General features: G+C 50.5%; 2 protein-coding genes across 3 annotated transcripts; both read right to left on the reverse strand.

Moving 5' to 3' along the window:
• Positions 1-22,346: 22,346 nt before the first annotated feature.
• LOC100599906 lies at positions 22,347-24,496 on the reverse strand. The gene is given in 5 exon segments (XM_030806304.1): positions 22,347-22,618; positions 22,705-22,744; positions 22,747-22,873; positions 24,314-24,478; positions 24,480-24,496. Coding segments are annotated over 5 exon segments (537 nt in total). The 3' UTR covers positions 22,347-22,430.
• On the reverse strand, positions 22,347-98,610 carry PRDM15 (PR/SET domain 15). 2 transcript variants are annotated; one of them, XM_030806302.1, is made up of 25 exons: positions 98,541-98,610; positions 82,017-82,062; positions 81,284-81,377; positions 78,996-79,149; positions 76,650-76,902; positions 68,057-68,158; positions 61,243-61,467; positions 59,556-59,685; positions 58,104-58,285; positions 57,732-57,826; positions 56,738-56,825; positions 55,788-55,847; positions 50,441-50,608; positions 48,237-48,331; positions 45,574-45,705; positions 44,143-44,277; positions 43,321-43,484; positions 42,331-42,410; positions 41,817-41,936; positions 37,895-38,026; positions 34,608-34,691; positions 34,008-34,183; positions 28,644-28,724; positions 26,824-27,033; positions 22,347-25,832 (listed from the first exon to the last, which is right to left on the reverse strand). In XM_030806302.1, the coding sequence occupies exons 2-25, from the start codon at positions 82,051-82,053 to the stop codon at positions 25,353-25,355; spliced, it is 3,477 nt and encodes a 1,158-aa protein (XP_030662162.1). In that variant the 5' UTR covers positions 82,054-82,062; positions 98,541-98,610; the 3' UTR covers positions 22,347-25,352. The 2 variants fall into 2 exon arrangements, with proteins under 2 accessions (XP_030662162.1, XP_030662163.1); XM_030806303.1 differs by lacking the exons at positions 55,788-55,847; positions 98,541-98,610 and having other exon boundaries at positions 82,017-82,056.
• Positions 98,611-108,169: the final 9,559 nt, after the last annotated feature.

The following is a 108,169-nucleotide window of genomic DNA, read 5'->3' on the forward strand; positions in this document are numbered from 1 at the left end:
TTCGAGTTCCAGACCCTCTGGGATTCTGGGAGTGCAATTGCTATTTATGTTAATAGTCATTGGTCCCAGGCTGGTAAGGTTAGAATTTCCGAGTATAAAAGTAATTTAGTTTCGTTTTAAATACATTTTAGGGCCAAAGAAAAGTGAAACAATTTAAAGAAAAAGATGAAATGAATAATAGGGCAAGTTGTGCATCTCAGACTTGGGAGGTGGCTGTCCTGAGGTTTAATGGGACAACATTAATTAACCTCATGAAGTGCCTGCATGGACAACGTGCCCGGTGTGGTTACAAACAAGCCAATCAGCACAGATCCTGGGTGGAAAGCAGGGCACAGCCACGGAGGCACAGTAGGGGTGCAGACTTGAATATTTTTAGGAGGTAAGCCCCAAGGGCATGAAGCTCCACAGAGAGACTGTTGACCCGCCTGGCAGTGCAGGTGAGGAGGGGAGGGACGACAAGGGGAGACAATGGGGGGTGGAAGGTGGGAAGGAGGAGTAGGGAGAGGGGGCTGTCTGCTGACATTTGCAAGCCCCCATGCCCCCACTACCCTGTGTTCCTCCTGGCCCCTTTCCCAGAAGAATTCCAAGCCAGTTTCCTCCTATACTGGATGTCCTGACAGCGAATCTAAATAGGTGATCCCTTGAGCTCCAGGTCCTCAAGCTGTGCCCTTCTTTATAGGGGGCCATTTAGCACTGACCCACCCAGCAGGCAGCCCAAGGCCCCTGGTCTGGAAGTGCCGAGAAGCTGCCTTTAACATCCTACCACAGGGAACAGTGAAGGTTGCTGGCCAGGGAGAAGACAGGATAGAGAGGTCTCTGGGTTTGCAGCCAGCCTGCCTCAGATGGGGTCCTAAGATGTGACCATGGTGCATTTGCCTGTCCGTCATGTGTGGGATAGAGGTACCTGCTTCGAGATGTCTGTGGGGATCCAAGCAGATGATAATTATATGTGTGTGGCACATACCAGGCCATGGATAAATAGTGAGATTTTTAAACTGAGTCATTTTCGTCTTTGTCCTTCTCAGGGTCCTGGAGCAACTCAGCCCTCATAAGCACATGGCTCAGTGAGATCGTGGAGCTGACATAGGGCTGACCTGGCTCTCAGAGGCCCCAGAATAAAGCTGGAGCCCCTGGAGTCCACCTGCCGGCACGACCATGGGGCAGGGGACTGGAGCTGAGCTGGGCCAGCCACCTGGGAACACTGTCCCCTCCCGCCAGGCCTCTGCACCCAGCCTCCTCCCTGCCTGGCAGCCTCCTCCCTCCCCTACAGCAGCTGCTCCTGCCACCACTTGCATGGTTCTTTTTGAGAATTCCCTGCATGTTGTGTTATTTTCTAAAAGAACATAACTTGTTCACTGCAGAGATTCTGCCTTCACTGATTCTGACAAAGTGATTTAGGGGAGACATCAAGGGCCTGACTCACGAGGACTCCCAGACCACCTCCGGGAGACCCATCTCCACCTGACACCCAACTCCTCGCTCTTACTCAAGCAAATATTTTCTATTTACACAAACACTTCCTTATCAGAGACAGCTCTTCCTTTGACCCAGTGGTTCCATGAGTCTTCCTGCGGGATCATTCATTCCGTGTCCTGGGAACACAGCGTGAAGGGGCTTGTGTCTGATGGCAGAAGCCATCAAGCAGACGGGGGGATGAATTATAATTGTAATAATGCTATGTTCTAATCTGCTTTACACCCTCATTCTCCACTCCATAGTCTTTGAATGCGGGGCTTCTTAAAACCCCAATCTGGAGCCTCCCTGATCCTCCCCTCTTTCCCCAGGCAGCTCATCCAACCTCACCTCAGCTTCCATGTATTCTACGAAGATCCCTAAGCTTCTCTCTGCAGGCCAGACCTTTCCTCTGAGCCTCAACCCCCCAAAACTTAACATGGTGCCCACAGTAGGACATCCCTAAGGCACCTCTACCCATTTGAGATAAGCCTATGCTTTTCACCCCCAAACTGGTTCTTTCCAGCATCTTCTGTTTCTGTGAACGAGCCCTTTCCGTTCTGAAGGCCCGGACAGAGTAGCTCATGGCCCCCACTGCACACTCAATCCAGTCCTGTGTCCCAGCACCACCCTGACCAGGACAAGACGCAAACCTGCCCTGGCCCCGAATGTTAAAGGGCTCCAGTCTGCTGCTCCTTGGACCTTCCTGTCTACCCAGTGCCTGGAGTCAATTGGGCCAGGAGACATCCATCCCCATAGATCAAGAAAGCCCTGGGGACCCTGAAATTTCCAGCCCAAATGTCCCTCAGCCACCTCCAGCCCCTGCACATGTTCATTCCCCTGAGGGCAACTGCATGACAGGTGTGAGCACCCGAGCCCCCAAGTGTAGCCAAGAGAAAGCTGCGTGCGAGGGCCATGGGCAGAGCTCGGCCTGAAGCCCCGGATGTTCATCCATGTGCCAGTGAGGCTGTTCGTGGGTTAGGACGGAGCTGCAGGCAGAAAGAGCGGGGGACTCTTTGGGGGCCAGAAGCGGAGAATCCTCAGCTGTGCTCTAGGCGTGAGAGTGCATTTGTCAGAGTCAGAGGACAGGACACACTTCATTTAACGCTTTGTTAGCTTGATGTAGAACTTTCAACAATTCAGACACGTGGCCCCTAGGCCCAGTTATTGTACCCTCCGCTGGGGTCCAGAAGCATCACCACAGGTCTGGTCACCAAGCCTGGCACCTCTTCCATCCTGAGCCTCCCTGCCTGTGACTCTGTCCCCTGTGCCAGTGCCTGGACCCCAGTCATGGTCACTCGCATGTGGTCATGACAGCGGTCACCCTATCTCCGGAGGGCTCAGGAGGGTCTCCAGACACCCATGAGACCCTAGCCCCAGCCATCATGTCTTGACACAGTCTAGAGAAAGAATTCAGGGACAAGTGGTCATGGTGCGAAAGGCACCATTTTGCTTTTATTGCAAACAGAAAGTGGGCACTCGAGAGAGAGCTCGGACTTGTATGGGAGAACGAGTCACACACAGTGAAGTTTGGGTTTCTGATTTTGTGGGCTTTTCTTTAATTAGGGGGTGGAATAATCGTTAAGTATTTTAGAAAAAAGAGGGGATTTCAGGGACCTCTTGATTACCACCCTTTTTCTCCCTCATTTGGGTTTGCCTGGAAGCATCCTGGACGTGTCACCCTGATAGGGGTTTCAGCCGTTTTCTCTCTCTTATTTGGGTTTTCTATTTTCCTGGGGTTTCTTTGCCTGGTACTAGCTTTAGCTATGGTTTGGGTTTTTCCATCCTCCCACGACCACCGAGTGTTATTCCTATCTCAACCCTGGCCCTCTTGGGCCCATTCTTCACCTGCAGCGGGATATCTGGAAAACACACCCCTGGCCCTGCTTTCAGGGTGCAAATGAGCCTGGCCCCTCCAGCTCCGGCCTGCAGCCTCTGCTGCTCCTGGCCCTCCAACCGCCTCTCCCCTGACTGGGCTCCTCCCAGTTCCTCCAGCTTGGTGCTGCAGGACCCGTGCACACGCTGTCCTGGGGCCTGGAAATCTCTCTCCTGGCACCACTCCCTGACGCCTGCCTGGTCTGCCCCACTCAGCCCAACACGGGTGTCTCCCCCAGCCCCAGGCTTCGTCACATTCCTCTGTTACCAGCTCAGGAGCCTGTGCACACCTTGCCCTGCCGCCCTCACTCTAGGCTTCATGGGATGGAGCAGTCTCTGCCCCTTCCCCCACCACTCAGAGGTTCTCCATGACCCACCCCTGCCCACCTCTCCTGGCTGGCCTCTGCTACCCCCACTGTCTCTGCTGCAGCCACACTGACCCTCCTTGCTTTCTTCCCCAAACCAGCGCCCTCCTCCCCAGGCCCTCTGCACTGCTGCTGCTTCTTCCTGGGGGGCTGTGTCGTCCCTCTGCCCTCACTGCTTCCAGTTTCACGTTACCTCCTCACAGCTGCCCTCCTGGGTGACCCATCTAAGACAGCGCTGGTCCCCTCCTGCTGGCCACCACCCTTCTGGGAGCCACTCAAGAGTTTAGGGGTTACCTCTCTGCTGACACTCACCCTAAAATGCATGGTACTTTTAACTTGAGTAAATATTTTGGTTACTCAAGGGTGAGCCCCACTTAGAGTCCCTCCAGAGCGCCCCTCACAGTGGCTCCTGAGAAGTACAGCAAATGCCGCTAAAATCAGAGGTTCTCTGCACACGACACCTTTAGTACATCAGTAATCCTTTTATGGCAACCCTAGACCAAGGAAACGTCCAGCTGTTTCATTTATTCAGAGGTTAGGATCCAATAATTTAAAAAATATTGATGGAAAAATAGTCTAGCAGTTTCTCCAAAAGTTAAATATAGAATTGCCCTGTGGAATTGAAAACAGGCATTCACACATAAACTTGTACATTTGCAGCAGCAGTATTCATAATAGCAACAGGCGGAAACAACCCAAATGTCCATCCATGGATGAATGGATAAGCAAAATGCAGTCTCTGCATGCTGCAAAAATTCACTGGATCCCTAAAGGAAGTTCTGATACATGCTGTATTGTGGATGAACCTTAAATAGGTTCATATGTATTATACAGTTGTATGATACACTTCTATCAAATATTGTATATGGATGTTAGGTATATATACATTCGTATGGTCCATTTATATCAAATATTCAGAACAGGCAAATCCACAGAGGCAGAAAGTAGATGGGAGGTTCCAGGAGCTGAGGGACAGAGGGAACGGGGAGTTAATGGGTAGGAGTGGGTCCTTTCCTGCAATGACAATGTTTTAGAATTGGATGGTGGCAATAATGGTTGCACATCATTGTGAATGCACGGCACTAAACGAATTGTACATTTTTATTTTTAAATTTTTTTTAGAGGTGGAGATCTTGTTATGTTGCCTAGGCTGGCCTTGAACTCTTGGGCTCGAGCAACCCTCCTTGCCTCGGCTTCCCAGGTAGCTACAGGTGCACATCATCCTATGCAGTTGAACTGTACATTTTTAGATGGTTAGTTTTATGTGACGTGAATTTTATCACAACTTTAAAACAAAGTTACATCTTAACAACTTGGTAGCTTTTTAAAAAATGATATGCATAAATTAAAAGAAAAAATTTTGTATCTCATTCTTAACAACGGTTACATACTTATGGGATGGTTTCCCCTGTCCAACGCTACACAACTTCTCAAACCTGGAAATTTCCTGTTCTACGCTAATTTTCACTTACTGCTTTTTGTCACAGCAACCTCCAAAAACCCAGCTTTGCAAAGATACGGCATCGTCAGAAGAAATGGGGTGCAATCTAATGTTGACAGTGTAAGTAGTCTGGAGTGAGCAGTTCATGTGGTTTCTCAGAGACTTTACAGGTTCCCCTCAAACTTTAAAATATCCTGCTGCACCTGCAGGAGTTCCCGGTGCTGCCCCCCAGTGCCCTAGCACCCAGTCTGAGAACCGTAATAATACGTATATGCTGGATTAAATTAATTATAAAGTTAATTCTTAAATACATCCTTAAGATGTCCATCCATTACTTCTTCTCCCTCTCTCTTTTTGTTTTGTAGTCAACCTTACCTTTCAAATAATTTTGTAAATATGGGCCAATTCCTTCCCTAAAACACCCACTTCTGGAAGAAATATTACACACCCTGGAGAATTTCTTTGCACTTACTGACTCCCTCTCTCAACACAGGTGGATGAGAGTGGACACCTGCCAGTTCTTTGCATCAGCAGACACTCAGAGTCCATGGAAAAAATGAGCCCAGAGTATTATAAACCACAACACAAGCAAAAGGCACCTGGTCCCGTTCCTCTTAAGACAGAAGGAAGAGGCGTAAGACCAGCTCCAGGTGCCACCCTTAAGAAATGTTACAGTGCTGGATGGGAAGAGTAAATCCTGAACATCTCTTCTTAATACTTTACAGACTTCAAGTGTATTTTATGGTGACAAAGCATATTGAGGACAAATGAAATTCTACAACCCTGAAAACCAGCCTGAATTATTTTGAGAGACAGACAGTGGCTGCGAGGAGAAGCGTCGGGATTTTCTGGCCATGTCCAGTGTCACTGACCCAGGTCTACCCCTGCATGTTTGTTTACGGGAAAGGAGTTGAGGAGGAGGATGTATGCCTGAGAGCCTGAAAATAGTCCAGAGCAGGTAGAGCGAGGAGAGGCCTTTACTCCTCACACTCACGCAGGCATCCTGAAAGGCTTTTCACTTTTCTTTCCAAGGTGGGCACAGGCCTTGAGCCTGGACTGGAGCCAGATAAAGTTGTCCGCTCTGGGTCATCAGATGGAGATCTGATCTTGGGTCATGAATTGTGGTTTTAGGAGAAAGGCAGAGGCTAAACCCGTCTTCTATCTGGTGGGGAGGCCCAGCAAAGGGCTCAGAAACATAGCCACAGGCCTCTTGCGCAGCTGGATGCACATTTCAGGAGGTTGCCTGAAAGCAGAATTGACTTCAAAGAGTAGGGCAGCAGAGCCCAGCCACAGAGTGGTCCCAGGAGCCAGGAAGTGCCACACAGCCCCTGGCTTATTTTTACTCGGTACGCCACGGAAGGCCTGACCTGTTAAAAATGCCCTTTAAGAATGGCTGGCCCGCCCTCTCTCAGAGGGTCCATGCTGGGGAGAGGGTTCCTGCATGCCCGCTAAGCTCCAAATGACAACCCAGGTATAGAAAGGGCTTACACTTTAGGCTTCAAACCCATCCTAGAGTCCAGTCCGAGGCCAGTTACAGCCAATGGGCAGTGCTGGGTGCAGCCCAGCCCATTAGCTCATTCTTGAGCCTCAGAGGGACAAAGCAGCACTAATGGGTGCAAAAATGGCTAGAATATTTCACCAACTCCTCAGGTGGGTGTGTGGGCGGGGCATTGGACATTTTGGGCAACTCATTCACACACTCACATGTGCATACACACTCTCACACACACATCACACACACACACACTATTGGTTCTGTTTCTCTGGATAACCCTGACGAATTCAGGATCTTAAAGGTTACCTGTTTCATTGTAATGCTGTTTTTTAGCACCAGGCTAGTCCTTTCGTCGGCAAAACTGGTAGCCTCACTTTTTTTTTTCAGACTGTTTTGTGTTTTATTTTCTTTCATTTATAAAAAAGCATTTCTAAGCCAGGGCAGTGAAGCCTGACGCTACCGTTCACGGTCAGCGAAATGAGCATTCGAGGATGGGACTCAGCCTGTCTGGACAGGTCCCCAGACAAAAACACAGAGAATCAAGAACCCAGGCGCTCCCTGTGGGACGCCAGGCCGGGCCGTGTGACAAGGATCTCAGCGCTGGCGGTGGGGCTGCCCTGCGGGTTCGAGGCCTGGCTCTTCCTGCCACTGCCTGGTGTGCAGCTCAGGGGCCAGGCCTCCTGCACCTACCCCCGGGAGGCACGCCCGGCCCAGGGTGGGGGTCTGGCTTGCCTCCAGGGGGTCAGCGGGGCCTCTGTTATCTCTCTCCAGAACCGACATCGCCAGCCAAGACCTTCCTCCTGGAGCCGTCAGTCTGGACAAGAACGCTCCTTGGAGTCTGCTTAGAAACACAGCGGGCTCAGCTTTGCCAAATTCTCCAAGGAGCCTTTCCGTGAGGCGCCTCCTGCCATCTGTGGGCGGCGTTGGGAACTGCGGCCACAGCTGCTTAGGAATCAGGACGTCCCAGCTCCTAGACGGCGGTCATTCATTCCCTCAACACACACTCTGCGCCGCCCGCCTGGTCCAGGCAGGACCTCCGGGGACTCGGGAAATACGAGTTGCTAAACATTTCTGGAACATTCCTGTTCCATTTATTCTGTGATTTTCTTCAGAAACACAATGCGTGCACGAGTCAGCTTACCAGCTTATCCTTCACTCATCCGCAGGCTCTTCTTTCCAATCAATTTGATCTTTGTTTTTTTCTAAGAAAATTTTAGGGATTTTGCTTGTTTTTGTTTTGTTTTTGGTTTTTTTTTTGTTTTTTGTTGTTGTTGTTATTTTGTGTTTTTTTTTTTTTTTTGGTGGGGGGGTTGGCTTGGTTTGGTTTTTGCTTGATTTTTTAATTTTAGGGATTTTTAAAAAGCCAGCAGTCCTTAATCTTCTGATTGTTGTGTGACTGTTGCATAATATTAAGAAATACATTCCTGTCATCCACAACTAACAACCATTAATAATGTGTCATATTGTTTACTTTTTTGTTTCTAACTAAATTTTTCTTTGGGGAAGTATCCATGAAGATACAATGTAGCTGTGAGATATTTCCTGTACCTGCTATGTAACACCCCTTCAGGTAAAACGCAGAGCACTTGGTTTATCCACACCCCCCCCACCCCCTGCCCATGCATATTAGTGGTTTCCAGTGCTAAAGGGACAGCACACCCCCACGTGCATTTCTCCAGGTACTGAGGCAGGAGAATAGGGTCTGGAGGCAGGGAACCAAAGGCTGTTTCACGCAGACTTCCTACAACTAAATGGAAAGGAAAACCCTAACTTTCCACTCCTAAGTAACAAAAGGACCAGAGGCTATTGCCTTTCTAAACCCCCCCACCTTTTCCTCGAGGCAAATGGGAAATTGGCTGTCCACAACCAATCAGACTGATTGTGGGTGGAGTCTTCATTTGCAACTTCGTACCTTCACTCCAGCCTCTGAACGGTTGCTGTCCTCAACGATCAGACTGATTGGGAGCTCAGTCTTCGTTTGCATACAAGTATAACTTTGTAACTTCACCCTAGCCTCTGATTGGTTGCTTTTGGCACCTTCATTTACATGAGGTGAGCATGATGTGGCCAATTGGAAACTTCTAGGGGATATTTGGACCCAAGAAGATCCTGTATCCAGGCCCTTGAGCCGCTGCTCGGGTCCGCTCCCATACTATCGAGTGTACTTTGGTTTTCAATAAATCCCCGCTTTCGTTCTTTTGCTGCTTCATTCTTTCTTTGCTTTGTTGGGCGTTTTGTCCAATTCTTTGTTCAAAATGCCAAGAACCCGGACAAGTTGCAGTTATGACCCTCGACCGGTGATAGTGGCACTCGCTGCTAACAGCTTGGCTGCAGTAAGCCTAGGCTTCGAGGGAGAGCCTCTGCACCTGCGGCTGTGCTGCTTGTGGTCTCTCAGAAAAGGAAGCATAAAAAGGGCTGCCTTTTTCAAACGGCAGGGGAAGGAAAACACAGTGATAGCAAATCCAAATGTTATTTCAATTGAGATCTTATCATATACATTATATACGCAGCCATTTAAAAAGTGAAAACAAATATAATAAAATCAAATTATATTCAATAAAAAGAGCAAGGTGCAGGCATTTACATAATGAGACCCACTTCTCTTAATGTATTATATAGTCTGTAAAAGCAAAAGATGTGAAGCAACCCAAATCCCCATGGATGGGCGATGGTTGAATTATTATCACTCATCCATAGGAAAGACTGCCGTGCAATTGTGAAAATGGGAAGAGGACTGTGTCTACACGTGCCTCTGGAGTGACTGCACAGACCACTCTGAACAGAGCAAGGTGGAGGAAATCTTCCATTTTTCCAGTACAGGCAGGAAATAGGGACCCATCCCTCTGTCTATTTACTATCTTTTTTCCCATCCATCTATTATCTATATATCTGTGTTTCTACCATTCATCATCTCTGTACTACCTATCTACCTGCCTACCTGTTATCTATCATCTATCTACCATCAATCAATCTCTCTCTCCCTATCTGCTTCCATTTAAAAAATAAACAGTGTGAGCACAGTCCACAGGGAGGGGCTGGAAGTCTCTGGGAGAAGGCACAAGTCCTTGTTGCACATGCCCTGTTTTCTAGATTTGACTATGAAACCATGCAAATATTTTACATCCTTATAAAACACAATTAACTTTAAAAAGCAATGTCTAAATACCAAAAATAAAATAAGACAAATGAACCAAATGTGTATCCATTTGGTAGCCTGACCAACCAGAGGGGAGCTATTCCAATTGACTTTAAAACGTATGAATTTAAAAGTAACTACTAGTGGAAAATACACTAAGGGCAAAAAGAACAGAGAAAGAAAGGAAAGAAAGGAAAGAAAGAAAGAAAGAGAAAGAAAGAAAGAAGAAAGAAAGAGAAAGAAAGAAAAGGAAGGAAAGGAAGAAAGAAAGGAGGGAGGGAGGGAGAGAGAGAAGAAAGAAAGAAAGAGAAGAAAGAAAGAAGAAAAAGAAAGAGAAGAAAGAAAAGAAAGAAAGAAAAAGAAAGAGAAGAAAGAAAAGAAAGAAAGAAAAAGAAAGAAAAGAAAGAAGGAAAGAAAGAAAAAAGAGAAAAGGAAAGAAAAGAAAAGAAAAAGAAAGAAAGAAAGAAAAAAGAAAAGGAGAGAAAGAAAGAGGGAGGGAGGGAGGAAGAGAGAAAGAGAAAGGAGAGGAGAGGAGGAAAGAAAGAAAGGAAGGAGGGGAGGGAGGGAAGGAAGGAAGGAACGGAGGCATCTTAACCCCTTTCCTACAATCACACTATTGGCTGAGTGTTGGTATTATCCTGAGACTGCTCTGTGTGTGTTGAAGGATAAAGGAAATGTGATATAGAAACTCTATCATTAGCTGTATGGTAAAGAACTGAGATTTTTGGCATGAGAAAATAAAAGTTAAGGAGCTGTAATTTAAAAGAAAAATACTGGCCAGGCACAGTGGCTCATGCCTGTAATCCCAGCACTCTGGAAAGTGGGAGGATTACTCAAGCCCAGGAGTTCAAGGCTAGCCTGGGCAACAGAGTGAGACCCCGTCTCCCCCCAAAATAAACAAAATTAGCGAACATGGTGGCATGCACTTGTGATCCTGGATATTTTGGAGGCTAAGGTGGGAGGATTGTTCGAGCCCAGGAGTTTGAGGCTGCAGTCAGCCATGATCACAACACTGCACTCCAGCCTGGGCAACAAAGTGAAACCTTGTCTCAAAAAAATAAAAAATCATAAAAGACAAGGAAAATATCAGCACAAAATAATAATTAAAATCAATAAAAATGGATAATGCAGGCATTCTATTAATTAGGCTCGTTATCATAATGTACATACATATTTGGGGGGCTTGTTCCTCCAAACAGCAATGCTCTCTCTTCCTCCTCTACACTTTATGCCAACTAATTTTACATAAATAGGAAACTGTCATTTCTACCAAAGCGAGCTGCACTGTGTTTCTTGGGGTGAACCTTTAGGGAGACAGCCATTCTGAGAATGAAAGGGGAAATATATTATTCAAAGTTTACTTACAGTTTTTAAAAATGCCTATTTCCTCCCTGTTTTCTCCCACCCTCCAAGCTTATCAGTTACCTCTATCGACTAGCAATGGACAGATTTTCATGATTTAATTATTTTTACTATCAATTTTAAAAGTCAGCAAAACATATTTGCTTTTTAACAATATATCATTTTAAAAGGGTACAGAGTTGCAGTTACATAGGACGGCTAAGTCTAGAGGTCCAGTGCAGAGCCTGAGGACTGTAGTTAACAATTCTGTGCTGTACCCTGGAAATTTACCAAGAGAGATTTCAGGTGTTGTCACCACACAAACACACAAAACGCAACTGTGGGGAGGTGGACATGTTCATTTGCTTGACCGTAGTAACTTTGCTGTATCTCTATCAACACATCATGGTACACAACGGAAATATATGCCTTTTTTTTTTTTTTTTTTTTTTTTGAGATGGAGTCTTGCTCTTGTCGCCCAGGCTGGAGTGCAATGGCATGATCTCAGCTCACTGCAACCTCCGCCTCCCAGGTTCAAGCAATTCTCCTGCCTCAGCCTCCCGCATGGCTGGGATTACAGGCGCCTGCCACCACGACCAGCTAATTTTTGTATTTTTAGTAGAGACGGAGTTTCACCATGTTGCCAGGCTGGTCTCGAACTCCTGACCTGGTGATCCGCCCACCTCGGCCTCACAAAGTGCTGGGATTACAGGCATGAGCCACCACACCCCACCACCATTTTTATTTTTAAAATGATAAAACAAAACACATTGCTGAACCAAGAAGAGAATTGAGATGATCGTGCAAATAATTATGCATACTATATTTGGGAAAAATAAAAGTTATGAAACAATAGCAGGTCCAAGTTATATATGCAACTGTGTAAAGTGTGTTCTTTAAAAATCAGGGTTTCTGTGCTTTCAGCAACCTACACGTGTTCTGACTTGTGATCTCAAGGTCTGGGAGACATGTGTGGTGAAATCATACCCACCTGCCCCAGCAGAGGGGTCACTGGACGTCCTCGTGAGCTGCAGGGAACTCAGATGAAAGGGACCTTAATTAATGTAACCTTTACATTAGATTCAAACATGCCTTTATGACTACTCATCTGATTTGTAATTTAAAGCTTAAGCAAAGTATGGCATTAAATGCTCATTTTTAATTTGTTGAAAGAAAAGTCAATATTTATTATTAAGACTGTGGCTCAAGTCTAAGACCTATCTAGTGGGAAGCAGGACTAGATCAAAGGTCTGACTGTAAAGTACATGAAAATTTTTAATTTTTTTTTTTTTTTTTTTTGAGACAGAGTCTCACTCTGTTGCCCAGGCTGGAATGCAGTGCTGTGGTGCGATCTTGGCTCAGTGCAACCTCCACCCCCTGGATTCAAGCAATTCTCCTGCCTCAGCCTCCCTGGTAACTGGGATTATAGGCATGTGCCACCACGCCCGGCTAATTCTTTTGTATTTTTAGTACAGACGGTGTTTCACCATGTTGGCCAGGCTGGTCTTGAACTCCTGACCTCAGGTGATCCGCCCACCTCGGCCTCCCAAAGTGCTGGGATTACAGGCGTGAGCCACTGCACCTGGCCAAAATTTTAATTTTTTAAATAAAATGTTTTCCTTAGACTGCCTTTTCTCCTCTGTTTACTTTTCTTTACACGGTGTGTGTACATGCACTGGTTCACGTGTGCATGTGTGAGCATGCACCGTGCTCATGGGTGTGTGTTGAAGGCCGAAAGAATGAGGGTCGTGACCAACTCAGCATACCACTGGAGGCTAGATGAGCAAACAGCAAACTGTTCTCATGAATGCAGGTTGCTGGCAAACTGACAAACTGCATCTGCCACCAGAAGGAATGCTGACGGCAGTCACGCCCCAGGTGCATTGTTTCTTGCGATTATCTACAGCCACATCTGAAGCCTGTTGTATAAAGAAAGCAATTATGTGAACCTGTGATAAATCAAGCAGCTGACCAATCATTACCTCTCGCTCCCTGTTGATTCTACCTAGTAAATACGAAGGGCTTAAGAGGCTCAGGGCCCTTGCTCACTAGAAGCAAGGAGCCCCCGACCCCTTCTTTAAAACAGATCTTTTGTCTTTGTCTTCATTTCTGCGTTCATCCCCCTTCGTTCAGTCCTGTAGTAACCATCATAGGTGTGTATGCACAAGTGTGTGTGTGTATGCACATGAGACCGAACCTGAGAAGCTCCACGCTCAGCTACATCAGGGGCAGCCCAAGACCCGTGGAACATTCCAGCATGACTCACGTTTCCCCGTCCTGCCCCTATCTTCCAGAACACTGCCAGCCAGATGTATCTTATGTAGCTCCATCCCCCACGCAGAGGACCTGCAGGTTCTACACACTGGCATATAGGGGCCCCTTGGGAAAGTGACCAGTGAGGCCGAGACGTCCACAAGCCCTACCCATACCCCAAGAACCTTCAGGCTTGCAGAGATTTGAGGAAACCTCCAGTACAAGAGGCAGGCAACAGAAAAGAAACAGACAGTTCAGAGATTGGCGGCAGAGGAAGAGCTTCAAATCTTCAGAGAAGATGTGTCACCCATGAAACTAGAACAGAGTGAGTAGGGGACAAGGAGGACCAGTTAACCAGAAAGAACGCTTAGAAATCAAAACATGAAGGCCAAGACTAAACATTAAAGCGTCAAGAAGATCGTCCAGAAATTTCCACAAAAGGGGCCAGGCACGGTGGCTCCTGCCTGTAATCCCAACACTTTCGGAGGCTGAAGCAGGTGGATCACCTGAGGTCAGGAGTCCGAGACTAGCCTGGCCAACACGGTGAAAACCCATCTCTACTAAAAAAAAAAAAACAAATGCAAAAAAATTAGCCAGACATGTTGGTGGGAGCCTGTAATCCCAGCTACTCGGGAGGCTGAGGCAGGAGAATCACTTGAACCTGGGAGGCGGAGGTCGCAGTGAGCCGAGATCGTGCCATTGCACTCCCGCCTGGGCAACAAAAGCGAAACTCTGTCTCAAAAACAAACAAAAAACAAGAGAAAAAAGAAAATAAAAACGAAATTACCACAGCACTACATCTGCAGTAGGCACTGAAAGCCTCCTGTCCTGGGAGACTCCCCTCCTGCCTCCTGGACAGTCCCACTCTGCCTTTGTCTCCCTTCTCTCCTCTTAGAATTCCCACTAGCTGGACGCCTCTGCCGACTGAAGCTACTATGAACATTGTGTGTAAGTGAAAGGGACCGGGCGGAGACCAAACTACACCGGTCGCGGTCAAGAGATCCTTATTGGAGGTATCGAGCAGCACCACGCAAGGAGAAGGAAGAGGAGAGAGAGGGCTGCTGGTGTGCTGGGTTTTATATCCCTTGGGCCTACGTGGATTGGGCTAGGGGCGGGCCCAAGGGAAGGCGGGAGATGCTTCTTTCTGATTGGCCCTCCTTTGGCGGGTTCAGACAGTGCCCGGTCAAGGAGGGGAGAAGAACCGGGAACCAGCCCCATCTTAAGGTACGGCGCCATTTTAAGGTACCCCATGTTACCTAACAGTAAGTCTTTTGTAGATATATGTTTTCATTTATCTTAGGTATTAGGTTGGTGCAAAAGTAATTGCGTTTTTTGCTGCAAATCTCTGAGTTAAGCCTACATCTCCTGTACAGTTTAGCAGTTGCACTCCTGGGTGTATATTCGTACCAACCTAATTGTAGGGGGGTTGTAGGCTTAACTTAGACGCTGCAGTCTCCGAGGGGCTTGAACCATTTTGATCTCCCACTAATGCTTGATTAAATTAACAAACTTAATTTTTTTTAGAGTAGCTTTAGATTCACAGAAACATTTGGCAGAAAGCACAGAGTTCGCCGGGCGCTGTGGCTCACGCCTGTAATCCCAGCACTTTGGGAGGCCGAGGCAGGTGGATTATGAGGTCAGGAGCTCGAGACCATCCTGGCTAACACGGTGAAACCCCGTCTCTACTAAAAATACAAAAAAAAATTAGCCGGGCGTGGGGGCGGGCGCCTGTAGTCCCAGCTACTCCGGAGGCTGAGGCAGGAGAATGGGGTGAACCCGGGAGGTGGAGCTTGCAGTGAGCCGAGATCGCAGCACTGCACTCCAGCCTGGGCAACAGAGCGAGACTCTGCCTCAAAAAAAAAAAAAAAAAAAAGAAAGCACAGAGTTCTCACCCACCCTCTCTGCTCCTGCATCCCCACCAGATCTGTATTAGTGTGGTGCATTCATTACAGCTGATGAGCCAAAACGGATACATTATTATTAACTAATTATTTAAAATTAATATTTAGGGCTGGGCACAGTGGCTCACACCTGTAATCCCAGCACTTTGGGAGGCCAAGGTGGACGGATCATGAGGTCAGGAGTTCGAGACCAGCCTGGCCAACATGATGAAACTCTGTCTCTACTAAAAATACATAATTAGCTGGGCGTGGTGGTGGGCACCTGTAATCACAGCTACCCCGGGAGGCTGAGGCAGGAGAATCACTTGAAGTCAGAGGTGGAGGTTGCAGTGAGCCAGGATTGTGCCACTGCACTCCAGCTTGGGCAACAGAGTGAGATTGTCTCAAAAAAAAAAAAAAAAAAGCATGGTTAATATGTAAATAATAATAACTTGATAGACAAATATACCATATTTTTTAAAGTTATAGAATGTATGATTTCATTTTATATAACATTCTTGAAATGACAAGATTATAGACGTAGAGAGCAGATAGTGATTGCCTGAGGCTGGGGAATGGGGGAGGGATTGGGGAGGCTAGGGAATGGGGGAGGGACGGGGAGGGTAGGGAATGGGGGAGGGATGGGGGAGGGTAGGGAATGGGGAGGGATCAGGGAGGCTAGGGAATTGGGGAGGGATGGGGAGAGTAGGGAATGGGGGAGGGATGAGGGAGGGACGGGGAGGGTAGGGAATGGGAGAGGGATGGGGAGGGTAGGGAATGGGGGAGGGATGGGGAGGGTAGGGAATGGGGGAGGGATGGGGGAGGGTAGGGAATGGGGAGGGATCACGGAGACTAGGGAATTGGGGAGGGATGGGGAGGCTAGGAAATGGGGGAGGGAGCAGGGGGCTAGGGAACAGGGTAGGGATGGGAGAGACTGGAGTGCAGTGGCACAATCATGGCTCACCACAGCCTTGATCTGCCAGGTTCAAGTGATCCTCCCACCTCAGCCTCCTGAATAGCTGGAACTACAGGCACACACTACTCACCAGCTATTTTTGTTTGTTTGTTTTATTTTTTGTGGCAATAGGGTCTCACTATGTTGCCCAGCCTGGTTTCAAACTCCTGGCCTCAAGTGATCATCCTGCCTCAGCCTCCCAAAGTGCTGGGATTACAAGTGTGAGCCATCACACCTGGCCTCTCATACATTTTATAGGTCTCTATATTACAAGTCCCATAATACATCATCTTTACTTTTGCTTGACTTTTAAATATATTTAACTGATAAGATAATAAAGAATTTGAATCTACCCGCATTGTTACCATTTCCACTGTTCTCTGTGTCCTTGGACAGGTCCAGATTCCCACCTGCCATCACCTTCGCTCTGCGTGGAAGACATCCTTAAAGAGAACTCACACTGCAGGCTACTGACACTGAACTCCTTCAGCCTTGTGTGTCCGGAAAAGTCTTTAATTGGGGAGCTGATTATAATCCCCCAAAACACAATCCCAAACACCATAACCCCAAATGCTGAAATCCCAGAAGATCAAACCTGAAAATGACAACCCCAAAAGATCAAAATCCTGAAAATATAATTCTGGAAAAAATAATTTTTAAAAACATTTAAAAGATATTGCAGGCCAGGCGCGGTGGCTCATGCTTGTAATCCCAGCACTTTGGGAGGCTGAGGCAGGTGGATCACGAGGTCAGGAGATCGAGACCACGGTGAAACCCTGTCTCTACTAAAAATACAAAAAATTAGCCGGGCGTGGTGGCGGGCGCCTGTAGTCCCAGCTACTCGGAGAGGCTGAGGCAGGAGAATGGCGTGAACCCAGGAGGCGGAGCTTGCAGCGAGCCGAGATCGCGCCACTGCACTCCAGCCTGGGTGAGAGAGCAAGACTCCGTCTCAAAAAAAAAAAAAAAGATATTGCAGTTCAGAAATATATCAAAACAGGACCACACACTTCATAGACCACTTTGTACAACAAAATAGGTGATAATAATAACATAATACTTTTGCAAGCATAAACACTCAGGTAAACTAATGACATCACACAGGTTATGAGCAGATGAACCACATTCTTTTTTTTTTGAGACAGAGTCTCGCTCTTGTTGCCCAGGCTGGAGTGCAATGGTGCGATCTCAGCTCACTGCAACCTCCACCTTCTAGGTTCAAGCAATTCTCCTGCCTCAGCCTCCTGAGTAGCTGGGACTACAGGCGCGCACCACCACACTGGGCTAACTTTTGTTTTTTAGTAGAGACGGGGTTTCACCACGTTGGCCAGGATGGTCTCGATCTCTTGACCTCGTGATCCGCCCGCCTTGGCCTCCCAAAGTGCTGGGATTACAGGCATGAGCCACCGCGCCCGGCTTCACTATTTCTTCAGACATTTTTTTCCATCTCTTCCCCTTTTCTTCCAAGGACTCTTCAAAAAACTCTAATAAAATATATTTGGCTGCTTGAAGTTATCTCAAAGCTTGCTGATGCTCTGTTCATCTTCTCCCTCTCTTTTTGCTGTGTATTTTATTTTGAATAGTTTTTTTTTTTGTCCTAGCTTCACTGATCTTTTCTTCTGCAATATCTGACCTGCTGTGAATACCATCCAGTATGTTTGTTGTGGCATCACTGAAATTTTCATCTCTGGAAGTTCAATTCATTTTGTTTTTAAAAAACTATATCTTTCATGCCTTTAACAGGTTAAATTATTTAATTATTCCTCTAGCTTTTAGAACATCTGAAAAACAGTCACAGTTACTCTTATCTTTGTCTACCAATTGTGTCATTTCCAAGTAGATTTGATGGGTTAATTTTGCTCCTCATCGTGAGTTGTATTTTCCTGATTCTTTGCATGCGTGGTCATTTTTGATTGGGTGCTGTCCTGATTTTGCATTGCTGGGTGTGAGGTGTTTTTGTGTTTCTATAAAATATCCTTGAGCATTGTTCTGGGATTCAGAGAAGCATCTTGGAAACACTTTGATCCTTTCCACGTTTTGCTATGAAGCTTTGTTCGGTGGGACCAGAGTAAGGTTTAGGGGGTTATTTCTCCTCGTGTTTAGGCAAAATGTTTCAGAGAACTCTGCCCAAATTTCCCTAAATTAGAGAATTTTTTCCCTCTGCATGCTGGGAACAGGTCGCTTCCTCACGTGCGTGCTTGTCCGTACTCAGCTGAGAGTCATGGGGTCCTCTGTTGAGCTCTGGCGCTGTCTCTGCGCAGTCCTCTCCTCCCTCATACCCTGCCCTGAGAACCCTGGCTACCTTGTCCGTCCTGGACCTTACCTTTGTCTCATCAGTTCATGTGCCCTGCCTTATCTCCCTCTTTGCACTGTGGCCTGGGAAGTCTCTCCAGTCCATAAGCTGGGCAGTCATAGGGTTCACCTGGTTTGTTGTTCATCTCTCAGGGACCACTGTCTTCACTCCTGATGGCCATATATTGTGTCTGGGCTTTTTTTTTTTTTTTTTTTTGAGACGAGTCTCACTCTGTCACCCAGGCAGGAGTGCAGTGGTGCGATGTCAGCTCACTGCAACCTCTGCCTGCCGAGTTTAAGCAATTCTCGTGCCTCACCTCCCAAGTAGCTGGGATTACAGGCGCCCATCACCACGCCTGGCTAATGTTTGTATTTTCAGTAGAGGCGGTGTTTCACCATGTTGGCCAGGCTGGTCTCAAACTCCTGACCTCAAGTGATCTGCCCACCTCGGCTTCCCAAAGTACTGGGATTACAGGCGTGAGCCACCACGCCTGGCCGTGTCTGGGCTTTTTAGCTGGTTCAAGAAGAAGAGTTAAGTCTAGTTCCTACCCCATCAGGGTCAGAAGCAGAAATGTTTAGATCAGAGAATTGAATTGCCTGTGTGAGCCCCTCCATACAGTATGAATGGCAGATGCAAGACCCTGGTGAGGGGTGGTGGGGGGTGAGAAAGAAGACTGGCCGGCAGGAAGCAGGGCCAGGCCCTACAGACCTGGAGGCTGCACAGAGGATCTGTGGGTATTCAGAGAGCTCTGAGGGCGCTGGGCTTGGTGTGTGGGCCGCACTGTAGAATGTACACCTTCAAGGGTCACTGAGGCCACGGTATGGAGAATAGACTTCCTGGGACAAGAGTGGAAGCTGACAGGCACTTAGGAGGTGTCAGCTAGAAACCTGGAGTCGGGGAATAGCAGAGGACATGGTGAAATATGGACATTTTCTTTTTCTTCCTTTAAGAGATGGGGTCTCACTATGTTGTTCAGGCTGGTCTTGAACATCTGACCTCAAGTGATCCTCCTGCCTTGGCATCAAAAATGTTAGGATTACAGGCGTGAGGCACCACACCTGGTCTTAAAACCTGGACATTTTTGCAAACACTTGGATGTCAGGGTGGGAAGTAAGGCAAGTCCAGGATGAAGCTGGGCTCTGAGCTTGTGTGTTTAGTGATGACAGGGCTGTTGGCTGAGCATAGGGTCAGTGGGGAAGGGCCAGGTTTGGGGCCGGGCTGGGGAAAGGGCGTGTGAACGCGATGAGCTGGATGTGCGGAGCTTGATGATCCTGTGAGACTCGCAGGTAGAGAAGAATTGTATGCATTAATTCAAGGAAAAAAGGGCAAAATACAAAGGACACATAGGACTTTCCTGGGGCCAGCAGGCCTCTTCCAGACGGTTTTAGATAAGCAGCAAGGGCAGCCTCTGGATTTCTAGAGGCTGTTTCCTACAGCATGGAGGCAGGTGCCTCTCTTTCCTTCATTACCTTGCTATAAGATGTTGTGACTAAAACTCAAGAGAGAAGAAAACAGCTGGTGTTCAGGTCAAGCCCCAAATTGTGATGCAAGTGTGGTGACGTGAAGGAAGTAATGTATGCAGTGGTCCATTTCCAAGACAAATTGCCTTGAATTGGCTTTAGGTCAGCAAACTACAGAAGAAACAGGATACACTAGGCCTCTGCTTGGATCGTCAATGCCTGCTTGTCAGCCTCCCCCTTCCCCCTTTCTTCCCTCCGCCTTCGTTGCCCTCACCCAAACCAAAGAAATTTAGTCTAAGATGAAAGTTTACTAGCCTGCAAAATAGCTCATTTTATCTATTCGTATCAGCCTGCCCAGCTACTTAGGTCATAAGTCATTTGCTTGAAGAGCCCCTGGACTGACTAGGATTGCAAAGCATTGTGGACTGCAACAAAATGCAGTGGGACAACCCTGAAAAGACACCTAAGACTCCTGCGCAACAACCAATAGGTGATGTCTGGGAAGGTTGTGAGCCCATAGTGCTCAGCCTGAGGAACTCGCGGAGGGACCTGCACACTCGGGGATAAATTGTTTGTTGAAACTGCATTGGGTGTGCCTGCCCATCAGACACCCAATCTTGCAAGACCATCATTAAAAGTCTCACTTCTGCTGTTCTCCAGGTCTCTGAGTCCATTCTTTGGGTTTGGACGGTTGAGTTTGTTTCTCACAGACGCACCAGTGTCCAGGAGGAACTGAACGTCTCACTCGGGCAACAGGCTATATTGGCAGGAGTGAAGTCTTGGGTCTGGTCCTCCCTCCACCCAGAGGTGTGCTGAGCAGTGGTGTGTCTCTAGACAGGTGGGTCTCCGTTCCAACAAAGGGTGCCTTCCCCATGGTCTCCCTCTTTATCAAACCATAGAAGGCAAGCCTGTCAGTGGGGAAAGAATGGGCTACTTGGCCCCACGGCAGTCTGGATGTGGCTGCCATGCTTCGAGGACACGGAATGCCAGCTGCCTGCACTTGGGAACCCTGGGCTCAGGGGAGTCACATGCCCCGGCTAAGGGAGGAGAAGCTCTCAGTTCCACTGGAAGCAAGGCTTGGGTGGAAGGGGAGGCCCCAGCCAGCTTTGCCTGGGCAACTCAGTGCCACTTCCAGATAATTCTGATGATTGCACTGCCATACAGGCAAGGTCACTCATCCCTGTCATGCCAGAACGAGGACCCCTGTGAGAATACACTCACACCAGATGTACAACCTGATGGGGAAGAAGCCAATGGCCCACTCTCTTCCCCTCTCTGTGGGAGATTGTGTCTAATGCTTGTGAAAAGGCCATATTCAGACTGTGTCCTTGTCAGTTTTCCACCACACTGCATGGCTTTTAGCAGAGCGAATCACTAGGTGGTAATTTGCACCCTGAAAGAAACACGGGGGCGCCAATGAATCCCATGTGCATGCTAACATCACCACCGTTTCTCCCTGCGGTGTTTTCAAAGGCTGAAAGTCTGCCTTTGTGTGCAATGAGAACCACACAGGTCTGGCACACACAAGGACTTGCTCACAATTGGCCAAACGTGAAATGAATGAATCCTACTTTCTGGCAGGAGAATTCATTGCTGCCAGATGCTATCTAAAATACAACAAAAATATCCAAGGCTTGGTTCTCACAGGTCAAATCCTCAGAAGACTGGATATGTAAGGTGTTTCCTAACTTTAAAATGACCTAGCAGGCCGAGTGCAGTGGCTCACGCCCGTAATCCCAGCACTTTGGGAGGCTGAGGTGGGTGGATCGTTTGAGGCCAGGAGTTCGAGACCAGCCTGGCCAACATGGCGAAACCGTCTCTACTAAAAATACAAAAATTAGCCAGGCGTGCTGGTAGGCACCTGTAATCTCAGCTACTTGGGAGGCTGAGGCAGGAGAATCACAGGAACCTGGGAGGCGGAGGCTGCAGTGAGCTGAGATCTCACCACTGCACTCCGGCCTGGGTGACAGAGCGAGACACTGTCTCAAAAAAAAAAAAAAAAAAAAAAGTAGCCAATTAGAATACATCATTTAATATTTGATCAAAAGATCAATAAGATAAGGGGTCATTCCAGATGATCTGCCCAAAGAAACGCCTGCTGAAGTATTCACCTCTCTCTAGCTATCGATCTTTTTGGTGCCTGTTCTCTCTCAATCTAAGCTTTACAAAAAATGCTACATGCACCTTCTTGGTTGCTTTTTTTTTTTTTTTTTTTTTGGCAATCCCTGTGAAAGCTTCTGATACCTCAATATCTCAGGGAACATTTCAAATAATCCAAACATTTTATGAGTTCTGAACCTGAGAGGAATCAAGATGTGGCTAACAGCAGGAATCGTGAGTGTTCTCAAAGTATACGAACTGCACCACCTTCCCTAACAGGCAGTGGGAGCAGAAGGCCAGCAATTGAAAACACGGGTCACAGCACCTTTTATTCATCATCATACAAACTGATGTGACACGAAATACACCCAACATCTCCAATCAGTCTTAATGCCTTTCAAAATCCAATGGGAAAGCCCAAGACGCCGCCTCTAGTGGGGAAGCCATGAGCCTTCTGCCTTTGGATGACACAAATGGGAACGATAGAGGTACAGGAGGTCTGCCTTTCACGCCGGACCCTCCAGTGCAGCCTCAGGCCGGACACAGCGAGGCGGCACTTGGCACAGAACGTTTTCCTGAGACATTGTCACACGCTAGAGCACTCCAGAGGCCCCAGCCCCTTCTCAACCCAGAGACCAGGATTCACGGGGAGCGGCTGTACCTGCGGCCCCCCCACAAGACTCACACCAGTGGACAGCACTCCAGTCCTCGGGTCCACAGCTGCACGGAGCCATGGGTCCAAAACAAATTCTCCACTGAGATGGGTCCACAGAGCCTGGTGGCCACAATGGCTGGATCTAATGTCTTCCTTTATGAATACATCTGTGCACCTTGGATCAGTTAAAAAACGAAATACTTCCCGTCTTGATGATCAATATGCAGAACCGCGTACAGGTGAGGACTCTTCTGGCTGGGTGGTACGTGGTTGTTGTATTTTTGCTATCTAGTTTCTTTTATGCAAATTTGTAGCAATTGCTTTAAGACAACCCACTTTGCCTCAGACAGTGACCCTATTAAGACCACGTATGTTTACAGAAAACTTGGGAGTTTGATTTTTCTTTAGAGTTCTCACTTATAACAAGAAGTAAGAGGTGTCTGTGTATTGAGAGAAACAGTGGCATATACCACACAATCTAAATTAGGTTCTTTAACAACATTTGATGCGGTCTTACTCTAGGCACTAAAACAACTTCTTTAAAAAAATAAAACTGTGATTTCCAAGGCCTTTATTTTATAGGGAAGAGGAATAAAAGATCAACGCTAGCGAGTGTTTTGTCATGAGCCCAAGGCCCACTGGGAGTCTCTGCGAGGTCATTTGCCCTTTAGATTCTGCAAAGGCAAAAAGAAATCGATACTGATTTTTAAAAATTTATCTTAGGAGCTCTGGTCTCCTGCTGATTCCACGGATGCCTGCAGCACTTGTATCTGGAGAATGGAGACAATATCACCCCAAGCTCGAGTTCATTTGATGAGACTACTATGTATAAAACAGTTAATTATATACATAAATAAAATAATTCTCATAAATTAAAAGTCAAATGATCTCCCACTATTCATTCAACTGAGAGGTGAGAGCTAGGCGCGAGTGATGGTGGGTGAGGTGAGGAGGTGAGCCCCGCAGACCCTCCTGCATGCTGCCTGGGGATGAACTTTCCTTAGTTCACGAAGGCATATATTGCACAAAACAAATTCCAGCCCTATCCTCAAAAGTCTGCTGTTTGGAGTGGAGGGAAGTGCTGAGAAAGTTGCGTTTTGAAAAACACAACCATCCTTTGTTCTGCTGGCGACATCAGGACTGCTCCTTACCAATCACTCAGCCACGCCGGTGTTTCCTCAAGATGGACTCCCAGTGAGTGCAGGATCTGGGATAACTGGCAAAGCAGGACACCTTAAGGCAGGTTTGTCCTCTCACTGTAGCCACAAACAGAGTACCAGGAAAGTTAAGAGCAAACTTCTCCCCACACCTCTCAGTGTTTCTTGTGGTGGGCAGCAGGAGGGCTGGGTGCCTCCCCAACCCTGGCCCCTGCCCCCGAAACTGGTACACAGACATGACAGCATGTGTCCCCACACACGCAGACCTGGCTGTTCACCGCACATTCAGTTTTAGGGGCAATTAATGCTTCTATTAGTGAACTAACCTCTCTGCTTTCATTACCACCTGGCAGGAAATAGCATTTTCTCTGTGTTTCAGAAATACCTACACTTTGCCACTGTAAAGATCCAAACTCATTCAATATTTTTATAGAAAACTGGTCATGAAATACACCAACCTTTGGAACTGAAGTTTAAACAGAAGGAAAATAAGAATTTTCCCCCGTTTCTTCCACTCAGGGGATTCTGGCTTCAGCCAGAATGGACACATTTGGATTGCAGAGAATCCGGAGACGACCCGGAGGAGCTCCTGGGGGCAGCAGGGAGGCTCGCTCCTCACACAGCCGCACGACCCTCTGCATCTGGGCAGCTGTGAAGGGTGGACAGGGACCGATGGTCCTACAGTGCACATGACTTTATCATGTTAGCATAAAACTAAAACACAATATTGGCCATAACAGTCTTGAACATATAATGTATGTTTGAAATAAAGTTAGGAAAAAAACTCTATTGGAAATCGACTCACGGATATTACTAAGATGCCTTTTGAGCTGGGGTCAGTGACCTCACGTGACCCCTTGCACATGATGACCTTGATGACCTCGAAGGCTGCAGGATCATGTGCGGCTCTGCATGCCTCACATATGGTTTCAGCCCATAGTTGTATAAGAACCAACTCAGCTCCTAGTTCAAAGAGAATAAACGTTACTTTAACTTCTACCTGCTCGCTGGCAAAAAAATCCAGAAGTGAGGAGAAAATGTTCCCTGCTGCCTGCTGCCACCTGTGAATACTGTCTGTGTTCTCATAGGAAATGAGCTCAAAAGAAAAAAGAAAATGAACCATTTGTGCTCCTAATCACTTATCTCCTGCCTCTTACGATCCTGCTTCTCTCTCAGCTTCACTTTCCCGAACCCTGTGTCGGGCGAACACTGGTTCTGTAAGGGGAGGCAGATGTGGCCCCAGCCCAGGACTTACTGCCTTAGTAAGGCATAGTGTGGAACCCCATCCAGTTTAAAACTCTTGCCTGCCAGAGGTCACTTCTAGAGTTAAGCTGACAGACCGTAATGGTTGCTGGCGGGGGATCTGGAGATACTCTGCAAAGCTAAGTCAACCTTACATTGCAATGTATGACTTTTTGTTTGGTATCCAGCAAACAAATCTAAACAAATCCCAAACATCCCTCTGCAGTTCTTGCCCCGAGTCTCCCGGAACGCAGCTCAGTAGCTGTACATCTGCTGCTGCTGCTCTGCCTGCACCTGGGGCTGGGCCGCCTGCTGTGGGGGTGCCTGCGGCTGCGGGGGTGGCAAGACGTCAGTCTGGGGCACTGCCCGCCATGTGAGCGGGTGCTGGTCACTAAGCTGGCTCCCCAGGGGCGTGATGGAGTTGACCAGGGTCGTCAGATTGATGAAGTGGGCCACAGACTGTGGGTTCGAGGCTTCCGGCTGGGGGTGGATCTGGACGTCATTTTGACGGTTGTGCAGCATGGCAGAGCCACTGACGGTATCAAAGGTCACGGTCAGGATTGAGTTGTCCAGCTGTAACTGGCGTTCAGGGGTGGTAAGGTGCCCCACGGCCACCGGCTGGAGATTAGTAAACTGAGTTGCAGCTGCAGTGGTGATGGGGGTCACGGTGATATTGGTCAAGCCGACTGAGCTTGATGGTGTGGTCACATTTGGGTCACCCAGGGTCACCACTACCTGGAAGATTCACACACAACAAAAATCAGTTCATTTTTGCAAAATGGGGAACGCAAGGACCTCCCCAGGATGCGCTCTGTGTTACCACACCAAAGAAGCACGACATTCTTTGGTGAAAGAGAAAACCGAGTTAATTTTGTTCTGGAAAAATTCCAGCAAGAAACAAAAACAAGAAACAGACACAATCATGAAGGCAATGAGAAGGAACTAAGAAACAAATTAATTTCACTGGCTAGAAAAAAATTGAAAAAAGTAAGCACGAAAAAGACGGAAAACAGATGCTTCCTTTTCTATTCATTCCTCTGAAGTGCCCTGCTGTTGGTAAATGAAAATCCCACCACAAAGCTACAAAGAGCAATAAAGATATTTGCAGTACCAATCGCTAATAAGAGAAAGCATTCTCTTTCATGGAAAGGGACGAAAGGCCAAATAAATGAGGAACTTTTGCAATCAAGATTACCATCCCCCAAAACAAGAGCGAGAAGTGCAGTATTAGACACAGACTGATCAAACACTGAGAGGCTTCAAAAGCAAAAGTGACGAAGGCTGAGCAAGACAGAAGGTTCCACTCGAGAAAGTGGGATTGTGGGATTGTCTTCACCTTGCAGACTGAGGGATCCTTGCTCTCCGGCTAGTCAGCAAATGCACAGGGGTGAGCTTTCATCATAAAGGCACTTGGGTAGGCCACCTGTGACCTCCCCAAACTGCAAACAGCCTACCTAATTCCCACCCGGGCAGGGATATCTCTCTTCAACATGCTAGAATGTATGTTGCTACTAACAATGACAAGCATGATTTATAGGTCAGAACTCAGAAATGCTCACATGAAACATGCTTAAGTGAAAAACAGAATATGTCTGCTGCCTTCAACCACATGAAGTCCACATGTACACTGTGTGCAGTAAAAAGAGATGGAGTCACACACACATAAGGCTCTCATGCTTAGGGAAAGTGACCGGCACCTAATCAGAACATAAAGCAGCAAACTGACCTGCTGAATGCTCTGTACTGCGGAATTGGTCTCGTCGCCTACGCTGCCTGTGAACTCCGTCTCTTTCTCTGAGTATTCGCTGAAGGTGGCGTCCTCGGGCACCGGAGCGCCTGCCTCCTCTTCTGGCTTCTGCTTTCTCTTGTGACTTCGCTTGGCAGCTTTCCCGTGCTTCCCTTCGGCCAAATCCTCCTGCTCCAGAGTCAGCTCAGGCTGCAGGAAAATCAGTTTCAGCCAAGAACCAGGTTAGTCGGTCACGTCATGCAGCGGCCAGGGCAGCCCCAGCACTGCCCTGGACACACTCTCGAATCAGTGGGGACGCTTGTGGGCCAATGAGCTGCCACAAGAAACAGAGTGACCACAGCTGGGTCTTGTATTTCTAAGGATCGGGGCAAGTTCCTTTAGTTGCAGATTTAAAAAAAAAAAATACATACAAGTCATATTTTTAAAAGTTGTATTTTATGCTAAAATGTAAACACTTCTTAGAAACTAACTTTTTAAGCCACTGGGTAAAGGGAAATGTTTCTGCCCGGGTGAGCTCCTACAGCAAGGCTGAAAATGCTTTCAAATCAGGGCTGTCTCTTCCCCAAGGCTGAAACAAATCCACTATAAAAAACAATTTTGAATTAAAATAGATTTGACCACAAAACCTGCAGGGGACAGGAAACGAGGGCCCAGCTGCAGTGATGATCCCAGTGGGTCCCCTCCCTGCACCCTTCCCTGCAAGTGTCCAGGGCACTGCTGGGCTGTGACCACATCTTCTGAACTGGGCCGGCTCCACACCAGGCTCACTCAGGCTCACAGAGGCCGCGGGGCAGTGGTGGCTGGTGGGTGGTCACCTGACACTCCTCTCGGGCTTCCTGTGCCATTCCACACGACCTGACCCTAACCCAGTGGCAGACAGACCCAGTGTGGGCCTACATCGTGGTCATGGTGGGACAACCCTTCCCCCCATGCCTGTGACTTGCCAAGGGTAGAAATGGCCTGTGGGTTCTGGGGCTGGGGCTGGAGCTGCCGTACGTCACTCAGCCGGACCCAGTGCCCTTCATGAAGACTGCGCTCTAAAGCGCTGTTTCAGAACAAGAGGCACACGTGTGATCTTAGATCACTGAGAGCATGACACATTCTCTTTAAAATAAAAAAAATTTTTGCTAACTAAAAATTTAGTATTAACTAAAAATTTCTTTAAAAACTAAGTTGATCTAATTGGTATGTTTAAACTTATTTTGCTTAGAACAATTTAATGATTGTTCTTTTTTTTTTTTTTTTTTGAGACAGAGTCTCGCTCTGTTGCCTAGACTGGAGTGCAGTGGCACAATCTCAGCTCATTACAACCTCCGCCCCTGGGTTCACGCAATTCTCCTGCCTCAGCCTCCTGAGTAGCTGGGATTACAGGCGTGCGCTACCACATTTGGCTAATTTTTGTATTTTTAGTAGAGACAGGGTTTTGCCATGTTGGCCAGGCTGGTCTTGAACTCCTGACCTCAGGTGATCCACTTGCTTTGGCCTCCCAAATTGCTGGGATTACAGGCGTGAGCCACTGGCGCCCAGCCAATTGTTCTAATTTCTACTTTTTTCTGGAAAACATCTGTTTTCCAAAGTGAGATACACCAGTATTCAACAAACTGAGGTCGTAGAAACTACAGAAACGAGGAGATGATCTAAGAGGTTCTGAGGGGAAGAGAAGCCAAGAAAACGGGGTAACCTGGCCACGGGCTTGCCCAGAGCTGCTCCCTCCCAGCCTGTCCAAGCCCCTCTGGTCCCTTCTGCAGGTGTCCACTGACCCCAAAGTTTCTGAGCCCCTGGGGCCCCATGCTGCTCACCTGGACGATGCCGATGGAGGAGGCGTCGATGGTGGTGGTCTCCGGGAGGTGGTCCAGGTCATCGATCCTCACTGCAAGCACCTATGAGGAGCACAGGGTGTGAGCTGGGGGTCAGGGTGCTGCTGATGCAGGTGGGAACCCAGAAGCCACACACGCCTCGGGACCACCTCCACCACTCCTGCCCTTCCCTCCCAGGCATCCCCCGCACTTCCCAGTCTCCTCTGTTCAGCTCTGACTTTGAAACTCTGTGTCCAGAAGCCCAGGGCTTATCCTCACCCCTTATTTCACGATCCCGCAATGCTCTTGCCCCTGTATCATCTCACGTCCGCTCCCCCGGGGGGAAACTGTGTCCTCCCTTTTTGGCCCCTCACCAAAGGGGTGAGGTTTCAGTGGCGCTTCTGTTATTTCCAAGGGAGACCACAGCAAGGTAAGATATGGTAGAGCAAACTTGTTCTATGAACAATCACCAAAAATGAGACATTTGTGCCTTACACGTCGTACTTTTTAGTTGAATCCATACACAAGTGCTTTCATTTGTTGGTTTTGTGATGAAGTGACGCCCTGCCCCTACCTTCCCTCCAATGGCCACACTGAACGGGGTCCTCAGCACGCCCCATGTGTTCACAGGGTCCCTCCCACCAGCTCAGTGTGTCCTGCCCAAAAGTGAGTGACCTTCACCGCCCACACCCTGCTTACAGCAGTTGCGTTTGTTCCTGTGATGACCTAATTAGATCATAAGAAAGACATGGAAAATGAGTACAGAGACAGCCGAACATGATAAAGGGGAGGGGCTAAAAAACAAAAATAGCAAGAGTCTGCCTGTAAGGGTGCTTCACCCAAACAGCTTTGCCAACATCTTTAAATTTCTGATCAACTAAAGGAAGTTAAAATGAAAAAGCAGACTATGTTTTGTGGATGTAACTCATTTAAAAAAGCAGAGAAGTGCATCATTAAATTTACATTCCATGACTAGGTCTGGGCCCCTTCCTGGAAAAGATGACAAACAAAGGCTAGCCTGTAAGTGTTTTAAGTTAACATAAATCCTGCAATGGCTTTGAAGACTCCAGTGTAACTCTCATTGACACTGAGCACAGATCTATACTGTGACACTCGCCAAGGACCCTGAGCAAAAGCAACCAGACTGCTGTGGACGCACTCTCTACCATCACCACCATCACCATCATAAGCGTCACCACCACCATCATCATTACCACCTCTATCATCAGTATCATCACCATCAACACCAACGCCACCACCAACAACACAACCACCTCCATCACCATCATCACCATTACCAACACCATCACCACCACCTCCATCACTATCATTACGCTCATCACCACCAACACGGTCACCACCATCACCACTACCACCACCATCATCATCAGTACCACTACCATGTGGCATCACCACCACTACCATCCCTATTACCACTATCACCATCACCACCATCACCACCACCACCACCATCTCCACCACCAACACCACCATCACCACCATCACCACCACCACCACCACCACCACCACCATCACCACCACCAACACCACCACCACCACCATCACCAACACCACCATCACCACCACCACCACCACCACCATCACCACCACCACCATCACCAACACCACCATCTCCACCACCACCACCATCACCACCACAATCACCACCACCACCAACACCACCATCACCATCACCACCACCATCTCCACCACCAACACCACCATCACCATCACCACCACCATCTCCACCACCAACACCACCACCATCACCATCTCCACCACCATCACCACCACCAACACCACCATCACCATCTCCACCACCAACACCACCATCACCACCACCATCACCATCTCCACCACCATCACCACCACCAACACCACCATCTCCACCACCAACACCACCATCACCGCTACCACCACCACCACCACCATCACCACCACCACCACCACCATCACCACCACCACCACCAACACCACCATCTCCACCACCATCACCACCATCACCATCACCAACACCACCATCACCACCATCACCATCACCACCACCACCAACACCACCATCTCCACCACCATCACCACCATCACCATCACCACCATTACCACCATCATCACCACTATTACCACCATCACCATCACCACCACCACCACCACCATCACCATCACCAACACCACCATCTCCTCCACCACCACCACCAACACCACCATCACCACCACCACCTCCCCCATCATCTCTACCACCACCATCACCGCCTCCACCATCACCAACACCAGGTCCCCCATCACCACCATCACCTTTACCGCCATCTCCACCACTACCTCCACCACCATCACATCGATATCATCAGTATCCTAGTCACACAGTCTGAAAGCTGACGCCACCAAAGAACCACCATAGAAACATTAGCTTCACTCTTCTTAGGAGATAAGAAAAAAGTGAAAATTGCTTTCTGTGTTTTGTTTTTAATGTAACATTCATTCAAAGTAAAGAGAAAAACCATAGCTTGGAGTCACAAAATAGTATCAATCCTAAAAGATTCCGAATCTCTGTAAGTAGTTTATGCCTGTTTAACTAGTCCAAGTTAAACTATAACTAGTTTAACTTAACTAGTTAAGTTAGTCTGACTCCAACGAACACCTTCTTCCTCCTGAATCTGTGGCATCGCCAATGGGGACAGGCTCAGGGGTACTATTATCCCACTCTCAGACAGCCAGGCCTCGCTGCGGTACACACACAGGTACACAAAGCCGACCCAAGTCCCCTTCCTTCCCCTCACACTGCTGTCTAGGGTTGTCTCTTCCGTATCCTCTATTCTAGTTTGTAATCACTTTGCCTGTCTACTTCTTATTTTTCTTTCTGTCTCCTACCCAGACCGTAAAGTCCAGGAGGGCAGGGATGGACCCTGGCTGGCTGGCCCATCACATCACTGGTAGGCATCTGTTTGAGTTAATGTAGAGGGAAACAACTGTGAGATGATCAAAAGGAATGACACAAAGAGAGCACAGGATAAAAGGCTGGAGAAACAAATTGGTTCGAGAACAAAGACGGACAAAATCCCCCCGCACCACCTTCCCTGGGTCTGGAAGGCTTTCTTTTGAGTCACTTGGTTCTGTCTGGGTTGGGCTTGAGGGGAGTGGGGATGGGCAACACACAGCCCAGTTGAAGGAGCAGAGCGCAGAAGGTGAACTTGCAGTCGGGCCACCTTAGGAAGTGGTTTAATCCTGGTGAGAGGACTCTGCCTGACAGTGTTTGTGGGAGATGTCTTTATCAGTAAGGCCTCTCCACCCAGCTATGCACATCAAAACTCCGGTGTGCAAAAGTGATGTGCACAGTCTTTATCAATACGCTGATGTCTAGAAACCCACAGGCCATGGAGAGGAACCGCTCCAACGCCAGCCTTGCTCACGGGCTGCTGGGTGGGCTGCAGGGTCTGCCCTGCCCCTGGGGTGCCAAGGTGGTCCTGGTGCTTCGGGTTCCTACTTCCCCAACTCCATTTTCTAGGTAAAAACACCAGCTGGCCACTACATGAAAAGGGAAGCAATGGAGCTCAGTTAGGGGGATCCAAGCTCCCCGCTGAGCAGGGCACAGGGCAGAGTACACAGCCACGGTCCCCTGGCTTCCCGGACCGGAGAGCAGGTTGAGTCCCTGCATCTTCCTGGGAGCCTGATCTGGCTACAGAGGAACAGCAACACAGCGATGTTCCGGGTCACCCCCAAACTAGGGAGCCACCAGACTGACACCTGAGGCAGACGGTGCTTTCCCAATTCCAAAAGGAAGTCACTTTCATTACAGGACATTGGAAAATGGAGAAAAATGTGAAGACAAGAAATTACCCGTAACTTCAAGAACACGAGAAAAATCACTGTGGGATGTTTTGCTCCCTTCTTTACCTACCTCATTTATATAAGTGAGTATTACATATACACACAATCTGTGTGACGTGTATTGTATATACACACATTATATATGTGCACAACATATACTGCTCTTTCACGTACGTAATGAGCATTTCACAGTTTCAGATCCATGTAAGCATGTGTGTGCAGGCAAACACACTGCTAAACTATCACTAACTGAATCGTGTTCCTATTGCAGGATGTCGAGGGGTTGGAATAATCATTTATTAAACACTCAAGAAATACTGTGATGCTGCCTTCGAGAAAAACATGCAATGGTGAGAGCGGCGGCTCATGCCAGTCGGCCAGTGTGGTCACTCTGAATCTAAAACCCCCTGCCCCCTCAACAGGCAAAGGATGCCGCTGCTACCGTTTGCGTTTCTGGGATGCGTGGTGAGCTGAACGCCTTTCCGTGTGTTTTTCACCACGGCTGTTCTTCCTGCATGAGCTCCCTCTCCGTGTACACCGAGTGCGCGCCACGTGTTTTTCAGTGAGTGCTTGTTATCACTAATGTTAACAGGCTCTATCTGTCTAACACAGTCACAGCCTATGCAGATTTTTCTTTTCTTTTTTTTTTTTTTTTTTTTTTGAGATAGAGTCTCGCTCTGTCGCCCAGGCCAGAGTGCAGTGGCGCAACCTCGGCTCACTGCAACCTCCGCATCCTGGGTTCAAGCGATTCTCCTGCCTCAGCCTCCCGAGTAGCTGGGACTACAGGCGCCCGCCACCATGCCCAGCTAATTTTTATATTTTTAGTAGAGACGGGGTTTCACCATGTTGGCCAGGCTGGTCTCAAACTCTTAACCCTGTGATCCACTCGCCTCTGCCTCCCAAAGTGCTGGGATTACAAGCATGAGCCACCGTGCCTGGCCCAGATTTTTCATTTTTCCTTTGGCCTGTATTTGTTCTGAGTGCTTATGGAGTCAAACCTGGGTTCACAACTCCTTTTGCTGCTTTTACACTTAGAGAGTCTACCCCTTTCCGTGACCTGACAACCAAGTTTTCCTCTGGTTTTGTCTTTCAGGCTGCTCCTTCTTAAAGCATATTCAATTACGGAGCATCCAGGCTTCCAAGCAGTTGGGCTCTGCCTGCGTCTGTACGGTCTCCCCCTCCCCATCCTCAGGGTCATACTCTACTCGGCCCCAGCACCACGTGGAGCCCCCATTTTGCACATTCGTTCCATGAGAGGGAAGAATGGGGGGAGTGGCAGGGCTGTGCCTCCATTTTGCCGTAATTTCAAGGAGGACATAATTTATAACCTTAGCAAAGGTCTGCCTGAGGCTCTCCTAACCTCTCCCAGCCACTCACTCAGCGCCTCCTGTGTGGCAGGCAGTGCCAGTCACGGAGGCACCTAAGACTCAGGCCCTGCCTCCAGTACTTGGGGTCTGCAGAGGGAGGTGGGCCATGTGCCAGCATGGGGGTGTCCGGTGCACAGCCCGCTGGCGGGGCACGGAGGGGGCATAGCCACCAGCTTACCTCGGGGTGCTTGCGCCGCATGTGTCGGCTCATGGAGGCCCTGGTGGACACCTTCGTCCCGCACAGCTGGCAGCTCTGCGCCTCCACCTTGTCGTGTGTGAGCTGAACGTGCTTCTGCAGCATGTACTCGGTCACGTACTTCTTGTCGCACACGGAGCACGTCCACTGCTTGCCCACTTTTCACACGCACGTAGACACACATGCGCATGGAAAGGAAGAGACACGCAGGTCACTAGTGCAGCCATCCCAATGACCCTGGCCTGCTGGACAAGGCAAGAAGCCTGTCACGCCCTGCCCGTCCTGAGAGGGCTGGTGCTGGTCCCCGAGCACACATGAGCACAGAGCCTCTGTCCCTTGGGGAGCACTGCCAGCAGCAGCTGCATCACTGAACCAATATGAGAAAATTCAAGAAGGGATACTTGAAAGCTGTGGCGGGTTGGCCTTTAGAGGCCAAGGGGCTACCATGAAGCCAAGACACCACTAAATGTGCTGGAACCGTCTAGATAATAGAATAGTCGTTTCCACCCCCACAGGCGCTCAGACAGCCCCCACAGCCTGCTGCATGTGGCCCCGAAGGCTCCTGCAGGCTGCGCCGCTCACCTGTGTGGATGAGCTTGTGGGTCTCCATCGTGTTCCTCTCGCTGAATGTCTTCCCACACAATTCACACATGAAATCTTTAATCCCTGCCGAGAAAGGCGCACATGACTTCCTATGTTTAATGAGTGTTGTAAGTCCACATCAGGGCATGTCTTCTCCCTGACACGTTCCAGGCACTGCAGAGCCTTCAGGAGAAGGTGAATTGCAAGAAGATGGCAGACAATGAACGCTCATCCCCAGCCTCAGCCAGCTAAGTGTGGCTCGGAAAGTTTATGCTTCCATGGTGACATTTCATATCAAAAAAACATGAGATGTGGGAAAGGCTGTCTGAAAACACAGACAGAAAGTGGAACCCACACGTGGACAAGCAGAAAAACGATGGGAATTTCTTTAAAGCATTAATGTATCCATACCTCCCTTAGTCCAGGAAGCTCTTGGGCAGCACATGTGATATTACAATGAGAGAGGAAACAGTAACTGAAATCAGGACCAATGGCAAGGAGGACACAGACGAGCCAAGCGTAAGAGACAACAGAACTGCCGTGCTTGGACAAAATGAGTGTGATTCTTCAAAACCTGACTAATTCAAATGAGAGCTGATGCCAGGCACGGTGGCTCATGCCTGCGATCCCAGCACTTTGGGAGGCCGAAGGAAGATTGCTCGAGTCCAAGAGTTCAAGACCAGCCTGGACAACGTGGCAAGACCCTGTCTCTACAAAAATAAAATAAAATAATGAGCTGGGCATGATGGTGTGTGCCTGTAATCCCAGCTACTCGAGAAGCTGAGGTGGGAGGATCACTTGAGCCCAGGACTTCAAGGCTGTAGTGAGCTGTGATCACATCACTGCACTCCAGCATGAGCAACACAGAGACCCCAGCTCTAACAACAACAAAAAGGCAAATTAGAGCTTACTTGACTTTTTAAAATATTTGAGAAGTACTCAGTCAGTCCCGGCTCATGGATTGGCCTCACAGGAGCCAGAAGCGGATGCTTTAATAAACCAACACCAGAGGTGGCAACTCCTCCCGCACGGCCAATCGCGCCCAGGGATTCTAAGACACCCCCCCCTTCCCAGGGAGGGGCCTTAACCCCCCAGAGCCTCCCAGAGTAGGGAGGGTCCCTCCCCAGGTCCAGGGACAAGACTAGGAAGTATCACTGTTTTGTTGCTTGTTTTAAGGACACTTTTGATTGACATCAAACTCATAGACAGAAAAACACAAATTATAAGTGAGTGTGTGGCTCAACAAATTTCCACAAAGTGAATGGACAAAATAACCAGTTCCCTGATTACTAGGGAAAAAGAACCAGCATAGCCATCATCGTGACATTCCCAGGGTCAGGAGGTGCACGGCAGGTGGCCTTGTGGTGGAAACAGGTTTAATTAGAGCCCAGGGGAGAGGCGTACAGATAATCCTGTTAAAATCTGTTATTTTATGGATGAGGAGGCTGAATCTCCCAGGACAGTCTGTGGAACTTGAGAGGGTGAAGATGAAAAGGCCGGCCCTTAGTGACTCTGTTTGAGAGAGTGTGGGAAAGAAAACCCAAGCCTGGTCTTTAGACAAAGCCTCTCAGATGATTCAGGACATCCAAGAGCGAGCATCCCCAACAGACGGCCACGTGAGGAAAGTTTAGAGGTCATTCCTCAGAAGCTAAAGGACCCCAAAAAGACACCCCAAAATGCTTGGAGAAACAAGAGAAGCTGTGGGCCACTGCCCTGAGGAACGGCCATCGCCCTGGGAACAGCCACTGCCCTGGGGAACAGCCACTGCCCTAGGGAACGGCCACTGTGGGGGATGATCGCCAGAGGAGAACTGGGAGTGTGTTTGTTTCACCAGCCTAGACACCTTGCTCTGACGGCTGTCAGCACCCCACCAGGTGGCACAGGAACTGTGCTCCCCAGAGCGAAGGGAAACGTGTGGCACTTAATTACGTATGTGGTCCACACAGAGGGAGACAGGCAGGAGGCCAAAGGTGGACCAGCTTCCTCCTGGTGCAAGTGCTCACATCAGCTCACGTCTGAGGGGCTCTGGGGGGTCAGGGGCAATGGCCCCGCTTGCCTAAACAGGGCAAGCAAGAATGGAGTCCATGGTCTGTTTCACCCCAAAAACTGATGGGGAGGTGGACCCTATGAATGTGCTTAAACAAAGGTTTCCCCTCAAAATGGGAACAAGACAAGTAATTTTTAAAGGCACACTTAACTCAGTCCTGAGGGCTCACTGTGGAGCATGGGACAGAGGCCACCACAGCCCAGTGAGTTGGTGGCGGCAGGCAGAGTGTGGGGTGTTCTGAGAACCCAGATGAGGGCATGCGGCCCAGTCTTGGGGAGCAAGAGTATCCCAAAAAATGTACAGCATATACTGGATAGAGACTCCCCAGGAAAGAGATGGACAGTACACTTCTGAAGTCCAGGGGCAGAGGAGGCCAGCGTGCCCGGCCAACCCAAAGCAGACCCGTGTGGCAACCTGCGCCGCTCTGGGGAGCAGGGGAGGAAGGTGGGCAGGTGAGGTGGGCCGGATGATGGCAGGACCCAACACGCAGTTGAGGGGCCCCCGGGGAGCACTGAACAGGCTCACGCCAGGGAACTTCACACTGAGACACAACTCCACCACTCAGGGACAACCTTCTCTCAATTCTGATGTCTCAATTTTCTCTTCACAAGCACACACACACTCGCCCATACAGAAGTGTTTTATGAGAATGGCCTTGTATTAGCACTGTGCAGGGTGCTCTAGTGTTTTATAAGAATGGCCTTGTGTTAGTGATTGCGCACGCTGCTCTTTGATCTGTCGCGTCACCGACTCCTTTCTGTGCACATCAGTGTAGAACACACATCATCCAAGCGGACACCTTGCTCTTTTCTGGATGCACCATGGCTTAGCCATTGCTCTACCGCGGCCACGTCTGACCTTCCAGCGCCTTCCCTAACACAAAAGATGACAAGCAACCTTGCATGCACATCCCTGGCCCTTGTCTGGTCGCTATTTCTTGTGCATGTTCCTGAGGGGGAAACAGCTGAATGGGAGGAACATTTAAAGACTGACCAGTCTCCCAATGCCCGAGGTGAGCTGTGCAGCATGCACGGCGGTGACAAGGCCCCTGTGGGAGGGGGGGCCTTTTGAGATACACAGCTGCTCACCACGGCTCCAGGAAGCTCTCTTGGGGAATCCGGCACTCACTGGGAGTCACAAAGAGGAATGGTCTCGAGGCGGTTCTCTCTTCTCCCACGGCCCACCTGGCTTCCCTACGCAGTGAGCGCCATGGCTGGCGTGGCCCGGACCTCGGACTCACCCGTGTGCCGCTTGCAGTGCTTGAGCATGTTGACCTTCTGCGCGAACCTACGGTGGCACTCCTTGCACTCATACTCCTTGATGCCCTTGTGCAGTTTCATGTGGTGGCGCAGCGCGTGCTTGGTCTTCATGCCTTCGAGGACACAGCGAGTCAGAGGCAGCCACACCCCCACGCAGCCCATCCGGGGGCCCGTGCCCGAGACCCTGGGGCAGGCACAGGCAGAGGCCTGTGCGGTACTGGTGAGGGTGTGGGCCGGCCCCTAAGGATCCCGGTCAGTCCACCAGCGGTGAGACCTGGGAAGTGACTGTGTCCAGAGGCCGGGAGGGACTGACTGCAACATCAGGTGCACTCACTCCTGCCAGGGCCTGGCTGAGCCCTGACCACGCGAGCAACGCCGGGGCGGTGGGTGAACTTCCCTGCGTGCCCATGGCAACCCGGCGGGAAAATTCGGTGAGAGACAGATTAATATAAGCATGACTAAGGGTTCCCTTCGACCTTGGCAATATGAGTGGCGATTGGGATTCGGACACGAGACGGTTTCAAGAGTGGCTTTCAATCTACCTTTAATTTAAGAAGCCAATCTTAAGAAGCTGAAATGCTCCAAAGCCTCACTCACAGCCAGTGGGGAGAGGATGGCCCTGGCACAGGGGCTGAGTCAGAGGGTGTGGTGCCCTGTCAGGGACAGCACTGTACAAGGCCCTCCGCAGGGGGCACAGGCACGTGCGGCTTGGTACACCTGACCGGGAGGCTGACACGCACCAGGGCACAGGGAGACCCAGCCCAGAGGCAGCCTCCCCACCCCCAAAGAGGAGCCTTCACTGTGCCTGCCCAGGGCGGTGGGCAGCCTGCACTCCCAGGCCACCGTGTACCCTCCACATTTGGTGAAGAACTACTGAGCCTGAACACAGCTCTGTCGTAAGCTGGTCAATGGTTCCCCTCTGATTCCACCCTCACCATATGCAGGGGTGACCGTCCACCAGCTCCTGCCAGAATTCTAAAGGCCGGGCCAGAAGACCTCCCTGGCTACGAGAAAACTGCGCGGCTGGGCCAGCAGGGGGAGCAAACGCCCCGCGATGAAGCCCGCCGCCAGCACACACAGCTGCAGGGCTCCTGGCCTTGGGTGGGGACGGCACCTGCAGGCCTATTACCAATGACCAAAGAGTGATTTCACCTGAAAAAGTTACTTTCAATCTTTTTGATTAAAAAAAAAAAAGAGTGCCGGTCATTGCTGACATGCCCAGACCCCAGCACTTCCCTCTTCCTGCTTCTAAAATGAACATATTCCAAATTTAAAAACGAATACAGTCATAGAGAAACCAGCAAACACAGAAGAGGTGGCACCTCCACATTCTGACCTCCGCACCACAGCCAGCGTTGGTGACAGTAATGCTTTTCTTCCATTTAACAAAGAAAATCTGCCAACAGTTTCAGAATAAACACAACTGCCCCACGGAGGAAATTTTAAAGCTTGCTCTACTGGGACTGTGATTCACTCCATTTACAAATTACCGCGGGGAAAACTGATGTTTTTTAAATACTTATAATTTCCAATTCCGAACAGGGCATGCCTTTCTTATAGCTTTCAACACCTGGTGTCATATTCTCACCGGCCACACTAAGTTCTTGCAGCTCATTCCTGAGTGGTTCAAGGCCCATGATGTGATTCTGAACAAGACATTTTCCTCCACACACACAGAAAACCTACTGGCAGGGCCCCTGCCCCCACCTGCTGGTGACAGGCTCTCACGACTACTAACAGCCTCCCACTTGGTCCCTGACACTGACTAAGCCCCTGGTGAGGGCTAGAATTTCTGGAAAAAAATGTAAAGTAATAATATGCAACAGTGTTTCTTGCAACACTGTAATAATAAATGACTATAACAAAACAACCAGGAACTTTATAAAATAAAGGATCTGGTTATATGAATCCACATGACGGAATCGTACCAAGGGTTTGAAAAACAAAATCAGGCAATATTTACATGTTCTGATATAAAAAGATCTCCAAGATGTATTTTCAAGTAAAAAAAAAAATAGCAAAGTATCAAAAAAATAAATGAGCACAGGCATGTGCTGGTATGTACTCGCAACTGTTACATGACAGCAAGATGACTGCTGAAATTTGGTATTCTGTGAAATAAATCTGGCAACTAAGGTATTAATGCCAGCATTTTATTTCAACTATTCAGAATTCATTTTAAAAAACCATGCAACTAAATAATTCATTTCAAACACTAAAATGTCTACATTATAAAATGTGGCTTTATCCCACACCCCTCGCCTCCCAGGGTATCTGGTGGCATTTGGGGACCTGCAGGGGACCCAGGTGTGGCTCCTCTCTGCCTGCCTAAGAGGCCCGGCCCTGAATAAGCCCCCATCCCGGCCCTCCTGTCTCTATACGCTACTCAGGACCCCACCAGCTAGGCCCACCACACTGTCTTAAACATTTTACTTCCTGGGGGCCTGGGGGAGGAAAGGGCAGGAGCAGGTGGTGAAAGGGGCTGGGAGCTTAAGGCAGACATGGACAAAGAGCAAGCCAGCCTGTCCCGCTAAGGCAGGCAGACACTGCTACCGACATTCTGTTCAGAGAAACCACCTGTCCCGCTAAAGCAGGCAGACACTGCTACTGACATTCCGTTCAGAGAAACCACCGCAGTGGCTCTGCGAGGACTGGCTGGGGTTTGAGGGGACAGTAACTACGCCACCTTCCAGCCTGTTTGTATTGTTTGAAAAATGTGTCTTGGCGAGGTGCATGCGCTGCTTTTTTAATAACCACCCATGTGCCGTCCTTGCGCAGTCACCCTGGAGGAGGGGCAAGAGCCTGTGCTGGCCTCTGAGGTGAGGAAAAGAGGGCCAGGAAGTGGGGAAAGGAAAGACCCCCCTTCTGGCCTTTTCTGCAGGCAGTTGTTTTAGGCTTTGACACGCAGTGTTATTCTACGGGTGCTCATAGGGGTCACCCGGCGAGTGCAGTCCATGGAGCTCCTGTGTTTCCATCACACTGTCACCGTGACAGCATGAGCAGGGTCGCCTGAAACAGCCCAAGACAGACCTGCCGCTCCAAAACTTTTAGGAAGTTGTTTTTAAAAAAAAAAAAAAAAAAACAGGAATGTGTTAAAATTATGATGTGTACTGGAATTATCTTTTTATTTTGCTTACTAAGTTGAGACATTTTATTACTACGTTTGTTAGTAATGTTCTGTCGTTACAATGAAGATTCCTCGGCCGTGGTGAGTTTCTCACCACACAGCTGATTCTAGTCTGCGTAGTGAATACGCTGAGGGTTTTGCATCTACTGTCGGACACCATGGAGGCTTTGGGAATCATTCTATACTTTCAACAATTAGATCCTGCGTTATTTTCCTACTTTTAAAACGATTTGATTGTGCCTTTAAATTTATCACATCTTTCTGCTTTCTGGACTACTTGAATTTTCTTGCAGATTCCAGATTTAAATCCTGCCTCGAGTCCTTCTTTCCTTTTAAGTAAGTGACTGAAGTCTATGGGCTTCCAGGGCCACCCTCTGGCAATGCCTCTCGCACTATGGTCGATGTGCTAGTTCTCGGTCACGTCCCCTTCCAGAGCCCTGCAGCTGGGCAGCCCGGCTGAGCCTGGCCCGTGGCCCCCGGCGCCCACACCCACCTTTCCCACACTCCCAGTTCTTGCTCACGTCCCCTCCCAGCGCCCTGCAGCAGCTGAGCGGCCTGGCTGAGCCTCGCCCGTGGCCCCGGTGCCCGCACCCACCTTTCTCACACGCGGCCTGTGGCCCCGGCCCCCGCACCCACCTTCCCCACACTCCCAGTTCTTGCTCATGTCCCCTTCCAGCACCCTGCAGCCGGGTGGCCTGGCTGAGCCTGGCCCATGGCCCCGGCACCTGCAACCACCTTTCCCACACTTGGCCTGTGTCCCCAACACCCGCACCCACCTTTCCCACACTCGGCACACAGGTACTCGCGGACGTTGTCGTGCACACGCATGTGCTCCTTCAGCATGTCCTTCCTGGCAAAGGACTTCCCACACTGCTCGCAGGCATGGCTCTTCACACCTGAGAACACAGGCATCTGCAACTCAGAGCCGAGCATCTCCGACCTGCGGTGGCCGCAAAAAGCATGCACCAAGGAGAGGGGGCCAGCCTCCCCAGCAACTGGAAGTGCAGGAACAGGGGTGCGGTCACCTCTTCAGCGGCCTCTACAGAGCCCTCCCGGGGATCCTGTGACTCCAGTAGATCCCTGAGGACCTGGAGGGGTGAGGGGGCTAGGGGCGCTGGGCTGTGAGTGGCAGGGCTGATAAGGACGGGAAAAGCTGGAGAAACAGAGGAAGGCACGGGGGAGGCAAGGTCCGACGGCTCTGTGTGTAGAATACGCAGAGACCCCCTGGCATCCCTCCCTGCCAGCCCCCTCCAGCGAGGGCCGGGACCCCGCATCCTGACAGACACGCACCTGTGTGGATGAGCTTGTGGCGTTCCAGGTTCCCTATGCTGTTGAAGATGCGCCCGCAGATCTCGCAGGGGTGGATGTACCTGAAACCAGAGACAAGCTCAGGATGGCTGCACAGCCTCGGGGCTCCATGGCAGCGAGGGCACTTTCCCCAGCACCTTCTTCTGCAAAGGTGAGGCAACAAGGTGCCACAGGGATGATAAAAGCAGCAAATATTTGAGCCTCTGCCACGGGCTGAATCGTAACCCTCCAAATTCCTACATCGAAGTCTTAACCCTGGCACTTCAGAATGTAACTATGTTTGGAGATGGGGTCTTTGCAGAGGTGATGACACGGAAACGAGGCCATCAGGGTGGTCCCTGACCAATCTGACCAGTGTCCTTATAAGAAGGTGAGATTGGGCACAGACACGCATAGTGGAACAGCCCTATGAGGACACAGGGAGAAGACGGCATTTACGGGCCAAGGAGAGAAGTGTCAGAGGAGGTGGCCCTGCCGCCACTGTGACCCCTGAGCTCCCGCCTCCAGGACTGAAGATGGTAAGTGTCTGTTGTTTAGGCTGTGCCGGCTGTGGTTCTTCGTTAGCGCCCCTGGACAGGAGTGTTTAGTCACTCACTCAGCAGACCGCGTGGGTTATGGGCTGTATGTCAGATGTGGCCTGGCATGAATGAAACCTAATTGTTGCAGGAAAAAGCATTTTGGGTCATTCTGTAGGCAGGGCAGGAACCCCGCTACTTTCCTGTAACATGGCCAGCTGGTTCCAGGAGACTATGCGGGAGCACAGGATAAACCCCAGCCCTGCTGCCCCCCAGCCCTGCTGACCCCCAGCCCTGCTGCCCCCCAGCCCTGCTGCACCCCCTAGCCCTGGCCCTGGGACCCAGAGGACATCACTTGTTCGAAGCTACAAATGGCTCCTTAAAGCACGTGTCTCTTTGCGAGGAAGCATGTCCCCTCCCTCCTGACACAACCCGGGAGCCCCCGACCAGGCCTCACTTCTGCACGTTGGGGTCCGGCAGGTTTTCACGGTGGATGACCATGTGGGCGTGGTAGGTGGCCTTCAGCGCGAAGCGCCGGTTGCAGATGCTGCAGCCGTAGCCCTTCTCCTTGTGCACCTCCATGATGTGCTTCAGGTACTCCTTCCCCCGGCCGAAGGTGAGCTGCGGGCCAGGCGCACAAGGCACTGCTGACACCCGCATGAGGTCCCTGGTCCTCTTAGCTAATGAAGTCGTGTCCACAAACCAGGGCACCCGACACGCCCTGAGAGCCCATGACTCATGCCAGGGGGGAAAGGACTCTCAGAGGCTTGATGGGGAACTTTTCCGAAGCCATAAGGCCTCATGCCCAAAACTCAAGAGCATGAGTCTCCTCGGAAACAAACCACCCTCCTTTTTGGTGAGCCCCTTCCATGCACAGGGGAGACTTGTGAGGGCTTCAGGCCTGAGCAGGGAGGAGGAGGGGGAGGGGAGAGGGAGAGGGGAGAGGCGCCCTAGCCTGCAGCCAGCACAGCCACGTTCTAGGAGGCTGATCCCCACACTTCATGTGTGTTCCTGAACCGTGTCACAAGGCAATTTCCTGGAGGGTGCCTGTGAGACCCACATAGACCATCCCTGAACACCGAGGTGACACGGGCTGGCCTTCCCAGGCACAGGTGATGGACAGGCACCCAGTCTGCAGTAGGACCACCGGCCCGAGCCTTTGGGGAGGGAGGGCTGCTTCCGAGATGCACGAAGGTGCCTGCTGTGTGGGGCCTGCAGCCTTGAAACGACCACCTGCCTTTCCAGACCACCCAGGCACCACGGGGCAGACCCGCCATACCTGGCACCGCTTGCAGCTGTACTTGTGAGGCTCCGAGTCTGCGCTCTCGTCAGAATTGTCGTCGTTTTCTTCCGAGGAGATCCCGATCTTGCCAATAAACTCTTCCCTCTGGTGGTCATCCATCAACGCGATGTCCTGGAAGACAGTCACCACTTCCGGTTTCTAACAGCGCAGCAGACACTTCACTCAGTTATCTGTACCACAGGGACGATCAATCATTTCCCCAGATGCAGAAGAAAATGCCTCTCTGATGCCCGTGACGCCCTAACGAGCTACACTTGTGCCCCAGCCCATCCCAGCTTGTCCCCAGGGGTCCCACCTAAACGCCAAAGCTGCCCTCGCTCTCCATGCTGCCCGTGGCTTCCTCTCACACGTGCCCAGCAAGATCCCAATCTGTGCCCACGGCCAGGCACTGCTGGGAAGTCCCCCGAGTGGGTGTCCCATACCACCTGTTACTTCTTCAGTTCTCAATCAGCGCTTCTCCCACCCTTTATCACACCCCAAGTCCTCCCTGCTCCCAGGGCTTCCGCTCCATTCCTCTCTTTCCTCAAAGGTGGGGAGGGACACAAATGCCAGGACCGGGCTGGGAAGCAGCCACAGCCGGACAGCTGTACTTCAAGCCTGGCAGTTGGGCCACAGGAGGTGAGGCCAATGCAGTCACAGAATTCATTTTGGAGAGATGAAATGTGACCAGTTGTCAACTATTTGAGGACGCTGCTGTGGTCTGAATACTTGAACCCTCCCAAATTCCCATGTTGAATCCTAACCCACCAGGAAATGGTATCAGGAAGCAGGGCCTCTGGGAGGCCATTAGGTCATGAGGCTAGAGCCCTCAAGATTGGGATTTGGGGTGGGGCATGGTGGCTCACGCCCGTAATCGCAGCACTTTGGGAGGCTGAGGCAGGCGGATCACTTCTGGTCAGGAGTTCAAGACCAGCCTGGCCAACATGGTGAAACCCTGTCTCTACCAAAAATACAAAAATTAACTGGGCATTATGGCAGATGCTTGTAGTCCCAGCTACTTGGGAGGCTGAGGCGGGAGAATCACTTGAACCCAGGAGGTGCAGGATGCAGTAAGGTCTTGCCATTGTACTCCAGCCTGGGCGATAGAATGAGACTCCATCTCAAAAAAAAAAAAAAAAAAAAAAAAAAAAAAAAAAAAGAATGGGATTTGGGCCCTTATAGAAGAGATCCCTACCCTTCTACCATGTGAGGACACAGTGAGAAGGTGCCATCTACGAACCAGGAAGTGAGCCTCGCCAGACACCGAATGTATGGGGGCTTTGAGGTCCAGCTTCCAGAACCGTGAGCAGCACATGTCTGCCCAGAAGCTGCCCCGCCTGCAGAACTCTGCTATGGCTGACTATGACAGACGCTGGCCTGGGGGCCTGCCATGAGCATGCCTGGGTGAGGGCAGCACGCGATCGACACCTTGAAGTGGACGTGGATGTGGTCCCTGAGCACATCCACGCGGAAGAACTTGCGCCCGCAGATCTCACAGGTGTACTTCTTGTCGCCGTGGGTGAGCAGGTGCTTGTTCATATTGCTCCGGCAGGAGAACACCTGTGGCAGAGGAGCCGCATGGTGAGGGGCTGCGGAGTCTCGTGATGGGAAGGAGCCTCTCCATCAGGCTCCTCTGGGGAAACCACAACCCAGGACAGAAACACAGCACCGTGCTCCAGGCCTTGCATCTCAACAGTTCCTCAGTGTGCGAGAGACACAAATAACCACTGATGCCAGAATAAGGGTTACTTGCTGAATTGTGTAAACAGGTGCTTACGTTACAATAGAAAATTGACCATTTCCTAGTCTTTATTATAAACGTTAGTTCAGCTCCATTTTTTTTTTAGCTCATTTAAATATTTTCCTAGGATGGACTACCAAGGAACCAGCAAATCACATTAGTACTTGCAATTTTCTGAAAGGAGATAGCAAAGAAGAAAGCTAGTTACCCCCTTGGCTTTTATATTGTGTTTAATGCACATTCACAATGTCTCTGATTTCCTGCTCTTTCCAGCCTGGCATGATGGGCGTGGAGATGCGCCCATTCATCCAATACCCATCCAAGGGGGTCACCTCTGTGACCAGGGCTGGGGTTGGCGCTGGGAATACGGTGGTCCACATGACAGATGTGGCCCCACTGGCACAGAGCAGTGGACAAGGCTGGAAGCTGAGACCACTGCTAGGGCCCTAGAAACCCCAGAGCTCCACAGAACTCTGCGGGTCTCTATCTGGATGGCCATTCCCAGTGGCCAAGTAACCCGGGGTGTGACCTCCTAAAGTTCGCCTGATGCCCACATTGTCAAGAAGAGAACGTAAGAGATGAATGAAAATGAATGAATGATTCGCTAGGGACAGGATGCCGGCATCTCCAGGTGACATCTCTTTCCAAGATGTGCAGATGACTCAGGGGCTGACAGCGCTGTGCCCCATCCCAGGGATGCTAGGTGGGGCAATGCAACAGGGTGAAAGGTGAGCAGGAGAGGACAGAGTCTGCAGGTGTCATGGTCTTTACAGGGAAGACTGGGCTGAAGACGACAAATAACTGGAAACAACAAAGAATTCAGTCACCCAAACTACAGGCTATTTCACACCTGCCTCAACCCTCAGTGGGTATTCAATAAACACTGCGCAGAATAAAAACGTGTTTGGATGTCAGGCACAGAGCTGGTTTTGCACATACGATCTCTCAACAGCATGGAAGGCACTTGGAGCTGGTACCCCACAAGGGGCAGAGGTCAGTGGGCAGAAAGACTGGGGATGGGAGATAAGGGGCACAGGCTTTGCCCACCTCTGCCCTGTGCACAGCTGGTCCAGCTCGCAAAGGCACTCCAACTCACCTGCTCTACCCCAGCCCTGCCCCTCCAGCCCACAGTCTGGAGCCTCACCTGGACCCCCAGCCACACCTCCCTGCTCACTCATTTGCTCAGGCTCGCTCCTGTGGTTTGAAAAAAATCAGGAAATTTCATATAAACACTGAGATTTCCGTTTTCTCTTTAAAAGGTCAAAAGCTCGGTGATGGTGCTGCATGCCGGAAGGCAGGACAGCGGGGATGGTGACAGCGGGCCTCCTGCGGGGGCCTGTGCTCCCAGCTGCTGAAACGCTGGATGAGCGTCACTCCAGGGCTCACGTGAGCTGTGCGTGGCTGGGGCACCCTCCTCTTGGCGGCTCCTAAAGCCACTTGAGCGACGTGCTGGAGCTGCTGGGCCCAGAGCCCGCTTGGGAGCCGCTCAGAGCCCTTACTCTGCAGCATGAGCTTTGCATCCTGTGAGGGACAGTTCCTAGGCCTCCGAGGACAGATGACATCTTATAGTCACCTGAGTGAAAGCTAAGTAACGAAGAAGTGATGCCACCTCCAGTCACAACCAAGGTGCTTATGCACAGAACTTGGGGCCATGGCAGCCTGACAGCTGTGAGGGCCACGGCATGGGCCCTGGGCTCTCCTGGGACGGGCAGCGTGTTTGCTGGATGTCTAGGATCCAGCATCTCTGCCAAGCAGCCAGGTGTCTGAATCCTGAGCTACTGCCAGGATGGCCCCCTCACCGCGCAGCCCTCGGATGGATGTGCCTCCATGGATGACATCACCCTTTCCTCTCTTGGGCAGCGCCGGGCACCCACTGAACGTGCCTGGGAGCACCTGCCATGGGATCGGTCATGCTCCACTTACAGAACGCCAGCCATCCACTGCACAGAGGAGACCGGCACTGACAGGCAAAATAAAGCCACTGGGTCCCCCCGCGTCCTCATTCATTGTGCCCCAGTCCTGACCACAAGGTCACTGTCTCAACGATGCTATACAGGAAAGCGGGAGCCAGGGAGCAGCTCAGGTGGAAAATCATGGCAAAGAGGAAAAGAGGCTGTCCAGGAAGAACCCTTCTTTCTCAGCCCACTCACTGGAAACCCATCTTAAGTACCAAAGAAATCGAAATGGCAAGTGTTTAAAATGGGTGGACACCAGTTTAAGACAACCTGAGCACCCATCGTTACCCCCCAAATCTTCCCTGCAATACTCTATAAGTACAGCTCATAGAGTCTTAACTGAAGAAAATGATGTGCTTTCCATCTCAGCTTCTGACGTGGACTGCAAGCATTACCTTGCCACACACCGGGCACCCGGAAGGCTCCTTCTTGTAGCGGACCAGGTTCTCCCCGCCGGCCTCCAGGTCCTCTCGCTTCACTCGCCGCACTCCTGAAATTGCCAACCCCACCAGCAAGACAGTGAATACACACAGAACACGCGAAGGTCCATCAGATACCACTTCAGCCAGCGTCCTTTCCAGCGCATGGGAGGCCAGGGCTGCCCACAGTGGGGACAGAAGCGTGGCAGTGTAAGTAACATCACTTGCACACTGTTTGGCATCAGCACCAACCACCATTCCTGAAGCAGCCCCAGGGAAGGAAGGGAGATGGCACAACGTACGTGGGATCTGCAGAGACAGTTCTTGCATCTGAAACATTTGGAAATATAACGGCATCGAGTGCTAAATGTTCCTAGGTGGTAGAGCTATGATGAGCTCCTATGGAAGAAGGCACTTCTACTCCATCTAAAGGCCCAAAGCCAAGTTATGATTCCTATAGATGGTGAAATGGGCAGGCATTTTTTATTTAAAAGATACTAATGTTCATCTCTCGCAAATTAACATTAGTCAAATCAACATCAGGCTGGTAAATAAAACCTTTATGGTTTTGAGGCATATTGTTCCAAATTGGGATCAAGACAGACTTTTAAATGTTCATGCAAAACAGGTAAGTTTTGACCAAAAGAGAGAAGCCCACTTCTCAGGATCTCTTTCTACACTGCCGACCCATTCTGGGAGCATTCCTGCCTGGCCAGGTGTAAGTGCAGAGCTGGACTTAACAATGCCCAGCAAGCTGGACGCTGGACAAAGGGACCGTTCTCCAAAGGCTCCCAGCGTGACAGACACAGGAGTCTGAGGCGCAGCTTAGACTAAGCTCCGATATGAGGGACAAATCCATAAAACAGTCACAAAAACATGAGTTTACTCCCACAGAAGACGACCCGAGTTACATTAAACTGTAAAATGCAACCCAGCTACACTGTGTCCCTGGAAACAGCTGACTTCTGGCAGCATCCACAGTTACCGGCATTTATGGGCGCTTGCCATGTGCAGGGTCCTGTGCGAGAAGTTTCAAGAGCAGGGTCTGGTTCAACCATCACAGCAATGCTAGGGGTTCAGGTCTGAGTACTGTCTCCCCTGCATAGGTGAGAAAACTGAGGCATAGTAGCTTGCTAAAGGCTACCCAGTCACTAAGTGGAGTCCAGGTTTGATTCGAGAGGCCCTGAGTATACCACCCAAGGAACCACAAAGAAAAACATTGTGGGTCTTTATGAATCAACATGAAGAAAAGAGTCAAGTAAAAAAGGAAAGTGCTAAAATGTACACAGGATGCAATTCCAGCCTTGTTTTTTTAAAAAAGGGAAGAAGGCACATGTGTATGCCTATTTGGACGGACATGGTTATACTTCGTTTTTCATTTTTATATATATTTTTTGAGATAGGGTCTTGCTCTGGAAAGCAGCAGTGCAAGCACAGCTCACTGCAGCCTCGACCTCCCAGCCTCGAGCAATCCTCCTGCCTCAGCCTCCTGAGTAGCTGGGACTACAAGTATGTGCCACCATGCCCAGCTAATTTTTTGTAGAAGCAGAGCCTCGCTATGTTGCCTGGGCTGGTCTCGAACTGCTGGCCTCAAGTGATCCTCCGGCTGCGGCCTCCCAAAGTGCTGGGATTCCAGGCGTGAGCCACCATGCCCAGGAGGGTTCTACTTTACACGGGACTTTGTGGTCTCACATTTTCTTTTCAACAAGCATATGCTTCATTTGTAATTATAAAATAATTTTTTCCAAATTTTAATGAAAAGGTGTTTGAAGGGCTGCTGCTCTTAGTTGCTCTTGTACTGGTTTTTCCCACTTTGTCATATTGAAAGCATTTTTCACAACATCTAACATCTTTGAAAAAACACTTCTAATGACAGTAAAACACTCGACCCTACAAATCGTCCGGTTTTCTTAGCTCCTTCCCCAGTGTGGAACATTTAGGGTATTTCCAGCTGTTTCTCCTTGCACATAGCAGGTCTGACACCTGTGTCTCAGCAACTTGCTCTCCTGAGACAGGTTCTCAGAAGAGGATGAGCCCATCGGATGGCGGGCGTTTCCAGGCAAAGGAGCAGGTGGTGCCAAACTGCTCCCCAAAGGCCTTGCTGACTGCTCCACGCCGCCCTGCCCCACCCCGCAGGAGCTGCCTCTCCCGGCCCGCAGCAGGTGCGCGGGCGGCCTCACCTTCCAGGTGCCGGCGCTGGTGGTCCAGCATGACGTCCTTGCGGTAGAACATCTTGCTGCAGACCTCACAGGCAAACTTCTTGTCGCCGTGCTTCTTCTTGTGCTTGGAGAGGTTGCTGTTGGTGGAGAAGAATCTGAAACACATCTCACATTGGAACGTCTTGTCATCTGTCCAGAGAGCAAACAAACACACAACGATTTTGAGGTAAATAACATCTCACGCAGGCACGCACGTGTGGCCCGAACGTCAATAAAGCGCGGGTGACGGGCATGAGAGTCACAGGGACGCGTGGCCAGGAAGAAAACAGCACCTGTGTGTCACACACTGTCTACCCCAGGAACACACGATGCAGAGATGGGAACTCCAGTGCTTGAAAAGCAGGCACGGAGCTCACCTTTCATCACCAAGCAACGCCGGCCGCCTCCCTCCCAGGCCACCCTGTCCCACAGCACCTGGGGACGATGACTCCACTTCCGTCAGGAAAGCTGCCCAGTCCAAAGCTTCCCCTGGGCCTGCACCCTCCATCCAGCATGACTGACTGACAGATAGAATGACCTACCTACCAACCAACCAACCACCCCACCAACTGACCACCCGACCAATGTGGCCGCCCCTGCCCCCAGGATCCCTGGTGGTGGCCCCTCCCAGACTCCTTCCCCGTGGGCGGGCATCAATGTGCCCATATTCCCCCCCTCACCCAAATCCTCAGCACACACACAAGCACACACCACACAAACACACTCAACACACACCACACACATGCCCCACACAAATACACAATCACACACGCCACATACACACCACACACACACGCCCCACACAAATACACAATCACACACGCCACATACACACCACACACACAGCCCCACACAAATACACAATCACACACCATACACACACCACACACACGCTCCACAGAAATACACAATCACACACACCACCCTCAACATACCACACACACACGCCCCACACAAATACACAATCACACACCATACACACACCACACACATGCCCACACAAATACACAATCACACACACCACCCTCAACATACCACACACACATGCCCCACACAAATACACAATCACACATGCCACATACACACCACACACATGCCCCACACAAATACACAATCACACACCATACACACACCACACACATGCCCCACACAAATACACAATCACACACCACACACTCAACACACACCCCCACACAGGTACACACTCAACACACACATCCACACACATGCCCCACACAACACATACTCAACACATACACCACACACACAACCCACACACAAATACACACACAACACAAACACATACGCTCAGCACACCACACAAATACACACACCACACATAAATACACAATCACATATCACACACACCAAATACACACTGAACACATACAACACATACATACACCACACACACACACTGAACACATACCACACATATAATACACCACACCAAATACATACCACACGAATACATACAAATCACACATACCACAAATACACTCAACACACACACCACAAAATACACACACCACACACCTCATATTCAACACACACCACATACACACACACAACACACACACCACAGAAATACTCAACACACACACCACACAAATACTAAACACACACCACACAAATACATCCACATACCACACAAATACATCCACACGCCACACAAATACATCCACACACCACACAAATACACAGCCACATGCCCACACACAGTCCATGAAGCTTCCAGAAACACCCACATCCCTGCATCCCAGACCTCATCTCCAGCCCCTCCTGGAAGGTAGCCAGTCAAACTGTGGTTTCTGCTCCGCCCAGGACACTGACAGCCCCCCAGTGCCATCTGTCCCTCCGACTCTCGCACAGGCACCCGGGGGGTCCTCACTGCCCAGTCCCTCACCCTGCAACATCAGCCCCAGGTCCCCTCACCCTGCCCCCATCCATCAGATGCCTCACCGGTTGTCGGCGACCCTGGGGCCCAGCAGAGCTGCGTTCTTCTCCCTGCGTCGCCAACGTGGGAGGACATGACAGCCGGGTGACCCAGGAGCGGGGCACCAGAGCAGACTGCATTTCTGGGCCCCTGGGCTCTTACCCACGGATCAGCTCCCAGGCTCAGTGTTTGCCAAATATACAAATCCTCAAAACTGCATTGAAAGCTGCCATTTGTGCAAAGCAGCCGCCCTGCGCCTCTCCCTCTCTGCTGCCCGAGGGAGCTGCCACAGAATGTCTGAGGGTCCCACTGTCTAGGGTTTCCCTGCCTCAGCGTTTTGGGCCAGATCCTTTGTTGTGGGCTGCCCTGTGGGATGCTGAGCAGATGCCGGGCTTCCACCCAGTAGGTGCCAGGAGCAACCCTCCCCACCAAGGTGTCTCCAGACATTGCCGACGGCATCCCCTGGGGCAAACACCCTCCACTCTCCACCCCCGCCAGGCAGAGATTCACTGGCCAGGGCTCACAAAATGAGACTCTCTGGGGTGGGCCTTGGGCCTCCGCATGTTGTCTGGCTTCGCTCAGGTGAGCCCAATGTGCGGCCCAGGTGGGGGGTGAGGGAAGCAGACAACCTCCCCTGGGAGAGCCAGGCGCTCTCATCTCCTCCCAGCTGGGAACGGACAAGGCATGGCCATCTGCGAAGACAGGAGGCAGCAGTGGAGAAATCTATGCCCCATGGGTGCCACCCTCAGGACAGGGGAAGCGCTGGGAGGGGACAGTCCCCTCCCACAGCTCCAACCATGGCAGGACAGTGGGAGGTGGCCTCTGCCAGGGCTGAACAAGTAGAGGTGGCCCTGTGCGAGGCTCCCCTGCCCACATCCCACCCCACCCGCAGCATGACCTCAGCCCAGAGCCATCCTCACCTGGGCCATAAAAGGGGCACCGTGACAGATGCCACGCTGAGTCCCAGCCTAACACACTGCTTGCCTTCCTTCTATAAAGTGAAACATTATCCATACAGCCACTGCCCTCAGTTTCGTTTTGGCTTAAGATTTGATGGGCTCTGTCCAGATCCACACAACCGCATGGTATGCGTCCTTCACGCGCTGTGTCTGTGGCGTGCGTGTTTACGACGCTGGACATTTTCATGATCACTTTAATGGCTACATGATATTCCATCCAGCTCACTTCTCAAAACTCACTTTGCTATCTTTGACACTGTAGATAATTTAGTGATGGAATCTTGAGTAATGTAGATTGTTTTCTTCTGTCAAATCTCTTTATCATGAATTCTTAGGAATGGGACCACTAGAGCCAAGGGCTTTGTGAAAGGCCACACCTTACAGCACTGTGGCATCGGATCACCACAGGCCACACCTTTACAGTGCTGTGGCATCGGATCACCACCCTCCCCTCAACCTGGGCCTCCTGAACAGCAGAGGTGAGCCTCCCTCCCAGCCAGGCGCTAAAGAGCACAGGTGAGCCTCCTTCCCAGACAGGTGCTGAGCAGCACAGGTGAGCCTCCCTCCTGGGTATCTGCTGAGCAGCACAGGTGAGCCTCCCTCCTAAGCAGGTGCTAAACAGCACAGGTAAGCCTCCCTCCCGAGCAGGTGCCAAATAGCACAAATGATTCTCCCTCTCGGGTAAGTGCTAAACACCACATGCGAGTCTCCCTCCCGGGCAGGTGCTCAACAGCACAGATGAGCCTCTCTCCCGGGCAGGTACGAAATTATACAGGTGAGCCTCCTTCCCAGGCGGGTGCCAACCAATACAAGTGAGGCCCCCTCCCAGGCAGGTGCCAAACAGCACCCATGAGCACCCCCTCCTGGGCAGGTGGCTCCACTAATCCTGCAGCCCCGTGGAAGGCAATGGTGCTGCCAAGAGCTTCAGCTTTCTCCCTCGCAAGCCCCTCTTGACCATGGAAAGAGAACCTACTTCAGGCCACTCCCCAGCTGTCCTGGATAACTCTGCCAAGCCGAGGGTGGCTTCTCCCGCAGCCACCCACTCACTGCCAGTTCAGGAACCCACATGGGCACTGGGTCTCAACAATGCTTCTCCCTCCAATAACCCTGCGCCGAGGAGGTCTAGGTTTATGTCTGAATAAATGAGCCACTGAGAACAGCTGCCTACTGGGGTCTGACGAAGGGAGAGGGGAGCAGCGCACCCCGGGATGGAGAGGGGATTACTGGGGGAGGCTAGCGGGCCACATTTTGCCTGAGGGCCTGGACGTGAGCCTTTGCTATTCCGTAGCACAGTACTTATGGTCAGACACAGCACAAGGAACACGAAGATGAGTTGCACCAGCACCTGGTCACACCACAAGGGACAGGCACCACAACAGGTCCCGTGGAGGGAGCCTCAGAAAAACCCACAAGACTGTAACATTTTAAAACTTTCCCCCACATTGTACAAATTCTTGAATTGTCTAAGGAAGATACACATTCTCTTAACTTCAATACTATAAATAAGTATAAGAGCATGCAAATCATATATTATGCAAACAAGCTCCACTTCAAGGTTTTTATCCTTTCTGTTCAGCCTAAAACGGGTAACCTTTGAAACTAGAGCGTCTCGGGGAAGAGGTGGTGCGATGCAGGTCCCTGGTGCTCTGTGCGTTCTGGGTCACTAACAAAGGCCAGCACCTGGCCTAACAGCACCTCTGGCTGACAGGAAGCTGCTGCTGCCTTAGCCGCTTCTAGTACTTTGTTTTATTTGGGTCCAGAGAAATAGTTAAAAATAACAAAAGGCAATGCATCTTTCTCAACCTTGAGTCTGCCTCATCAAAGCGCCTTAGATGGTAGCATCACTCTTGGGAACCCCAAAACCCTTGCCTGCTACACTCCCGCAGGACTGCGGGGACCCCAAGGGGAGGTTCGCAAACAAGATGAAGGTTCATCTGTCTGGCCGGGGCTGCATTAAGTGGAAGTCTTCAGGGGGCTGTGCCCCAGGTTTCTTGGGAATTCTTGTGATAGGAGGGCTTAAAATGCAGGAGGTGCAGCACACTGGAAATTCATCCAGAAGCTTCTGGAGGCCACTTCATGCCAGACACGGATCCTTCAGAGCTGCTAAAGCTTAGGCAAAACATGACTCATTCCTGCCCCTCGGAACAGTCCAACCTGGGGAAGAAGGCATCAGGGAGGAAGAACCAAGCCCTGGTTTCAAACAGGAGCCCTCAGAGTAGAACTAGCCAACCCCACCAAGGGCCCCCCGCCCCCAGCAGCTGCGGCAGGGGAGCAGCCCACGTGCGGCAGCCCTGGTCAGAGCCCCTGGGAGTCCGCTGCTGCAGGTGCCCTGTTCTCAACACAGGGGGGGGTGGCACCTTAACAAGAACAACACAGAGATGCAAGTGACAGACAGAGCAGGTGGACAAGGACGGGGTGGGCGTCGAAGGCTAACCTGGTAGGTCTCTAAGCCGACTGCCGCCGGGCCCCCCCTCTCCAGGGTGTGCTATGAGTCCTAGAGAGAGGGGGACACAAAGGCAACAGTGACTCATCCCTCTGTGCCCCGCTGGGGACCCCCACTGCTTGGGCCTCCAGTGCCACCCACCACTGGGAATGGGGAAGGCGTGACTCCCACATCCCAGAGGGTGCACGTCATCACTGCAGAATACAGGGGCGTCCTCGGGCCACGTGGAGAAGTGCAGCCGGCAGGACGGCCTTGGCCTCCTTGTGGTGTCTGCTTTCCTTTGGTCTGTTTACTTGCCAGCAGCAAATTGCGGCCAGAGAGACAGGGGCCTCAGACGCCCCCCAGGCCCAAAGAGGCCACCTCTCCACTACAGGCTGGTTCAGGCACACCCGGCTACAGGCCTCACACAAGGAAAATGCTTTATTTTTGGAAGCTGGTGCACACAAGCAGGCTCAGAACAAAAAGGATGCGTGCAGGGGCAACCCCGTTCCACCCTGGATGCTGCAGGAGATGTGGATGGAGGAGGGCTCGCGGTTAGGAACAAGCTTTGCAAGCAAGCGAGGCAGCGCTCACACTCCTCCAGCCATCATCCTGATCTTTTCCTTTCTTCCTCAGACGGCCCTAGCAAACATCGGACACTGCTGCTCCGTTTTTAGCCAGAACGGCCCCCGGCTTTACAATGCTCTCCAATGTGGGGCCATACGCAGCTTGGCTGACAAATGCAGGAAGAAAATCAATCCCTTTTTACTGGAAAGTTTCCATGTGTGTATCTTTAGGATAACAACTGCTTTGAAGCAAAATGGACAGAGGGAAATGTTAAAAGTGAGGCTGTCTATTCATGAAAACAATCTTGACTTCGGCCTAAAGTTCCACGGCCCCCGCAGCGTATCTAGAATCCGTACTACACAGCGGCCGAGGGGAGACCTGACTGGCGCCCTCACCTGTCCTGCAGTTGTGGAATTCCAGCGCGCTTTCGATGCGGAAGGTCTTCTCACAAGTGCCGCAGCGGTACCTGTACTCGCCGTCCACCTGGTCAGGGGGACACGCCGTGAGTGAGATGACCCGGCGCAGAGTCCACATATGCCAAGCCCCCGACGTGCTGCCAGGGCAACTCCACGCCTGTGTCTGTTACGACTCTGACCTCCACCACCCTCCCGCTCTATTTAGGAACACAAAGGATGTGTGCTCTTGCTGTTCACCTGCCCTAGAAAGGGAACCCCACACTCAGGGAGCCCCACTCCCAGTGCCAAACACCCCCATTCTCCTGACTCTTCCTGCTGCGCTTGTGAGCATCTGACAGGGACCAGGGGCTGACAGGTTGCCCAGGGACGCCAGGGCACCCACAGCCCTCACCCGCTCTCATCTCTCCTGGGACTCTCTTCTCAGGGACGCCAGGGCACCCACAGCCCCCACCCACTCTCCTCCCTCCCCCACAGCCCCCACCCGCTCTCCTCCCTCCCCACAGCCCCCACCCCTCTCCTCCCCCCCACAGCCCCCACCCACTCTCCTCCCTCCCCCACAGCCCCCACCCGCTCTCCTCCCTCCCCCACAGCCCCACCCGCCTCCTCCCTCCCCCACCCCCACCCGCTCTCCTCCCTCCCCCACAGCCCCCACCCGCTCTCCTCCCTCCCCCACAGCCCCCACCCGCTCTCCTTTCTCCCCCACAGCCCCCACCGCTCTCCTCCCTCCCCCACAGCCCCCACCCGCTCTCCTTTCTCCCCCACAGCCCTCACCCACTCTCATCCCTCCTGGGACTCTCTTCTCAGGGACACCTGGGCACCCACAGCCCTAGCCCACTCTCCTTCCTCCCCCACAGCCCCCACCCAATCTCCTCCCTCCTGGGATTCTTTCTTCTCATTGCAACATGGTGATTTGGTCAGTTGTCTGTATCGTCCACATAACTGGGAAGAGAACCCCGGGCTTGTTTCCACCCACCTCATTCCTGCTGTGCTTGTAAGAAACGTGCTGCTTTAGGCTCTCTTTGCGGCTGAACAACTTTGCACACTCTTCGCACTTAAACAGCTTGTCACCTGAGGAACCAACCGAGAGAGCTCATTCACTACTTAGAGCATTTACCGAGAGAAGCAAGCCCGCCAGGGAAATGCCCCACGAGCCACCTCACTCCCTCCGTGCGAAGGGGTTGCAGAGATGATCGCCCACCAACCGCAGCCTCTCACTAGCGCAGCTCGTGGGAGACGACCCAAGGAGGGGTGACTCCGTGCTGTCCTCCCAGCCCCAGTCCCGGCCCCGGCCCCGGCCCCGGCCCCGGCCCCGGCCCCCGGCGCCAGCCGCGCCGCGCCGACTCACCATGCGAGCGCACGTGCCTGCTCAGGTTGCTGCTGTTCTGGAAGATCTTGCTGCAGATATTGCACTGGTAAACCCGCTTGTGCTCCCCGAGCTGTTTGATGAGCTTGCGCCGGATGCCGTGTCTGCTCGAGAGAATTAAGCTCCTCTTGAGCGTGATGGTGTTATTCTGATGATGGGTGAACCTGCCCGGGGATGTCAATAAGTTGGGAAAAGACAGGTGGGAAAAAAGTTCCAGGTTACAAGCAGCATGGAAACGGCCTCCTTCCAAAACTTCCCAGCTAATCTCAAGCCTGTATGCGAGAAAGGAGGGAATGCACCCGGGCGTCACTCCCAGCTTCCAGGGCATCTGAAAGGGACACCTTGAATAGATAATGACATTAGGCAGCTTTAGCTGCAACAGCCACACACCTGACTGTGTTCTAACTCTGGCCACCAGAAAGCATGGAGGTCAATTTGTGCCTCAATTAGAATAACCACATCTGTTTCTGCTCTTGTCACTCTGTCTTAACTCTCCTCTGTTTTACATATTATCTGAACCTGATTTTTAAAACTTCTTTTTCCTATTAAATGTATTTTTGATGGTAAGCCACTTGGACTCTTCTGGGCAATAAGATTATAAATAAATAAACAGGTAACATCATTTCTGACATTACTTTTGCCAACTATAAGAGGTGATCCAAAAAGGGCCAAAAAAAAATGACCACCAACTTACTCAACTCCAGGGTAAAAATAACCCAAGAATCATAACTAAAACACAGGGCAAGCTGTTAAATTTACTGAAATTCAAATAGCAAAGTGTTTTATCACAGCAGCGTCACGAAAGCTAGAAGCAACCCAACTGTCCATCAATGGATGCATGGATACACAAAATACGGGGCACGTGCACGATGGAATATTACTCAGTGTTGAAAAGGAAGGAAATTCTGACACAGGCTACACATGGATGAGCTGGGGTGGAATAAGCCAGTCACATAAAGACAAATCCTGTCTGACTCCACTTGTAAGACATCTCTCTAGAGTCATCAACTCCACAGAGACAGAAAGTAGAATGGTGGGTGCCGGGGCTGGGGGAGGAGGCTGGAGCGGGTGCTTAGTGGGGACAGTGTTTCAGCTTGGGAAGATGGGAAAGTTCCACAGATGGATGGGGGAGATGGTTGCCCAACAGTGTGAATATCCTGAATGCCACTAAATTGTGCACTTAAACATGGTGAAAATGGTTAAATTTATGCCATGCATATTTAAAAATAAAGCATTTTTTTAAAGCTGTTTTCACAGTGGATACACCATTAAACTCCTAAGCTCCAGAACATTCCTGCTGCCTCCTCAGCAGGTCCGTTTCCATCTCCTCCCCTGGGGCTTTCCTGCTGGGAAGGTGCCTTCCCTCCAGAATGGCCTGGCTGCTGCCAGCACTGTCTGTCCACAGGACAGCCCCAGGTGCCGGGCAGGACTTACTTTGGAACCGAGCTGGTGTCAGAGGTCGTGGTGGACAGCTTCCCCAGAACCAGCTCCATGATCCGCTCGTCCGGCGTTGCACTCACAGGCTCATCCGGAGGGACCTCGGTAATGATCTCTGCCACTTGCTCTGTACGAAGGGGATGTGACAAGCTAAGTCACCACAAGAGCAGGGGACAAACACAGTCAAACCATGGTGACACACTGCCCCATGGGGACCACAGCCAGGCCACAGCAGTAGGCACAAATGTTGAGGTTTACACAGGGGAAAAAAAAAACTGTCAATATTCTGGGATCCACACATTTACCAGTATAAACAGAAAAGCAAAATGTTTTTCTTAGCCTAAACTGAAGTTATAATTTGTTATTCTTTTTAAAAACCACAACATCATAACATTACTTCAATCCCTCTTCATACCAACCAAAAACATTTTGGATATATAGCAGAAACTTTGAACTTACTACATCAATTCTGACAGAGATTTAGAAATGTTAATGTTTCTAATTAAATGTGCCAACATTAGTAAAACCATTTTAGCTAACCATTTTGTACAAGAGTTAAAGATCACATCATCGCCAATACTGGAGACCCTGGCCAGAAACCCAAGATAAATGAAATGGGGGAAGATTACACCAAAAAATTCAACCACTGGTTTCTACCACTTTGCCTACTAAATGTCTTCCCAACACGAGTAAGAATTAGTGAAATATCTACCTGACACGCTTTCCCCCGCCCCCATCTTCTCTGCCTATTCACAGAGACCTGGGGAAACTGGCCAGGGGGCTTTCAGGCACTCCTAAATCAGCGCCCACCAGTGCACAGCCTAGAAGCTGCAGACCCAGAGCAGAAAAGGGGAGGCTCAGAACATTCCACGATGGCTGCTCTTCCCAATTCTGTCTAATTCATAGAAGCAATAAGGACTCCTTTTCACTCTCACAAAAGAAATCCTGGTGTATCCCAGACAGTAAAAAGAAAAACTGCCTGGTGTCAGTAACAAAGGTGAAGGGGCCAGTGGCTGAGCATCAGATCTCATCCTCACTGTGAGGCCCACCAGGTGTGTGCTGCAAGTGTCTTGGATGGGGGCTGTGTGAGGACCACAGGGACAAGAGCCTTGCAGAGACTGCACACCCTGGAAGAGGGTCAAATGCCTCTTCAAACCCAACTGAGGATACTGCACAATCAAAGGATGAGCCCTAGCTAGGTCCTGGGAGCAACTCAGTGCCCACCCACAGGTGACGGACCAAGCACTGTTCAGCGATCAAGGAGAAGGAGCCACAGATAAACCACGTGGGTGGGTCTCGAGGCTGTATGCTGCCTGAAAGAGGCAGAGTCCACTCGTGAGAAATTCCAGGATGGGCGGAAGGAACTCGTACAGAAGACAGTCAGGAAAGTGGCTAACGAGATGGAAATGTCCTCTACCCTGACGGGGGTGCTGGTTTCACAGCTGTATCCATTTGTCAAAATTCACAACCTGTATCCTTTTTAGTGTGAAATGTATTACATGGAAATTGTACTTTATACTAGAGTTGATGGAAAGAAAAACAGAAGGGCTTAGAATCTACCTTCCATGAGGCCTTTCTACACTGAGTGTGCCTGCCCTGCCCTCTGCCCCCTGCCCCGCCAGCCCTCGGGTGCCAGGAGGGCTGTGCCCCACGCAGGCACTCATCCCCGGGACCCGCTCATCACCTGCGGGTTCCTTGTCTTCCACGATGACTAGAGGCTGCTCAGCTTTGGATGTTTTGGGTTTTCTCCCCCTTCGAGGCTTTTTCTTCTGTTCTTTGGTGGCAACATTCTCGGGCACTGCAGGGGGTTCCCCGCGGGGTGTGTCCTGCTCCTTCTCGGGAGCTGCCGCCTCGCTCTGGCTGCCTGGAGGAAGGCTTTTGGCTTGTTCTAAGTGGCCCAACAGATGTTCTGCAAAGAGAGACGCGAATGCACCACGCAATTAGGAAGACTGCCACCGTCCACACCCACCCTGGCCTCTGGTTCCTATGTGTGTTTGTTTTCAATCTTGTTTGCCAACCTTTGTATAGGCAAGTAAACTTTATTTCTACTGTTTTATTTCCTCTGCATCAAACACAACTGCTATTTTGAAAAGTAAATTAAGTGGTAAAAGCAAGAGTAGGTTCACCATGAGGGCAGTTTAGTGAAAAAAGCAGACACACACACACACATATGTCTGCAAAGCAAAAACCTGAGAAGGAGATATCAAAATATGAATGTGTCCAGGCACGGTGGCTCATACCTGTAATCCCAACACTTTGGGAGGCTGAGGCAGGTGGATCACATGAGGTCAGGAGCTCAAGACCAGCCTGGCAAACACGGTGAAAACCCGTCTCTAATAAAAATACAAAAAGTTAGCCAGGTGTGGTGGTGTGCGCCTGTAGTCCCAGCCACTGGGGAGGCTGAGGCAGGAGAAACTGCTTGAACCCGGGAGGCGGAGGTTGCAGTGAGCCGAGATAGCACCACTGCGCTCCAACCAGGTGACAGAGCAAGACTGTCTCAAAAAAAAAAAAAAAAAAAAAAAAAGAATTGCGTTAGACCTGTGAAAGCCCTGGGAGACGTAGCAGAAGCAAAATCAAAACACTCTGTAACACTACTTCCACAATCCAGAGTGCATGGAAGGACCACTGTAGGGGCAGGGGAGAAAAGAAGATTCCTTGCTAAAGAGCTTGCCAAAACAACAACAACAAAAGCAATAAAAGCCCCAAGAAAACTAAAAAATTAAGCAATAAGCCATCAGGGCATCAGCAGACACACACACACAAACTCAAGAAGAATGGAATTCCTAGATAATAACACAAGCTGAGAGGAGAAAACCGGGGGGAAAGACATTTAAATGAGTAAAGGAGGGTAAAAAAAAAAAAAAAAAAAAAAAACAACCACATTAAAAAAAGGCAAGGGCATGCTGAAATATAACAAGTGGTTATGAAAAATAACCAAATAAAACTTATATAAAATAAAAAAGAGACCCAAAATAAAAATACAATGTATCAATTAAACAAAAAATTAGACACAACTGAAGAGAGAACTCATAAACTAAAAGGAAGAGCTGCAAAGATTACCCAGAATGTAGAAAAGAGACAAGGAGCTAGAAAAATATGAGCAGGAGCTAAGAAGACATGAAGTGTAATATAACAAGAAGGTCTAAAACATGTACAATAGGACAAAGAGAAAAAGGGAAGGAGGGCTAAACAATGGGCAAGATAAGGGTGGGGGATTATCCAGAATGAATGAAAGACATGACTCTTCAGATTCAAGATCTGTAACAGGGAAAACAAATAAAAATAAAGACATAAATGATGACTCTGTTATAAATTGCAGAACTCCAAAGACAGAGGAGGTTTCAAAAGCAACCAAGTACAAGGCAGCGATTACCTATGAAGGAACAACTGCAGTGACAGCAGACTTATCAAGAGCAATAATGGAAGGCATAAAGTAACATAACAACATCCCCAATGTGCAGAAAGAGAATAAGAATAAACCCAAAGTTCAATATCCAGTGAAAACCGTTTCCAATGCAGATGGTTAAAGAAAGATATTTTGAGATAAAGACTGAAAAGATTGCCCCAGAGGAAATTCTGAAAGGCAATAAGAGTGATTTTAGATTGAGGGTCAGAAATATAAAACAAAGGGAACTAAAGTTAAAAAAAAAAAAAGCCATACATAAGGAAATTAGCAAACATCATTCTAGACAATTATAAATTCAAACAGGAAAAACAGAGCAAATTAGAAAATACTCAGAACTAAAATATGGGAGGAAGAGAGCCCACACATCAAAGAGATGTATATATACTCTACTTGTTAGATGCAGCATTTTAAATATACTTATTAAATCAATTGTGTTAACTGTGTGCTTCAAATCTATATCCCTGTGATTTTTTAGTCTGATTTATAAATTAAGATGTATGTATTAAAAGCTCCCATTATGGAGGCAGATTTTTCTATTTCTCCTCGTAGATCTGCCAATTTTTGCTTAATGACTATGTTATTAAGTGCATATAAACTCAGATGCACTGTATAATCAAAATGTGGAATGCAGCTAACACGGTTCTTAAGAAAAAATCTGAAATGCTTACATGAGAAAATAAAATAGCTGGAAATTAATGAGTTAAGCATCCAACTTGTTAGAAAGGCACAGAATGAAAAGTAAAAAAGGAAGTAATAAATAAGAGCAGAAATAAAGTAAATATACAATAAAAAGGATCAACAAAGCCAAAAGTGGGTGCTTTGAAAAGACTAATGATATTGATAAGTCTGGCAAGAAAAAATAGAGAATGCACAAATAACCAGTCCTAGCTGCAAAACAGAAAACAGCAGTTCTCTGTAACCACTCGTCCCCACCTATTATTACCTTTCCATTTTTCAGTATTAGATAGCATCTATTATTTAATATGGAGAAGGATTTGGCTTTCTTATAGACTATACTCTCCCTCCCAAACGCTTATCTTCTCCACAATCTCACCAACATATTTATATCACTATTTTGCGGTAAATCAATAATCAGTGTATTCATAATCATGACCATAAAAATGTGTTGACAACTGCACCAATATATGTTTATGATTCTTTTTTTGTTTGTTTGTTTTTGAGATGGAGTCTCACTCTGTCGCCCAGGCTGGAGTGCAGTGCTGCGATCTCGGCTCACTACAACCTTCACCTCCCGGGTTCAAGCGATTCTCCTGCCCCAGCCTCCTGAGTAGCTGGGATTACAGGTGTGCACCACCATGCCCAGCTAATTTTTGTATTTTTGGTACAGATGGGGTTTCACCATGTTGGCCAGGATGGACTTGATCTCTTGACCTCGTGATCCACCTGCCTCGGCCTCCCAAAGTCTTGGGAATACAGCCGTGAGCCACTACGCCCGGCCTTTTTTTTTTTTTTTTTTGTTTTTGAGACGGAGTCTCACTCTGTCATCCAGGTTGGAGTGCAGTGGTGCAATCTCGGCTCACTGCAACCCTTGCTTCCCAGGTTCAAGCCATTCTCCTGTCTCAGCCTCCCAGGTATCTGGGACTACAGGCATGCACCACCACACCTGGCTAATTTTTGTATTTTTAGTAGAGATGGGGTTTCACCATGATGGCCAGGCTGGTCTGGAACTCCTGACCTCAGGTGATCCACCTGCCTCGGCTTCCCAAAGTGCTGCCATTACAGGTGTGAGCCACTGTGTCTGGCCTGATTTGTTTTTTTGTTTGTTTTTTGTTTGTTTTTGTTTTAAGTATATATATATCCCTTGTTTCCTCTGGAGTTAATTATTGCCTTACTTTTTATTAATAACATTTGCTTATTTTTTTTCCTGTGTTTATATTACTAATTGATCCTTAAACTCTGCCAGAAGTATAACTCTTTCCTCTACAAACACGTCAGTTAATGCTCTATTTCTTTTCCTTTTTGAGCCATTCTTCCTGGAGCCCTTGCTGCTGCTGCAATCTGGACCAGTTATCTATCCTTGAACTAGGGAACATCTCTTGTCCTACAATCTCCTTCACCAGCAACCTGGGCATTCCCTTTGCTCCTTTCCCGCAAAGCCTCCTCTATTGTGTCCTACACGCAGTGGATGTGTGCCATCTTTTCTGGCCATCCAGTACTGTGAAACATCTTTGTGAGGTTTTGCTAACTTCCGAGCCCCACCTTTCCCAAAACGCTCCTTTCCCAAACTCTCCTGCCCTGAATGCAGGTTTGTGCCATAGCTCTGTGAGCAGTGTGAGGCTGCAGGGGGCCTGAGAACACATTTTCTGGCATGGTGAAGGCACTAGGCTTTCAGAGACAGCACAAGTTTGGCCTTGAGGCCATCGTCAGTATGGGTGGCAATGTCCCTGTCATGTGGGCCTGTCTGGGACAGCCTTGCTATGGAATCCTGAACAACAGAGCAAGACCCTGTCTGTACAATTAGACTTGTTGACATTGACCTGTAGTCCCAGCTACTTGGGAGGTCAAAATGAGAGGATCATTTGAGCCCATGAGTCTGAGGCTGCAATGAGCTAAGATCACACCATCGCATTCCTGCTTGGGTGACAGGGCAAGACCTTGCATCTTAAAAAAGAAAGAAAGAAAGAAAGAAAAAAAGAAAGAAAGAAAGAAAGAAAGAAAGAAAGAAAGAAAGAAAGAAAGAAAGAAAGAAAGTTTAAGTTCAGAGCACTGGTGGTTTGGTTTGGAAGTTACCCAACTTGAAAGAAGAAGCAAAAATCTGTCAAATTTGATTCTAAAACTACAAATCTCTTCAACAGCCCTTCCAACACTTCCTACACCAACTCACAAAAGGCAGCTTCACATCCCTTGAGATCGGAGAGGAAATGAGACAAATGGACACCGTTTGTCTCATTAGAACAGCAGCACTAAAAGAGCCAAGTGAAGTCCCTTCTCTGAAGGCTTGTGCAGAACCCGTCTGTCATGTGGCTCTGGGACAGCACTCAGCGCCAGTCCACTGAGGATATCCAAAGTGGCGTGTGGCACCTCTGCCCTCAAGAGAACACACAACCCCTCAGCCCGAAAAAGAGAAACACAGCCCCTCCTATCTCAGGGAGGTGACACAGCCCCTCCCCCCTTACAGGGACACACACACAGCCCCTCCCCCCTCACAGGGACACACACAGCCCCTCCCCCCTCACAGGGACACACAGCCCCTCCCCCTCACAGGGACACACACAGTCCCTCCCCCCCTCACAGGGACACACAGCCCCTCCCCCCTCACAGGGACACACACAGTCCCTCCCCCCTCACAGGGACACACAGCCCCTCCCCCCTCACAGGGACACACAGCCCTTCCCCATTCACAGCCCAGCCTTTGGGGCTGCTCCTCAGTCTCCTCCTTCCTGGGCTCTGCTTCCCACTCCTAGGCTCCTGAGCCATGGATGTTCCCAAGAAGCCTCCCAGCGAGAGGCTGCTGCAGAAGGCAGAGCTGTCACCCGGAAGGAATGCTCGGGACCCCTCCAGTAATCCAGGTGGCAGAGGCCGGGCTGCCCAAGTACCTGGCTCCAGCCCTCAAGGCTGCCGTGCTGTAGGCAGGGACTCCTGCCTCTGTTTACTCATCCCTGAAACGGAGTCACAGTTGTACCTCATGGTGTTGATACAAGCAAGTTTCTGGAGGACCTGGCACTGAGGGGTCTTAGTCACCATCAGCCTAATTGTAAGGGGAGCCCGAGTACCACGTCTTACGTAGTTGATGACATACAAGTAGAATTTCACTGAAAATATGAAGGAATTTCTTTTTTTTCTTCACTCAAAACTAGTTATCAGGAAGAAACACAAATGAGCAGCAACGTCTGTCCGGCTTTGTGGAGGGACCGCCCGGCGCAGGCCGCACCCTCCCGCTGTGAAGCACCTACCATGGGTCTCCATGAGGTCCGCGGTGTACTCTGCACAAACGCGGCGTTTCTAGAAAACCCAACCGCCCTGCTCTGCTATTTATGTCTTGGTGACAAACACAAAATGCTTCTCACCAAGCAGAGGGCAAAATGACACATTCGTAAATTGATTAAAGCCAAGATGAGTAGGATGTCTCCGGAACGTGTGACCAGGTAGCTAAAGTCTGCTGGTGTCAGCACAGTGGCTGTCCCAGTTACTCCTCGCAACTGCACTGCCTGGAACCCTGCCAGGCCTGGGGCCTCTGAGCACGTTCCACATGTGACAAATGCCACAAACTGTTTCTATGTGATTCCCCATGGTTTATTTGACGCGAGTCTTTCTTCACTACACATTAGCCTCCTAAGAGGCTTGTGGAAAAATCAGCTCCCTAAGAGAAATAAACAGAAAGTTCCCAGAGCACTGCAGAAGCTGGAAACGTGTTCAATTCTTTCCTGGCCGCCTTAAATTGGTATGTCAACCTGAGTAGATAAAAATGTTCTGCAGGCCGAGCGCGGTGGCTCACGCCTGTAAACCCAGTACTTTGGGAGGCCGAGGCAGACGGACTGCTTGAGCCCAGCAGTTTGAGCCAGCCTGGCTGAAACCCTGTCTCTACAAAAAATATACAAAACTTTGCTGGGCGTGGTGGCACATGTCTGTGGTCCCAGCTACTCAGGAGGCTGAGGTGGGAGGATCGCTTGAGCCTGTCAGGTCAAGGCTGCAGTGAGCCACGATCATGCCACTGCACTCCAGCCTGGACAACAGAGCCAGACCTCGTCTCAAAAAGAAAAATGTCTGGCAGATAACGAAACAATGGAAGGAGCTGTCAAGTAGAGACAACAAAGGCAAGAGTGCACAACACATGCCATGGCTGGCTCCCGGCCCTTGCCAGCGCTTCAGTCAAGGCGCCCAGCTGAAATGCAACTTCCACAACCAGGAGGAGTGAGGAGGGAGGCCTGCGGGGGTCGGAGCTGGGAAGCGGGACTGCCCAGAAGCTTTAAACCCTGAGAAAGCCTTGGTTCTGGCGACTACATTGTGGGGCAATGGGGCAGACAGGACAAAGTTTGGGACATCCCGACAGCCGCAGACAGGTGACAGCGTAAGTCAGAGGGAGCGCGACACAGGAGTTTTATATCTGGGGCTCCCCACACATCCTCCTTACCATTGAGGAGCTGCAGCTCCAGGAAGGTGGCAGAACACACTTTACACGCCCACTGGCTGGGCTCCGACTCCACGGGGGCGCTGTTTTCTGGGGTGCCTGCAGCTTCAAAAGACATGAGAGGAGAAAAAGGTGACCCCCAAGCACCTCATATGTCTCCATGAATCCCGGCCCAGCAGAGAAGGGGTGTGTGCTGAGAGGTGGTGATGACAGTGATGACAGCAGCTGATGGGCCTGTGGTCACTCCACATGACAGATACCATTTTCAGAGCTTTACACACATGGCTGACTCGGTTGTGTGACTGTCCCCTTTTCACAGATGAGGCAACTGAGCACAGAGACATGCCTGCTGCAGGCTCACCAGTCACAGAGCTGAGAACTCCTCCAAGAAGCCAGTCCAGAGGGACCAGGCTCATCCCTTACATGACTTCATGAAAAAAAGTGCATTCCTCAAGAACCAAGTGCAATTCCTCAACCTCTCACTGGCTCATAGAATAAGGGACAGTGGAACCCAAAACAGCCAGCCAGTGGCGCCCTGGTGTGTGGCTGGGCTGCTGCTCCCACCCAGCGCTATCCAGCAGAGCTTTCTGTGGATGACTGACGTGCTCCACAGCTGGTATCCAGCAAGGCAGCCAGTAACCAGATGTGGCTCATGTCCCAGGAAATAAGTGTTTAATCTTACTAAATTTGAACTTAATTTTAAACAGGCACCTGAGGTAGGGGGCCGCTATCCCAGGAAGCACCTCTATCCCTCAGTCCATGCCACACAGGAATCTGAGGAGGGAGAGCTAAGCTGGGGGTACGTGGCATGTGGTGTAAGCCTGGCTATAAAGAGAACTACAGGCACCTTTTAACAAAAAGTCACTGATGCTCTTGTGCAACCTAAAATTGGGAGGCGTTTTAAGTGAGTGTACCATGATCTGGCCCAGGCCAGTTTCTCTACACCTCGTCTGGCAGCTCTGTGGGCTGGCCCAGGGCAGGACCCCTGCCCATCACTTCGACTCTAATCACGATACAGCCTGCATTGAAGTTCATCACCCACGGCAAACTCCAGGGGCCACTCACAAAGACAAACTCCTGGGTCTTTAAAAAAATAATCCAGAAGTACAACTGCATATGCATTCAGCACTAGAAAAAAACATGTATCTTTTCATATCCACAACCAGCACTAAGGATGCAATGAATGAAAGAAAAAGATATAGGTTACTGCTATCACCGTTTGCATGCATGTTCTGAGTTTTCATAAGATAACAAGAAGGGGCATAAATGCAATATGAAATTTTTTGTCATACTAAAAATAAAGAAAGAGCAGAAAGAGCGTATCAGGGGGCACCCTGCCAGCAGGGCATTTTTCCGGGACACCCCATCCCCACCAGCTTCTGTTCCCTTTTACGCTTGCTCTCTGAGAATCCGCTGCTTGAAGAATCCCAAAAGATCAGGGACAAATGGAAATCAGAGCCAAATTCCCATTTCTCACTCACCTTCCCAAACATACATGGGCTCCAAAGAGAGAAAAACACTCGCATGTGAGTTTCAGAAAAAGAGGACGAGGGCCCAGGTTAGCTGGAAGCCACCACTTCTGAATAAGGGGAATTTCTTCTAATCCACGTGGGCGGTTGTCTCCAGCAATAAGCCTCTACACCCCCACGAGTGTCAGTTCTCCTCAACTTGGTGCTCTGCTGCTAAGTAAAGAGGACTAGAAAAACTTGTCATGACGACTGCCCACTCATCAAGAGAAGCACTCAGGATTTTCCGAGTAGTAATTGTAAAAGATAAGAATTCTTAAGAAAAAAATATTAGTTAACAGTCAGAAGGCAATTCTTGACTGCCAATCACTTAAATATCCAACAAAAGAGAAGTGTCTCAGCAAAATCTAACATCATACAGCTTTAAAGTGATGCCAGAGATAATAACAGTTGGGAAAAGGCTTAAGATGTGGTGAGCCAGACTGTGCACGCAAAGAAAAGTAAGCAGTGAGATGGGAGGTGCAGCTAGAGCTCCGCTATGCAAAAATGCAGAGTTTAAAAAAAAAAAAAAAAAAAAAAAGGGAACAGCAAAGCTACAGCACAGCAAACAGCCTGGCATTCCAGTGGGCGGGCCTGACTGCAGGGCAGTGCGAGAGAACTTGCTGGGATGCAGTCGAGGTCTGTAACTCAACTGTGGTGGAGCTTATACAACTGTAGACACTCAAAAGTCTCTAAACTGGCGGGAACAGTGGCTCACGCCTGTAATCCCAGCACTTTGGGAGGCCCAGGCAGGTGGATTACTTGAGGCCAGGAGCTGAAGACCAGCCTGGGCAACATGGCGAAACCCCGTCTCTACTAAAAAATGCACAAATTAGCCGGGCGTGGTGGCATGCACCTGTAATTTCAGCTCTTGAGAGGCTGAGGCATGAAAATTGCTTGAACTTAAAAGGTGGAAGTTGCAGTGAGCCAAGATCACACCACTGCACTCCAGCCTGGGCAACGGACTGTCTGAAAAAAAAAAAAAAAAAAGTCTCTGAACTGTACACTTAAAATTGTTGAGTCTTACTGTATGTAAACTGTATGTCATCAGTGCTGGTTTTTAAAATACAGGGGCTAGTGAGGTGGCTCACACTTGTAATCCTAGCACTTTGGGAGGCTGAGGCGGGTGGATCACTTCAGGTCAGGAGTTCAACACCAGCCTGGCCAATATGGCAAAACCCCATCTCTACTAAAAATAAAAAAAATAGCTGGGCGTGATGGTACACGCCTGTAATCCCAGCTACTGGGGAGGCTGAGGTAAGAGAACTGCTTGAAGCGGGAGGTGGAGGTTGCAGTGAGCTGAGATTGGGCCACTACATTCCAGCCTGGGTGACACAGCAAGACTCTGTCTCAAAAAAATAAAATTAAATTAAAATAAAAAATACTAGAAAATGCGAATCAAATGGCAACAACAGTTGAGTTAGAACAGTGATGCTATATGCGACTGAACAGTTTCCCCAATGTTATAAAATGTGTTTGTATTTTACTCTTTTCATCAGAAAGGTGATTTCGAAAATTTTCTCTCTTTGGAACCCGTGTGTGTTTGAGAAGGTGAGGGAGAAATGGGACTCTGGCTCTGATTTCCATTTGTCCACGATCTTATGGGATTCTTCAAGCAGCAGATTCTCAGAGCAAGTGTAAAAGGGAACAGAAGCTGGTGGGGACAGAATGTCCCATAACAACGCCCTGCTGGCAGGGTGCCCCCCCCAACACTCTCCTCCTGGTGCCCCCCCACACACTCTCCTCCTGGTCCCCCCCACACACTCTCCTCCTGGGCCCCCCCCCCCCACACTCTCCTCCTGGTGCCCCCACACACTCTCCTCCTGGTGCCCCCCCACACTCTCCTCCTGGTGACCCCCCCACACTCTCCTCCTGGTGCCCCCCACACACTCTCCTCCTGGTGCCCCCCCACACTCTCCTCCTGGTGCCCCCCCACACTCTCCTCCTGGTGCCCCCCACACTCTCCTCCTGTGCCCCCCCCCCCCCCCCCCCCCCCCCCCCCCCCCCCCCCCCCCCCCCCCTCCTCCTGGTGCCCCCCACACACTCTCCTCCTGGTGCCCCCCCACACTCTCCTCCTGGTGCCCCCCACACACTCTCCTCCTGGTGCCCCCCCCACACTCTCCTCCTGGTGCCCCCCCCACACTCTCCTCCTGGTGCCCCCCACACACTCTCCTCCTGGTGCCCCCCACACACTCTCCTCCTGGTGCCCCCCACACACTCTCCTCCTGGTGCCCCCCACACACTCTCCTCCTGGTGCCCCCCCACACTCTCCTCCTGGTGCCCCCCCACACTCTCCTCCTGGTGCCCCCCACACTCTCCTCCTGGTGCCCCCCCACACTCTCCTCCTGGTGCCCCCCCACACTCTCCTCCTGGTGCCCCCCCCACACTCTCCTCCTGGTGCCCCCCCCCACTCTCCTCCTGGTGCCCCCCCACACTCTCCTCCTGGTGCCCCCCCCACACTCTCCTCCTGGTGCCCCCCCACACTCTCCTCCTGGTCCCCCCACACACTCTCCTCCTGGTGCCCCCCACACACTCTCCTCCTGGTCCCCCCCACACTCTCCTCCTGGTGCCCCCCCACACTCTCCTCCTGGTCCCCCCCCCCTGGTGCCCCCCCACACTCTCCTCCTGGTGCCCCCCCCACACTCTCCTCCTGGTGCCCCCCCCCCCCCTCCCCCCCACACTCTCCTCCTGGTGCCCCCCCCACACTCTCCTCCTGGTGCCCCCCCACACTCTCCTCCTGGGCCCCATGCTCTCTCCCATGAAGATCCAGGATGTTTCTTGGGCTGCCCCCTCCATCTGTCAGCAGGTTCAGGTTCTTGTAAAGAAAGAAAATCAATCTTAATGTGAGCTCAAGAACAAAGTAAGGCCAGGCACAGTGCTTCACCCCTGGAATCCCAGCACTTTGGAAGGTGGGAGGATTGCCTGAATCCATGAGTTCAAGACCAGCCTAGGCAACATAGTGAGACCCATCTCTACTAAAAATAAAAATTAAAAAAATTAGCTGGGTGTGGTGGCACATCCCTGTGGTCCTAGCTACTAGGGAGGCTGAGGTGGGAGAATCACTTGAGACCACGAGGGCGGCTGCAATAAGCCACGATCATGCCACTGCACTCCAGCCAGGGCGACAGTGCCAGACCCTATCACAAAAAACTACAAAAAAAGAAAAAGATGGAACTAGAAAAGTAAATCCACTACCAGAAAAAAATAATAGGTAACTTTTAAAGGGATGTGTTACTGCTCCTTCAGTACATAACCAAACTTTCCTCTGTATTTAGAAGACCGTGCCACCGATCTGCAAAACTGACTGATTTCTACACAAAGAGGCATGTTTGCAGCAAATGAAAGAGACAGAATTAAGTCAATGAGTCTTAGGAGCTCTCACGCTCACCAAGGAAGACTCGGCCACCACAATAAGTACTTTACAGGAAGACGGTTCCTGGGTTCGTCGGCCGCCAATACGGTTCTAGGAGCACACCAATGGCCCCGGAGGCCACTCACATCACTCTCCCTACTCCCACTGGGCCAGAGGTACAACAATGCCACAAAAGGCCCCCTTTCCTCCCACCACGCGGCAGTGTTCTCTCTGGGAGTGTCCACCCCAGAGGGCGCGTCGCTGAGCAGGAGTGGGATTACGCAGTTACCCTAGAACTCCAGGCCTTCACGTATCCAGTCTAAACAGTAAGAACCGGGCAAGCGGCCAGCTTTCTGGATGTTTCTAGCCTCTCTTCGAAGGTCTTGTTATCTATCGGGATACTCATTTCTGAGACGCAGGCAGCGCTGGGCTCCAGTGCATAGCTTCAGCTGGGTGAGGTGCTCGACACACACTCAGACTCTGGTGGGCCCTGGGTGCATTGGGCGGGCAGGGCTCTAGAAGCGCCACTGTGCCTGGAGAGGGACCCCTCGGGGGTCAGGGAGGAGGGCTCAGGGGAAGGAGCCAGATAGGTGGCAGAGGGTGAGAGGCAGCGTGTGTGTGGCGGTGGCGTTGACGTGGCTGCTGAGGGTGAGAGGCAGTGTATGTGGCGGGGGTGTTGACGTGGCAGAGGGTGAGAGGCAGCGTGTGTGTGTGGCGGGGGTGTTGACGTGGCTGAGGGTGAGAGGCAGCGTGCGTGTGGCGGGGGCGTTGACGTGGCCGCTGGGTTGCTGTTTGAACAATCAGCAGGTGGACCCCAGGGCAAGTTCCCCAGGGCAGCCGGCGGCACTTCGAGGGCCAAGCCAGAGCTCAAGAGGGGCCTCTCTTGGGAAGGAAAGGGAAGGAAGGACCCAACCGGCCAGTGAGTGGAATCACGGTGTTCACTGCCTCTCCAGAAATAACTGCTTGCCATTTGTCCCCAGACACAAGTGACCATCCTAAAAAGCATTTCTGAAATCTAAGAGTAACTAAGTTGTTTATTTATCTCCCCAATTAAAAACCTTGTTTAGGTTTAAGCTATGCTCAGGTGACCATACGTTCCCATTTACACAGACTGTCCTGGTAGAATTATTACAAGGGTCCTTTTATTCTGAGAGGTTTCAGGGAGGAATGGGAATTACCCTAGGATCTCCGAAATCAGGAGGCGACTCTGTTGAACACCACAGTCCCAGGCTGACTTCATTTAAATCTATTGTTTCAAACTGAGCTCCAGATTGAAGGGTCTCCAGCAGGTAAAATGAATGCAAAACACCTGCAGTTATTTCTGTAGCTCCAATAAGGGGTGGCAACCTTTGCTTTGACCTTAGCCTTGACGGTGGTGAGGGCATCCCCCAGGATACAAGCTGACAAGGGGGTAAACGGCCAAGGCCAGCATCTCAGAACCCAAACCCCAGCGTGGCTGCAGCCCGGGCTGGCCGTGGGCACACGTGCTGCCAGCTGCCTGGGCCTTCAGGAATTCCAGACACAAGGAACCCAGGTCCCGAAGATCACAGTTACTTGGGTCTGCTCGGAGAGCCCAGCCTCGCAGGACTTGGAAATGGCCCCTGATCCAGCGGGCACCGCCACGGGGGCCTCTCTCGTGCTGGGCCAGGCCAGGCACCTGGTTTTGGCAAAGCCACGAGGGTGGGGCTAGGAGCAGCTGGGTGAAGAGCAGTGGGTTTCTCCAAGTTCTTTTTGTCCTTTTCATTCTTAAATAACTCCCCACAAAGCCACAGTCTCTCTGTGAAGGGTGCGAAGCCCCCAGTACACTTGGCTCACTTTACCAACCTGGCAGAAGAGGACGCTGCCACCGCTGCAGGCCCTAGAGGGAGCCGCCCAGCCTGGGTCCTCACCGACCCTCCCCAGCAGCATCCCCAGCGGCCCCTCTCCACCCAGCCCTCACTGGCCCATAGTGGGTTCAATAGTGGCTCCCCAAAATTCACATCCACCTACCACCTTTGGGAGAGGATGTGTGCAGATGTCATCAAGTTAAGGTGAGGTCGTGCTGGATTGGGGAGGCCTGAATCCAATGACGGGAGGTCTTATGAAGAGATGACACAGGGACATGGGAGAGAAGACAGGCAGAGACTGGAGTAACACAGCCACAAGCCAAGGGACGCAAAAGGCTACTGTGCCGGCCACCACCAGAAGCTGGGGAGAGTCCCGGGACAGATTCCCCCTCAAGGTGCCCAGAAGGAACCAGCCCTGCTGACACCCTGACCGTGGGCGTACGGCCTCCAGCACTGTGGGAGGCACATTTCTGACGTGAAGCCACTGGGTTGCTGGTGTTTTATGGGGGCAGCGCAGCGCCGGGACACTCCCACACAGCCCATCACAGACCTGGGATTAGGGACAACCAGGGGCATTTTACAAAGCCTCAATCATACTGACAAACAGGACAGACCAGAGCCTTCCCATATGTTAAGAATCTTACACTACCGAGCTACTAATATTTTGGATTACGCTGCATTTATAAAACCAGGAAACAATGCTCGTAGGAGAATCGGGTCATTTGGGAGGGGGGTCAGGAGAGTCAATATCTATTTCTCCCCCTTGAGCAAAGAATCTTCACAGCAACATTAAATAACATTTGCTCCCCTGGGTAGTGTCAGCTTCGGCCATATGAAATTGCTGTTTTGCAGGTCAAAAGACATCAAATACCAGGAATTTCATAGAGTTTCTTCAGGTTTTATGAGGAGGATCTATGTCAAAAAGACCCATAACATGGATGAGAAAGATTTAAAGTTCAACAGCCCCGCTTGATGGGCAAAGTGATGCCCCGACCCCGGCTTAGCAGGACAGGTGCTGTGATCTGCTTTTCCAGCAGGAATGCTAGATTTGGGCAGATCACACACATAACCTTCACTAGGGCTTTCTTTGAACATGCACACACACACACACACAGGTACACACGTGTGTACACACACACACACACACACACACTCCCCCCAAATCTGGGAGGAGGCCATTGCACAGTGAACAGCAACACTGGAGCCGGGTGCCATGGACCAATCCTGACTTCTTCCATCTACTCCACTGTGACCTGGGTTCAGTTCCTCAACCTCTCTGTGCTGTTTCCTCTGTCCAAAGACAGGACTAGTATCCCAGCCTCATAGGATTAGGAGGATGAGTCACTCACTGGACGTAGCCCCAAGGGCAGAGCTAAGCAGTCATGCGCCACGTGGTAAGGTTTCAGTCAAAGACAGTGGTCCCATGAGATTCTAACACAGTATTTCTCCTCTATTACCTTGTCTATGTTTACACAGACAAACACTTACCATGTGTTACAGCTGCCCACAGCATGCAGTACCGTCACACGCTGGACAGGCTGGTAGCTAGAACAGGCTACACCATACAGCCCGGGTGTGCAGCAGGCCAGGCCATCAAGGTGGGCGAGAGTGCGCTCTACAATGCGCTAATGACAGTGCCATCGCCCCAGGACACATTTCTGAGAATGTATCTCTGTTGTTAAACACTGCCTCACCGTGTTAACTTGTGTTACATCCACGTGCCCAAACTGACCGAGGATGTTTAAAACAAGCAGAAAGACAGACCCGACTCCACTCCTCCACTCTCCGCATCCCAGCAGCTGGCCCAGCACAACCCATCTCATCAGTGTGGGGTCAGCACGGAGCCAAGGGGCCATAAGCCCTTCGGCGAGGCACAAGGGAAGGTGGGCTCCGGATCGGGGGCCGCCACGTACCATGGACGCCAGAGCTGGCCTGCTTCAGCATGGGCTTGTCCATCTTCTTGGCATAGAAGGCCGCGTACCACACGCGCAGCTCGGTGCCCGGGGGTATGTCTCTGGAGGTGGTGAAGTACACGTCGCTGCCGTGCTGGTAGGCCGTCAGGTTCTGGTGCTCGGCCTCCGCCGCCGGCCGCACCAGCATCATCCAGTTGCAATCATCCTCGTTGGAGGTGTCGAAGCACACGGGGTGCCCGTCCTTCTGGAACACCTGAAGGTGAGTCGGCCCACGGAGAAGCCGGGGAAACGGTTGATTACGCATCTGCGTGTCAGCATGTGGGGGGCAGGTGCTGAGGAACCCATTTAGACAGTGCCACGTCAGAGGCCATAAGGGCTCCTGTACGGGATGTTGAGGTGTTTACAATGGTGAGGAGGGTCACAGGTAGACCACGTGGCTTGGACGGGTCAGGTTAGTCACAGGCAAAAGGAAGCAGCAGACACAGCCAGCGGTCTATGTGTCATCGGGGTACCTGAGTGTTACTCACAGCCCACGTGTGGAACTCAAGTTCTAATCGGGTTCTAGTGGGCATGGGGACCCCAAAGTTCTAGTCCTGGTCCAGGTGGGCTTTGCGCTACCTGAGCTTCACTCCCGGTCCAGGTGTCACGGGGACACCTAGGCTCTCCAGGTGGCCCACTGGGAACTGGGACCCAGTTCTACTCCCAGCTCCGCCACGGGGTGCTGGGCTCCTCTGGCTTTATGAGCTGCCTCCCCATCTATCAAACAGCACTACTGCTTTATGGATTAAATGCAGGCAGGCAGCAGGGAGAAAAACTTGGACGTTTTGAAGTTCAAATCAACTACATGACTATAGGAGGGTTTTGTTCCTTATTTTCTGATGTCATGGTCTCTTCCTCCCTGCAGGAAGAGAGCTCTCCCTTCTCCTAAGCTTTTCCTAGAGAGGCCTCTCTAAGGACGGAGCCCTTGGAAGTGAAAGGCAGGGGTGGGGGACCACCAGGCACCTAATGACCACCAGCTGCTGAGGAAGGCGTGCTCCCAGCTGGCAGCACCCTCTCTCTTGTGGGCACAGAGGAGCTGAACACTGGTGTGTGCGCTGAGAACAACCCAGTACCAGGCGATGACCTTCAGAATTGCGTAGCTGAAAGACCACCAAAATGGGCACAAGACTTCTTCAAGGGGGCCTCGCCCCCAACCGTGCACCCACACCAACTGTGTACATCGACCGGATGGGTGCTGCGAAGGACAGGCAGGTAGCCAACGGCCTTTCAGAGGATGTTTTAGGCATTGTTACATATTTCTTCAACTTAAAACAGCCTTTTCTTTCCTTCCCTTCCTTCCTTCCTTCCTTCCTTCCTTCCTTCCTTCCTTCCTTTCCTTCCCTCCCTCCCCTCCCTTCCTTCCTTTTCTTCCCTCCCTCCCCTCCCTTCCTTCCTTCCTTCCCTCCCTCCCTTCCTTTCCTTCCTTCCCTCCCTCCCTCCTTTCTTTTGTAAACAAATCAAGTGCCTTTCCTTTTTCCCCCCTTTTTGCTGAAATCTGCCTTACAAGCTCAGTTATCCAAAGGACTTCCAAAAACCCAAGGTTGTTGACTTCATCTGCCTGTCCTAAAACAAGCAGATCCATTTCAAGGGTCTCTAAGAAAAGTTTGCTGACTAACAACCCATTCCTCGTTTGTTTATTTCACAGATATTTCTGAAGACTGGCTGGCTTGGGGTACGATACAGAGGGCAGGCATGGGAACAGTCAAAAACCAGCCTCGCCTGGCCTCATAGCCTTCCAGAGGGCTCATTTTTTATTCTAAAGCCTGCCTTGCAATTTACATATATCTTAGTTTTCTCGAGTTCACTCCAAAGTAGAGAACCACTGTCTTCTCTCAGTCTGATGTGTTTTTTAGAGTGGCCAAACTTCGTACTATTGCCCAATGTCTCATCACTGCCTAAACAAACACCATCCCTTTGAAAGAGGTTTGCAAACTACCATACGCTCTGCACAGGTGTGGAAATAACTAGAGCGATGGGCCCCTGCAAGACGCTGCCTCATAAAGCCTGCGACAGCAATGGAGGTCGTGAGACAGCTGCAGTCAGCATTTTGGGGTTCTCCTGCATATGTCTTAAATAAACTCTTTAATGTTCTGCAAAATTGAAACTTACAAAATACTAACTTAACACTGATGCTCTTGCAATGTAGAAAGAAACATTTTCTTGGAAATTCTGCAGACCTACAATATTTAGAACTGTTTCGAGGCATTTATAAATCATGGAAACTCAGTGGTCCTTGCTCCCCATTCCCACATGGGAACGCCAGAAAAGCACCCAGTTCCTGAGCTCCTGTTTGACAACAGCCTTTACCTTCAGGGGAAACGCGGACTCCTTTTCCCATTTGGCGACCCTCCTGGACTCAAAGGGACCAAACTGTGTCCGCTTGACGAGCTGAGTGACGGCGAACACCCCCTCAGCTCCATCTTCCAGTCGTCTGATCTCCAAGTTGGGAGGAAGGGATGACCTGGAAATGGAATAAAACAAGACTCAAAAGAGAGCACTCACACCCAGGGACCGACTCGTTAAGGTAACCTAAAAGCTCGCCCTCACTGACCGCCAGGGGTCTTCCAGGTGATAAAACAGAAGCCTTCCAGGCCAGGCTTGGTGGCTCACGCCTGTAATCCCAGCACGCACTTTGGAAGGCCGAGGTGGGAAGATTGCATAAGCCCAGGAGTTTGAGACCAGCCTGGGCAATATGGTGAAACCCTGTCTCTACAAAAAATCAGCTGGGCATGGTGGCATGTGCCTGTAGCCCCAGCTACTCGGGAGGCTAAAGCAGTAGGATGGCTGAACCCGGGAGTTTGAGGCTGCAGTGAGCCAAGATTGTGCCACTGCACTGTAGCCTGGGTGACAGCACAGGACCCTGCCTCAAAGAAAAGAAAAAAAACAACAGAAGCCTTCCTGATAGGTGCTGAATGATGATGACTGAGGCTGAGGTTGTGATGACGCCCTCGGGCTGTGGCAAACTAGCCATAATCTTGTGGTCTTAGCTACACAAGGCCGACCACAGGGCCCTGGTGAGATTCACCCAGAGCACACCATGGCGGGGCTGTGTACTGAAGGATGGGTTTAATTCCCCGTGGGAAAGACAGTGCCAACAGGTGCATCCCTGGTGGGGCTGCTATGGGACAGAACAGGGTCAGACTGGTATGGGGTCCAGTGATGGAGGGGGGACCACAGGGAACTCCCTGCTGAGGAGCCATATGAAGAGCACCCCGAGAAAGAGGCAAGGGCCATGGAAGTCCCAAACAGAAAGGGTTTCCAGCCAAGTGGAGCGGGCCAGTTTGACTGAGGATGTGACCTCTTTAACTGAAGTAGAAGAATGTCAAGGACGGGGGTCTGGGGAGGAAGGCATAGGAGCCAGGACGAGCCCAGGACACGTCCAGGACAGAGGTGGACACGGGGTGTCCAGTGCACAGGCCCCTCGGACAGAGGCAGACGTGGGGTCCCCAGAGCACAGGCCCCTCCGACAGAGGCAGACATGGGGTGCCCAGCGCACAGGCCCCTCGGACAGAGGCAGACATGAGGTCCCCAGAGCACAGGCCCCTCCGACAGAGGCAGACATTGGGTGCCCAGAGCACAGGCCCCTCCGACGGAGGCAGACATGGGGTTCCCAGAGCACAGGCCCCTCAGGGTGGGCAGGAGGCCGCTGAGACAAGGAGCCGGCACGGAGGGTCTGACTGCAGGACCAAGGGTTTCCGCTGAATTTTCATGGGCAACAGGCAGTCCCTGAGGGTTCTGGGGAAGAGGGGGGTTGATGGGAAGAGGGGGGTTGATCCGCTGTCTACTTTAGGCCAAAACATTGATCTCTTTGTTTTGAGTCACACTAAGAAAAAAAAATAAACGAACGGTGTTGTGGGGCAGTGGGGAGGCTCCTGCAAACAGTTCTGGAAAGACAGCGACCACCTGTGCAGCAGCAGCACGTGCCAGGTACCATCACCCACAACACCACAGCCACCCCATGGGAACTGCCATCCTCTACAGAGGCCACCGAGGTCCGGAGAGGAGTGCCTTGTCCAAGCTCACCTGCCCTGGGCCACCAGGTGGCACAGCCTCCCCCAAGTGAGGGTAGAACAGCAGGGCAGCTGCTGCTCACTGAGCCACCTCACCAGGCCTGCAGGGACTGCTTCTGGAAGCTGCTGTGGGTCAGCCCTGTCCCTGTCCTCATAACCCCACATCTCCTGCCCCGCCTGGGTGTGCACGTGTCCGCTGGCAGGCCAAGACCTGGAATGCAGAGAGAAGCCAACGAGCAGACCTCCAACTTGGCTGCTGGTGCTCAGCACATCAACCACCTTGGCCAGTCCACTCTTCTGCAGCCTCCACACACTGTGTCGGGAACAGCTGGGCTCCAGCTAAGAACCCTGGAGTGGATCAAAGAAACTCACTCTGGAGCTTTGAAGCACGTGTTTTGGTGTGTCCCGACAACAAGCCTGCTCAGTTCACAGTGGGAGCAGAATCGCTGGCTCTCACTCAGAGTGCCTCTGCTCTCCCTCAGGCTCCTTCCTGCCCATGTGCAGACACAAAGGCCGCTAGGCTCCTGCCGCAGCTGGCATCTGGAAGGCCCGGGACCGTGAAAGCAGTTCACGGCAGTCACTCACCTTGCCCTGCTTAACACAAAGGAGTCTTTGACCATGACCACGGGGCCCAGCTCGGGACATTCGGAGTCGTGGTACTGGCTGCAGTCTTCACACCCTGCAAGTAGACATCTGGGCATTAGAGCACGCAGGGAGGGAGACACCTAAAGAACACAAACCTGGGAAATGGGGACCCTGGCCCCATGAGGGTGACCCAGAGTCATGAGATACATGCATGCCGACACTGCAAAGACAAGCAAGCGAGGGTGCATTGGATGGCACAAGGCCTGTGTCCCGAAGGCCTCCGTCAGCGCTCGCGCACACGAGGAGTACAAAGGCAGGACCCGCCCCCAGGGAAAGCTCTAGCTCCGCCGCACACCTCAAATCAAGCACGGTCACCTCCATGGTGACGAAGACCAAGACCCTCCCCAAAGAATGAGCATAAATGAAAATGGCCAATGTTAGCGGGTTCATCCCTCCTGCCTAGCCCTGGATTACTTTTCTGAATCAAGTGCTACTCCCTGCAAAGTGCCCTCGGCCAGGAGTTCTGAGAAGGGTGATCCTATTAAAACCATACCCCTGTAGTGTACTGCTTATGAAATAAATGTTTCATCGGGAAATTTTAAATATATAGCTTTTCTATATTAACAAAATGAAATGTGGACGTGGCTTTGCCCAGACAGCAAGCACCACGCCCATCTGCGTTCTATGACATAGGGCTGGTCTCCGACCTCGGGCAGGTCCCCGGGTCACTTACAGATAAACAAGATCTCTTCGCTCCCATCTTCAGCCATCTCTGACACCTGTCAGGACACAAGAGAGCCTCATTAATGACAAGCTCTTACCAAAACACTTTTGTTTTGTTTTTGAAATTGAGCTCCCTCTGTTGCCCAGGATGGAGTACAGTGGCAGGATCTTGGCTCACTGCAACCTCTGCCTCCCAGGTTCAAGTGATTCTCCTGCCTCAGTCTCCTGAGTAGCTGGGACTACAGGTGTGAGCCACCACACCCAGCTAATTTTTGTATTTTTAGTAAAGATGGGGTTTTACCATGTTGGCCAGGCTGGTCTCGATCTCTTGACCTTGTGATCCGCCTGCCTCGGCCTCCCAAAGTGCTGGGATTACAGGTGTGGGCCACCGTGCCTAGCCTCTTACCAAAATAATGTTTAAAGACAATTCCTACTAAAGGCCTCCTCCAGCCAGTATAGGGACATTATGTGGTGTTCTAAAGAGAGCACACAGTGGGGTCTCCTCTTATTGTGGAATGGGGCTGGGGTCCCTGAAACATCTTCTCACCTCAAATAATGTTATTTTTAACAAAAGCAATGGATTTGAATGGCCTCATGAACTCAGACTTTCATCTTTTCATATTAGCCATCAATTTCCATTTTTAAAACAAATATATCCCCTTTTTTTGGGGATAGGGTCTTGCTCTGTCGCCCAGGCTGGAGTGCAGTGGCGTGATCAAGGCTCACTGCAGCCTCTACCTGCTGGGCTCAAGCAATCCTCCTACCTCAGCCTCCCAAAGTGCTGGGATTATGGCATGAGCCATCGTGCCCACCTATACCACCACTTTTAAAAAGCCAGTTGTCACTTTTTTTCCCCTCACTCACTGCGCCGTGAATTCCTCAAGGGCACGTATGGCTAATGCAACATTTTTTCTTCAGCTCCTAACCTATGCCTGGTGCCCCATAAACACTCGTTTCTCTGGGGACTAAATCAATGCGTGACGTCGTGGAGGACTCTTGTGCTCCCACATAAGCTGTTATCCGATCCAACAATTCTATTCCCTATCCATCCTTGAGGTTCACCTCCAGAAACACTTGCATAGTGGGTAGATGAGCATAAACTGACACCCCCACACACATATATTCACAGAGTGGATCTAGACATTGTTCATTCTGGGGCCTCACATTCCTAGGCTGTAAAATGGAAATAAAAACACCCACCTCGTGCAGTTTGGGAGGAGCATAAAGTGAGATACACACAGTATGTGCCACCAAATAATTATTCCTCCTCTGCCCACCCCCATCCTCAACTGTGCCCACCGGCATGTCCTTCCTGCAACCTGCTTCTCTGATGCCCGTTGCTGGGTGGTTTAGGAAAGCGTGCATGCTGGCACTTCTTGAACGCTGATTCCACACGCCCTCCACCCCGCTCATCCCCAGCAGCTTGAAGGGTGAAAAGCAGACCATGCAACACTCATATGGGAACTCACAGTCACTGAACATGTGTGTTTGAAAGCAGTGCAGGGTTGAAAACTTCAAGTTAGGAGAGTGAGTTAGCTACAAGGAAGTGAGGCAGAGGAGACAGAGTTCCAATTTGCCCTTAAAATGCCAGAAATAACCGGGCGGGGGGGGGGGGGGGTGAAATTTTCTCCCAAAACAGCACTGTATCTTCTTTTCCTGGGAACACACATTCACGTTCAAAGGTATCTCGTGCGGCTCTAGCAAGTCTGACTCAGTTTCACAGCCACATTCAGCCTCGCCTGCCCCAGTTCCTGTGGATGGGCACCTCGGTGTGAATAGGGACCAGCCTGGGATGGGGGCTCAGCTGGGCAGTGAGCAGGAGATGAATAGGGACAAAGGGCAGAAGAAACCTAGGGTGGGGTGGGGAGGGTGCACGCTTTCATGAGTTGCTGCTGTGCTACTGGAGGTGTAGGACCTGTGTGCCCCCTGCAGGAACCCACATGACTCACGGTCAGAAGCTTGGGCAATGGGAACGACAGGCCTTAAGAGGCGCCCCACACTGCGGTCAGATCACCGCAGAACACAGAGTCCCAACAAAGCTATTAGAGTCGGAGTGGGAGGATGGAGGGAGGTCGTCCTGGCCTTGCTTACTTGGGAGCCTGCACGAATTCCCTGAGGCCTCGCGTGGCCGCCTCTCCCGGGGGCATACCTTGCCTCTGGCCTGCACCTCTCACAGACTGCCCACCCCTTCTAGGTGCCCCCAAAGAAGGTCCCCTCTGAGCGGAGCTGCTGGGAGAGGAAACCCAGAAGAGAGGGGCGAGGGAAGCAGGAGAGCAGGGTTTTAGCCCCCTGTGCTGCACTCTGATTCTATGTAAATATCTGAGTCCTGGCAATAAGCGTCCTGATAAGCAGCAGCTGGTCCCCAAAACGTGGCCTCTCTAAAACGGCTCCTCTGGGCCCAAGATCAGAGACCACAGCCACCCTGGGCTGCAGATCAGGCCTGAGAAATGGAGCATCTTCAAAGTCTTTGCTGTCTTGGCAAAACTCCCTTTAACACTCAGAAAGTGCCTTTATAGAAGCGGAAGTGTGGTCTCCAGACCTCTAAGGCACACAAGACATCTCAGAACAAGGCACCGAGGAAGTACTATTTCAGGGAAAAGGAGAAGAAAAAAGAACTAGAAGTTTGAGATCCCGGGCAGGTGCGTGGCTCACATCTGTAATCCCAGCACTTCGAGAGAGGAGGACGGGCAGATCACTTCAGGTCAGGAGTTCGAGACCAGCCTGGCCAACATGGTGAAACCCCATCTGTACTAAAAATACGAAAACTAGCCAGGCGGCGGGGCGCAGTGGCTCATGCTTGTAATCCCAGCACTTTGGGAGGCCGAGGCGGGCGGATCACGAGGTCAGGAGATCAAGACCACGGTGAAACCCCGTCTCTACTAAAAATACAAAAAAATTAGCCGGGCGTGGTGGCAGGCGCCTGTAGTCCCAGCTACTCGGAGAGGCTGAGGCAGGAGAATGGCGTGAACCCGGGAGGCGGAGCTTGCAGTGAGCCGAGATTGCGCCACTGCACTCCAGCCTGGGTGACAGAGCGAGACTCCGTCTCAAAAAAAAAAAAAAAAAAAAAAAAAAAAAACTAGCCAGGCGTGGTGGCACATGCCTGTAATCCCAGCTACTTGGGAGGCTGAGGCAGAAGAATTGCTTGAACCAGGGAGGCGGAGTTTGCAGTAAGCTGAGATCGCGCTGCTGCACTCCAGCCTAGACAACCGAGTGAGACTCCATCTCAAAAAAAAAAAATAAATAAATAAAGTGCGCGGTCCCCCTATCTCAACCACCAATCCTGGGAAGACTTACCTTACATTAGTGATTTCAAAATGTGGTCCCTGGACCAGGAACCAGCAGTGCCAGCGCTGCTTGGGAACATCTCAGAAATGCACATCCTTGCCTCCCACCCCCAGACCTGATGAATCAGGCTTGGCAGAGGGCCCTGCACTCTGCTTGCAAAGCCCTCCAGGTGGTTCAGATGCAGCTCAAGTCTGAGAACCACTGCTTTGCCTGAAAATCTCTCTAAAATTTATATGACTACTACTACAATAACTAACTAAACGCAACTGCCATCACAAGAAGACCACAGTAATAATATCAGGAAACCAAACTTATCACAAATGTCAATTAAGCTCAGACCAGGACCATCTGCATCTAATCTGGTGGTGAACGGGAAATGGGGGGTGACTTCAGGCAAATGTTCCTTAACACGGAACGCTCAGTGAAGACAACTGTTAAAAACAACTTTGAAAAAGAAGCCTGAAGTGACAGACTCAGTCTACCTGACTTCACACTTAATTATCAAGCTACCATCATAAAAACTTTGATACTGGTGAGAAGGTGGACAGAGATCAATAGAACAAAACAGACAACCCAGAAATAGACCTAAACAAACATGCCCAAAGCATTTTTTTTTTTTTTTTAAGAGATGGAGTCTTGCTCTGTCGCCCAGGCTGGAGTGCAGTGGCACGATCTTGGCTCACTGCAACTTCTGCCTCCCAAGTTCAAGCGATTCTCCTGCCTCAGCCTCCCAAGTAGCTGGGATTACAGGCACGTGCCACCACGCCCAGCTAATTTTTGTATTTTTAGTAGCAACAGGGTTTCACCATGTTGGCCAGGAGGGCCTCGATCTCTTGACCTCGTGATCTGCCCACCTCGGCCTCCCAAAGTGCTGGGATTACAGGTGTGAGCCACCGCGCCCAGCCTGCATTTTTTTACAAAGACAAAAGCGGATTGGATTTTAAAATCCAAGCGAGGAAGGGCAACCATTTCAGCAGATGGTGCAGGAACAACTGGGCATCCACAGGGAATAAAATGAACTATAACTTCATATCTTATTAGAAAATTAACTCAAAATGGATCACAGTCTTAAAACATAAAAATATTAAATAATAATAGAACTTAGAAAAACAGAGAAAATCTTTGGGCTCTAGGGCAAGCCACAGTTTTTAAACTTGTCACCGAAAACACAATCTATAAAAGGAAAATAATTTGCATCTTCATTCAGAAGGCAACAGGCAACCCAAAAACCAACATGTCAAAAGTAAAAACATCTGGACACTCCTGACGAAGTCTCTCTGCCTCCACCTCCTACATCTTAGGATGCGGTTGTCAGAGAGACCTGGAACCGCTGTGACCTCTCTCGCCTCCCTCTCACACCTGCCCATCACACCCACTACCTGCAGCCTCCCTTACTACCTCCCTTGGCCACACCCCACTTTCTCCCACCTGTAAGGCTGCAAGGGTCTCCAGACAACTCTTCCTCTACTGCCTGGGCCGCCAACCCATTTTGCACACTGCAGAGCGGTTCTTCTAGAACATAAATCCAATCACATCGCTTGCCAGCCTGAAGCTTCACTGGCTTCCCACTGTCCCAGGAACAAAACCCAAACTCCTGCACGTGACCAGGCACTGCCTTTCCCGGCAGCCTTTTCACCCCACCTCCCCACCCCCACCCTCTCCAGCCGCGCTTCCCGGAACGCCAAGCTGGGTCCTGCCTCTGGACCTTTGCACATGCTCGCCCCCCCAAGGCTGACCCTCTCCCCAGCCCTCTCTGCAATGCCCGCTCACTCCTCAGTCCCCACTCCCCACTCCCCTGCTCAGTCCTCACTCCCCAGCCCTCTCTGCAAGTCCCCCCTCCCCTGCTCACTCCTGACTCCCCAGCCCTCTCTGCAAAGCCTGCTCACTGCTCAGTCCCCACTTGCCACTCCCCTGCTCACTCCTCACTCCCGAGCCCTCTCTGCAAGTCCCCACTCCCCACTCCCCTGCTCACTCCTCACTCCCCAGCCCTCTCTGCAAGTCCCCACTCCCCACTCCCCTGCTCACTCCTCACTCCCCAGCCCTCTCTGCAAGTCCCCACTCCCCACTCCCCTGCTCACTCCTCACTCCCCAGCCCTCTCTGCCATGCCTGCTCACTGCTCAGTCTTAGCTTAATGTCACTTCTTCAAGGAGGGTCTCCCTGATCCACCTGTCCAAAGCGTGGCATGCTTCTAAAAGCGCTCTGCGATTTCCTTTACAGCACTGTCACCCATGTAGCCATGCCTGTGTGTGACTGATCTCATGTCTCTCCCACCACACTTCAACGGCCAAGAGGGCAAGACTTGTGGCAGCCTTGCACAGTGGAATATAGTTGGACCCTCCTCGGCACCGGCACACGGGACAGGCTGATGTCTGATAAGAGAATCTGCCACTTCCTGGGACACCCCCTAACACATCCCAGGCTGCGGACCCGAGGTCCACCCCAGGCACAGCCACTTCCCCTCAGTCCACCACGGGGGTTCCACCATCTTTCAAGACAGAGCCCCAACCTCACCCTCCCTGACACCTTTCTCCCTTCAATTACTCTCACATCCTCTGTGATCCCCCCAAAAAGTTGACTCTTCCTAAACCACTATCTCAGTTTCACATAATGTCATGCACGTCGTCTGTTTTTTCTGCTAGATTTATTTTCTTTCATTTTATTTTGAGATGGTCTTGCTCTGTCACCCAAGCTGGAGTATAATGGTCCCATCACAGCTCACTATAGCCTCAAACTCGTGACCTCCTGTGATCCTCCAGCTTCAGCCTCTCAAGTAGCTGGGACTACAGGCACGCACCACCATGCCCAACTAATTTTTTAATTTTTTGTAGAGATTTGGTTTCACTATGTTGGCCAGGCTGGTCTCAAACTCCTGGCCTCAAGCGATCCTCCTGCTTCAGCCTCCCACTTTGGATTACAGGTATGAGACTCCAGGCTCAGCCTCTACTAGATCTTTAACCATGAAAGACAGAAGCTTAAAAGTGACTTTTCCACTCACTCCCTTTGTTCAATTCTTATGTATTTTGTATGTAGCCCCCTATGTACAAGAGAGCCCTGATAAATCTTTTGACCTGACACCTTCCTCACCTCCAGATAATTAAGAGTGGTTGGAAAGTTTCAAATGTTTCATTTGCACAAGTTATGCCAAGAAACTTCAGAAGTTTAGTTAGATTAGCACTAAGATCTGGAAGAGAAATTTTACACGTTCCATATAAAAAGGGATTTTAAACTTTTATATCATTGCTTTCGATATTTACAAAGCACCTAGCAAGGTTCCAATGCTACCACAATGACCTGCGCTTGGCCTCTGCCATCCCCAGCCCACGACAGGAGGTGGCCCCGGCCTGGGGTCTCTCTCCTTAGTGGCCTCCAGGGACCACCCTGGTCTGGCTTTGGCCAGGCCGCTGCCTTCCCTCCACTTGACACTAAGCCTGTCTACGGGTTTCCCAGCTCACGTACTCGAAAGAAAGTTCAAACAAAGCCTGTGCCACTGAAGAAACCTTGCAAGCCAACGATGCTGTTCTTGGAATCTGCAGCCTGGCACCCACAAGAGCATCTTACCAGCTCAAACAAAACGAAGTCCATTTCCTGTCCAGACATTCGTGGGACACCTGCCATGGCCAGTTGGTGTTGAAGGGCTGTTCATTTGGGGCAGCAGAACGAGCACAACGCTTCTCCCCTTCCACACACACCACACAACAGAGGGTGCGACCGGGGCCTGCACAGGGGAAGCCAGAGAGGGCTGGCAGAGCCCAGATCCAGCTGGACCACCTGACCCGCATCTTGATTCCTGGGGAGAAGCAAGACACCTCCACTCCCTGGGGAGACCCTATTCACTCCCTTCCCAGTACAAACAGGGAAAGGTCTAGAACAAGGAATCCGAACTTTCTGTTGTTACCAGATGGGTGGATGGGTTCAACCACAACCTGCTTGCCTGGGAGGGTAACCTCCCCAGGCAGGGCTAAGGGAGTGGGGACTCCTTTCTGTGCTGAGCTCTGAGATGTGGGGAGATGCCCGACGCCCTCAGCTCAGAAAGCCCAGAAACCTCACTGACTATCTGAGTTTTACACAGATTTTCTATTCACACACAGAGTGACCCTGCAGAAGGCAGCCACTCAGGGGCCTCTGCTGCGCCGGTAGTCAAACTCCCTAACACTGAAAGGAGTTAAGACGCAACTCCTCTCTACCCTAGCCCCTGACCTCCTCCGTTCACAATCTTCCCCAGGGCTGGGGGCAGATTTTCCTGGTTCCCCCAGGAAAAGTTTTGTGCAAAGGGTCCTGAAAGCAGCGAAAGGAAAGCAAGCTGAGGCTCTACACACTTCAGCAGAACACGTGAAACAAACATGTTGAAGAGACAGAGTCTCACTACGTTGCCCAGGCTGGAGCGCAGTGGTTTTTCACAGGCGTGAACACGGCGCACTACAGCCTCAAACTCCTAGGCTCAAGCCACCCTCCTGCTGCAGCCTCCACGTAGCTGGGAGTACAGCCGTTGTGCCCAGCTTGAAAAACAGTTTTGAGGATTATTTATTAATATGATCTGCAAAGGCTGAGGAGGTTTAGAAAAAGCTACTGGTTTTGAAATATTAGGAAATGAAAGCTTCGTGATTTTAAAAGACACATGTCTGGAGAAAATGTTCTCCATCTGTATAATTTTGTCATTTCAAGAATGTCACATAGGCTGGGCACAGTGGCTCATGCTTGTAATCCCAGCAGTTTGGGAGGCCAAGGCAGGTGAATCACCTGAGGTCAGGAGTTCAAGACCAGCTTGGCCAACATGGCAAAACCCCATCTCTACTAAAAATACAAAAATTAGCTGGGTGTGGTGGCAGGTGCCTGTAATCCCAGCTACTTGGGAGGCTGAGGCAGGAGAATCACTTGAACCCGGGAGGTGGATGCTGCAGTGAGACGAGATCCACTCCAGCCTGGGCAACACTGTCTCAAAAAAAAAAAAAAAAAATGTCATATAAATGAAATCAGACAGTCTGTGACCTTTGAGATTGGCTTTTTCTAACTGAAATAATGCCCTTGAGATCCCTCCAGGATGTTGCCTCTATCAAAAGCTCATTCCTTTATATTGCTGAATAATATTCCATGGTTCGAGTGCATTACCGTTTGTTTAGCAATTCACTCACTCACGGAAGGACGCTTGCAATTTTTCCCACATGGGGCTGTTACAAATAAAGCTGTTAGGAGCAATCGTGTACAGGTTTTTTTGTACATGTTTTCATTTCTCCAAGATAAATGCCCAGGAGTGCAATGACTGGGTCATCTGGTAGGAGGATGTTTCGTTTTTTAATAAACTGACAGGCTGTTTTCCAGAGAGGCTGCAGCACTTTGCACCTCCCACCAGCGACACAGGAGAGATCCAGTTTCTTGGCGGCCTCACCAGCATCTGGTGGGTCACTATTTTTTATTTTAGTCATTCTGGCAGATGTGAAGTGGTGTCTCCTTGTGGTTTTAATTTGCATTTCCCTAGTGGCTAAAGACGCTGAACATCTTTTCACGTGCTTGTAGGCCACATGTATTAATATTAATAAATCCTCCTCAATAAAAGGTCTCTTCGCATCTTTTGCCCATTTTCCTTTTTCTTTTTCTTTTTTTTTTTTTTTTTTTCAGACGGAGTCTCACTCTGTTGCCCAGGCTGGAGTACAGTGGCGTGATCTCGGCTCACTGCAACTTCCACCTCCCAGGTTCAAGCAATTCTCCTGCCTCAGCCTCCAAGTAACTGGGAGTACAGGTGCCCACCACCATGCCTGGCTAATTTTTGTATTTTTAGTAGAGATGGGGTTTCACCATGTTGGCCAGGCTGTGTCAAACTCCTCACCTCGTGATCCACCCGCCTCGGCCTCCCAAAGTGCTGGGATTCCAGGCATGAGCCACTGCGTTCAGGCCTCTTGCCCATTTTCTAGTTGGACTGACAGGGTTATTTTACGGTTGTGCTTGAGAGTTCCTTATCTGTATATCTGGATGCTTTGTCGCGTGTAGTTTGCAAGTATTTTCTCCCTGTCTGGGGCTTGTCTTTCCATTCCTCCCACTCCCAGTTTAAGGGTCTTCTGCAGAGCAATGGTTTTTAATGTTGTTGAAGTCTAGTGGATTGACCTTCCCTTTCACAGACTATGCTTCTGGTTATCACATCTAAGACCTCTCTTCGCCAAGCCCAAGGTTCCAAAGACTTTCTCCTATGTTTCTTAGAAAAGTCTTTGTTTTGAAGAGGGAGTCTCACTCTGCCGCCCAGGCTGGAGTGCAGCGGCGCGATCTCGGCTCACTGCAACCTCCACCTCCAGGGCTCAAGCGATCTTCCTGCCTCAGCCTTCTGAGTTGTTGGACTACAGGCACACATCACCGGCTATTTTTTTTTCTTTTTTTTTTTGAGACGTGATGGAGTTTCACTGTTGTCGCCCAGGCTGGGGTCCAATGGTGCGATCTTGGCTCACCACAACCTCCGCCTCCCAGGTTCAAGTGATTCTCCTGCCTCAGCCTCTGGAGTAGCTGGGATTACAGGCATGCACCACCACGCCTGGCTAGTTTTGCATTTTCAGTAGAGACGGGGTTTCTCCATGTTGCCAAAGCTGGTCTTGAACTCCTGGGCTCAAGCCATTTATCCACCTCGGCCTCCCAAGTGCTGGGATTACAGGCGTGAGCCACCAGGCCCAGCTAGAAAAGTCTTATAAGTATACATCTTACATTTAAATCTGTTATCCAATCTGAATTAATTTTTGTATAAGCTGAGAGGCTGAGGCTGAGGTCCACCTTTTTGTCTACAATGCCCCATGGCCTCAGCACTGCTGACTGGCTTCTGCGCCTCTGTCAAAGCTGGGCGCCCACACTTACGTGCATCTATGCCTGGGTCTCCCTTCTAGTCCACTGATCTCTCCAGCAGCACCATGCTCGGCGGAGCCCAGTCAATGCAGTCTTGATGACTGTAGCTTTAGTCAAGTCTCAAAGCAGGGCAGAATGGTTCCTCCCACTTTATGCTTCTTTTGCAAAGTTGTTCCAGCCATTCTATTCTAGTTCCTTTGCCTTTCCATATAAACTTTAGAACAATCTGGGTTTAAGCCATAAAAATTCTTGCTCAGATTCACATATGTAATTTTAGTAACATTTTATTAATCCAGTACACCCAAAATATTATGTCAACATCTATTAATATAAACATAGAAAAAATACAATATAAAAAAAGTATTAAGGAATTTTTTCATACTAAGCCTTAGCAATCCAGTGTGTATTTTACCCTTTCAGCTTCTTAATTTGGACCAGGCACATCTCAAGTGCTCAGAAGCCAGCCCTGGTCTGGAGGCTCAGGGAGTTTTTGTTGAAGCAGGAGGAGCATCTTTCCCGCTGGGCACATGCCCTCGTGACAATATTAAAAGCACTCAGGGAAAACCCACTAATGGAAAAAGCAAACGTATTTTCAAAAATATGTGCTGCAGAACCGTCCTGAAAAATGCTGTGGGTGGGCTTCAGGGGGCTAGCAGGTGGGTGGAGAGGGACTCTGACTAAGTCAGTTTGTGACACCCTGAAGATTCCCACTCTAGAGTCACGACACACACCAGCACAGGAGGGGCCCCGAAAAGTCCTTCAACAAAAATCTCTGCTGAGATGTGTTCTGTCCAGCAGGTTCCCGAATTTATTTGGGCAAAGAGCACCTTTTGCACACGCTGATGAACGTGCTAAAGAAGGATGGTCCACACTGCAGACTCCCGGGGTCAGCAAAGGGGCAGGGCCTGGCTTTGCTGCAAGATAGAGGACTAGACACCAGGCCCAGGGTGTGAGTCTGCCTCTGCTGTTTACCAGATGAGAGAGACCTCAGGTGAGTTATGGCCCCTCCAAGGGCCTCTGTTTCCTTACCTTACAATAAGAGGGGTGGCCTAGTACTCACCAAGTCCCTTTCAGCTGGCACAACTTCCAAATTTCAGTTCATTGCTACCATCTCATAAAGTAGTGTTAAAACACAGATACAGACATACAGATAAAACACAGATACAGACATGTAGATAAAACACAGATACAGATGGGTAGACAGAGGTTTTTCACCCAGCTTCCAAGGCTGTGATGAAATGGCACAATACAGCAACCACTCCTCACTGCCTGCTGCCCAGCAGTTAAAAGGCATGCGTTCTACAAGCCGGCGGTAACTCCCTTTCTTTCTCATCTTATTTCCCATTAAATACAATGCTTTCTTCCAGCCTCATCCAGGGGTTCCGCATGCCCCAGGAGTGTTTGGGGGACTCTCTTTGGCTCTCCATTCCCCCCACCCTCACCACCCCGACCTCCTGCACCACCACCTCTGCCTCTGCCTGAGGTCACCCTCCCTGTCACTGTCCCTCTTGAGCAGCAGCTGCCATTGTTAAAGCCAAAGGCTGTCCCTGTCTGGGCCCATATCCTTCCTTCCCTACTGGAGTGAGCCCACCAGGAAGTGGGGCAGGATTGCATCGCAGGCCTGCACTCGCAGGGCTCAATGGCTCAATGTCGGACACCTCATTGCCTAGAGATGTTTCCCAGAGCTGCTCACTGACCCTCTGGTTCCCAGTCTGGGACCTGTAGGCCAACAGTGGGTCACGAAAGTAGACATGAGAAGCCCACTGTCCCTCTCCACGTGTCTTGAAACACGACAGAAACTAACAATGGTCCTCTGTTGTTACCACTGACAGCCAATCCGCAGCCTCCTTCCTGGGGATGGCTGCTGCTCCTCCAGACCTGCTGCATTTCATCACCTCTCCAGCACCCAGGCTCAGCACACAGGGACACACGGGTGCTCTGACCGGCCCTGCTGAGTACAGACTCTCCTGTAGCATGCCGGCCTCCACCTGCGCACACCTACGTGACACGACCAGAACCCCCCTTGGCCCAGCCCCGCCCATCTGCCAGGAAGGCCCCAGGATACAATGGAACATCAGGCCTTTCATGTCCAAGTCTCTCTTTTTGTCTTCTCTAAAATAAAGCAAATAGCTATTATATAGCCAGAAATAGTATGTTTTCTTAAGAGTATTTCTTTTATGATTTCTTCTTTTTTGTCACTTTCTGAACCTCTTGGTTTCATCCAAATGGTATCTATATAAACAGCTTTAAAAAACAAAAAGTGCCCCTTTCCCCTTCCCCATTTGCTATCCCATTCCCCAGGGTGGCCATTCAAGCCTCTTTCTGCTGTATCTGCTCCTACACCTCAAAATAACACGCTTCTCTGAGATCCCTCATTTCTCAAAGTTGGATCTTGCATTTTTACTTCTTATGGCAGATGAAGGGCTAGCTTACTTACATTCTCTTCCCCTCCCCTCATTCCCCAGGATGATTATAGTTAAATCGATATATATATTATGACTCTGAAAATATTCACTGCCCTAACAAGTTCATTATTAACACATTTTTTTCTTCAAAAGAAATGATGAAATGAACTTAAACAACTTCATCATCAATAACTTTAATTGATTTGTTATATTTGCTTAGGCCTTATTTTTTTATACTTTTATTTTGACACATAATCAATTGTACCTATTTGTGGGGTACAAACTGATGCTTCTAATGGATAGTGATCAAATCAGGGGAATAAGCGATATCCATCATCTCAAACATGTATCATCTCTTTGTGTCGGAAACATTCAACATGCTGGGCACACATTTTGTTTGCTACCGTTGTGCGGGGCAGAGGAGGTGGTGCAGGAGGTCAGTGGGCGGTGAGGGCCAAAGAGAGCGCAAAATGCACGCTCCTGGGCACGCGGAACCACTGGATTCAGCTGGAAGAAAGCACCGTATTTAGTGAGGAATAAGATTAGAGAGAAAGGGGTTTATAGTCAGTTCATAGAACTGCGCTAGGTGGCTTCATATGCACGCGGCTTGTCTTTGCTGCCCATGTGCAGGTTTTGTGTGCTGCACGTGCACAGGTTCTGCTGCTGGTGGTGGTAGGAGGGGAAGACACCCATTTCTATAACTTCCCGCACCCTGCGATTGCTTCTCCTTACAGTTTTTCACCGGGTCAGACCAACAAGATGGACCACGGGTTCAGCTGTGTTTCCTAGCACCTCCCCTCCTGAGCTGGTCTGACACCAGCTGCATCCTGGGCCTCCCCTTCCACATCAGCCTGGGGGCGCCTGGTTCCTTCTCCTGCATGTGAAGCTGTTTCCTGAGCCTGGAGCCTCCTTGCTCTCCTGTCCTTGGTCTACTCCTCAGATCTGGAAAGCACCTTTTCCTGTAGTTTCCGTAGGAGGGCGCATGGGGGTATATCTTGTGGGAGGATTTGTCATGTCTGTGAATGTCCTTATTCTACCCTCGCACCTCAGTTAGGCTGCCTGGGTACACGGCCACTGGTCACTTCCACTCTGAACACCCAATGTCCAAGGAAGGACTCCATGGTCCATCAGCTTCCAGCGTTGTGGCTGATGCATCTGGTGTCTTTCCTGCCAGCAAATCTCCTCTGTGCAGCTCTCTACCTCCAGAATCTTTCGGAATTTTTGTTCTAGCTCCCGTGACCTGAAATTCTGTGCCCTGCTTTGATGCTGTGCACTGACTGGGCCTTCAGCCCTGCCGTTTCCTTGTACTGTTTACGATTGCTTCTCTGTTCTCACTTTCTGAACCTCTTAGTTTCATCAAAGATGACATCTATATTTCTCATTTTCACATCTGGTTCTTTAAGAGGGAGAGAAAGGTGTGGACTCTACCATCTTAAAAATGGAAACTGTGCTGGGCGCGGTGGCTTATAACTGTCACCCCAGCACTCTGGGGGCCAAGGCGGGGGGATTGCTGAAGCCCAGGAATTTGAGACCAGCTTGAGTACCATGGAGAAACCCCATCTCTACAGAAAACACAAAAATTAGCCAGGCATGGTGACACATGCCTGTAGTCACAGCTACTCGGGAGGCTGAGGTGGGAAGATTGCTTGAATCCAGGAGGTAGAGGTTGCAGTGAGCCAAGGTTGCAGTGAGACGAGATGGAGATCACATCACTGCCCTCCAGCCTAGGTGACGAAGCAAGACTCTGTCTCGGGAAAAAAAAAAAAAAAAGCAAACTGAGGTAGTGTAGACTCTACCACACTGATGGCTGCCCTAACTGGCTGTCCTGTGTTTGCTTAACAAAAAAAAAAAAAAAGGAGGGGGTGGGAGGACTGATTCCTACTTAATGATGAGGCTTGTGCGACCCTACAGGGCTTGGATGGTGGAGAGGCTGTGAGTGCTGGTTTAGCGTATTTTAAAAAGCGGAAAGAATGAGAATAGGCAGAGAACAAAGCCTGGAGGAGTCAGATGTACTGGGGGATAGGGACCCAGGGAGACAAAAGGAATCCAGATGACAGGACCAGCTAACAGTCAGAGTTAAGGCGGCCTGCTCAGAACAAGGACCCTGTTAACCTCTTGCCTAACGTGGTGCTAAAATAACATTTATGTTTTTGGTCACAATAAAAGACAAACTTACTATAACTAAGTAGCATGTATATATATATATATATATATATATATATATATATATTTTTTTTTTTTTTTTTTTTTTTGAAACTTACAAAAGGCCAGAGGCCAGAGGGTTATGAGACACCTGAAACATCCCTTCTCAAAAGCAGACTCTGGTCCAGTGAGTGGGCTGTTAAAGTCGAACCGCATTTGCATCCTGCAGGCCCCACCCACATCAAGACTTAAGGACCCTGAACTCACAATGAGTTTGCCGCGAGCTGCATCACTTAGTCAAGGTTTACTGATGATGTCTGCAGTAGGTCAACACTCAGAGCTGTCAAGTGGAGACCTGGACCATGCTGAACAAGGAGATCGGTCAAACGGAGCCAGTAACAGATGGTGCATCTCAGGCAAAGAAAAGCATCCTCTCTGAGAAAGCCGAGCTCCAGTTTTATGTAAGGGTAGGGAAGCAAGGAAGAGCTGAGCCGTCTGTGCTCATCAGACCCCACAGGCTTGGAGGACTCCAGGACAGGCTTACACCTGTAATCCCAGCACTTTGGGGTGCCAAGACGGGAGGATCGCTGATCTTGGCTTCTCCTGCTCTGAGTAGGATTCATGTAGGATGAGTGGCTTCAGCAGGGTCCCCGCCCAATCCAGGCTCCTCTCCACCCGAAGCCATCCTTACTGCCTCCTCTGGAAACCCCTTCTGCCCTGGAGGGTCCCTCTCACTGCGTGCTCCCTCCTAAGCCCCTCTGCTGTCTGCACCTCCCCTCCAGAGCCTCCACAGGGGGTACCGCAAGCTGGCTACCTAGACCTCCATCCCTCTAGATGCAGCACTTACCTGCCACCCCCAACTCCCAAGCCGGCATCCTGGCGGCCCCTCACCCTCCCAGGCCCCGGACGGTAGCTGGTAGCTCCACCTGACGCCTGGAACCAGGAGCAGCCAGGATCTTTGAGTTTTGCCAGTATCCCCACGAAAATGTTTCCTAAAACGCTACTCCCTGCATCTCAGCTGACAGTATAAACTGTTCATCCCTGTTTTAAACAGCTGCAAGGGACATCATTTCCAGCATACTGTAAATACTGAGTTAAAATAAAGCTGCCATCTCACTCTTGTAAATATATCTATTAGAATCGAGGCACGACGACGTGACAGCCATGGCCATCCACTCACAACGCACACAGACAAGCTCTTCTTTAAGGCCAGGAAGCATACACTTCTTCCTCTAGGAACTCCTATTTCTGTTACTACAAAATGTAAACCCAACGTTATATATTCATGATTGAAATTACTCTATTGATTCACTCTACTGTAACTTTTTGCAACGCAAACATGCATATAAATTGAATGCGTCTTGATTTTCTACAACCATAGGATTGTGCTAACATCTCCTGAATCATCACCGCGGTACAGTCGCGTGTTGCTTAACGACAGTATTCTGAGAAATGCATTGCTATGGGATTTTGTAGTTGTGCAAACATGACAGAGTGTACATACATACACAACCCTAGATGGTATAGCCTACTACACACCTAGGCTATATGGCCCAGCCTATGACTCCTAGGCTACACAAACCTGTACAGCACTTAACTAACAGAATACTGTAGGTACCTGTAACATAATAGTAAGTGTTTGCATATCTAAACATAGAAAAGGTATCGTAAAAATGCGGTACTATCATCTTACAGGACCAGCATCGTATATGCGGTCCACCATTGAACCATATCTCCTTTTCGTGGTATGGCAACAATTGGAACACCACTGATCAAAACAGAAATAGTCTACGCTTTGATAAACCATCTTCTAACACAAAAGGTGTGTTTAATAGAAAGAGCTTTTTTCCCCTAATCAGTTCACATAGCATGGACAAATGCTCACCTCTGTCCCTATTCCTCTTTCTAGAAATGTGAGCACAGAGAAGCTGGTTCCAGAAATAAGGAGATGGGAGCAGAAGGGGCTTGGTCACAGCAGAGTCCCCCAATGCCACAGCCTCTTGAGTTCTGAGCCTGAATTCATCCAAGATCAACCTGTCATCAACGATCACCATGAACACCACTGGTGTAGAGGCTCCCGCAGCTGCTGCAGACCTGTGGCCCACGGGGGAGCCATTCCCCAACACCCTTACATCTGCTGGGACTCCGCAGTTCCCACACCCCAGGGCCATGACTGCAAGAGGAGGGACCTTTCCTTAGGAGGAGCCTTTTGAAGAGTGGATGTGGCCCCGGGGCAGGGTCTTCTCCCACTCTGAGGGAGAGTTTGAAGATGTCTGGTCTACAGGGCCCCTGAATGCCTCAGGTCACCTGCACCTCAGTAAATAGCAGCTCCAGTCACCCACCATGCATTTCCAACCAAACCAGCAGCAGGCCTGCCTGGCTCTGGAACTAGGCTCTGTCCTGCCCCATCTCCCCTTCTGCCTCCGTGTTCTGTGGAGTGGAATCACGCAGGGCCTGGATTCCAGTGATGCCAGCTCCATTCCCCACACACAGCCAAAAGATGCAGACTCTGCCCCACCACTGCTCAAAGCCCCTCAGCGGCATCCACAAGGCAGTCAGAATAAAATCTCTGCCTGGTGCACGGCCCCTGCTGCCCCACCTCCATGGCTACACTGGCCTGTCCCATCCTGGGCTCATCCCACCCCAGGGCCTTTGCATTTGCCACTATCTGCCTGGTGGGGGCAGGCACCACCGCACCCACCTCCACCAGAGGCTCCCTCACAGCACTGGTCTCCACTGTGGCCCCTCCTCAGACAGCCCTTTCTAGTCCCAGCCCCTGAGTGCCCCATCCCCTGCCCACCACCTGCCTGCCCTCCTTCCTTTCTTCATGCTCTTCCCATCGTCTTACCTGAGAGTTTTATGATTTGCTGTCTACACCACCTCCACTCCCCTGCGCAGAACATTAGGTCCCCCAGGTGCAGCCCTCTCTCCATTCACTACAGCGCGGCGCACGTAACAGGTGTTCAGTAAACACTGGTGGCAAGAATGCATGAATGGCCGAATGAATGAATATCTGCACACACCAGCACTGTGAGGGGAGCTGAGCAGGGCCGTTCACACTTTGCAAATGAGGAACAGAGTCTGAAAAAGCATTTAAGTCACCGCTCACCATCCCTAACTCTGAGCGCACGGGTGGAAGACACAGTTGCCTTAAATCTCCCTTCAATCTGCAAAATGGCAGGACTGTTCTTTCCTGGCCTTCTGTACAGATAATGACATCGAAAATGATGAGAGCCACATCCTAAGTGAACAGAGTTCTTTGTCAAATATAATTATTCTAAGACAAGCTAGCAGCCTTCCAACTACAGTTGATTTTTAAATTTATTTATTTGTCTTCTGGAGAAATAACCGTCCCGCCTGCTTCCAAAATGGAACATATTAGTTTATTCTTTGCTGGCTACTTTGCGGCAAAAAGTATGAATCACAGATATAAGAAGAAAAACAAACTATTAAAAAAAATGGTGTTTTTGCTCTTGAAAATCTCAACTATAGAGCTACTATTTCTTAATCGTTCACCGTGAGGCAGCGATGTCAGGAAATCTGGGGAAGGAGTGAAGCAGTGAAAACGTGGAACACGTGAAAATGTTCGAGCTTGAAACAAAATACGGTAGTGGTGTGTGCACCGGGGAGGGATCACCGCCCTTATCAAGTGTTGACATCACTGCATTCTCCAAGGAGAACTGTCACTGCTACCTTTTAAGGTTCATCACAAAACCAGTGGTTCCTTCACATCTCACCCTGCAGGAACCAAGCTGGGTTCTCCAAATTCACTTGAGTCTGGCTTAAGCCAATGTGGTTTTTTTAAAACGAGTGTTGGCAGCTTTAAATACACACACAGGTCCACGTGTCTCTGATCACACACTTGTTTCTACCGTTTTAAACTCCCTTTGGGGACTTGGGGGTAAGAGGCAATTTCTGAGCATTTGTGGGGAAAAAAACCCATCCCACTACATTAGGGGGTTAAGAAAGGTAAATGGGTGATAACTCTAAACACCAGACAGGAGTATTTATTTCCATGAGTTTTCATTTCTATTTTCTCAAGGCTAACCCCTGCGTGAACACCTCCCCTCTAGCCGGAGGCCGCGCGTGGCCCCCGTCCCCACCTGTCCGCGCGAGGCGGGCCTCACCTGAGCGGCCGGGCACGCCCCGTCCCCGCACGGCCACCCACCCCGGCTAGGTACGCGTCACCTGTCCATCCACCTCGCTACCTTCTCTCTGCCACCAAAAGGCTTACGAAAATAAGGCACATGGGGTCTGGGAGACCCCATCACCAGGACTCAGCTTCTCCAAACGCGGGGGTGGGGGTCCAGGGACCCTCCCGTGCGACCACCATGGGCTGTACCCGAGGGCGGGGGATAATGACATCCCCGGGGCCCTCGGCGACGCGGCCGCCCGGCGGCGGGGGCCGCGGGGCCGCGGGCCGGGGGCGGCGAAGACCCTGCGCCGCGCCCACGGGCGAGCGCGGCCCGGCAGCCCCGCGGCCCCGCGCGGGGCCTGGCCGCGGGCGGGCGGGCGGGGGGCGAGAGGCCGGGGACGGGGGCGCGGAGCCCGGCCAGGAGCGCCCGCGGCGGCGGGACCCGGCGGGCGGGCGGCGCGCAGGGCGATCCCGGAGCGGCTCCGGGAAATCCAGCCGGGTTTTGACTCCGATCGCCAACGGTGCCCGCAGCCGGCGAATGTAACAAAGAACAGTCGGCATGGCGGCTGGACCGGGGCGGCGCGCGGCTGCCGGGCGCGGGGGGCGGGGGGCAGCGGGCTCAGGGCGCGCCGGGGCTCGCGGGGGCGGCGGGCGCGGACCGGGGCCGGCGGGGCGCACGCCGGGGCGGGCGGCGGGCGCAGGGCCCGGAGCTTTACCTGCCTTTGGAATGTGCAGAGCGGGATCGGATCCGGACTCCGGGTTGCGATCCGCTCCGGAAACTGCGCAGCACCGGAAGCCGGGGGACGGCGGCGGGGCACGGCGGGACTTGTAGTCCGCGGGCGGGCGCGGGGGGCGCAGGCGAGACCCTGGCGCGGCTGGGGGTCCTGCGGGTGGGACTGCGGGGCGCGGGCGGCGTGGACGGGGCAGCGGGCGCGCGCGGGGCTGGCCTGGCCGGAGGGAATTCCGCGCGCGGGCCCCCTCCCACGTGGCACGGCCCTGCCGCCCACGCGCGCGGGCAGCTCCCTCTCCACCTCTCCTCGGACGCGTTTCTTGCGGAGTTGGGGAGTGGTGGCGGTAGGTGGGTCGAGTTTTTCTCTAGAACAGGCCTGGGACTTGCCCCCGCTCACGGTGACCTCTGGATTTGGCCGACGGGGCCCTGGGACACGAGCTCTGTGCCCGCGAGGGGCCGGGAGGGGAGTCTGGCCTGGCGGGCTCCGCCACGCGACGGGTGAGCACCGGGCCAGCCGCGGACCTGGCTCTCCATTCTTCCCCGGGGGCCTGTGTGGCCTCCCCCCTCCACCAAGTGTGTGTGCCATCACAAAACGTGAGACGGAGAAGGGACACACTTTTCACTTTAGTCCTGGCCGCCCACATTCAGAGAGGCCGACTGTCTTGTTCGTTGCTGCCTGGCAAAAACCTACATTCATAAAGAGAAGTGATGAACCGGGGAAAATGATCTTAAATTGATGCCACAAAAGGGCTCGTTTCCCTCATGTATGTGAAACTCTTGTGAACCAATAAAAATATATATGTATATAGAAAAATGAGCAAAGTATATGGATGGACAGTTCGTAGGAAATTCAATGGTTCTTAAGCATATGAGAAGCTATTCAACTATGTTGTAATAAGAGAAAAAACAAAGTCGCAGTGAGATCATTTTTATTAGATTAGCAAAGATTTTTTAAAACGTTTAATACAGCCTGGACAACATAGCCAGACCTTGTCTCTAAAAAACTTAGCTGGGCTCAGTGGCACGTGCCTGTAGTCTCAGCTACTCAGGAGGCTGAGGAAGGAGGGTCACTTGGGTCCCACAGTTTGAGGCTGCAGTGAGCTGTGATGGTGCCACTGCACTCCAGCCTGGGCAACAGAGTGAGACCCTGTCTTAAAAAAAAAAAAAGAAAAGAAAAAAGTTTAAGAGCGTAATTTTGAAGAAACTAGAGAAACAAGCTCCTTTACTGGTAGGAGAATGAATTAGCATAGCTTCCATTCAGATATTTGTGGATGTCCATAAAAATTCTAAATGCACATAGCCTTTGACTCACATGCAGGAATGATGCCAGAGATGGACTCACTTGTATGAATGGCACATGTGATCATCACATTTGCTTCCATACTACATGCCATCCCATGGGAAGTGTTAGATGCACCTGGGCACATCCATAGGATGCAACGCCGGGCAGCCGGAGACAGATTAGGCAAGTGTTGCTCTGTGAAGGCTGGTTTCTCTGCCTGGCCCAGCATTCTACAGTGGCTTCCATGTTGCACTATAGTAGGCCATCCCATGGTCCCCCAGACCTTTCTGGAGCATCCCCAGTGTCCACCGTCTCCCTGCTTGTCCGCACCCGGGACTTCACGCATCCCTCCAGCCTCCTGTCCCTGAAGCCTGTTCCCAAGCCCTTCCGTACTCTATCTTCAAACACTTCCCAGGTTTTCCACAACCTTCTCTGTATTCAGGTCTCTGCCCAACCCCACTCCCACCACCATCACCACTACAGCTAATGGACATTCCCTCTATACACGCACCTCCAGTGACATCACTCACAGTTCCAAAATGGCCAGATGACTGGTTGTCTGGGCCTCAGGACATGAAATAGTCCTCGGCATATGTGAATAAAAGGTTGTTTACACTAAAGAAGTGACAGGTCCACAGCAAGTGCGAATAACTGAAAGTAAACCAAAGACTTCAACCTCCCCCAAGCCATTTCTCCTATTACTACATACAGCCCACGGCTGGAATTCACTTACACAACAATCGTCATATCTCGTCTTCAAGAGGACTGTCAACGTGTCCACTATAATCCTTCAGTACAGTCTAGAAATAATACCTCTTAAGGCAGATTCATCTCCAGAATTTTAAAGGAAAAAAAAAGTTTTAAAGTGTCAAATTTTCATTATTAACAAATAATGCGATATACAACTTTGAATAATGGGCAGAAAGAAAAAACAACTATAAAGGTGGTTATTGAGGAAAATGGAAAATTTGAACATGAACGGCGATACCGGATAATAGTATTGGATCAATGTTAAATTTCCCAAGGGTGATCATTGTATTGAAAGTATGATAGCCGGTGCCATTCGTTGTTCTCAGCAAATCGTTCTGAAGGATTTACGGTGAAATATCATGATATCTGCAAACATGATAGAGACTGAGAGAGAGCAGATGTGGTAAAATTGGTGACTCTAGGTGAAGGCTATATGGGTTATTCTGTAGGTTTGAAATTAAAAAAAAAAAATGAGTTGAAAATTTAAAAAACAACAGACAAGAGCTTCCATGGCTATCAGTGAATTTCCTTGTGAACACTTAATTCTTCCTGAAAGATACTAGATGGGATTAAGATGTAATTAATCACTGAGGGCTACGCCCACTGTCCTGTGGACCGCCTACCTGCCTTAGATCAGTACTTTTCCAATTAGCATGTCTCCTTGGCTCTGGTTTTGTTATAATTTAAATACAAACCTATTCCTGTGCAAAGCATGAAAGACATCCTTAGTCACCTCTCCAGCCACCTCCAGCTTTTAAGGAAAAAAAAATTGGCTAATTTTTCTCATAAAGAGGGAAGTCTGATCATCAGCAAATAAGTTAATTCCTACTAAATATGAAACATTGACTCTCACTTCATGTTATTCTCACCCAAAACAGGCAGCATTAAAGTTCAAAAAAGACCATATATCCTTGGAGAGTAACTGCTGACCTTATTCACTGGCAGTAGGCCTTATAGCACAGTGAATGACCAGATTAGAGACATGCTTCACATTTGCTTACATACCCACAAATTAGGGGATGATATATCTGGACTATTTAGTAGACCTTTATCATAGGAGTATGTAGATTTTCCATGGAATGCTGTTGTGTGACTTGAATTTTAGTCTTGGCCCTGCCTCTGACTTCCTCAGTGATTTATCCTGGTTCCAGGGAAGGAGATCAGCCTTTTCCTCATACCAGTCTTTGGTGGTTTTTAAACATTTGTTTAACTCAACAAATGAAATGTATCATATGCCTGACACTGCTACACCAGTTTTTTTACACATAAAATTGTTAAAAATTTTTGGCCAGGTGTGGTGGCTCACGCCTGTAATCCCAGCACTTTGGGAGGCCAAGGCTGGTGGATCACCTGAGGTCAGGAGTTTGAGACCAGCCTGGCCAACGTGGTGAAACCCCGTCTCTACTAAAAATACAAAAATTAGCCGGGCATGGTGGCGGGCGCCTGTAATCCCAGCTACTCGGGAGGCTGAGGCAGGAGAATTGCTTGAACCTGGGAGGCGGAGGTTGCAGTGAGCCAAGATCACGCCATTACACTCCAGCCTGGATGACGAGAGCGAGACTCCTTCTCAAAACAAAACAAAACAAAACAAAACAAAAAACATATAGGACCGTAGTCCTTAATCTCTCCAATTGACACAAGCAGAGCCAGAGACTCACGGCTGTGAGCAGAGGTTCTCCAGGCAAACAGCCAGCACTCAAATTCTGGTCTAGCCAGCTGTCAGCTTGGGCAAGTTACTTAACCTCTCTGTGCCTCAGTTTCTTAACCTGTAAAGCTGAAATAGATCATGCCCCATGGAGTTGTTTCAGAGAGTATATGAGTCACTACATATAAAACTATTTGAAAAATTCTTGGCACATAGTGTGCAATTATTATTAGCTATTGTTGTGATCTCAAGTCTTTCTCTAACTTTATTTTATTTATTTTATTGAGATGGAGTCTCACTCTGTTGCCCAGGCTGGAGTGCAGTGGCGTGATCTCAGCTCACTGCAACCTCCACCTCCCAGGTTCAAGCGATTCTCCTGCCTCAGCCTCCCACGTAGCTGGGATTACAGGCATGCGCCACCACGCCCAGCTAATTTTTGTATTTTTGGTAGAGACAGGGTTTCACCGTGTTGGCCAGGCTGGTCTTGAACTCCTGACTGCAGGTGATCTGCCTGCCTTGGCCTCCCAAAGTGCTGGAATTACAGGCATGGGCCACCACGCCTGGCCTATTATATAAAAACTATGCTTCCTACTGAGCTAGACTATAAATTAATACATCCCCTGGACTTAGTCCAATGCTTCACCTGGTACAGCAATGATGATCACCAGCTGATAACCCTTCTATTAAGGTGCCCAAGGTACCTGCACATCCAACTTTATAAATACCAATGACATTAATATCGATCTATAAATACATAGGCAACTAGTTTTGAATGCCTGTTACAGCAGGGTGTGACTCGCAGTTTCCACTGTGGACAGTCGCAGTGTGGAGCTGGGGAAGGCCAATGGAGGAAAGCTGATGTTTCTAGGTCATCATTGAGAAGGGGGGCCTGGCCTCGGCAGCTTTCTCTCTGGGCGATCACTGTGCTATGTCAGCCATCCTGGTGTCTAGCCCCCTTTGGTGAGCGATCTGCATTTTAAAAATAAACTTTATTGACATATACACACATCACGCTGTCTTGTAGGGGTGCTGAGGTCAAAACAGCATGTGGTCATCCCCTCCAGTGTCCTGCTCAGTCCCCAGCACTGGGTCCTGGGTGATGGGGGGTGAGGTGGGTGGAAGCAAAGCTGCTGTCTGTGCTCATGTAAGGGTCATCAGCTGACCTTTGTCCTTGCTCTGCTAGGTGGGCAGTGACTGTACGAAGCCCTGGGGGATACAGGAAACGAGAACAATGCAGGACAGTGAAGCCCGAGAGCCGGCCTGAACCATGCCACTGCAAGCATGCCGATTCCGCAGCCTGCATAGAAGCTCCTTCGTGGGGAAGGCAGGGCTTGAGTTGGGTTAGACCATTGGAAGAGTGAGTGTGAACTGCTGGGCACAAGGATGCACACTCCAGAATGACCGAGGGTGGTTGAGTTGGATTAATTTGGGCAGTGGAGATGCATTGGCAAACACAGTGCTTACCTGGAGGTGACCAGCTTAGGAAAGTTGGTAAATTAGGACAAGGTTGGCCTCCAGCAACTCAATCCAGCCTCCTCCTGGAGCATCAGCACAAAGTGGGTCCCATTGGCCACACAGAGGAAGCAACAGTTCAATCACTGGGTCCTGAACCACTTCTAACTCCAAACAAGAGGCACTGCCATCACCACCTCGCGGTGCCCAGGAAATGGAGCAGAAGACCTGGAACTCAGCTGGGAAGCATCAGGCTCCCTCTAAGGGTCTACACTGTGTCTAGCGAGCGGGCGGGACAGCTGAGAGGAGGGGTGGGCAGTGTTGGGGCAGGAGGCTGGGCCTGTCCAGTAGCTTTCTCCAGGACACCAGCTCTCCACGTGCTCTGCTGTCTGGGCACCGCAGGGGGAATGAAGACTGAGGGAGACCACGGGAACTGATGACTAGAAAGAAGGCAAGATGCCTGCATGGGGCCCGCAGGACACGTCTGTGACCCGACTCGACCGCCTCCATCCCAGAACCACCACGAGCCCCAGCCAAGTGCAGACGCCGTTCCACCTGTGGCTGAGCCAGGTACCTGTCCCTCTGCATGCACCCGGGCCACCCACTGGGGTGGGGAATGGACCGTGAAGTCCAAGGATGGGTGAATGCTTCCCCCGACCCCAGGTGAAGAGAGCTCCTCAGAAGGTTCCTGTGGATGGCATGGGGACATGGCTGCCCTTCACAGATGGACCACCGGACACACACCCTCGTGTGGGCTTCGCCCCTCCCGTTCTGCTCCCTCGGCCAGACCTTGGCACTCTTGTTGGCACTTCCCGAGTATGTCACCCTCAGGCCACCGCATGCTGGGCTCTGCTGCTGGGGGAGTCCAGGCCAACAGTCTCTGACATGTAGCATCCACAATTCACCCTGACCCAAGGGTCACTGGAAATTTTTTTTTTTTTTTTTTTTTTGAGACACAGTCTCACTCTGTCGCCCAGGCTGCAGTACAATGGCGTAATCTTGGCTCACTGCAGCCTCCGCCTACCAGGTTCAAGCAATTCTCCTGCCTCAGCCTCCCAAGTAGCTGGGATTACAGGCAAGTGCCACCATGCTTGGCTAGTTTTTATATTTTTAGTAGAGACAGGGTTTCACCATGTTGGCCAGGCTGGTCTCGAACTCCTGACCTCAGATCATCCACCCACCTCGGCCTCCCAAAGTGCTAGGATTACAGGCGTGAGCCACCGCGCCCAGTCCCCTGGAAATACTTTCTATAGTTAATGATTTTAGCCTCAGGCCTAGAAAGGACAGTAAACAACTTAAAATCATGTAAGCACGTTAGGAAAGTCCTCTGCAAAGAACGAAGCAAGGACTAAGCAAGCACAAGGCGATGCCCACCTTTTCTTTTACTTTTATTTTTAAATTTTCATTTATTTATTTATTTTGAGACGGAATCTTGCTCTGTCGCCCAGGCTGGAGTGCAGTGGCGCGATGGCGCAATCTTGGCTCACTACAACCTCTGCCTCCTGGGTTCAAGCTATTCT

Source organism: Nomascus leucogenys, chromosome 25, assembly GCF_006542625.1.
Source record: "Nomascus leucogenys isolate Asia chromosome 25, Asia_NLE_v1, whole genome shotgun sequence".
Classification (NCBI taxonomy): domain Eukaryota; kingdom Metazoa; phylum Chordata; class Mammalia; order Primates; family Hylobatidae; genus Nomascus; species Nomascus leucogenys.

Bases quoted from the DNA above. Each gene is read 5' to 3' on its own strand.
- PRDM15 (XM_030806302.1), bottom strand. From the start codon at position 82,053: ATGGCTGAAGATGGGAGCGAAGAGATCTTGTTTATCT. The intron at 56,826-57,731 runs GTGGGTGGAAAC...CCCCCTGACCAG, and splicing joins ACAAGCACAGCAGGAATGAG to GTGGACGGCGAGTACAGGTA. The intron at 25,833-26,823 runs GTCAGTTTGCTG...TGAATCTTCCAG, and splicing joins CAGTACAGAGCATTCAGCAG to GTAGTGGTGACCCTGGGTGA.